Source organism: Antedon mediterranea, chromosome 7 (assembly GCF_964355755.1).
Source record: "Antedon mediterranea chromosome 7, ecAntMedi1.1, whole genome shotgun sequence".
Lineage (NCBI taxonomy): Eukaryota > Metazoa > Echinodermata > Crinoidea > Comatulida > Antedonidae > Antedon > Antedon mediterranea.
In genome coordinates, this window is record NC_092676.1 from 17,065,055 (window position 1) to 17,209,233 (window position 144,179).

At 31.7% G+C, this 144,179-nt stretch overlaps 5 protein-coding genes and 1 pseudogene across 5 annotated transcripts; 2 read left to right on the forward strand and 4 right to left on the reverse strand.

Annotated features, from left to right (window-relative positions):
• Window positions 1-3,809: 3,809 nt before the first annotated feature.
• On the reverse strand, window positions 3,810-13,085 carry LOC140055289 (dnaJ homolog subfamily C member 25-like). Its single transcript, XM_072100588.1, has 10 exons — window positions 12,928-13,085; window positions 11,934-11,962; window positions 11,477-11,536; window positions 10,168-10,270; window positions 9,852-9,958; window positions 6,265-6,402; window positions 6,089-6,153; window positions 5,572-5,767; window positions 5,135-5,200; window positions 3,810-4,720 (listed from the first exon to the last, which is right to left on the reverse strand). Exons 1-10 carry the CDS (start codon window positions 13,022-13,024, stop codon window positions 4,601-4,603), a joined length of 981 nt encoding a protein of 326 aa, XP_071956689.1. The 5' UTR covers window positions 13,025-13,085; the 3' UTR covers window positions 3,810-4,600.
• On the reverse strand, window positions 8,880-9,000 carry LOC140055797 (5S ribosomal RNA; annotated as a pseudogene).
• Window positions 13,086-13,564: 479 nt separating the features above from the next.
• On the reverse strand, window positions 13,565-21,527 carry LOC140055290 (glycerol-3-phosphate phosphatase-like). The gene is made up of 8 exons (XM_072100589.1): window positions 21,283-21,527; window positions 20,728-20,795; window positions 19,905-19,997; window positions 19,029-19,169; window positions 18,173-18,235; window positions 17,621-17,771; window positions 17,021-17,120; window positions 13,565-15,913 (listed from the first exon to the last, which is right to left on the reverse strand). Exons 1-8 carry the CDS (start codon window positions 21,368-21,370, stop codon window positions 15,682-15,684), a joined length of 936 nt encoding a protein of 311 aa, XP_071956690.1. The 5' UTR covers window positions 21,371-21,527; the 3' UTR covers window positions 13,565-15,681.
• Window positions 21,528-21,622: 95 nt separating this feature from the next.
• On the forward strand, window positions 21,623-25,924 carry LOC140054687 (transmembrane protein 183-like). The gene is made up of 4 exons (XM_072099766.1): window positions 21,623-21,763; window positions 23,828-23,917; window positions 24,437-24,770; window positions 25,028-25,924. The coding sequence occupies exons 1-4, from the start codon at window positions 21,679-21,681 to the stop codon at window positions 25,605-25,607; spliced, it is 1,089 nt and encodes a 362-aa protein (XP_071955867.1). The 5' UTR covers window positions 21,623-21,678; the 3' UTR covers window positions 25,608-25,924.
• Window positions 25,925-27,841: 1,917 nt separating this feature from the next.
• Window positions 27,842-34,807, reverse strand: LOC140054822 (uncharacterized). The gene is made up of 6 exons (XM_072099914.1): window positions 34,735-34,807; window positions 33,581-33,813; window positions 32,690-32,812; window positions 31,511-31,573; window positions 30,568-30,645; window positions 27,842-29,190 (listed from the first exon to the last, which is right to left on the reverse strand). Exons 2-6 carry the CDS (start codon window positions 33,796-33,798, stop codon window positions 29,058-29,060), a joined length of 615 nt encoding a protein of 204 aa, XP_071956015.1. The 5' UTR covers window positions 33,799-33,813; window positions 34,735-34,807; the 3' UTR covers window positions 27,842-29,057.
• Window positions 34,808-35,776: 969 nt separating this feature from the next.
• LOC140055727 (SAM and SH3 domain-containing protein 1-like) lies at window positions 35,777-120,155 on the forward strand. The gene is made up of 18 exons (XM_072101106.1): window positions 35,777-36,388; window positions 74,813-74,947; window positions 75,360-75,415; window positions 77,530-77,564; window positions 82,912-83,001; window positions 89,388-89,491; window positions 92,606-92,665; window positions 92,980-93,061; window positions 93,559-93,944; window positions 94,288-94,338; window positions 94,796-94,861; window positions 95,310-95,406; window positions 97,494-97,645; window positions 102,814-103,023; window positions 103,219-103,369; window positions 105,127-106,214; window positions 109,164-109,295; window positions 117,908-120,155. The coding sequence occupies exons 1-18, from the start codon at window positions 35,900-35,902 to the stop codon at window positions 118,166-118,168; spliced, it is 3,645 nt and encodes a 1,214-aa protein (XP_071957207.1). The 5' UTR covers window positions 35,777-35,899; the 3' UTR covers window positions 118,169-120,155.
• The last annotated feature ends 24,024 nt before the right edge of the window (window positions 120,156-144,179 follow it).

The following is a 144,179-nucleotide window of genomic DNA, read 5'->3' on the forward strand; positions in this document are numbered from 1 at the left end:
TATGTTTTGTGTTTGTTACCAACTAGTATTTCATAATTAACATCACTGAAAACTTTAGAGATAGGATAGGGACCTTGCCATTTAGATTTAACTTTCGATGTGTCATCTGGGAGGAGAATTAATACTTTCTGTCCCACCTTAAATTTTCGAGGCAATGTTTTCTTATCATAATAATGTTTCTGTTTCGCTTGGGCTTGTTTAAGGTTGGTTCTAGCAATGTCATTAACAACCCTTAATTTGTCTTGTAAGTCACTTATGTAATGAGAAATAGGTTGTTTGTTGTCTATCGTGTTTGTCATGCTGTCCTTTAAAAGTCGAAGTGGTGTTTTAACTTCGTGGGCAAATACAAGTTCAAAGGGTGTGAATCCTGTTGATTCATGTTGGGCATCGCGGTATGCGAATAGAAATAAAGGAACATATCTATCCCATTCATCAAATTGTTCTGGGGCGAGAGACTTTATCATATTTTTCATTGTCCCATTAAACTTCTCGACAAGACCATTTGTTTGCTGGTGAAAAGGGGTAGACGTCATCTGTTCAATTTGTAATAAGTCTGATAATTGTTTCATCAGTCGTGAAGTGAAGTTTGTGCCCTGATCGGATAGGATTTGTGATGGGAATCCAAAATCTTTGAACACCAATATCAATGCATCGGCCACAGTTTTGGCTTCAATATTACTAAGGGGCACAGCAAAAGGGAATCGAGTGGCATAGTCGCAAATTGTCAGTATATAGGCTTTTCTGTTTTTCGAACGTTTAAGTGGGCCTAGAATGTCAATTCCTACTTTGGAGAATGGTTGACCGACAATTTCTATGGGTTTCATGGGGGCCTTACTATACGTATTAGCATGGGCTGTTTTCTGACATATGTCGCATGTTCTACAGTACGTAGCAACATCCGAAAAAATACCTGGCCAATAAAAGGATTGTAGGATACGTTGTGTTGTTTTGTTTACACCGAGGTGGCCGGATGTTGGGTTGTCATGGGCTAAGGAAAGTATAGTCGGGCGATAAATTGTGGGCAATACGATTTGTTCTAGGCCAGGGAGATTAACACTGGTCTTAATAGATTTCCATTTTCTAAATAATATATCATCTTTCAAATAAAAGCATACACGATGAGAATTAATTTGGTCAAAAGAGACAGTTCTATCATGTATTATGGTGCTAATGGTTTTATCTTCTTTTTGTTGATGTGCAAGTTGGTGTGGTGTTGTTTTGATGTCCAAAGGTGAATGATCGGTAATGTGGGCAGTGGTAGTGTTGTCATTTTTCTTTACAATTCGGGACGATCTTGGGGAAGGTTTAAGTGGTAGGGCATCAGGGATTGGGGACGTTTTAACATTAAGGGCAGCAGCTAAATTAATAGCCTCTTGTCTTTCTTGGTCATGGGCTTGTTTTCTGGTAATAGCTAGTATAGAAGGGGGCCATGTGACGTCGTTTGGGTTACCGGTCATAACTTCGTTGCCAAGTAATAAGTCTTTAGGGGTGTCATTACTCACGGCTGCCTTTAATTTTCCTCTATAGGCCTTACAATCAATATGTACGTGTACAACTGGGAGGGTTATGCATTGACCAGTAAAGCCTTGTACGGTGACAGTTTCACTGGTATAATCCTTGGGTTTAACAAAAGTACTTTTTACAATGCTTTGGGAGCACCCAGTGTCTCTAAGTATTTCAGCCTGTATGTTGTTAATTGTACCAGACAGTAACCATGGGCTGGTCCCACAATTGTGTTTAATATACAGGCCTAGTCATTGATCTTTTGCAGGGTTGTTGTTAAGTGGGCATTGTCGACTAATGTGGCCTGGTTTATTACATTTATAGCATGTAATGTTTTGTGTTGTGTATTGGCGAGTTGTGTAGGTACCGCTAGGGGCTGAATAATTATCAAAAGGGATCGAGAGCAAAGGTTTTGGGGAATAACTCGATGTAGGTTGGGGAGGGCCTTGGGATGCGGGACTGTAACTAGAAAACGACGGGGCTGTTGATGGAGGGGCGGATATTCTCGGGGAAGGTCTGGTGTTGGGTTTAGAAATAGATTCCATCCAGGGTTTACCTTTAATTTCAATCAAGGTATCGGCAATTCGAGAAAATTCATTGGACGTTTTGGGCTCTCTTTCTTTGATTAGGGAAGCAAGTGGGAAGGGGAGTTTTTGGATTGCCTGATCTAAAACAAAAAAGTCAAGAATTTCCTTGGGGTCTTGTAGGTTAACTTTTGCACTTCGGAGCCACCTCGTCATGTCTCGATCAAGTTTTCCAACCCACTCTCTAGTGGACATTGAAAGGGGTTTGGGGGTTTGTCTAAATTGTTTCCGATATGTTTCGGCTGTGAGGTGGTACTTCAAGAGGATAGCATCTTTAAGGTCATTATATGTGAAGTTCTGTAAAGGCATATCGTTGTAGGCCTCCCTGGCTTTACCAGTTAATTTTGGGAGAAGGTGTAGGGTACAATTTTCGGGGGCAATTTGGCACTGTGCTGCAATACGCTCAAAGCATGACAAGTAGATGTCAATGTCATCCTTATCTGTGATTTTAGGGATCTTATTAATGGGGCTATGAGTATCCTGGGGCGGTTGTTGACGCATTCGAAGACGTTGGAGTTCAAGTTCTAACTCAAGCATGCGCATTTGCATAGCTGTTTCGGATTGAGATGGTGGGGGAGGGCTAGGTGGACTCTCAAAGTTAGGAGCCAACCCAGGGGTACTAATAGGGGTTGTACGGGTTTGGGACCGAGTAAGTCGCGGAGTTGCCATTTTAAGTGAGAATGTACGATAAGTTTGGAATCAATTAGGCTAATAACAGAATGTACCTTAACTACAATATAAGTAATATTGAGAATTATTATACAATTATCAACAAGAATTATTAAAGTATAAAATAAATGCCACTGTCAGTATGAAAGTATATGCTAATTAGAGTGTAGATTGGTTACTCACCCTTTACTTGTGTTGCTCTTTGTACGTCTCTGTTCCTTTGTGTTTCTTGTGTTTGTTGTTTCCAAGAGTGTAGAATGGTTACTACTCACTCTTTACTTGTGTTGCTCTCTGTGTTCCTTTGTGTTCCTTGTTGTTGTGTCCAAGAGTGTAGATTGGTTACTACTCACTCTTTACTTGTGTTGAAAACAAAATCCGTTTCGGAAATAAAAATCAGCTTCTTTTCAAATTCTACAGCTTGGTCGACTGTATAAATTTACTTTTTCTTCGTGAGTTCGTAAAAACCGCTGCCACCATGTAACGGTAGTCGTGTCGAGGGCCAAGACAATAACGATGGCACACAATTATTCAATGTACAAAATATAATATTTATTCAATCAAAAAGTAATATTATAAAACAATGTGAAACGTAGTGATTCTGACTGATGTTATAGTCTCAAGAATCAATACCCGAACTAACTAACTTAACTACAAAACATATATTTATATTAAGGGGACAGGAAGGATGACTAATTAAATGGTACCACATCCTGATTGACTTTCCTTGGAAGACCCACCTCAGGAATGTAGTGTTCCAAGTTAAGTAGGCATCGGGGAGAGTAAGGGGTGAATAGCCTGTGTGACTAATAGGGTTTGGTCCCACCATGTTACAAGGTCTAACAATGAGATCGAATCTTAAAATGTAATTAATGCAATTAATTGAGAAGATATAAATAAATATTTGTGAGAATAAGAGATAACTAATAATGAACTATTGTTCTTGTAGAACTTTCTCTATAATTCAATATTGAATATTTTTCATCAATGATGGCAAAAAAAAAAAGAGTCCTGAGTTGTTGTATTTAAAAGGGGAAAATCAAAATAATAAAATGATCAGCTACCAGTTCTATTTGAATAGAAAAAACCATCCTTGCATAAGATAAGCATTGAATACATAGTTTAGTTGATGGCAAGACTGTCCTAAGACAATAGAAAATATAGAGACATAGTAAAATTTACCGTCAATGAATCAATCATTTTCAGATCCAAAATTAAACATTACCCTTATTATTTTCCATTAAAAAGAAAGCAACGGATATTTTAATATATTGCTTGCCTACTGAATAGTTCAATGCTCATAACCGGGTATGAGCTCCGAGATCAAAGCGTTTATCTGTTGCTGTGACACTATCAGTTCCACGCCCCTTAACAGACACCGCACACCGTGGAGAATATGTACATAGTACAGTACTGTTGGTATTTGTCGCTGCCAAACATAAGATCAAAGGACTGTAACGAGTTGTTTTATTGCCTTAGTTAGAGCTATTTTACAGTAATATTTAAAAAGTTGTGCAGTGGGTGGTGCACTGAAGTAAATGTAATATTGTATGTGGCATAACACTCTATAGGTCTCAACTAGGAAAGATTAGTGGAAGTCACCTCTCAAGCTCTGTTTATACTATTAAACTAGTGTGATAAGCCGAAATATAGTAGTGATATGACACTATGTCCATATATGGGCACATCATATTTTTTTTTCACATAAAATTTGATAGTGTAGACAGAGTTTTACAACATGTTGGTTAAAAATTCATTCACAAATCTGAATATACCCCTAAAGAGATATTGTAAGCAGCCCCTAGTGCACATGTTGAGCACCTAACTAATTAATACACAAAGTTGTTTTAATCTTCAAACGTCATTCTTCCACCCCCCTTATTCTTCATATACCTTCTATACATTTTATATTTGCTATTATTTGCTAACTTTCTCTTTTCCTCTTCTACAAGTTCCTCTTTAAGTACCTAAAAATATAATAGATAGATAGAACTTTACAATGAATGACAATTTACATATATATCACACCTTTAAAGACTTGCTGGTCTGCATATAAATATATCTTATTTGGGGTGGATTTTCTCATTATCACAGATGTTCTCTTCATTGTTTATAAATGATTAATTTAAAGTGCATCACTGATAGGTTTTAAGTTTCTTTAAAATAAATTAATAGAAGGGATAGACGATGTATAGTAATGTACAGTACAAATTTCAGAATGGGTTTAAAAAAGAGAAGCTTTGCATATCAATTTGTATGCCATTATGTTTATGGGGCATATTCAATAATGGTTAAATTTAGTATTAGCCCAGTTTAAAATGTTTAGTAAAAATCATTTCCAAAAGACTAGTTGAGCATCAAAAAGGTGTACATAACTTTACCTTAAAATTGTCTAATATCCAAGCTTCCCTCTCAAAATACACTTCTTTCTGTTCATCAGGAATAGCCTAGCAATAGAAAATAATGTGATTAATGACTTTGAATTGATTATAACATAGGTTCATTGCAATACGTCCATCCTTTAAGATCTGTGATAGCTTTTCCTTATTTTATTGTCTTTAATGCTGTGTTTGCCAACCAATTAAAATGTATTCATACAATGTCTGGGCTATGATCATACTGTATGATCAGTTTTATGTGTTTTCATTGGCAAATTATGAAAATGAACAAAGCTTACGAGGACACCATTGGTACCCAACAAGGTTTCCCATTGATAGTGGTGTCCCCTGAATACGGGTTGGTCATAATGTTAAAAGATAATATATTTCACAGGAAAGTTTCCACTTTCTGACTTTAAAATAAATAAAAATAGGCTTACATCAAACTGCCCTTGTGATACTTTTAAGTGTCTCCTTATAAGGTATTTCTTCTCCTCATCCCCGTATTCCACTTTCTTGATATTAAACCTCCAAATCCATCGTATATACCATACAATGTATTGATATATATAATATGGAAATATAAATAGTTGCACCCATAGTACATCCACAACACTTGGCTTGCAGTATACCCCTCTGTAGAAATAGTAAATGATAGAAATTGAGAAGGCATAATTACAAAAAAAAGATCTTTAGTTACAAAATGAAAGGGTTCCATTGATATGAGATAGGGACCATATAAAAATGATTCTACTGCAGTTACTTCAGTAACTACTTTTTGATTGCTATTTAACATTATTTATGCAAGAATATGTTGGGAATCATTATATTATTTTACTGTAATGACGACTCATAAACTATCATATAACAAATAAATTAAAACCATATGTTATTGCAGTAAATGTAAATTTTACTGCAGTATAATAAGTATTAAAATATTTGTAATATTTATCCTACCGTATATCTGCGTTTTCTTCAACTATTTTTCTTAATATTTCATTTTCTTCTTCCTTTATTTCCTCCTGATTAAAAAATTAGAAAATCACTTGTTTATTTAAAAAGTATTATTATTATTGAATTGAAATAATATACATTGATAAATTACAGTATGAAGCAAGTTGGATCAGCCCTACCTTTGTTCTTTTATCTTTCTTTTTTTGCTTTGATAGAAGTCCTTGTGATGAAGCCATTTCCATAGCTTTTAGTCTGTACTTCGGAACCATCATAATCTGACTGATTGCTTCATTGTAACGTGCCCACCAAACATAGTACTGAAAATGAATTGATAATAAGATTTTTTAAGCGCACATATCCACACACCTTCTAAAAAATTAAAATAATAAAATGTGACAATGTTTAATTTAATTAAAATTTTAAGTGTGTTTAGCAGGAGAGCATTAATTACAATAATTTGTATTTTTGTATTCATGTATATTATAACTCACAGTAAATATTTTCCCTTTATTATGTTTAATTTGCACCCAGGTTTGCAATAAAAAAAGTATCTTAAAGAATATTAATATTTTTAAATGCTTTAACTTTTTATATGTAAAATACGAAAAAAAAAAAAAACAAAAACAAAAAAAAACCTTTAAGCTGCAGAGATAGTTTTCTAATGAAACAAAATTGATATAGATTATTGTAACAATTGTAAAGAATGAAATAAAAGTGAGTGAATCTCACAAAAGACAAAAAAAAAAAGTATCTTAAACATAACAGAAGATATTGTGTTGTATCATGTGCAATGTATCCTATCGTTTACTAAAAAAGTAGCTGAAAATTGTCATGTTATTATTATATGGCCAATTCCGCGGTAAACATACTGACATTTTTTTGTATTCATATCAGTTTAAAAAAGGGTTAAATATATATAAAAGAAGTACAAATCTAAACTCTGAGGTAAATTTATTTTTGAAACTTCCAAACACAATAAAATTGGCAAACTTCCAAAAATCAATATCTACAGTATAGTATACAATTTTACCAATATATATTACTACAATTTTATTGAATATATTTGATCAATCTTTGTGGTAACATATCCATTACGTGAAATAATGTATCAGGTTGATTAAAAAAAACTAATTGCATATAATTACAATGCAAAAAATGTTTTAAACTGTACAGATGTTACATTTGAGTCGAATATTGTGGATTCAATCATATTGTTGATTTACTTGATCAAGAAGTTACAATTTCAATGTGCCATAGGGATGGCAAGGTCAAAATAATATTGTTGTCCATGTATGGTGCGAGTAGAACCATTACTTGTTTTTTATCAACTACTACTACCATATTTGTCTGCATAAACCTTCCCAAATTGTCTTGATGGTATAGATGTGACTCTGAATTTCGTTTTTTGAATGAAAAATGTTCAGCAAAATCAACTTGCAACACGGCATACTTTTGACTGGCCTGCTGTTTCTCATTATAAATGTGTGGAGGCAGAATGGTTGGCGTTTTCTTCCATCAGGCTTTGTATCAAGTCATTGAGAGTTCCTTCAGCGCACACCTTTTCTGCGTGCCCATCTTTAGTGGTCCAATGTAAACATTTCAAATCCTTTTCTTTGACATGATCATCAAAGCTGTACAAGTCTTTGCCTTTTGATCACATTCATCTCATTCCCTTAACATCAATCCTTTACTCTGGTCACATGTTATTGTTTCAAGAAATTCTCTAAATTTGGTAGGTATATTTTCTTGCGTCTCTTTTTTTACAGCCTCGAGTACCAACTGAAAGTTCTCATGATATCTGCACATGCATTGATTGTGAGGAAAGGCTCCTGTAACACTAACATGGCTAGGACGCAACTGGCAACATTTTGAAAGCCCAATCTCGATGTTAGGATTCTCATTCATGAATGATATTGATAGCACTCTTTAAGGGACATTACCAAGAAACGTTTTTGGACTGGCATCTTGTCTGCCAACACAAAGTCCTTTCTGTTAGCACTTTGCCAAGATATGTCATCTCTTATGTAGAAATCTCAGCTTTAACTGCAACATCTAAAATGCTATTTCCATTAAATTCTGGTCGGTGTCCATCATCATCAATTATATACTTCTTTGAAAGTCTTCTCATATATCTACTTCTTTGTTTAGGAGTAGGAGGTAAAGTTTTTTCAGTCCGTTTCTCCATTTGTTCCATAACTTGTTTTGATACACCTATATTCTCGGCAGCCTTTGCTCTTTCTCTACTCTTTCTCTTATACTCTCTTTCAGTTTTTAAATACTTCTTTCGTTCTTTGATTGTCATATTCTCTCTCTTTTCTCGTTTTCGTTTCTTCTCTCGCTTTTTCACTTCATCATATTTTCCTTCCTCCTGTAAGCGTTTTCGATAACGCGCCATCTTTTCTTTAGGTGTTAACGGCATAATGAATAATTACTTAGCATAGCATAAATAAGAAATCTGTCCTGAATGAAATTCAGGTGACAAGTGGGCAAATTAAATGTTACTGACTTTTAATAATCACTTTCAAGCAGTCACATGATGTATTAGACCAATAAGAATTAGTGTTAGTTGTATTATTTTGTATTTTTTGTATTTTGTATTAATATTTGTCCTCGGTGAGGAAATTCGGATTAGGCCCTCCACGGACCCACGGCAGCCAGCAGTGCAGCGCCTACCAGATTAGGCAATGAGAGTAAAGCATCTTGCCTAAGGATGCAATTAGTATGGTACAGATAACCTCGAACCCATGCCTATCACATGCTAGTCCGATATTACCATTACACCATCACTCTCCAGTATATACAGCACCCGCCACGATTTCTAGACGGTCTCCCATCCAGAACGCAACCGGGCCCAACGTTGCTTAACTTCGGTGATCTGACGAGAACCGGTGTTTCAACGCAGTATGGCCGTATATTATTATTATTCAAATCACTGTTATTTCCCTTATTGTTATTAAAGGCGTCGTCAAAATCTACAGTAATTGTCTTTTTGTGTTTGTTGGGTATTTGCAGTACACCATTCCCAGGAAGCTTGTCTTTTGTTATATATTTTGATTATTGATTATAAAGCATATTGAAATAAACCAGGGAGATGTAAAATAATTTATTTTACATTTACCTGAATAAACTTACTGTGAAAATGCTGGCTATAACTTACTGTAATAATATTTTAAATGGAAATATGTCTGTATATTATAAATATTGTTTATTACTTAAATATCCTAAAAGTATATAACATTATTTTTAGTTTGATGTCAAACATAAGATTGCTGAAAGTTGAACATTTTAAAAATTAAAAACAAATCGTGGAATTGACCATATGTCAAATATTTTGTAGATCATTTTCAACTATGATTTGTTTAGTTTTTAGATGTTTCAATATAGAAAACAATACTGTTTTGGTTAAATATGTCAAATAATTATATTTTTAAAATTATCCGAACTACCCCAATCCCTGGTTCAAATCCTGTTGCATGTCAGGATTTGTTCTCAAGACAAGACAACTGCACTCCCAAAGACTTGTGTGTGTGTGTGTGTGTGTATGACAGAATAATGTACTGTATTGTATGTACAGTGAGCAAATTTAATATTGAAAAACCTTGTGCCTAAAGCTCTGTCTACACTATCAAACTGTATGTGATGTGCCCATATATGGACATGATGACATCATAACACTATGATATTTAGGCACATCAAACTTTTTTGTCAAACTAGTTTGATAGTGTAGACAGAACTTAAATTTAAAAATAATATTAATACTGCTTACCTGAATTAAGGAAACAACTGTAATTGTTACAGTAACAACAATCTTGGGGTCAACTTTTGGAACGACCTTTCGCCTATAGTACCGGTAATAATTTCTGTACAGCTCATCTGAAAAAAAAAACTTTAAAAAGTATTTATTATTCTTTGTTTATTTAAAAATATAGTGTACTAAAAATGGTTTTTGAAATGTGTCCTTTATAAGTTTGTAACACTTCTATTTATCACAATAGGATCATCTAATTATACTGGATTAACTAACATATTATGTTAGTAAAAATTATAAATACCATATAGTGTTTAGATAATCTTAATCCTACCTGGATTATCCAACATATAATCATAATCTTGTCTGGAATCTTCTTCCTTAAGGATTTCATATGCATTGCTTATGGAAATAAATTTCTTTTCTCCATCTTTTCCCTGAAAAATTATACAAATTTTAGTTTATATTTTATATCATAATTAGTAGATTTGCAGCTTGGTGATTAACATGTTTTCCAAGGTCCTGGGTACGATCCTGATCTAGAGTCAAGATTGTAAACTGTTTTTATTCTACTACACTCACCAAGCCTCAAAGGAGATATAGTTTATAAGCATCATTATTTATCCATCTTGCAGTGTTGGTAAGTTACTGTTAGATGTGTTAATAGAAACTGCATGCCATTTTATGTATGTCCAGTATCTTTCACTCTGTTAAAAGTTCATTTTTAAGTATTCCTTGGTTGATATTATACAGATATTGCCTGCTTAGAGGTAAAATATAAGATTTGACAAATCTTATATTTTACCGATATAAAAGGCGATATCGGTAAAATATAAGATTTGACAAATCTTATATTTTACCGATATAAAAGGCGATATCTAATATATAGCCAACAACAAGTAGAATATCTGCTGGGTCGGGTAGCTAGGCCTCCTTTTTGTATTGTATGTGTAAACAAACCTGCCTAGACACCTTACCTTGCAAAGAATAATATACAGATAATTACAAATTAATGATTTCTTGGCAATAAAATAATCACTAGCCTAGGTTGTTTAAATAATAACAGAAGAATTTCCACCAATAAGCCTACATTAATAATACGGTAATATTATTATCAGGTAGGCCGAATAAATAATAATTTGTCTTCTTCAAGCCGAATCACCGGATTTTTGCCGCGCCGCACGCGTACCGAGTTGCTACTGTGAGTATTAACCAATCACAAATGGTCTTTCAACACATCTAGGGAGGACTAATAACAAAGAGGGTGCTATGCATGCATAGTTTAAATAGTTTAGTTGATTAATTTCTTCAAGCAAGTTCAGTGCATGAAGCGTTGTCTTGCGATGGAGTGACATTTTCATCGCAAGTTCAAGTCCCAGTAGATGACTTTTATTTATCGCCAAACGTGAGTGTTGCCACACGAAAATTACACAGCCAATATCATCATACTCGAGAATTTGTTGGATTTTACAGGGACACGATAATTACGCAAAAATTACTCAGTCAATATCATCGTACTTGAGGATATATACGATTTAAAATCCTCGCAGCGGTAGTCATGATGATGCAGTTTCAACCGTTCACGTATTTACATAGGCTATGTATAATTGCTTAATTTACAACCAATATTAAATTCATTTCACCTTATATTTATCAGGATGGTAAACTCTTGCTAAACGTCTGTAACTCTTACTGATTTCTCCCTAAATATAGAAATGAAACATATAGCTATTTACAGATTGAGAGCTGTAACATGTGATATACTATTTCTACCAGTGTATAATACATAATTATACTGTATACAAATAATTGTTACTGTATTTTATCACTTCTTGAGACCAATTGTGTTTTTTTTATATATAGTCGGTATTTATTTGATTATATACCATATTACACCAAAAAATAACCGCCTCCCTCAAATAAACTATAAGCCCTCCTGAACAACCTTCCACCCAGGGCGATTTGAATAAATATGGTAAGTATTTGGGCATGCCCAGTTACTACCAGCCACCTAGGACCCCTGGCTAAGTACTGTACTGTAGGTTTCTATTGAATGAGGCAAAATAAATTTTAGTATAATACTGCAGTAGGTCTACTTACTTTTGTTGCATCCCTTGAGATATTCAGAACTGAAGAAAAAATTGTTTAAAAAAAACAGAGATTTAGTTTACTTTTTACGAGTAAGGATAATTGCAAGACAGCTTTTTTTTAAAAATATAATTAGATTTCTTAGGTTATTTTGTTTTTGACTGAAATTTTTAATTTAGTATATTTAACAAAAGGGATACATATTATTAAATCAAATTTGACTTTTAAAAATGTTAATTTTGTGGTAATGAAATGCAGAAAGATTATAAATCATTTTGATGAAAAAAATAATGTGAAAAACATTTCTTATATATTTTGCAATTTCTTTTTTAATATTTTATTTAATCTTTGAAAGTGTAACATAGTTTTTAATTGAATTTCTCTAGGTAAAGCAATTTATTTTACAATTGGTTTCAAAAGTGAATTAACAAAATGTTATCAAATGTAATCATTTTCACTCATCAATTCCTTTATTTTTTATATCAGTTTTGTTGTAATTTTTAAACTTTGTAATAATGAAACTTATGCCAACTTGCAATATGTTTGTTATACCTGAATAAACTATAAATAAATAAAAATTCATTTTGCATACAGTACATTACTATTTATATCTTCTCAATTTGCATACTGTACACCTGTACCAGTATACTTCAAATGTTAACTTGATTGATTAGCCTACAGTAAGTTGCTAAAATCATAATAATTGAGAACCTTTAAAAGTCAGTTGATTGAAGATATGATAGAATTAGAATCTACAGTAGACTAGGGTGGGTCTGTAGGCCTGGAGCTGGTGAGATTTAGGTGCAATAATGCAAAAAAATAAGGTAATTTCACCATCACACATTTATAACAAATTGGTCGTATATGGAGGCTAGCACGAGAATGGACGAACCGACTTTAATGAGACATACAGTGTCAGCGAACAGCAATAATCGCCACAATACTAGCCTAGCTAGGCCTACCAGAGACACGCACTGCATGTTCATAATAAATACATTATGCCTACCGTCATAACAGTTCTGTTTCCCACAATATAAGCCTTCAATAAGTGAATCACACCCTTGTATAAAACAGAGAAAGATAAATACGCTCCTCAGTCCCATTTTATTTTTGATATTTTGTAGTTTTTACGGACACATTTTGTTCACTCGCGACATGGACGATCGACACATCATCATCGACAAAAAAAGCAACATTTGCTGCCGGCGGTTCATACACTAACAAAGCGTTAACCTTTAATGGAATGCGTTAGTGGTTGCAGATTTGAAATCATTTTATAATACAGTACTGTATAATATTATTTAGAATAGTTTTCAAAACTTTCTTTCAGTCGCAACATGCTGCTTTTTAATTTTAACATATCCCTCCTCATCGGAATTCTAAACATTCTTTCTGGAAACAGATTTGAAATCATTTTATAATACAGTACTGTATAATATTTAGAATAGTTTTCAAAACTTTCTTTCAGTCGCAACATGCTGCTTTTTAATTTTAACATATCCCTCCTCATCGGAATTCTAAACATTCTTTCTGGAAACATGCAAGACTTTTGAACTCAATTTTTCTCAAAGGTGTTAGACAGGAAAATTCATTAATGCATATTTGGCCTCCTAGTACCGAAACAAAATATTACAATTAACAAATCAAAAACAATATGTTTTATTCTCTCACTCTGTATTTAATACATCAAACCTTTGCAGCAGTGGTCAACACTATTTCAACTGAGTATATATAATATATATACAACAGTACAATGCAATAATTAAATTATTGCACTGTAATGCATTTCATTGAGTTGTAGAAATCATTCATTATGTAAAACAATTTTCTTTGCTCATATTACAATATCAAAGTCTAGTATGTATATTTGTATAAATTAGTTTAACCGACTGCAAAATTTAAAAGCGAAAAATTGACGATATTACATAATGGCGTAACAGCTATGAGTGCACACTGGCTAAATCCAGGGCCACTAGAGTTAAAGGGACAGAGCATGAGTGGTCCAATAAACCAGCCCCTTAGGAGTGTTAAAAATGTTTTCTGTGTTATTTCACTGCGATTGGCATTGGCACATGCAACGACTGGTTAGTTGCCAGGTAATACTATAGTTTGCAACTTTTTGTAAATACATTTATGTCTGTAATATCAACCTTTTTACTAAATGATTATTTCATAACCCAAATTAAACAATACACTGTACATCTAAGGTACTACCAATCCTGTAATTAAAGTACTGTACTACAGTGTTATTACTACAGATTATCTAAATAAATCAAAAGCCTATCATAATATTGGTTTTTAATTGGAAATACAGTATTTAGATTTGGTACATCTCAAGATTAGTTCCTACTTGGACGCAACACAATGACGTACAGTAAACACAGCACAAGTAATGTGACCAATCATGACGTGATCGATCATCCAAACTTGATTGTTGGACAACTCAATTGTGTTGCACAACTTTGTTTCGTCCTTACAGTTTTACCACTCAGTTAGATTCAATTATTTAAATTGTTCAGGGATTTGACCAAAAAAAAAAAAATTTCCTTATTACTAGATCACATATAGTAATTATATACCTACTACAGTAATAGACATATTTCCCCAAACAAATGTGTCTATCACAATGCATGCACTACCATGCTTTAGAACAATAGACAAACTGAACAATATAAATCTGTTAAATAGACATTTAAAGGCCAGGTGCGGGCAAAAAATTTCTATTGATCATACATTTCAATAATTATCGATCTATAGTTTCCCCTATATTTCATAATTTTTGGGATTTTATTTGTGTTACACGAACTTGTTGAAAATAAGCACTTTCTTATCAGTGGGGGGATAGTTCAAATTACACAGTAAAATCTCTATTCTTTTGTACACAAAGGCATTTTAAAAAGCTATGAAAAATAAATGGTGTGGTAAAAAATGTTATCAGATGACTAAATATAGGTAATATAACTTGAATATTACATTTCTGATATTTTTATTCAACTTCAGATTTTTATTTTCATGCTATAGCAAAAATTATCCACCGTATATCCACCATCTTTTTTCACCATCTAGGGAGTCACCAGACATGTTATTACATTAGGTTAACTACCTAACTACTGAAAAAAAGTCTTCCTGGTTTTTATGGAAGAATTTTGGCAAATTTTGTATTTGACCAAATTAAGGGAAATTCATGTTTTTTCGTCTCGATTTCTGTTACAAATATTTGATTTATGTACAATTAACCAAATATTATATTTAAAATTCATGCCTGTACCTGAGCTTTAATAGCTGACAGTCAGATATACTATACAAGTTTCCTTTAAAAGAAAACCTCAAAACCTAATTATTACATCATGTGTATACCAATATATTGCCATTTCTGTATCATAATTTTCATCAACAATTGCATATTATAATACATAAATCATCCACATGAACACAAAGGAGCTATACTGTATATATTAAATATGAATATAAACACCTTTGTGGGTCCCAAGCTAAGTTTATAAAATGTAAATCCTGTATGCATTTTAATGTGTACATATTTTACTGTACTGTGTATTTTACTTTGTGTTTTAACATTTTACTGATTTTATTCTATTTTTATATTATGTTGCCATGAGAAAAACCAATTTCAAATTCAAATTGTTCGTTGATGAACTATTTGACAATAAGGTTATCTTGTATCTTGTTGTTTTACCAGGCAAGAGTGAATTCTTTCCTGGTTTTACTAAATCAGATCATAGTTCTAATCGTCTTTAATTCTTCACTCTTTTTTGACCAATTTGTGTAAGTCCCCAAATGCAGGAAGGTAGAAATCTGGAACTAGTTTTTGGAGGGATTGAGATGTGCTTTGCTGATTATGTTGGACATCTTCCAAACTTGATATACCAGTTAAAACCATAAGTGTCTTCAGATTACAATTCTTGCCAAGTAAAATATCTGTATCTAACCTATCACCAACCATGACAGTTCTTTCAGGATTAATCAATGGAAACCTATAAACAAACAATCATCATTAATCAATCAAATCAGATCACTTGCCAATTTACCATAATATATGAGAACATTTGTATAAAATAGATATGTTTTATGTATTAAGTTTTTAGTTAGGCCACACATGGTTTATAATGAAATGAAAATAACCAGAATACAGGGGAAAAAATTAACCAGAACACTGTGGTTAACCCCTACTTTTTTCACAATATGAACTAGGTTCTTCAAGTGCACTTTAGCCAGAAGGGCCTACAGTTTTAAGTCCTTAACCTAGACCACCAGTACTATGGTAACATAATTTTTAGTTTATTCCATACTTTAGAAACATTATTCATTTTTTTGTGAACTTTAAACAGGAAAGCAATCAAATTCATAAAGGTATTGTAATATATTATAATTTACCTCCGCCAAGTAGGTATATGTAATCGATCGCGTGTGTTTGTTTGTCTGTTTGTTTGTTAGCAGGATTACTCAAAAAGTAAATACAAGATCTTTACCAAAATGAATATACAGATAGATATGTGGTCAAGGACCATTCCATTAAATTTTGGGACCATGGTCTCAATTCTGGATCACTTTTTAGTATACTTTTCAGACCTGCTAATGTTAAAAGATAGGACAGAATTTTTTTAAGTAACAAGTAAACTGAAATTGCATTGCGCAGGCAAGAGTTATAATTGGTGATTTGTAATTTTAAAAAATAATTTGATTTAATGTGAACCTTTTTTGATACGAGTAGTTTAAAAAACCTATTTCTTTTAAAATTCACTCGTTTGATTTTCGCGTTGCTGTTCTATTGTTAGTCAACTGAAGCTATTGTTAATTGAAAGGCTTGTTACATAACCATTACACCAAACTCACATACACATGCTTGTTGTAGTGAAATTAGCCTAAATCACAAACAGCATTAAGACACACACAAATATATATATATAGTCGTCTTCAGGAGTTGATCATAAATATGTGATAGTTGGTGCGCACCAACTATCACATACAAAACTGTCTTGCAAACGTAAGTTTACATTACTGGTTTACTATCAAGGAACTACATATCAATATACTGTACTATCAAAACCAGAAGAAATGTTTTCACTAACATTTAAACTTACTTTTCTTTGACACATTGAAACATTAGTTCATTGGGTTTGCCAACCACAGTTGGTTGCCTAGCAGCAGCTTTTGTTACGAAGTCTACTAAACATCCAGTACCTAGAAACAAAAAAATAAATATATATATATACCACCAATAGACAGACCTGGTAGTGTAAGATAATATATTCTCAGCTCTTGCTTATTAAGAGCCTCCTAAAATTAGCATAATTCAGTTGGAGATTATGAAAACTGCATTTTTGTTAAAGTAATTGTATCAATTTCCAGTTGGCAGTTACTAAACAGTCCCCATTCAATGTATGGCAATGCCATTTATAAGAATTTAAGTGTGCCGAATTGTCTCAGGGCTAAATCGTCTCAGAGTCGAATTGTCCCGCTACCCATAATTTCCCACAGTGGCAAACATTAGCATGGCGCATTATGCACAGTTTAGAAAATGTTCACAAATTTGTAATGAATAAAAAAATTAGTTAAATTGCTCTACACCTCAAGTTTCTATACACGACCCCTGCATCACCACACATTGAATGCAGAGCAGTGTAGGGCCAAAATAAGTGCAAGTGTCAATAGCGCTTATTGCAAAAGGCAATGTGTTTCACCTGGAATAACTCTACCCTTGTTTGGTATAGGTAATCTGCCATCTAGGTTAGTGGCTATGTATGGAACACTAGGGTCAGTAAGGTAACTTGCAGCACGACAAACTTTACGAAATGAAATCAAAGGATCAAAACCAACAAGCACACCTCGCACCTATAGAAAAATATATACAGTATTTGGTGATTTATATTTTATCATCATAATATACAGTAGTGCACTATAAGTCACTGCAAGTTTACTATGAATCTCAGAATTGGGTTTTATATCTTTGGTTACTATACTACTATCATGACTGAGATTTTGTTCAGTCTAAAGCTACAGTGACGATGGTTCCGTTGGTAGACGGCACCATTCAATTCTTTATATGATTTTCCATTATTTAACAACACAGTGCCGTCTTCCATTTCATGGCTTTTAGAGGCAAGTTTACATGATGTGTGTTAAAAATATAATTATAAAATAGCACATTGGTAGTTCAGAAGCTTTCTTCAGCAAATACTGTATGTCTATTTCCGAATTTATTTTAACTGTTATTTCATATAATTTATACTGACCTCTGGATCTAGTTCAATATTGGTCCAGTTGTGGACGTCTTCACCCTCCTCAACATGGTCATACTGTGTTTAAAAAGAGATTAGAATTAATTTTAATTTGCTTACAGAATTAAATTCATCTTTTTTATATAATCGTGTTGTTTTCGCAGCTTAATAATCATATCTTTACAACACAAAATTAGGAGGAGGGAGGTAGTGGGGTGGTATAGTCTTAATTACATAAACATAACTTAGAGAAATTAGAGAGGGATGTGTGAGCGGGTGGGGTTGATGTGGGTGTCTTATATACATACAGTAGGGCAGAAAATGTCCATATGGCTTATTTTGCATGAAAATCACTGCCAATTTGGGGTATTGCTAAACCCCGCAAACCTCCAAAAAAATATAGCAAACCCAACAAAACCAACATAAAAGTGATTGAATTATGTAGTGTACAACCCACTGGGTATATCCATGTAAAATAAATATTAAATTTCCACTGTTAACTACTTATTTTTGGGGTGAAACATCATTTTTTGGTCAAAAATTATTGCAAATTTTTAACCAAAAAATGATGTTTTATCCCCAAAATCAGTGGTTAACAGTAGAAATTTAATATGTCATATACCCCGAGTGGGTCATACACTACATAATTCAATCACTTTTATGTTGGTTTGGTGGGGTTTGCTATGTTTTTTTGGAGGTTTGCGGGGTTTAGCAATACCCCCAATTTAAAGTAGAAAATAAAGTATACATAAACCAACAGTATATATATATATGTATGTCTTAACAAATAGTTTAGAAACAATTTAACACAAATTAAATTTTAATGCCCATGCCAAGTTCCAAAGTGTATCAAAATAAAATGGACATTTACTCCTGGACCAATAAACGGAATTCCTTGTATTGTCAATTCTTCAGCGAGCCCTGATCCACCAATCAGATAGATCTTTCCACTGAACTTTAACTTGTGTTTAAGGTACAGACCAGCTACATATGCAGTGCCAAATATCTCATCCTATACAAAAAGAACACAAACTGTGTTAGTACATTGATTCAATATAAATTAATTACTTGATTAAAGTATACCTGTACTAACCTCTGTATGTTTTCAAGATTGTCCTATTTTTTGGGGATTTTTTTTTTAAATAGTATTCACAAACAGGCATTGCCTATTGGTTTTCAGGAAAATAGTTGTGACCTCTTATAAACATTTTGAGTTATGTGTATAGATCTTTAATATAGGTTTAAATAGTATAGGTCTACATATCGCACCCTCCGCATTTTGCCAAGTATTTGCTCAATTTATTTGTATTGGTTAAAATAAAATACACTATTGCTATTAACATACCCAAGTATAATTAAATGTATACAGTCATTAAAGATGTCAATGAAAAAATCTTGTTAAAATTATTAGTAATAATAAGTAACATACAGTATCATGTAATGTGGAAATAGTATAGTATATTTTATAAATAGGCCTCTAGATATTCAGGTTTTACAGTAAAGGTAAAGGTGAGTCCCGTGTTCTCTGAACGTAGGGGAATGAGCTGTTAGGAGCTCATTGTACTAAGCCTCGGCATTATGTGGTAGGGTGGCCAGTTCCTTTCCACGCCGCCTTTTTTCTCCCTAGTATTTTCAACTAGGTACTCATTTACAGTTGAGTGGACTGGGAGTTGTCGGGAATTGAACCCGGGTCTATCTGTATGACAGTCAAGTGTCCTAACCACTCGGCTACCCAACTAATACCAACCTCTGACACTGTGAAGCCTAATCTATTGAACTTTTCTATATACTGTCGTCTTGACTTCGTACTATTATTTGTCACAAATATTGGCTGTTTACCCTGAAATAGAAATATAAACATTCAATTTTTATAATACTAATAATAGCTATAAGAATAGATATGAAGTTGCAACTGCTTCTATATTCATTAAACGGTAAAACCTCTTTTTTAGGACTCTAGGATGGGCTTCTTTTCAATATTACTTTTGCGAACAAAAGAGGGAGGGAGTGGGGGGCTTCTTTTCTAAATGAATGCTGTAAACATCTTGTGAATTGCTACTTCAATAATGTGATTTATTAGATAAACCCTGCCAATTTTACATATTTTCCAACAAAGCAGACAAGAAGAAGGTACAAAATGCAATCAAAGTACCTTGGAAAATAATAAACTATAAAATAAATAAGGCTTGATTGTTTAGGGTTATAAAGATCATTAATACATACAGTATTGATATAATAAATGATATAAACAGTTCATACACATTTCCATTTCTTTGACGTTTAATACAGCGTATCAAAAAGAAGCCCATACTACTGTATCTAAAAAAGAAGCCCAGTGGCAGTGGGCTTGACTTCGAGATGGACTTTGATGGGTGCGTCATGGTATTCATAAGGTATGAGGCACATCGGACAAATGACGCACCTCTCCCGGGGGTCGTACAGTCGGTCATAAAATTGACAGGTGCATAAGAATACTGCATTGTAAAAGTGATTGACGGTTGATACTATTTATGAACTTAAAAAAAAAAAGTGGGGGTAAGAAAAAACATTGTCAATTAGAGTTAGATTACCATCTTTCTAAGCATCTGGATAGTTTCAACTGCACCATCGATTGTGTCATTTGAATTCCACAATACACCTGCAAGCAAATGTAAATAATTATGTGTACAGTACCATGTAAATGTGGTATGCACCTTTTGGTGCACAGAAGTGGGTGAAACGAAATTAATTTTGCAATAAATCTTGAAATCTTGAAACTAATGGAATGGAAGTCTTATCATTAGATGATTAGACACTTCCGCCATAATCAATTTTAAGAAATTATTTCTAGGTACAGGTAGAATTGAATTTAATAAAAATGTGAATTCAAGAATATAACTCCGAAAATGGAACAGATTTGTAAAATAAAAATGTAATAAGTCCTAGCTAGTAGGTAGGCGTCCCTAGCTAGCTAGGCCCTATTTGTGTATGTGTGCAACATTACATAACATTACTAAAAATTCAATATACTGTAGCTAGCATAGGCTAGGCCTATATAACTGCCACTATTGTGACTCTAGTCTAGTCTTACCAGTCAATTTTTTTAGGGCGAAACGACTTTGAAAAGAATTATTGAGAGTACAAACCATCACAATCGATGAGCACAGTGTCTATCGAGTCAAGAAACTCCCAAGCATTTTTAGTGGTCAACTGCTGACAGTTTAAAGAAGACATGTTTGGTTTGAAACACAAGACTATTGATTTCCAATAACTCCTACAAACATAATTTGTCAAATCTTTAAAATCAAATAGTATATTTTGATCGAGGAAACCGCACAAAACAAACTTTTTAACGTCTAGGCTCTGCGCGCTAGGCCTATTTTCTTTTTATAGTGCGCGCGCCCTCTTGCGTTTGGTAATTACCACCACCTCTAGTAGAGAAGTCAAATTCCATCATTTTTTGTTTACATTTTTTTCTCGGTTCAATGAGCAATTATCGAAAAATGGAGAACTCTTGAACTTCATGAAAAAAATGTTTCAAAATGCATAATAAGAAAAGAAAAAATAATCGACAATGTAGACGACATCCCGCTAAATTCCATGTAATGTCTAAAATTCAAGAAGGCTGTAAGTTTTCAGCGAGGCTAGCTAGGCTAGGCCTCTAGTTAGAGGCCTGCCTGGCCCTACCTACTACTAGGGCTAGGGCCTAGGCTAGGCCTAGCTATCTAAGCCCTAAAGATAAAATAAGTATAGTAGCCTAGCTAGAGGCTCTTGTAGGCCTAGCCCTAGACAGTGGGCCTACTAGTACTAGGCCTAGTAGCCTAGCTAGGCCCTAGCCTATAATATAAAAGTAAAGTAGGGTGGTTCGGTGGTAGGACGAGAGCGTATTTAATATTAGATAGGCTTATTTTAAAAAGGAGGCAGGCACTCACAGCAAGCAAAATTAGTTAATAGCCTGGCCTGGCTACTAACTAAAATTTAGTTAGTAGCCAGGCCAGGCTATTTGCTTGCTGTGCCTCATGCTAACAATAGTGATTATAACTCCTTTTCCGGTTTGATGATATTGTTGCTCTTCACTTTTATACTTTTAATTGTACATTTTTATATTACCTTTTTTACATTTTATTGTAATTTTTCACACTTCCATATGCCCTTCTTATGATCCTTGTTCATTTTCACATCTCCGATTTCTCTTGCAATGGACATTCACTTTGGTTTTATTCAATTTTAATATTCCAATTTTGTTTTATGTATCTATTTTAAATGTATTGTTAAATGGATGCTACAGTAAATTAATAAATAAAAAAATAAAATAAATAGACAATCAATGAAGCAAGGATCCTCATTCGATGAATCCTATTAAAATTGAATTTGATCTGTAATGTTGTACATTTATTTTATCAAGTTTATACTGTGATTTTATATAAAAAATGAAGCCTATACCATACAATTGAATGTGAAGATCAAATCATGAAAAAAAGTGTGATTTTTCTATCATCAAAATAATTTAAATTATGTCAGATCAGATGAAAGTGGAACAACAACATCAATTTACAGCTATGTTTGATTTTTAGATCCACAATCATTGCTGAATAATTGTTTTTTGAATATATAATTTTAATGTCACATAATAGTAATCCTATAGTTGTTATTCATTGACAAAAAATTGATGAGAAAAAAACAATTATTTACTTTAAAAACAATTCCTCTTTTTAAAGATGTATTGTCCCTCTGAAAAAAATAATTCTTAAACAAATTTTTGTTGAATATGCCATTTTAATGTCACCTAATAATAGCTATCCACTTTGACTGAAAATTGTATTATCTAAAAAACTGTAGTAAATCTAAAGCAAAACATTGTCAAATTGACTGTCAGATATAATAGGGTTTAATGGTTGAATTTATTCATTTATTTTGTCATTTTATAAATGAAAACATTATTTTTTTTTTCTGTTTTTTATTTACTGGAGTGATTAACTTTATTAAAACTACAAAATAATCTATTCAAAGACTGATTTTATTAATTTGTATATTTTATGTTTTTGGGGGACAGTACATTTTTAACCAAGTGAAATTATTATCTTTCTTATTTTTTCTATGGAAGTGAATAACTTATTACACCTCCCAATTAGCCTATTTAAATTCTGATTTTAATCATCTTCCCTTTTCATGTTTTTTGGGGATGAAAACTGTGAACCACATTTGGTGGTGGCCATTGCATAATTTTAACTATTCAAATTTGGAAAAAAAACGGAGATGATCCTGGAAGCTTTTGCCAATTGATGGAACAGAATTACCCAATTTAGCCTTGTATACTGCAATGGAGGAAGCTATCTAATCTTACCATGTTAATATTGGCAGTGTTGATTTAAAATTAACCTGACCAGATGTCCATTCAGTGTTGTAATAGATATTTTTAGATCAAAATTGTTTCACAATCAGAAGGCAATTGCCATTCATTAAATGAAGATTTCACTAAATGCATTCATATTGTTGCTGTAATGTTGAAATTGATGTAGAGATAGTAAAACTATAAAAGGTACAGTAGGTATGCTTGCTAGGTTCTTATTAGTACTTCATACTAGTTTAAAATGGCATATTCAATTTTAAAAATAAAACAATTATATCTGTAAATCACAAATGTTATTTTATAGTGTATATTTTAATAACTTTGTTTTTTATAAATTACAGCTATAACTTTAAATGACTATGCCAACACATCAACAGCTTATTCATCAGACAGAAATGTGAAGAAGCTGAATTGCTCTATCACAAAGAAAGGTAATGTTATTTTTGCATTCTATTTATCATTTTGAGTACTGTCATACATGCCAACATCTACAGTTAAAACAATAAAAAAAAGGTGGTGTTTTTGTTAGGTCAACAGTGCCCTCTATCTATTATCAAAGGTAAGGAGTGCAGTGTGTGGCGTCACAAGCAGTATTGCGTGGTGGCTATGTGAAGGGTATCCCCTTTTCATTAAGAAAAAAATAAGAAAATTCTGACCGAAAATGGCCGTACAATGGCTTAAATATTATAAATTTGCTTGTGCGTAAGCCTCTTTGTTATATTTTAATGCAGAAACCCACACATTATACATCAACATTTAGTTATTTTTGTAATCCTGGAGATAGTGTGGGAGCACAATATTAAGCCGGAAGACGAGTCTAAAATACGGGAGTCTCCCGGCCAAAATGGGAGTGTTGGCATGTATTGATCACACACAGTCGATTGGTCTCTTTCTTTGTGTCATAGTTTCTGTCAGCATAGTCAATGTATTTTTTGTTCTTATTTTTGCAGTTAAAAGCATGGACATAGTTGATGTTACTCAAAAAAAGTTGCAAGAAAACCTGAATTGGTATGAAAAAAACTTTGATGATGAATTTGAAATTGAAAATCTTGAAGAGCTAGATGTCATTGAAGATGAGCGGTTAGATGTCAATAGCAACGTGCAGCCAAACGTTGTCCATCATGAAGAGGCGATGGTTAGTGAAGGATTAGTTTATCCTCCAGATATCTGGTTCCAGTTGTCTAAGTACATTGCACCGGAGGACGTCTGGAGGTTTGCTTGTTTATGTCATGATGCTTGTGCAGTAACAAATACTGTAGCATTCTGGAGGTCTCTCTATTTAAGGTAATAGAATAATATAATGTTACGTTTCTTTTTTTGCTGATTGCTTGTGCCAAATGAAGCCATTTATTATGTTCATAATATCAAACAAAAATACAATATCTCTATAAGGGCTATTTAGATTTCGGGTGAGACATTTTTGATGATTTTTTTATTTTAGTACTATGTAAAACTTTGCACTACTAACTACTTTTGTGAGTAATTTGTGATTACTTGGTATTAGTGTATATTAAAAGGTTTTTTTTTCCTTTCTCACTCAGACATAGAGATCCGAAAATTAAGCTTCCACAGAGTTTGTCTAAAGAGCTAATTGAGGGAACTTATGGAGTCCGATACATCACAATATGTGCCTTATATCTAATGTATGAACCATTGCGTAGAAAAACTGTCATCAACAGCCCTATTGGAGAAGGAACTGTAAGTCCATATTCATTAAAAAACCAGATATGTAAGTACATATGGTCACAAGGAAACCCAGGTGCGGAATTTACATATTACCTGATGTTTGAAGAACATGTTTCTAAAAAGAATAAACCATTGCAATTTGACAAGGACATTTATGCCAGTAACTATAGCTATCAGACAATTTTAAAAGTGTTTTGCCGTAGCTATCAAAATCTACCACAAGCCGAAATCATGGGATTGCAACTAGCTGATGTTTTTTTCAACGTTAGCGGTGACATGCGAAATCATAAATTGAGGCTCGTTTTTCAGAGCGAAAGAACACGTCGGCGTGGTAATCCAAGCCTCACAACAACAGTGCTAGATCCGGTTGTATGGGTTCGAATCATACATTGGTGGCATCCACAGTTTCGCAATTGTATAGAATGTATAAAGTGATATCAGTACTATCTTATTAGTGATTTTGCTAAATTGTTTTATTTCAAACCTTTTATTGCAAGAAACAGGAATTACATTGAAAGCTTTGTTTCCTTCCAACTGGAGGGTTTGCAATTAATTGGTTCAGTGCAGTAGCTAGGAGAATAAAAGTTGAAAAGTTCTGGCTGGGGAGAGAGGGTCAGTGGAGACTGGGGAGAGTGTAAGTTCTGGCTGGTGAGGTTAAGTGGAGGCTGAGGAGAGGGTAAGTAGAGGCTGGGGAGAGGGTAAGTAGAGGCTGGGGAGAGGGTAAGTAGAGGCTGGGGAGAGGGTAAGTAGAGGCTGGGGAGAGGGTAAGTAGAGGCTGGGGAGAGGGTAAGTAGAGGCTGGGGAGAGGGTAAGTGAAGGCTGGGGAGAGTGTAAGTGGAGGCTGGGGAGAGTGTAAGTGAAGGCTGGGGAGAGGGTCAGTGGAGAGTGTAACTGTAAGTGAAGGCTGGGGAGATCGGGTCAGTGGAGGCTGGGGAGAGTGTAAGTGGAGGCTGGGGAGAGTGTAAGTGGAGGCTGGGGAGAGTGTAAGTGGAGGCTGGGGAGAGTGTAAGTGGAGGCTGGGGAGAGTGTAAGTGGAGGCTGGGGAGAGTGTAAGTAGAGGCTGGGGAGAGTGTAAGTGGAAGCTGGGGAGAGTGGAAGTTGGGTCGAGTGTAAGTGGAAGTTGGGTCATGATGCTGGTCTTGAGCTGTACTGTATTTGGTATTATTATTCTTTTGCATTTTAATTATTAATAATCTTGTTGCGAAATCTCATAAATAAACATTTCAATCAGTGGTCAGCCACATAGGCGCTGCAGCCTTGTTGTTTTCGGGTCGTGTACCAATACTTTAACCTTTATTTTAAAACAGTGTACAATAGCAGCTATGCCTCTTTTATATATATATATATAATTGTATAGCTTATTTAAATGCTAATAACTCCTTAATATAATGATATTATAGTTGGATTTATGAATATATATCTAGATTAGAATGCACTCAACAAAGCAGAGAAAAAAAAACATGGTACTGTACTGTGTAAATAAACTGTCTAGGTTGAGTAAATGCCAAAATAAATTATGCATTATATATCCGGTATCTCGTAATCTTTATATAATACAGTATTGTAAATCTTTGTTACACTATACAAAGCCATTAGATAATAGTTTTATTTTTTACCTCTCCATTACTTTAATTTAACAAACATAACAACACTATTGTGCTGACTTTGACTCAAAAAATGTTGCATGGTAGATATAAATCAACAACATTAAGGTTATGGATTGCGGCAGTATGGTTATATGCAGAGGTTTTAAGTGCCATAAGAATATGACACAGACAGTTCATAATGTCATCTTGCGTACCAGTCCCCTATACATCTCGCTTGTTATAGGCATATCTGACTGCTATGTTTTGAGCTACAGTATCTTGTACTTCCGACTCTTTGAGTTGACCTTAAGCGACACATCTGTGAATTTAATCCTACAGCTAAAACTTGGAAGTAATGCAATTAAGGTCTCCTTCCAATTAAACACCTCACCTATCAAAGACTCCCCCCAATTAAAGATCACTTTACAGCAGTCAGGATGATCGTCTATATTTTATTAGCTCTCTCCAATTAGAGAACAGTTTGGGTGGACCCAACTGGAAATTGTCCTTATTATTTTTTTTCTGATAGAAGACCACTTAAAAAAAAACTTTAAAAAATGAAAACAATCAGAAACTGAGTGAAGTACTTGGTAGAAATATATCAGGGAAAACTATACTTGGAGAGAGAGGGTGTGCTATTTAATATCTCATATGTAAGATACAGGTAAGTCAGATGTTAAAATAAGATTTTGTGACATGACCAATAATATCAATTTTCCTTAAAATCAATTGGCATGGTCACCCATTAACACCCACACATTCAGGATGATAACTTACAAATTGTGGACACTATCAGGCTAACAAAGCAAGTACTATATTTAGCAAAATTCTATTTTGCCAAGTAATGATGTATTTTTAGGGTAGAGCAAGTTTGAAAAAAATCAGACAAATACTGCAGTTACCTAAAATACAGACAAATGGACAGGATACAAACCAACCCAATTACTATACAATACACTCACTTTTCGGAGGACAAGATAACCATTCTGACATTTAATTAATAAAATGTTATAATAATCAATAGGGTAATTCATAATCCACTTGTCTTTTAAATGTAAAATGAAAAAGCCAATAAAACAAACTAATGAAAGCAACCTATATTTTATTTTCACCAGAAAAGTTTAATTCATACAGTACAGTATAAAGACTTAATACAGAAAAACAACTACAAGATATTTTTTATCATTTATCTCATTTACATCACATGATAATGTTTTAAAGTACATTGTTCAAATGAATTACTGTACTATTCATCTTATAGAAAAACCCAAAAGCACATACTAAGCATTGTAATATAACTTATCAACGTCAACACACTTAAAAAAATGATGACTATTCACAATCAACATTATACATAACATTTAAAATAAAAGTACATAATAATTTGAAGTCATTTGGTTATAGATTCTTCGGTAAAAGGTAAAGGTCCCGTAGTCAATTCTAAACATAGGGTAATGAGCTGTTAGGAGCTCATTTGGCAAGCCTCGGCATTATGTGGTAGGGTGGCCAGTTCCTATCCATGCCGCCTTTATCCTCCCTAGTATTTTCAACCAGGTACTCATTTACAGCTGAGTAGACTGAGTTTTCGGGATTCTTCAGTAGGTTTAGAAATAACAGCATTAATAAAATCATGTCAAAAAAAGAGCAAACTTATCATCCAATTGATTATTTTTCACCACAAGAAGTGTTTAAACTAATTTAAAATAATGCTGAATAACTTTTACACACCACTCAAAGATTCTTAATTCAATTAACAAACATTACAAAATTCAACTTCATGTTTCAAATTGATTATGTTTTGCAATTAAAAAATTCTATTCCTTTAATATCTATACATTTTTACACCCCTTTCACAATAACTAGCAAAACTCCAGATTTTGCACACGATAGGGTGTTAACACTGGTGTTTTATAGTGTGAACAGAGCTTAACATCTAAATGGACATTGCTATTCAAACCTAAGGAAATGCAGACTCTAAATACACTGGTGTTGTTTAGGGCCAGATCACCCTCAGAGACACTTGGTGTTTTTCCAGAGTATATTCACAGTGTTTAATGTGAAAGGGGTATTAGACTGCATCAATAAGAATTTATAAATGCGATAAAATAAATGTTCATGATCCATAAACTACACTGTTTGCATTACAGTGTTTTAAGGTTTAAAAATAAGAAATTCATACATACAATTGATTTGTCACCACAAAAGTTAAATTTGATTAAAATAATGCAGAATAACTTTATATCCTTTTTCAATAAGCAAAAACATTATAATTGTGATAAAAAAGGCATTTTTATTACGACTATTCATCGTCGTCTTGTTCCTGTTTCAGGCTTGGCGATTTGCTCAATTCCTTTATGCTGTTAGTGCCATTGTGGTTTGGGCTTCGCGAGCGTGATCTTGAACGTGATCTAGAGCGGGAACGAGAACGGCTTCTGCGGAAGAATATAAAATATAAAACATAGTTATATTGCTACTTGTTATTGCACGCACCATAATCATTCTCGAATCATCTTTTATTTGTTACATTACTGTAGGCCTGCGCCTTCATTTCAAAATTTAAAAAAATAATAAAAATCATTTTTAATGCAATCAATATATATATAAACAATATAAGATTGGATATTTACAATTCATTAATAAAAACCAACTAATATATAAAAATAAAAAAAAAGTATAAAAAGTCCAAAACACAAAAACAGGTACCCAACCATTTAAAGATACCGGTGTTGATAATAAAGTTCTTTGATCTATTGGTTCACAAGCCAGTCATTTTTGATAATTTATTATTTTTATTATCAGTTAAGAGTTATCAAAACAATATAGACGATATTTATGATAACTTAATCACATAAAACTCCTAGAGAGTAGGAAGCCTTTTGCCATTTCCCCCCCCCCCCCCCCCGACTGTTATCACGATACACAATAGATTATAATAATATCCTGGATTTATAAAGCACCTAATGTTGTAAAAGGTTTGTGCAGAAAAGAGAAATCTGAACCCAAACTGATGCATGGGAATACAGTATTCCCTCGTCTCAGAATTTGTTGTTCTTTAACTAGTAGCACTGGTGTGATAAAATGTGAAGTTAATTCCAAATACAACATCTTCATCAGGAAACAAACACTTAATAGATTATCACCATCTTGAATACCAGATGATTAACCCCAATTAAGAATATTTAAACAAGTTAAATTTCTCATTAATCCTTTACATGTTTTAAAGCCTATTAACTAAGTTGGCTTTTGTTGGTAAAGTTCAGTTTATTAAACAGATTAGAATGGTTGTGAACATTTGTATAACAATACAACTAATGACACCAACAATTGAACTGTATTCAGATCTAATCCTATTCACCCTTCATTGCTTTTATTACAATTTTATTGTAATCCAACCTTTTAAAACGTTGTTCCCGCAAAATCTTTTAAGCTGTTGAACGAATTGAACCGACAGTTGATCAACATATTCTGTTTTTTTAGTTTCTTTTTATTTCTCTTGTGCATGCAGAAACCGTATTTCTTTCATGATGATAATACAGGGCTATTTTTCTTTATTGATATGTTAATTAATAGTTAAGTAAACTTCGCTATATACACAATGAATTCCTGTATTTAATGTTTATGTCTAGAATTTGCAATACTGAAACTGAATTCTATATTAAAACAAAGCCAAAATTATGAAAGCTTTCCAAAATGTATCTACTTTGATTTTAGGAATTGTCATGGTGTACTGTATATCTAACATTACTAGTATAGTGTTACTTCGTAACTTTTCTTATTCATTGGTATGCCATCAATACATTGCTACTTACTTCTTTGAATCTCTTATAGGTGACCTTGATCCTGATTTATGTGATCCAGATCTTGACCTGGATCTCTTGCCACGAGATCTGAAACGATTAAATATTACCCATCATACTACAATAATTCATTCAAAACATATATATCATTTGTCGGATTCGATTGGGAACTTTCGTTGTCAACGTAAAGATTTGTTGAGTACTTTTTGTATTCGAATTGTAAATTTGTGCTCAACAGAAAGTCATTCGAATAGAAAACGTTGACAACGAAAGCTTTTTCGTTAAGAACAATCTCAACGCTCAAAATACTCCATTAAAGAAGTACTCAACGGAAAAAAACTACTCAACGGTCCACTCGAATACAACAATTTTATACAATCATAATGGATGAAATTTAACTGTATAACATCATACAGATGAGTTTTTGATCCACAAAGTTCAAAATTGCAAGCTTTTAAAGTATACTGCATGTTTTATATAAATATAAAAATAACACAAGCACACAAAACACATTTTTTTTAAACTTTACAATGAAACAAGGGACATTCACAGCAGACAACAATGCATAGGAACCCCCCCCCCCCCCCCCCGCAAAAAAAAACAAATATGAAATTATTTGTTTTCTTTAATTTACACTGTTCTTCCAGTGGATGACCGCGATCACCACTCTGAATGTGATCTTTTTGAATAAAAATGTACAATGCTAGTAACCTCTAACATGTTGATCTGATACCCCTTATATAATACTATAGTAAAAATAGCCAGCTCTCCTAATACCAGGCACATTTGGGCTGGCCTATTATTTGTGGTTTTCTAAAAAGTCTGGTATTCAGAATTTTAATGGTAAAAATGGATTTTGGATTTTTCGGAACTTGAGAAAAGTCTGGTTTTGGGAGAGTTTGCAGTTTTGTAGTGGAGGAAGTTTACAAGAAAATAACGTAGAGTAATACTGTACCTGCTTCGGCTACGGCTTCGAAATCGTCCACGACTTTGGTATCCTCGACGAGGTGATCTGGATCTGAAACAAGTTTTGCAGTGTTAGCACAAGAAAAAAGTATAACTGTAGTATGGTCTTTAAATAGAACTTCCATAACAAGACTAGACCACTTGGTTTTTCTTCCAAAATAATTCTCTTCTTCGTCATTATTTCAACAATTACCAGCAACTGAAAAGTAGAGTACATTCTTGTAGCAGAATGTTCAGAGTTTGGAAAGGGCAGGTTTGTTTTTAATTAATAATAATTTGAATATTTTTGTCTCTAAATTTTTTTTTAATGTAATTTGTATATCTATATTTAGTAGGAATTATTTGAACCCTTTTTAACGAGATAGTGTACTTTACCTAACAGGAGTTTTGATTTTCTCTTATTGATAGTTATTTGTCAATCACACAGCACATGCGCCTACCGATAACCTTTTACTATGAAGTCTTCGCGGCGGCGCTGATGTTGTTTAGGGCGTTGTTTAAGAATTTGTTTGACAAAAACGAAGTCCACTTCTATGAGGATTTTCGTTGTGGGATGAGAGAGACGAATAGAGTTGACGGGGACGTTGGAACATTAGCAGACGCAACTCAATGAGGAGGAGTTGCTGGTGCAAAGCATGCTGGTGATAGGGTGAGCTGAATGTTGATTGGCTGAATCAGAAGATGGTTGCTGCTGATTGGATAGAAGTGATCACATGATGTTTGTTGTGCTGTATTCATTGAAGAGTTAAGCCTGGAAAGTTGGCAGTAAATATATAAGGTAACCGACAAAAAAAAGAAAATACACAAGTAAACTTTAACCGTCATTTTTGCTATAGACTACTATCAGTATCATCTAAATATTACATATTTTAAGCCTATATGTGTATTAAATAACCCAAAAAGCCCAGAAATTGTGTATAATATGTTATACAAAATCAGTTGATAAAAAAGACACTATTTTTTTTAATGAATAATTTCTAATTTGCTGCTGGTATAGTTAATTTTCCAAAAAAATTGTTAAAAATGTTAAAATAAAATTACTACATGCATACAGTACCATTATCATATTACTATTGGTTTTGTTTCTTCTACAGCTGATAAATAAATGTAACGCTATTATTTGGAGAAAACAGATGTTAAAAACATAAAGTATTCTTAACAAAACTACCTGCTTCTGTATCGACCACTTCTACGAGGAGGACCACGCCCACCACCACCACCACCTCCACCACGCCCTCTCCGTGATCTTCCTGATGACATCTCAACTCGGATTCTCCGGTTACAAACAATTCTAGAATATGAAAATAATAATTTGAGCTTATATAGTGCACTTATACAGTACTTAATTTTGCCACCTTAAAGCTATGTCAACACTATCAAACTAGTTTGAAAAAAAAAGTATGTGCCCAAATATGGTAGTGATACAGTATGCTTAAATACGGTGGTAGTGATTATGACACCATATGGGCACATCACATCTTGTTGTCACATAAAGTTTAAAACAGAGCTTAACTAACAGTTGGTTAATTTAACACACCTCTTCCATTTTTAGAGTGTAGGAATATTAGCCATAAAAACACAAAATCTGAGATAGTAAGGAATAATCACAGTTTAAAATAAAACTTTGACCTTTTGGCCGGTTACTTAGTTTCAGAAAATGAAATTTAAAAAATAATTATACATCAAAATAATCAAAAAACATTAGAAATTACACTATAGCCTATCAGATACAGTATTTACAAGAAAAAAAAATGCTGACAATTTTAAAATTAAGAAAACATATATACAAAATTGTTATTTAAATACAGTATATTAAAAATATTAAAAATTAAAAATAAATCACAAAATAAAAGTCATTATTAAGGTAGGATATAGTTATAATGATAAGATACTTTATATAATATAAATTTAAATGTTACACAGAAAATTTCAATTCAATATATAAAATGTAAAATTATAAGAAAGGTTCAATTTTATTCCTCTTGTAATATTTAATTAACTGAAATCTAAAAGTTTGAAAGGAAATGTTAACTACTGTACTATCTGCATCTTAACTTACCGTCCATCGAGATTACGGCAAGCATCTCTTGCATCATGAGGGTTATCAAATTCGACAAAGGCAAAGCCTGGTGGGTTTCTGGCTACCCAAACATTCCTTAAAGGTCCATATACACCAAATGAACGTTCTAATTCATGTTTAGCTGCCCCAGATCCCAATTCACCAACATAAACTTTACAATCAATGGTACCAAGATCTCTATGGTGTGAGTATGACATTATTGTTGTAAGAAACTGAAAAGAAAAATACAACTTAATAATTAATTAATTCATCAATAATTAATTATATTTTAGGCATATCAAATATGCAAATCGGACATGCATGGTGGTTGTGAATAAATTCAAAACATGTGTTATGCGCGATTTGAACGATTTGCGCAATTTGAAATTGCGCAAAAAAATCCTTGCGCAATTTGAAATTGCGCAAAGAATTCTTGCGCAATTTAAAATTGCGCAAGGATTTTTTTGCGCAATTTCAGATTGCGCAATCAACTTGCGCAATTTCAAATTGCGCAAGAAAATCTTTGCGCAATTTTAAATTGCGCTGCACAATTTGTAAATTGCGCAAGATAGTTCTTGCGCAATATGACACCTTTGCGCAATTTGAAAACGAACTGTAAATTTTCAAATTGCGCAACAAAATTCTACCAGACAACCGGTATTATAATAATTTATTGGAAACTAAATAACTCAAAATAAAACATAATAAATGCGAAGGTAACATTTATTATTACAATTAAATAATATTATCACTGTAACTTGAAATAAATCAAAATAAATGTAAAAATTAAGTTTTTAATATTAGTTTAAGCTAGGCCATGTAACCTAGTCAGTATCAGTAGTCCAGACCCTAGCTAGGCTAGAGTAGTGAAGCCGGCCGCCCGCGCCGCGCCCGGCTGGTGGAACACCACCGCTTCGTTTTTAGGCCTATAAACAATTATTCATTTTTGGCAGTCATTGGCATCATCCAGCTGCTGGATAAGGCTATTTGGCCTATGGTCATGATGGCTAGCTTAGCACAGACAGGTTAACAAAGGATAAATTACAACATTAATTGAAACAAATATATCTCAAATCCTAAATACACAAAACCTTATTAAACGATGCAATGAATATAGATTGAATATATAAATAGAAAATAATATTTGTACATACCAGGATTAACCAGAATTTAGTGTTTTAAATTCACGAGATACCACGAAGATTTCCTCCAAAAATAAAATAATTGATCACACTGAGTTGCCAGGTCAACAGTTTGTCAATTTGTTTTTCTCTTTTGTTTCTACTTATTTCTTTATAATTATAAACTATTATAATATGCTACTATCAAGAGTAATTTTTATGCATATACTACTTATAAGTTATAGTATATTTTATATTTGAAGTAATTTAATGTAATGTAAAATGTATTTAATAATTTTTAACCGGCTTATTTTAACTCTGGCAAATTCCCCTGGCTAGGACTTAGCTAGAGGGCAGTATTACTAATTTTGAAATCACACGACGACATAGAGTAGAAGATTAAATAATTTACACGTATCCATTGTCTTCGCATTGAGAAACTTATAAGTTAGGGCCTACACTAATAATATATTGTAGTTTTTATTAATTATTTATTGTGTTGTTGCGGTACTATCTGTGTCGTACTTCATATTATAGTGTATCAAACATATAAAAAAAAGGAGAAAACAAATGAACAAAACAACTATTAATGATGTATTGTCCCCCCAAAACATGAAAAATAAAGATTAATTAAATCAGACCTTTGAATATATTATTTTGATATTAATAAAGTTAATCCCTTCCGTAAAAAAAAGAAAAAAAAAAAATGTTTTCTCATATAAAATGACAAAATAAATGGTCAAATTCAACCATGGAGTAAAGAATCTTTACTCCATGATTCAACCAAAAACCCATGGCCAATTTGAATATTTTTTTACTTTTTCAATCATACAGATTTTTCAGGTATATTATATATTTTTTCGATTGAATTTTTGTTCAAAGATAATCACTATTATGTGACATTAAAAAAAAAAATTAAATTCATTCAAATTCAATCAAAAACTTCCAAGATAATATGATTTTACGGTACATAAGCATATCATGAATATTTATTAGATAAATGATATGCTTGAATGCACTTCTTTGGGTAAAAAAATAACAAGACTTTTTTCAGCCACAACTACTGCATGCTTAGAGTACGTCGCGAGAGACCCGGGTTATTGTTAATAGCCCCAGTTGCAGCCAGGTAATTTGGAGGGCTAGATGGATTGGTATTAGGCCTAGCATTTATTTGTGAAGCAAATATTTAATATGCGAAATGGAAGATAGTAACATTGTCGAGGAATGGCTGCGATCCTTAGATCTTTCTCAGTACTTAGAAGCGTTTATAGATAATGGTTACGATGATTTAGAAACGTGTAAGCAAATCGGGGAGCCAGATTTAGACGCGATAGGAGTAGATGTTTCTGTGCATCGAATTGATATTCTCGAGGCCGTGAATCGTTTAAAAACAGAAGGAGGAGCCCCTGTATATTTTACTTTAGAGCCGAACCAACCGTCAAAAAATGGTTCCAATGGAAATAATGATTTTGGAAACATATTTGGAGAGGCCGGGCCGGTTGATCAAAACTGCTACAACAGTGTTGAAGAAGAGGAAGATGTATTTGCTCAAAATGATAAAGGAGGAGGAGGGGTGGTTAGTGATACCGGCTTCATTGTCTACCCCAAAAATCAGTTGAAATTGATGATAAGTAAAACTCTTCATGAACGTAACATAAATCTGAGTCATCAACCTTTTTCCAATCCGGTAAGTAAAATAGCAAGTTGATAATTATTTTACCATTTTAATTTTAATTCATTATTTAACTCACTTACTTAAAAAAAACATATTGATATATTATTAATATTGACTAAGTTTATGTTGCTCTGCTCGCGTCCACCACCATTAAATTATGTTTAATTATTTAAATGTTACTTGCTTTTATATGCAATAATATGCAATTTGAAAAATTGGGCATGGATTTTTTTCAAATTGCTCGAAAAATTAGATGTGAATTTCGCTTGTGTAATTTGATGACTTTGCACCATTTTAAAATGCATTACATACCCATGATGGGGGAATCCCCCATCGTAAATCAGAATCCTCACAATTTTTTAAAAAATGAAAAAGATTGCTGTTTACATGGTCTTGTTTTTTTTCCTTGTTTGAAAAAATCTTACTTTTGTTCACGTTCTGCACGATTTCATCTGACTCTTGACCCCCAGATGACCCGAACAATTATGGCTTCATAATTTGAAAATAATAATGACACCCACCAAAGTGAACAAGTTTTACTTCTTAATTGTAGATAGGGTCGAGAACCATCATCTATTTCCCATCCATGATGGCCTACTTACCGGTAATAAAAAATTCATACTACCATACCAACTGTTTAACACTAAATATAATGATAATTTAATGGTTGTATTGTGTTTTCTATACTGACTAAATTATCACAATTAAATCATTAAATGCAGTGAGAATTAGTAATTAAAAATTAAAGTGATTAACCATATTTAAACAGTAAAACAATTATATTAACACTTGTCCATTTAAGTATACAAGGCCACCCCTTTTATAATGACTCACTTTTCAGACAATAAGCCAACAATAATGACTTGTTTTCATATTCCAAAAGAAAAACAGAAACCTAAAAGTATAGTTGAAAAGGAACCAATATGTAGGCATATTGAATAAACTAACAATGGTGGTTTATTATCAATTATTTTATTTTTTTAAAGGAATGAATCTCATTGTAGAAAATGTATTTAAATAGCGATACATGCATTTACTTTACGCAGAGGTCACAGAAAACATACAATGTATTGTACTATTGTTTTCTATTGTTGTGCGGTTGGCATTTTTCACATTTTCACTGCCAAGTGTAAATGATATTAGTGGATTTCAATTTACTATGTATTTTATGTTTGTTTTGGTTTATTGATAATAGGGAGGTTTCGCAACCTTACAAATACGATAACTAAAACGGATACGTCTCACATTTGTGAAACTTTGAGCTGATCCCCATTTCATTTTCGTAAAGCATATTCGTGTTGACGAATATCACCAGTCATATTCGTAACTACAACTTTTTGATCTATTTTGCACATTTTGCATTTGATTTGAACCAGGAATGATTATAATTAATATAATTATAGATTTTATTGAAAGTAATTAACTAAACTAATTTACTAAATTGCTAGGTCAATTTTGATAAATAGCAATAGTTTTTAAAGTCCTCACTCGCTTTGAGGCAGCCAAGCAACACGTACCTGTGGTTCGCTCAAATTTACCGCAGTCATATTTTGGACGGCGCCCTTGATATTTTGTTGCCATGCAAAACAGATTTTTACTGGGTTACGAAAACGAATACGTGTGCGTGATGTATCCGTTTTCGTTATCGTATTTTTCGTAAGATTGCGAAACCTTTCTATTATTAGGGGAGGAAAACCAAATCCACCAAATAAATTGTGTAAAGTGATAGGCAACACTTATAAAGCAATTAAATCTGTGAATTGTTCTATTCAGTTTCAATTATTGACTACACTAGATTGTTATTAGTTTGTTTTTAATTGTATATTATTAAAACTGCTTACTGTCAATCAAATTGTTGATTTTAAGCTTGACTATTTTCAGCTACTGAATACAGCAACATGATAGAATTTAGTGCCTTTTATAAGTTTCTATTTAAAATGAGGACCATTAGATACCACATTGAAAGTTGAGAATTGACATATTGGTCATCTCCACGCATTCAATTTAAAGTTGACACTAAAATTGTAGTCCCATCATAAGGAGCAGTTTGATGTGTATGCATCATGCTTCATGCGACAATGTTCAGTGTGCACTATTTGAAAATATAATTGTCATTAGCAAGTTAAACCATATAATAAAAATCATCTCACAAAGCAACTCCCCCCCCCCCCCCCTCCAAACCACCCACTTCTAAATCCCTTGACCCCTTATCTTATCTTAACTACTGTAGATTATTCCAGATAACTTTACATTGATCTGATATTTGTTTAGATTTTTTCATCGTTTTTGAATGTCGGGTCTAGCCCTGCAATTAGTATAGTGAAGCGTGCACCTTTTGTACAATAGAATATTGATAGAATAAAAAGTTCCTGTTTTGTGCTGAAACTATGGGAAGTTAATAAAGGGTTTTTGTGCCTTTCACTTTGAACTCTTTCAATCAGAGTGCAATTCATATTTTTAATTCCAAATTCAAGGGAACTTTTTAATACAGTATAGATTTTTTGTCTACTGTATGAATGTATGAAATATGTTTTATCTATCTTGCTAAGGAATGTGCGCATTCACGAATAAAGTTCATCATCAAATGTCTACGCGGTCACTTCCATAAAACTCAACACAGTACGACGATGTTAAAGTTCTCTCGGCGCGATGCTGTCTGAGTTGGCCATAATGTTGTGGTATCTTTACACTGTTATTTAAATTGATGTTACTTTTTTGTCTGTGTACAATATAGAGATTGTCTCAAATGCATTCGGTTGGCTTGCCATGGCCCTCACTCGCAAGTTGAGGGAATGGTACAAATTCTGTTTTGCGCTTTTCATTATTCTTGTAAGAAAATCCTCAAATATTCATAAAATGATGGAATATTGTTTTCCACAAACAAATTCCTCGCACTAACAAATCTGGGTTGTCCCAACAACCTCCGGAAAGCATAATTATTACAAACTAAAGTCGGTTGATATATTTTTAAAAATGATTAGACCATAAAGGAGAACAGTACATGTTAATACAATATGATCTGAACAAAAAACATTTGATTGATTTGGAGCAATTCAAATGTGATAGGTGTACTGTACCAATGATATTTAGAAATATGCTAGTAGTGGATGCACCCTCTCACTGATGCCTAACAGTTTGGCAAGCAAAATAAACATTAAATGTATCATCTAGTAAACATGCTTGTGATACAGTACATCTGTATTACACTTTAGCTACTTCCATATGTGAGATGCTAACCATTTAACAACCAGACTCGAGCAGCAGGTAAAAAAAGTGAATTACAATTTACAGTTTTTTTTATTGCTGGCTAGTAAACCATCAATACATTTTGTATGCTAGTGCAAGATTTATCCAAAAATTAAAAAAAAAAAAATATATGACTTCATATTCTAGATGTCATATGCTGGTAGGTTCTGCTTCTGTATCTTATTTTAGCTGTAAAAGGGAGAAATGGCGACCAAGAACTTGCTGAATCTGCTCCTGATGCAATACCCTTATAAATACTCTTAAGTTCAAAGGGTAGTCTCAATATAAATAGGGTGTGTTAAATCTCTATTCAATATTAAATTTAACAAGTGAATAAGAAATGACCATTATGGTTATAAATTGTCATCATAAGTGACCATTTTAATCTACTTTGCTGTTTGTGATTGGTCATTTGTGGTTTTGTCATCATAAGTGACCATTTAATTCTACCTTGCTGTTTGTGATTGGTCATTTGTGGTTTTTCCATCATTAGTACACAATTGATAAAAACCACAAGATTGATCCTGTTCTCATTTTAAGATTTGATGGTGTGTTTACTTTTCAATTACTGTTGTAAAATTGTACTAGACTTATGGAAACTATTAAGTATCTTTTAAGTGTAAATTACGCAAAACAAAAGTGAAGTGTTGTCTACAGTATAAGTTCTTTCCTTTATTTCTAACATACACAGTGGGATCTGTGAGTCATGCAAACTGTAGTTGCAGTAGGCCTATGTTCAGAAATCTGTTAAGACATACAGAGTAATGCATTTGGCGTACAACTACTAAAATAAAACAGGAAAAGATTAGTGGAATTCAGCAATTTCGCCACTGATTGTCAGCTGAAGGTGTAATATGACTTAACAACGTTTTCGATAGTCATGCATCAACAAATTTCACCTCCAACCAATCAAATTTACTCTAGCATACCAGATGTTCGCCAAAATGTGTGACACTTCAGTTTCTAATGAAAACTTTAGAAGCCAGTCTGAACACTTGCTCTTACAACGCTAATTATAATATGGCCTGCTCGTGATAACTCCATGGATCTGAACATACCCTTACTTGCAGCAGAATTTACCCCTGTCACCCAATCACAAAGGTGTGCTTTCATATGTAAACATGGTCCATTGTGGTATAAAGCCCATTTTCCACTAGGTGAATCTCGCACCAGTTGAATTATGTAGCTCTGGTTGCATTGTATAGACCAAAACTTCCGATTCATGCAAATAAATATACTATACCTACACTATACCTACTGCATGTTGCATATAAAGTTTCTATCCATGCAGAGTTCTCAACTTGCTAAAATTAATTTTCAGTATAGTCATTGATAAAAAATCAATCAATCAATCAATCAAATAAACATTTATTTCTTTCATATTCATATTTGAGTAAAACATTATAATTTCTGATATTTTATATATATTAGTAGACAGAAAATGTCAGTAGTTTTTTACGCATCGCATGCACATGTTTCTGAACATGCTCGGAATGTTTTTTCGACTTTACACTACAGTGCTTTGTAGTTTCTTGGTGAAGTCATGACAATGAAAGGCCACCAAGCTATATTTAAACGCTTTGCTTTTTCAACGCATGGGTCGATCATTGATTCGTTCATAATTGTTGCGTTTTGGATGTAGTTTTCCCAATTATATGCTTTTTATTTTTTTGTATTTCCATAGTATTTATCTTGATTTCCGTATGTCCTTAATTGGGCTGAATTGTCATAGAATTACTGATGTTTCTGTAGTTCCTCTGTGAATGTCATTGAATAGTAATATAGTGCTGGGGTATTTTTCTACAATGCATAGTCATGCACGTACCATGGGGAGTTCTTTGAATAGGGTCTGTCATGCATACTCAGTCATGTAAATGTTGTACTGTATGCCATAAAGCCTCAATTTCATGATTGATTTGTCACTTCTTTATTTTTATTTTATTTTATTCAGTTGACAACCAACAGCGATAAAACTGCCACTAACAGGTCTTCATCAAATCAGGTTGATTGTTGAATGTGTCCGATACTGTATAATAAATCCTCATGAATTTTAGAATTGAAACTACTATAAGTAAAATGGGAAAGTATAAACACAGTAACTAGAAAACAACTTGTATAATACAAATTAAATTTCAATATATTTTCTATCTATCTATTGCATAATTTGAAAGCCCTTTGGGCACAACATTCTTAGAACAGTGCTTTATTAAAATTTGAGTCATTGAAATATGATAAGATACCATTAAGAAGTTAACAATGTCAGGAAATAGTAAAAACAAGATGTTTTACAGATATGTTTTAATAGGAAATAATTAGGTGTGTTTAGGTACAGTACATTACAACGAAATATAAAGTTACGGAAGATAAAAGAAAATGTGTGATTGGCTACATTAATCAATTAAAAACAATGTCAGGAAAGTGGAAATATTTTCTTATATCAGCTCACTTTCGGAAACTATTTTGGGATAGTGCCGTTGTTGTCTTTGTGTGCTATGTCTTTATTTGAAATAATTATACAGTAGTAACAAGACAAAGAAACCATGTTTTCACGAAAAAGTTTTAGAAAGATGTTCAAAAATACTCTAAGGGTAAGTACAACACTTTTAATTTAAACAGTAACTATTATTTCTTGGAGTTCTCAGCTATCACTTTTAAGAATCATTTTAACACATGGTTTCATTTATTCTCTACTATATTTGTCTGTTGTATAACAAGTTTATTACAGTTCCCACCATCAATTTGTAAACTAACCAGGTTTGAGATCCCAAGAGGACAACAAAATAGAAAGTGCTTGGCATTAGTTCAAAGAATACTGCTCTGAAGTACTGCCCAAATAGTGTTTAGTGTGTGCAAAAAATCCACTGAAGGATATAGGTATATATATATACTGTATATAATTTGAAATTATGAAGATGAGGAAATCTGTGAGAAAGAGACTCGAACTCGGAGTGCTTGATATGCAGATGTCCTAACCATTAGACCACTGGGGCTTTCATGGTATTGTTCAAACCTGAATAGATAGCGAACACATTCTAAAACACCCGGTGATGATATATTGAACATTTATAATTAATTTGAAACGCATTTGTGCGAATGAGAAAAAGTCACCCCAACCGAGGTACGAACCTGGAACCTTCTGCTTGATATGCAGATGTCCTAACCATTAGAACACTGGGGCTTTCATGCTATTGTTCAAACTCGATTGAACAATACCACTCTCGTCATGGTATGGCGGAACAATTTGAAACGAACCTTATGTCCTATTAAAGAAAATGATAGATGTTCTTGTCCTGAGTATCAATCTTATTTTTGTATTTCTTCAGTTTTGCTTTCCAAATTGTCAATTACTGTATACTGTATGACCAAAAAAAAGATTAAAAAAATCTGTGGGTAATTTTTCGACTAAAACATCATCAAAATGGGATGCTCTGAGGTAGTTAAATGTGCAAATTTCCAAAACAGTTGATGGACATACCTGTTATTTCTTATTTTCTGGCATCAAAAACTGGTCATTGTATGCTACTGTAATGGTCGAAAAGTCATCAAGAAATGAGCCAATGTCTTTTAAATAAAGGGTAAAAAACCCTTATGTTACAAGACGTATGTTGAACTAGCCTGTAAATTCTAAACATTCAATCAATTATTTTGTGTGTAATTTTACATTATGTGAAAACTGCTATACTGTAGGCTACATACAGTGTATAATGTTATTGAATATTTAGATTAGAAGAACTCAACAGTCAGTATAAACTGACAACCGGAAATTATTGAAAACAGTTTTTTTTCTGATGTATACATACTGTACATATTAACTGATCTGCTACTAAACATAATTTGTATTAAGACACATAGATAGACATTAATAATTACTTGCATTTAAACATATACCTTTACAATACATATTTACTGTATACTGTATATACATTTTTTAGGAATGCATACATTTCTTTCTTTCTTTCATTTATTTGGCATCTCAATAAATAACATTAAAAATACATCAATAATATATAAAATCACCTTAAATATTAATATACATGTACATCAAAAAAGCAAATAAAAATGGCGGGATTAATGAAGTCTGACGATGCACGGGAAAACACATAAAGTCGTTTAAAGTAAAACAACTTAATTCCAATGTGGTCCCTAAAAAGATAGTAATTATAATTTTAACAAAATAAACATTATAAGACGGGGTTCATAAATATATAAGCATATAAGCAAAACATCTGATATAATGGCACAATAATAATTTATCTATGTTTAATTTTGTAATATTGTTTCAATTCAGTTTTAAATTTAGATGTGTTGGAAATTTGTTTAATATAGTCAGGAAGGTTATTCCATTCTCTGATTGCATTAAAATAGAACGTATTACATTCTATGCCTTGGACTTTAGGTACAACAAAATTGAGTTTACTACCACGAGTGAAGTGACCATGTAAGTTATTAACTCTACGAAAGTTTTCGTTTAGGTATGAAGCACTTCTGCCCATAAATATTTTATGAACTTGGCTAATTTGCAAGAACTTTACTCGATATTTTACATTTAACAATCCATAATCGTCTAATTGATCAGCACCTATATGTCTTCTGGGTTCAACTCCTTTTATGAGTCTAACCATTTTGTTTTGAGCAATTTGTAGTTTTCTTTGGATAGCTTTACTGGTTCCACAGAACCAAGAAGATGCAGCATAATCAAAAACACATTGGATGAGAGCAGAGCATAATAGTTTACGATTCTTACAACTTAGTATCTTACGTTGGCGGTACATAAACTTAAGCCTATTATTAATTTTCTTAATGGTTTTACATGCATATTCAGAACACGTTAAATTTTGATCTATTTCAATACCCAGATACTTGACACAATTACTAGTGTTGATATTGTTACCATTTGTTGAGACATTAAAATTGTTAACATTTTTAGTTTTTCTCTTAGAACCAAATAGTATACACTCAGTTTTATCCAGGTTAATTGTTAACTTATTGTCTACAAGCCAATCACACAAGGAGTCTAGTGTTGACCCTAGCTTCTTAGAAATAATATCTGGATTTCTGTGTGAATAAACAATTGCACTGTCATCAGCGTATAGAAGGAGTTTACAATCAGGATCAATACAAGTTACCATGTCATTAACAAAACATAAGAACAAAAGGGGTCCAAGGATACTTCCTTGAGGAACCCCGCATGTAACAGTACAAGATTGAGAGCAATGATCATCAACAGTTACTATTTGCTTTCTTATTGATAAGTAAGATTTGAACCATTCAATAGATCCAATACCCATTAATTTAAGCTTATTACATAAAATGTCATGATCTACAGTGTCAAATGCCTTCTTTAAATCGACCAACACCATACCCGAGAAATTTCCCTTAGAAGTTTGGGTTTTAAGGGAATCAACTAAGTCTATCAAACATGTGTCAGTAGAGAAGGCAGCTCGAAATCCAGATTGATATTTATACAATACGTTGTTTTCAGTAAGGTATTTTTCGATTTGAATAAAAACAGCCTTCTCTAAAATTTTAGACATTGTACTGAGTATACTTATAGGGCGATAGTTTCCAATATCGGTTCTACTACCTTTTTTATAAAGAGGTATGACCTTGGCCTTTTTCATGTCTTCTGGGACTGTACTGGTACTAATTGATAAATTAATTATGTAGGTAATGGGAACTTTTAGAATTTCAGCCCCATCTTTTATGAAGCGGGGAGGTATCTTATCGACACCCGTGCTTTTTGTCGCATTAAGTTTGTTTAATTCACTATATATAAAGTCTTCGTCCACTGAGTTGAGCATAAAGTTATTGCCACTAACGGTTCTATAGAAATCCTTAAGTTTGGACGACGTACAGTCATACACATTCTTAGGGGATGGAAGTTTACTGACCAAATTGGCTGCAATAGTAGTAAAATATTCGTTGAAGCAAGAAGCAATTTTGGCTGGGTCGAAACATTTAGTACCATTGGGCAGGTCAATAACCGTTTTAGCACTATCCTTAGATGTATTACTATAGCCTAGACCTTTAAACATTTTCCATAATTTTTTAGGGTTATTTTTATTTTCTTCAGCCTTGTTTAACAAATGATTTGATTTAGCTTTATTTATATCACGCTGTATTTTATTTCTTAGTTTGCGAAATTGTATTAATAAGTCGGTATTATTCTTGTTTTTATTATACATATTTAATAATTTATCTCTGGTTTCAATGTCTTGTAATATTTCTCTAGTTAACCATGGTTCCGTTCTTTGTTTCATCCTAATGTTTTTAAGGGGGGCAATGGAATCAATAGCAGCCAAAAGTAATGCATTAAATTTATACAGAGCTTCATTTACATCTCCGATAGAGGTAACTACTGACCAATCGATATCTATTAGTATGTTTCTAAATTGATCAACGGTATAGTTTTTTAGTGATCTGATATATACATTTTTATGTCCATTGAACTTAAGTTTAATAGTTTTCCGTGTACAAAATGTCATTAAGTGATCGCTTAGACCTGTTGCGATTGTACCCGATTGGCTTATCTTATTCTCATTATTACATAATATATGATCGAGGCATGAAGCAACTGTAGGGCATATCCTAGTTGGTTCAGTTACTTTGTTACTTAAACTAAACATACTTAGAATTTGATTATAGCTATTCAATAAAGATGACTTTGTTAAAGTACATATATTAAAATCGCCAACAACAATTAATTCACTGTCCATTCCAATTTTAGATAACATATTTTCAAACAGAGTTAGAAAGTTCGTTTGCTTTGGTGGTCTGTAACATGTTCCAATTATAATGGGTTTGGTTTTAGGCAGGATCAGTTCAATCCAAAGTACTTCAGCTTCGTCGGATTCAATATCTGAACGCCGGTTAAACGCGATGTCATCCCTTATATACGTACATACGCCACCGCCTTTGCGGTCGCGATCTCTTCGTAGAACTGAGTAACCTTCAATTTTAATTTCGTTGTCAGATACCGAATCATCAATCCATGTTTCGCTAATGGAGATAATGCCAGCTTTACTTTTATATGCAATATCGCGCAGTTCCAGTAGTTTGGGGATCATTGATCTTGTATTTAAGTGTAGAATGTGTATTCCTTTCTGTTTAAACCGCATGAAGTCTTCAGGAGCGACGTTATAATTAAATAATGGGGGTGGCGTTCTTAATCCTATGTCATCGTTATGATTTCCACAGGAATCAAATGGGAGATGTTTCCAGCTGCATTCCACGCATACATAATCAAATTCAGTATTGTTGTTTACAATGTACTTGTATCTTTTGGGCGTCATGAAACCATCAGTACACTTTATATGAGTCCACTTATTACACTCATCACACGATATGGCTCTGCTTCTGGTAGTGACGCGCCGTTGACATTTACCACAACAATTGTTTGATACAGGTACATTCGCTGGTCCAGGATTGGATTCGATGTCACCACACCATAGTAAGCAGATAATTAAAGTTCTACATGCAAGCTGTCTGGGGTTCCGATGAAGATTATAATCATAATGCGAGAATTTTTTGGTTGATGTAAATAGGTACGTATAACACTCACCGACTACATTCTGGAAATCTTTCGATGTATGGTTATCCAGATAAATTGAAGAAGGGCATAACTTATGAATGACTTGTTCATGTTCAAGATGATGGTGTGATCTTTTCAACACCATAACATATAGCGACAGCGCCAGAAAAATACCATTCATACTTCCCGCCATATGATGTATCCTTATACACAAATAGAAAGGAAAAGTACACTCACCAATTGTGCTTGCCGAAAACAAAGGCCAGCACGTCCTTGCTCTGCAGCGGAATGTATCGAGTTATGCGGTAACAAAATGACAATGTGTCCAGGTGGTCATGGAATGCAAGTGAATTCGCTTCGTCACTTGGTTGTTAAAAGTCAATAGCTAGATTCTTAGTTAGTACCCTTATCCAATGTTCAGCAGGGTTACCAAAACGAAAAACATCACAGATAGGCCTACACAATCAATCGAAATACAGTTACAGAGTCCAAACTTTCACTGTAAAACTACCGGTATAATACAAACAATCAAAACTAAAAAAATAGCAGGTTAAGATTCGGTAAAACAGCAGGTTAAAATTCATAAAAACAGCAGGTTAAAATGCAATAAAAGTTGTTCAGGTATAGCATAAAATAGCGTTAAAATTGTGATAGCGAATTAATTCCAGTCATAACTCAGGCCGGTTGCAATAGGTCATCGGCATCTACTGTAGTCCCCTTTTACAATCAATGGTGTAGGCGAGAATATTTGAGTTGAAAGCAACTATCGGGGCCTAGCGGAGCTCGCTCTTAACACGACCGTTCTGGACGAAGTAGGAATTACATTTTGTGTTTCATACTCATCTCATGAGTTTAGCATTACTAGATAAATAATCATTACAAATTATATTTTCAAAATCTATTTTGTGCTTAGCTTACCTGGATAAACCGACAATAGCCTTTCTCCTCGAAGAGCGAGATATACCTTGAAAAGTACTCATAAACTACCAACATCACTGTTAGTTTGTGTAATTTAAAGTGAAATTTAAAGTGAAATTGTCATTGTGGTATGTTGAGGCATGGTGGTTAGGTTATTTTTGTAGAGGGTGCTCAAGGAAAACTTGTTGTAACATAGCATACCATCAGGGAGCACAGGCTATTGTTGGTTTATCCAGGTATTAGGTGGCACACCACTCATAGACTACCAAAACCACTGTTGGTTAATGTAATTTTTAAACGTCTTTAAAAATAGATAATCATTCTGAAATAATAAGATGATGGTGATATGTAGACATTTATTACAAATGTTTAAAGCATTTACATGTACATCTGTTTCATACCGAGTAGACCTATTCATTACATGATGTCTGTTTCAATAAACATTAACATTTTTAAAAGAGCAAAGTATTTAAAATGTCATATCAATGGCATGTGCAATGAATAGAAAAACAAATTGTGATATCTAGACAATTTATTGGGTAGAATTTAACACAAATTATACAAGTTTTTTAATAGTATATGTTTAATTATAAAATGATGTACAGTAATTCAATTCAACATTTTAAATTTTCAGTATCAATAGTACTATGATAAAACAATAGAAAACAATACCATTATTAGAGGATCTTGCAAGAATAAATTACTTGTCATGCAAGAGCCATATACGGCCATACTGCGTTGAAACACCGGTTCTCGTCAGATTACCGAAGTTAAGCAATGTTGGGCCCGGTTGCGTTCTGGATGGGAGACTGTCTAGAAATAGCGGCGGGTGCTGTATACTGGAGAGTGATGGTGTAATGGTAATATCGGACTAGCATGGGTTAGGCATGGGTTCGAGGTTATCTGTACCATACTAATTGCATCCTTAGGCAAGATGCTTTACTCTCATTGCCTATGCTTTGGATGGGATGTAAAGCCGTTGGTCCCATGTATTTACCAGTGCACGTTAAAGAACTAATAGTACACTATTCGAAAAGAGTAGGGGATCGTCTCCCGGTGTGCTGATCTGGTAGGCGCTGCACTGCTGGCTGCCATGGGTCCGTGGAGGGCCTAATCCAAATTTCCTCACTTTCCAGTTAAGCTTGATGACAAATATAAATACCTTTTTGAAAAAAATGTATAATATAAATTTAAAGGTCTAATTCGAATACAATGGTAATAGGCGAATTTTAAGGAACAGTAGTAGACTAGAATGGACAAGTGCCAGATAGAATTTAACAGAAAACTATAAAAATTGTCAATAATTATGTTACGTATAGAAAAATATGTTTGTGATAACTGGACATTTCAGTGTATAAATCATAAAAGAGCAAAGTATTGGAACAGATTTAATTTTAAAAACTATAAAAGACATCGGAAAACAGTGAAACAATAATATAAAAAAAAATAATAATAATTAAATGGTACTATCACTGTTATATATTATAGCATTTATATTTTGTTTCATAGAAAAAACATAGCAGACATTTTAATGGATAAATCATAAAAGAGCAAAATATTTGAATAGACTGCATTTAATTTTAAAAACAATCTAAAAGACACTGGACAACAGTAAAACATTAATTTATAAAAACAAAATAATTAAATTGTACTTAGTATATCACTGTTATATAAATATTTAACATTATATTGTGGTTCATAGAAAACCCATAGACAGCATATTGTGATATTTGGACATTTTAATGGATAAATCATAAAAGAGCAAAGTATTTGAACAGACGGCATTACATTTTAAAAATGATGTAAAAGACACTGGACAACAGTAAAACAATAATATAAAAAATTAAATAATTAAATTTTACTGTCACTGTTCTATATTATAGCGTTTATATTTGTTTCATAGAAAAACCATAGACAGCAGATTGTGATATCTGGACATTTTTAGTGGATAGAATTTAACATTAATACTGTGTTTAAATGATGTAAAGAACATAATATAGAACAGGTTCATCTGGTGAACAGTGAATAGAATTTAACAATAATATAAAGAGAGATGTGAATGTGACATCAGGACATTTAAGTGGATAGACATTAGAGTATAAAGAGGAAAATATTTAAATTGTATCTGCAGTTTACATACCACAAATGTGCTGGACATGTATTGAGGGTAAAATAAACGTTCCAAGGCATTTATTCAAAAGATAAATATGAATTACCATATTTATTTTTTGGCTATAATAATGGTAACATGATGTATAATCAAATACTTTCTAGTAAAAGAATATAGCACAAATAGTAAGTGATATAATTTACTGTAAAAAAATGTTTAAAATTACTTGGTAAATTGTAGGTCTTGGAATTCAATTATTTCTATTACAAAGTGAAATATATGATTGTGTATTCAAGTGGAAAATAAATGTTCCAAGGCATTTATTCAACAGGAAAGATGTTCTATGGAGGAAGGGATCATTTTTTTAAAGCATGATGTTTATTGGAACAAATATGGTATTAAAGAAAATATTTAAATTGTGTTTTTTAAAAATTATTGTACTCTTAACAATAAACAGTTGTTTATGACATTAGTGGTTAAAAGTTACAAGTATTCACATGTGTGAATGTCATACTGAGAGTGTCCATTATAACTACATGATGCCTAGTGTACATAATGATTAACATCTTGCACAACTGTAAATGCCCGTGAGGTCAAGTGCATAGTCAGTGTTGTACACCTTATCTGAACAAATGGTAACTGTAATATCATTAATGAAACATGCTTTGAGAACAACGGTTTTTTCCAATTTAAAAATGAATTCCTTTTAAATAAATGACAGGTGTCGATTCAAAATATATTTCTGTAGTATTGTATTAGAACCAAGTACATTAATCAAGTATGCTTTTGAACAAATTATTGTTGTTGCCATATCATTGTCATCATCACAGTCATCATCATCATCATTACCATCATCACTATTGTCACTATCACCAATATCATGATTTATCATCACTGTCATCATCATCATCACTGTCATCATCATCACCATCACCACCATCATCATCCCTTTCATCATCATCAATTGCTATCATCATCATCAATTGCCATCATCATCAATTATCATCATCATCATCATCAATTGCCATCATCATTATCATGATCTTCACCATCATGATGATCATCATCACCATCATCAACATTATTGTCATTGTCTTTTAAACATCATAGCATTTCCTCCATAACATTATCATTTTGCAAGTGTTATCAGTTTCTTCTACACATTTCTAATTAACTTGCTACATGCTCTAACAATTCTGTATTAATTCTGTTTTGCACATTTTTCTTTGTCAATGGAAGATGGTAACAGATTATGAGTCATCTAACACATTATGATGAGTATTTGAACCATTCAAGTTGTGCTAGATTTAGAGTTGAAGAGGCAATTTATTTGAAAATCGATGGCTGTGACATGGGTTGTTGTAATATCCACCACCCCCCCCCCCCCCCAAGCAACTACCAACTACACAAATTGGATTATGTAATAGGCCTATATAGTTATCACAGTAAACTAAAATATTTATTGTATTATATTTTAAAATAAATGTTTACTTTTTTGTTAAACCAGTTTCAAGTACTGGTTTTTTAACAAAAAAGTTAACATTTATTTTTGAATATCCATTTGAAACCAAATGAAATTTGTTGAGGATTATAATATATTATATTATTTACATATCATCAGTATACTCTATCAAAAGCGCGTATCTCCACAAAACATAATTTTACAGGACATTTTTTTGTTTATATTTTGTGCTTGTAAAATGCATCAGATTCCAGTATAATTTGTAAATAAAAAATAATAATGAATTAATTTGTGGATTTAAATTCTTCACACTCAAAAATATAGGATTTCTGGGAACAAAACACAACTATGTTCTGTTTTCTGTGACTGTTACTCTAAAAATGTTGCGTTTTCACTGTAAACTTGACAACGTATTAGTACAACAAGTCATTTTCAGAAAAAAAAAATGGAAAAGTAAAGGTTTGATAGTTATTAGTAAAAATATTGTGTCATTGTAAGAGGTGCGGTCTGTCATTTTTTTGAAAACCAAGAAGATTTTAATTTTCTATATACAGTAATAGGCTACTGTAGGAAGTATAGTAGTTGGTAAATGTGGTAATAGTCTAGCCATCTCAAGGGTAAACCCATGGGGGGCTGTTGAGGATGGCTGAGGTGTTAACAACCTGGTTAACAGCTGATCCTACAGGATTTTCATTACAAGGGCACAATAGATACAACAAAACTGAAAGTGGATTTAATTGAAAAGAGCTGTAAAAGTCATTAACTCTTTAACATTCAAGAGGTTAACAGTTAAGTCAATGCAATGTCGCAATGACATGTTCAATGCATAAAGCATTGCATGCATTTACTTTACTTGAAATATATTGCAATTATGCAACGTTTACATTAATAGTTATTTTACTTCTACTCTACTACTGGTTTGAAAATGAAAATATTTTTTAAAAGAATATGTAATTGGTTATCTGCACTAGTTGGATTGTGGTTGTTCTAAAACTAATTTTTGTTTAGTTTTTCTTTTTTTACCTTATTTTAAAATAGTGTATACATGGACATAGTTGTATTAATAAGAAGATGATTTTTTTTATAAAATGAATACAAAAAATGTATGATCCAAGAAAATAGTACTTGTAGTCGCATAAGGAAATGTATTTCACTGTTTTTATTCTTTTATTTGCTTTTTTTTTGTCTTGTCTTTTAGAAATCTGTTGTGCTGTATAAATCCATGTAATTACTGTATAAAGTGATATCCAATATACATTTTACAGATGGTCTTAACAAAAATTGCATAACTTTGCTAATGCAAAAGTACTTTATGAAGGCTGTTTGTATTTGGTTTCCATTTGCTAGGCCCCTTTGATATTAACTATCATTATTAGCAGACAATCACTACCTGTATCATCATCAAAACTTGTTTTTAAAGTAAAAAAGGCAATTGGACTACAATATCTATCAACAATTTAGTAATAATAGTATATAGTTACTCACTTTTGCAATAATATTAGGAAAGTACAGCAAAAGCTATTCTTATAATTTGTTTTTAACTCATTATCTATTTGTAATATTTTAGCACTTAATGGTAATGTCAAAGTTTTTCTCTTTGATCATTCTGACATGTTTTAATAGGTACATTAAAGTTGTCAGGTATAACTAGTGTTAATATGTTACTCTGAGTTATATCTATAGCTTAACAGCATTTAACCTGGGTGGCCAAGAGAGGATAATAAATTAATGTCATTTTATTAGGCTCAGGGATTTAAAACAATGTCAAAATTACTTTCAAATCCCATTTATAATAGCATTTGAACATAAAGCACGGTGCAGTACTTTGAGATATTAATTGCAAAATATAGATTTTGATTATTGATTGAAACACAGTGTACTACAGTAGCCATTTGTAAATTAGTGTCTAGAGAACATTGTGCACTATCTTGGTCTTTTAGCGAGTTTAAGAACAAATTTAGGCTGAATTAATTTTGAAATGATTATTCTAAACTATGAATTCATTAATATTTTGAGCAGGAAAAAAAAGTACATTTTAACTTGTTTCTTTGTGTACTTGGTATGCGCAAGAACCGAAATGCTTTTTCTGAAGGTGGTGGAAATAATTTGCATAGGGCAGAAGACATGGATTCCAATTCAGTTCGAACTTAAAGACAATATGCAATAAGCAAAGGAAAAAAAAAAGCTAATATAAAAAAATTTATATAAAATGTTATAAAGTATGATAATTTGCCTTTTATTGTTAATTTCCATTTTAGAAAACATGAAAGTATATACTAGCCATGATGGCTATTTTTGCTATTATCTTTTTATATGAGTGATGAATATCCAAAATTGATATTAAATATAATTAATAAATAATTGTTGAACATTAACTCATAACATCACAGGATTCTTCTGATGAAGACACATAAAACGTGTTGAAAATTCAAGGTATGTTGAATTTGTGCTATAAATAAGCTCATTTAAAAACACTTTATATTTTGATACCAGTATGTATGAACTTTTATCAAATGATTAATTGTAGTTATAGGAAATAATTTAAACAGTTTAACTGGTTGTATAATCGATGAGGAATTAATTGATTTCCTCAATGATATGATTGATAAGTTCTTATGGAGACATAAGTCCCTCAATAAGTTGATAGTGTATAACAATAACATAAAAAACAGAGGATAATCGTAATTTATTGCGAAGAAAACATTCATTCCTAGTGCGAACTAAGCCTTAAATAATGTGCCAACAAATTGGGTTGTGGGTATTAAATTTATTATAACATTTTCTTAATTTATTTGCTCATAGCAGAAAAAGGCCCAATCAGTATGCCTTGTTAAAGTTTATTTTCTACAATAATTACAACTCATGTACAAAAAATCATACCAAAAAAGTATTTGAAATGTTTATGTCTGTGATATCTACATCTCAACAAGAGCACACACAGCGAAAATAGGACTCTAGTTGACAGATGTTTGCATAGATTAAAAAGCCTGAAGCTAAGCCTAGCCTAAACCCTGGGATAATATTACTGCTTGTGTGAATAGGTTATAAGGGAATCATATTGATATGTACACCTTGCTAAATTACAATCTGTTGTTACTTCATTCTTCGTTCGCTAGTGTTACTAGCAACTTACCGTAGAACAATATTATACAAATTTTGAATGTTTATGAGTGCAATGGTACAAATAATTTCATGAGGTAAAATATAAAAAATTTTCATCTTTCAGCGAATGGAATTATTTGTTCCATTGCACGAATATAAAAACATTCATTATTTGTTTTATAACACACCTATTTTTAACGAGAGGCATTTCTTCAATTTTGGGCGCAGAGTATAAACAGTTATATTTAATAAAAGCCACGCACTACAGGTTGATCGAATATGATCAGTTTTGTGTAGCACTTGTGGTTGCTCACTCTCTATCAAATATGAGCATATTTACATCATTATTAGTTGAATAGAATATTTATTGAATATCATATGTGACCCACAATTCTTTGATCAAATGACAAGAATCTATTTAGGTGTACTGTATTATAAAAGCTATATTATTTGCCAATGTTTCAAAGGACATAATTCTTTTAACATGGGAATAACATTCAACAGTCAATAATTGTGCCAAGTGAACACTAATAATTTGTGATAAAAGATGATAAACAAAATATTTACAATATTGGTTTTGTTGTTGTTGTCATAGAATTCAAGATAAAGTAATGTGAATTATGTGTGGGTTTTGACGACCTTTGGTCAGATTTTAAAGGATCCAAATGACTTCACTATTTTGTATGGGTGTTTTGGTCTAGAATAATCACCAAGTACTTTCTTTGCTTCTTGTGATATCTTGCATTTTAATTAAACATTTCCAAGTACTGCTTATATTTCCAGTTTGAATAAATCCTATCTATACCTACGTCATATCTTTTCCAATTTTAGAATATCTACTGTTCTATTTTTAAATGGCAAACAGCTTCCTACTTTATAGGAGTTATCAGATATTCTATATTGTTTGGAAAACTTCTAACTCTGTCCATCCAACACTGAACGAATTGAGACTGCTCATGTACTGAGGCACCTTAGCTCTGGTGCCCCTGGGTTTTGCCATTGAGCGATCATAGCCTGTTATGCCACTGGTTCTGTGCCACTGATATATGGGAATGAAGATTATTATTATTATATAAAATGTTGTTCAGCTTATGATAAACTTTTGGTTAAATGTATCATTGTAATTACAATAAAAACATTAAAAACGGATTAAGATGCTGACATTTAATCAACATCTTAAGTTTTATGTTTTAAAAACATCATTATTTTTACGCAACCATGGTCAGAGTATTAATGAGTTTGAAATATGATATAATTATGATATATGGTAGTAATCACATTATAATTACAATGAGTTTTTAATGATTTTTATTAGAAATTAAATGAACTATGTGACCTTAACATATAATCAGTAATGATGTACCTCATTAATTTATGATGCCTTTCTTATTTTCGAGTTGTAGCTCTCTTCTCGGTGAGAATAGGCTAATTGTCGGTATATCCAGGTAAGCTAGCACTTTAAACTGCAACACCACTTTTTGTTTGTGTAATTTTTTTCTATCATTTAATAAACATTTTCCTCAATATCAATTTTTGACGGTTTTTGATAATATTATGTTATTCTCCATAAAATTACTCTTCTAGTGATACAAATTAGGGTTAACACAAAGTTCTCTAATTATGCCTAAAACCATTGATCATTTATCAAATATTTGTGTAAAATGTAGGCTTATCTCACAAATAAATATTTACATTGGCTAGCATTTCTTTGATATTATAGGATTATGGTTCTATACCTCTGTTTTTCTATAATCAACTAAGTCTAAGCTGTGACAAATCCTGTAAATAATCCAAGGACCAGGCTGCAGTTCTTTGTGTAATATTAATCTCCAAATCCATTGAACCCAAAAGACCATACACTGAACCCATACTATGTCGGATACCAAATTTAACTTATTTTGATCTGTACTGAAAACTGTGATGCCCCAGATTGACTTACTTGGATCGATACATTTTTACCTGATTTTGCCAATAGAAAGTTGATCCTTCAACAGAGATGGATCCAAAGGGCATGCTTATTTTGAGGAAAACTATTTTCATAGCATATAGTTATCTTAAGGGTCTGTTTCTCCTGCATCGCGCCGAATAGGCCTAAACCGCTAAAAAAAAAATATAATTTTTAGGCCGGTTGCAATAACATTATCATGACACCCCAGAGGCTACTATATCTAATCTAGGTAATAAACATTTGTATTTTAAAAATCAATGACGGGCACCATTTAATATTGAATTCATGACAATTTTCTGCAAACTTAAAATACATTTTTGGCAAACAATACTTAAAAATTAAAAGTTTTCCCATCTCAAACTAATTGTTGTCATTGTGGTTTAGGATGAGATAGAGTACAGTAGCACATATTTCTGAAGTTATTTCTTTTTAAATTTAAAATCAAGGTACACTAAGGATTTAAATAATGAATATATAATAAAAACTCTATGGCTCTTTTGGACACCTGTGCAGTATTGTACATAATATCATTGTCAAGCCTACAGTACAGATTTAAGTCAATATTTACTGAGGTGTACTCTGGGTGTACTGATTGTAGGATGTTCCTATCTATGTTTGCTATAGATCATCAAGTGCTTTAACTAAGAATAATCAATAATGTTTTTTAGAGATTTTAGAAGAAGGTTTTTAGGAAAACAGGCTTACTTTACATTGGACTTCCATATGCTCTTGGAAGTTGTAAGCTGGTATTCTAAAAATAGTCCATTGTAATACATCACATATTATAATTGTTATCTGTGTCTTGGCTGCTTGCTCTGCCATTGTTTATACAGTATACACTATTTTGAAAAGAAGATTCATTACAGGTATGGTAGGTGTGGCTCAGGTGTATATAAGCTTATCTTCTGGTAGATATATTAATTTACAAAATGAATGAATTGGACTGTCTTAAACAGTTTATTTCACATTATTTAAAGGATGGTTTAATGTCACATGGGATTATACTTGCATCTGTATTGTACAGAAATAAATAGTTTGGGCCTGCTTTAGCTCTGAAAAAAATAACCAAATGACCCGTAATTTGTTTGTATCAGAAACTGAGACAGATTTTCAATAACCAGATGGCAGCATGGAATTATCCACATGATTGGGAGATAACATCATTTAACCAGTTATCGCTGCAGTTTTAGCTACAACGCAAAATAACAATTATTTGACTACTGGATTTTTACAGATTTATTGATCAACGATCAAACTCCTATTAAAAATTATGTTTATGAAAACTGACTGAAATGCTGTAAGCTTCTTATAAACCTGTTGACCTTCATTATAGAAACTTATTTCATATTACGCTGTGTAATTATAATATTTAAAAAAAACAACAAGCCATGCAGTTATTTAGCTATAAGATGGAAATATGTATTCTTGTTTTCATGCAATGAATGTTTATGAATTGAATGAGCAGAATATTTTGACAGGTTCTTCTTATAAACCTGTTTATACAAACTTATTTCATATTCCACTGTATAATTATAATATTTATTTTAACAAGAATCCATGCAGTTATTTATCTGTAAGATGGAAATATGTAATTCTTATTATTATGCCAAATGAATGTTTCTGAGTTGAAATTGAATGAGAAGAATATTTTCACAAGTTGAATAGAACACACAATCTTTCAACAAATGCATAGCATTCAATATTTGTTTCATAACACTATACTGTTTCATATTAAGTAAATTATTTAACTTATCAACATAAAACCCACTTTTATTCAATCAATCTGTATGAAATACTTAACTTTGGCTCCTCTCTTTGGTGAAAGTATCTCAGTTGTATTGAATAATTTCTTTGTATTTTTACACAATAGTAATCAAAATAGTAGATCAAGGTATGTCCTTTTCATGAAATGATGAAGTAAAGTGTTTATGGATGATAGCACATCTTGTATGGGTTTTTTTTTTATTTTTCGAGTAATTTTCTTTGGCAGGAAAAGGCCTGTCAGTCTTCTGGTTTGTGTAATTTTTTTTTAGATGCAGAGCAAAGATGACAAAATCTGCTTTCTATTTCATGCCTATAGCTTACCTGGATAAACAGACAAGACACTAGCCCTCGACTCTTTCGAAAAGAGGATAGAATTACGAAAATACAAAACTCTACATTTCCAGTTTTGGTATTATGTAATTCATCAACTTATCCCGTCTACACCTTAACATTTTTTCAGGACCTGGTTTTTTTAACAAAGGAATACAATAATCTATTTTTATGATATTTTTTAATTTCAAAAATATTTCTATTTGCTTTTCCGTAGAATCAAAACCATGACAAATTTCTAACAATGTCTACAGATGTTTACCAATAAGATTCCTCTATATTTCTATTTATATTCCCGAATATCTACAGAACTGAATTCATTATTTCTATAAAAGTGATACTAAATTTAGTATTTTGTATTAAGCACTTTTGTTCTGATATAAAATAAATGTTTGTGTTAACAACTTGTTTGTTCAACTTTATTCTTCAACATTTTCACTAACAATAAAAACCTAACAATGACAATAATAGACATTCAATTTGTGGTAGAAACAAATTTGTAAATGTATAAACTTGCTTTATTATTCCCCTAAAATTATATTCTATTAACAATAGTGATTGCCTTTTGCATTGCTATCTTTTTCTGTTTTGTTTTCAATAGAATTAGAGTGAATTTTCTAGTTACTCAATCAGAATGATTTTTATCATTTTCAGTAAACATGTCTTTACTGATTGTTCACAGATGTTTTCAAAAAATATTCATTGTTATATTCTGGAAGTACACACAATGGAAATGGTGCTATACAATATATTATATTGTGGAATATGAAAACAGTCCTTTGTCTAAGTAAAATATTTCTATAGTAGACACATGATAATTTAAATGTCCTAGAAATTCACAACTCACACTTTGAACAAAAAAACACCGTCTGCTAGTGTATACAAGAATGTACAGGATTTCTAATCACTGAATGGTTTAGGTATAAACATTGGGAATATATATTAGAGGGAGCTGTAGCAGACTGTAAAATTGATAGTTAGAGAATTTGCACTTCCTTTCGTATTTCTCCCCCACTTTGTTTGTCCAAGAAGCGACACTCATACATACTACCAACACCATTTATGTGTGTAATTATATGGATGTTTTAAAATTGAATTGTGACATATATGAATAGGTTCATCTGAGAGTAATGAGATGAGATGTCTTACATAATAACTACCAATAAAAATTCCTGTAACTATACACCTGACTGAACAATTTTTTAATTTTTTTTTCGAAATATTTATAACTTTCAACAATTGAATAAAAGTGTGACTCAATATACACAGGGATTTGAAAACAAAGGCTAGAGGTATTTAAATACTACAATAGAATTCCTCATACTAAACAGGTAAAGCTTGTATTATGACTCAAAGGTATGCAAAATGCATTGTTATTATTTAAAGCAAGTGAGCTTTTTGACTAATCAAACTAACACTGTCAAATGAAAGCAGAACGATCAAGCATTTGGCCTTCTTTGCTGGGTAAGTTTTATATTTTTTTTAAACATCTCACTATCCATAGTTTCATAAAGACAACATGATTGAACTTATAAAGATTGCTGAAAATTAATTCTGTGATATTGACTTGTCTATAAAAGAGTTTGAAACTTAAAAGCAACTAGCAATAACTGTCAGGGAAAAGGTAGCCATTCCTGCCAGGGCTAATGCATAATGATTATAACATGTCGGTTCTGTTTTAGAATATCATAAATATTTAAATAATTCACAATGTGTGTTTACATTGAGAATCAAAAGTCAGCTTAATAATGTGTTAAATTTAAAAAAATACAAAACTTTAATTTTTTCGCTTTTAAATCATTTAAATGAGCTTGACTTTTGGAAAGTTTTTTCGCATGGAAAGAAGCAATAATTGTTCATAAATTCCTGCTATTTTAATATGAAATGGTTGCATTAAGTAAATACTTCATTTACTCAGTTGTGGTATCAACTAAACTCGGAACACTTTTTCATTTACTGTAACAATGGTAAAAGTTAAACTCTGGAGTTCAACTGCAAAATTTAGAAAAGATAATTGTTTCTGTTATAAAAGTATGTCCTTGCTTTTTAAAATGTTAATACATAATTGCTGTAAGATAAACTAGAGTAAATACATTGTTTATTCAGTTATGGAATCACCTGATCCTGTGAAAGATTTTTCCTTACACTATTGCTTAAGTAAGTTAAGATAGGTCCAAGTGACAGTCTTCAGTATTTCCATAACTGTTCATTTTAGCAACGCTTCCTTTCTTCTATAGAGAAATGAAAGTGTCAATCTATGAGTTCCTTGCTAGTTTAGTATGGAATGGTAACCACTCAGTTATATGGCATCACTAAACCTAAAAATTTTTCTGTTTCAAATTACTGAAAAAGTCTTGATGGTTCCATTTTAGAAACTGTCAGTTTAGCAAAGCTTTGTTTCTATAGGAAAATAAAAGATACAACTCCGAGTTCCTTTGCCTTTAGTATGAAATTTTGAAACAGATTGCTCATTATTGATTTTTTCCAGAACACATACACAAGTTTCACTTGAATTTCCATATTAAAACAGTGATAATGAGAAGTCTGCTGTTACTGTAGCATCTAAGCTGCATGAAGTCATGAAAGCTTTTTCAATATAGTACTGCTGTTGTCTCAATTCCGTAATTCTCGTATGATATAATTTAAATAATAAATACAATTACAACCAATAAAATATCAATCAATCAATCAATCGTTCGTTTTATATAGCGCCATTCCAACATTCATTGCTCATGGCGCTGTAAAAAAATCAGAAAAGGTGAGTTTTGAGTAGTGACTTAAAGTGACTCAATAATGATGTGTGTTTAATGTTCAAGGGTAGGTGGTTCCAGAGCCTAGGTCCAGCAACACTGAAAGTCCGATCTCCCCAACTATGTTTGCTCCTTGGAATGTCCAGTAGCACCTGATGACTAGATCTTAGTTCTCGCTTTCCCTTCTTGACTGTCAACAATTCTGAGAGATGTTTTGGAGCGCAACTAAATATGTTTAGTACTAGAGTTTTAAGCTCCAAGTGGTCAAAAATCGATTAATTCTCCAATCAAAGTGTACAAATTGGCAGCAAGCGACAAAAACTGACTACCTACAGTAACTTAACTGTAGAACAATTCCCTTAACTATTGTACTGTGATACAGTTTAAGTGGTAACATAAATATTAATTGATGACAACCAAGCTCTCCAGAATGGTTTAAAGTGGTTCTCTGATCAAAGTTTGCCAGACTAAGAAGAAGTATAGATAAAATAAACACTTATCCAGTACTGATACAGTAGGTTAGGCCTATAAGCCATTAAAACATAGACCAAGAGAATTCAAAGACAAATTACAATATTATTTGATGTTTTTTGTATTACAGTAGTAGATATGTTACATCTTATACTGTAGTATAATAACCAATATTTTGGTAGTTCACTTAATTGTCCGAAATTTATTTCTATATTGAGAGGATGATACTACTAATAATAGTTCAACACTGTACACTTGTAGTGGAGATATAACGTAGCATGTGAACAAAGTTATAAATTAGAGTATTTAAGTCAATGTGTATAGGTTATTTGGTTATTTAGGCTTGAATATGCATTCATCGGACTGTCAGAAGAAATTAATAATGCTGAAGACTATTTATTTTACAGTATTTTAAAAATTAAATAAATTGTATTCTAACATTTCTTCTTCAATCAATTCAAGTGTCCATTAGGAAAAATATTCTGAAGACTTCAGTTTAAAAAAATGCAAAGAAGAAGCTGGAGAAAAACATAACTATGAACAAAAATGTCACGATCTGTCATGTCTCAGAATGGTGATTCATCGTTTTATGAGAATGGTTCCATTCAATCTACGATTAATAAGGTGATATGGCAGTTATTGTATGCACTAATAATGACAGTTTGTTATTAAAAAACTCCATACAATTTAAAGATGAATATATTAATTTCTTATTTCCATATTGTCCTCTCTGTGAACTGTATGTACAGTATGTTTATATTATTAAATGAATTGTTATATTGGGATTCAAGCTAACAGTTAAAGGTTTATGTAAACTGTTTATTATTGAACAGTAAACTGGTGTTTTTAGATACATTAATTTGTTTGTGTTCAATTGCATTCTATTTTCATTCATTTTATCTTAATTTTCATCAAGTGTACAGTACTATATGTTTGAAATATGAAAATCTTTATATTTTCCCAAATATACAGTAATTTTATAAAATGGACCACCATCATATAAAATATTTGTTTTAAATAAATAAATATCTATACATTTATTTTAAAGATTCATATTTTTTTAGACTATGATGGGTTCTTTCCTAAGATTTTGGCAAAAAAGATTTTTTGGTGATATTCTGTGGTCTTTTTTTAATGTGTTTAACAATACTTTTTTTTCTTGTGTTTAAATAATTTTTATATTCTGAAATGTCATCATGATTGTGTTGTTAGTTTTCTACTAGTGGTTTCATCTTTGATGTTCTTATTTAAACAAAAAATATTTCTTACAAACAACGCTACTTTTTGACGTAACAATTTAAATTATTGTTCTTTTTTTCAGCAATAATGATTTATTAATATCAATTATTACCAGTAGTAAACATTTTGTGTACTGTAAATATAGTCTGGCCTATTGTATAAAATAATAACAAAATGGCAATACAGTATAACCATAGAATTGAATTCCTTGGAAAAAGTGATTTACCAATTGTAAATCACCATCAATTAGCCTGTTATTGCATAGTATTGCATGGCCGTTGATTAATATTTAATCTTAAATGGTTTTACCACTGATTCACCTTTAATCATTTCCTGTTTTAAATATTCATTTGTGAAAAGTAATTTAATTTAGGTCAAGATTTACCTTATTTAGCAGGAACATCGATTATCCTCATTTTAGAGAAAAACCATGATAATTTATTTTTTGCAATATTTCAAACAATTTGACCTTGATGTAGTTATTTGTAAGGCATAAAAAACATTTAAATGTATAAAAATATATATGAATGCTCAGATATTGCATCACTTTCATTTGTTATAAGACGGCGTTCAGCAAATTGTGGCAACACAAACTGTATTTTAGGTAGTGAAATAACAAGGTTGTTTTTAAACTGGTATAGGGGGTCTACAGTACAGTATATACGATTCAATAGACTTTTATGGACGATAAACATGTGTCCAATTCTATTATTTAATCTTTATTGCCAGTCTATCATAATAGATAAAACTGGCATACACAAAGAACACTGTAAATAATAACAATAAACATACTGATAATGCACTGTACAAGAAAATTAAAGCCTTTAAAAACCATTGACAATGTGATAATTTTTAGTGCACCCTAAATTTTAGATTCCAATTTGCTGTACTGTAGAGTTGTTGTGAAAGCCTTTTGAAACCCATCCTTTATTGTATGGTACAATGGCTGTTCCAATTAAGATAAAGACAAGTTACACAAGGTTGTTAAAAGTGCCTAAAAAATCATACCCATAACTTTCTATTGGTACTTTGTACGCTGAACATTTACTCAAACAGGCAACATTGATCTTAAGTGATCCATACCATCCTGGCAAGCATCACAGTCACAAATTTATTTAGGAAGGGTTTAGATTTTTACCACCCCGAAACCAGTTTTAGAAATAGCAGGATGGTGGGGTGGGGGGTATTTTCACAATGTAGTTAAGTTCTATTTGTTGTTAGCCGAAACCGTTCAAATTCATTTCAATGTAAATGTTTTTGATATGTTTAAAAATGACAATAGATTTACTTAACTTGACTTGAGATTAAACATTTAGCATATTTTCTTCTTTTTTTCTATAGAGCAATAGAAATTAAAAATATCGGGAGGACATTTTTTTTTTTTATCGGGACATTGGATATTCTTTAGTTGATTCAAAATATCTGTAGACTTCCATCATTATCAGGAGAGTTGGTAGGTCTGTATATAGTGAAAACAGCACAAATCATGGATAGTTTAAATTGTACATTGTAGTTGTTTCTTTCTTGAGTTAGAAGATCAGGAAAAACAAATGTTGACAACATGTAAAATATATTGATAGACAACACAAGAATGCGTCAACCATAAAAGAGCATTAAATATGCAATCTACAGATAGTGTTGCATGATTCCATCCTTCTTTACAGCACTTTGCAATCAGATGGAATTACCGCATGTACGCTAATATTAGGAAATAATTATTCTAGTGCAGTTTCAGTATTACCATAGAAACTTCATCTTGTCACAGAAAACATTAGTGCCATTTTTAATTTGCCTAAAGAATGTTATGTCACATTTAATTTCCAACTCAATAATGTTCAGAAATGTATTTTTCATCACACTGTACTGAAAAATGTTAACATTTAAAACATTAATTAATTTATACTTTTAGTAAAGAGCAGAAAATGTATAATGCTACTGTACAGTATGTACAAATTAAAGTTTTTTGGCCATTTTTTTTTTTAGCTATTTCAAAAAAGAAATTTTATTTTTAAAAACAAATGCATATTTCTTATTTTGAGGAAAACCCCACATGCAGTATATACATCTTGACTACACCCCTGAGAAGTAAGGTTCTTTTTACTCGGGGTACCCGAGTCTAGGACTCTCTCATCTTCTCCTCCATCCGACACTATTGAGTAAAATGTGCGAAGTACTACTCCTCCCTTATTCATTGTAGTATTGAGCTGGGATTTGTCATGAATATACTACAGGAACATGTCCTCAAAGCTATAGAGCCGGATTTTAAAATTTCAAACCGGATGCAGCCATATCACGTCTCGAAGATGGTACCATATAGCCGTATTTGGTAGCGAGGTTATTGATGTGTATGTGACGTTACATCCGGTCTTATGACGTCATTACAGCTTATTTTGCTGCTGTACCCCGAGTATCGCACATTCGTGCTTGTTACTACCTGTTCACATCCGAGCTTATTAATTTGAGTCTTTTTTTGTTCCTTTATACCATTATAAATGGTATTGTACCATGTTACTATCCTGGCATGTCTGTTTACTAATATTTCTTATTTTGAAGAAAGTTTCTGTTGATTTGTTAGTTATTTATGCTTACACCCCTGTGAACAGAAAAGAAACCCTCCTGTATGTTTCAAAGATAATTCTTATTTTGAGAAAATCCCAGTTTCCTTGAATTTGGATAGAATTACTACCCTCTGACAAGTCAGTCTATTTATAATTCTTAGGTAAATCCAAGTTGATTTCAATGTTAACTTTACACACTTCATATTGATAGGAAGGGTGCATTTCTACCCCCAAATTTTGAGGAAAATCCTAGGTTATTCGATGCTTGACTTTACATTCTTGATATTGATAGGAAGGAAAGGAAGGGTCTGTCAATTTCAAATTTTGAGGTAAATCTAAGTTTATTGTTACGAAGGGTGAATTTCTACCCTCATATTTTGAGGAAAATCCAAGTTTATTCAAGCTTGAATTTACACCCTTGAAAATGATAGAAAGGGTGCATACAGTACAGTATACCCTCTGGCAATACTTAATGTGTAATCGTCCTCATTATGAGGTTTGGTTGTATTTCTGTATATACAGTATACAGTTTGAGCCTGTTTCAGGTACTACACCTGATATTGGTACAGTAGGAAGGGTGAATTTTCTCTACAGTAGTACCCTTTGACAAGGTTGTTTATTTCATGTTTTGAGGAAAATCAAATTTTACCTCACAGGTTGATAAAGAGTACATGTGTCACATCTGTTTCTTATTCAGGGGAAAATCCCTATTTATTTGAGCTTTGACTTGGCACTCCTGAGCTTAATGGAAATGATATGTTTTCTACCTCCAGTTGCATTTCTTTAGTAAGGTTCAATGGATGAAGACTAGCTTTCTCAACTGTCTACAGCATGTTTGATGAATCAGACTGATAGAGAATATAGGAATTACAGAATAAATTAAGTTGACAGAGCATATTGACAGTATACTGATAGGAATTACAGGTAGGCTACTGTATGTGATACAATGGTGAATTAGTACTTAGACTATTAACTGTATAGCTTGTTAACAAGCAATACAGTGTACAGATAGGGAATCATCTGCCAATTCTCCTTGAAACATATTTCCTGAAATAGATAACAAAAGTTTGATTGAAATCCCTTTCGATTATGAATTACTTTCTTTATATTTGGATTTTCCCATGAACATTAAATTGGAGGCTAAAAACAAACTAGGTATTAATAGACTAATGTTTATTGTTTATGTGTGGGAGTGTGGGGAAAATAAGAATGCATGTTTACCCAAACATTTATGTGGTAAAGTACATTTATATTCTTTAATTCAAAGCTATTACTTCACATCTTAAATTTTAAAAAACAAAGCCAGAAATGTTTGTATTTCGACAATTAAAATAACTTAAAAAGTTATTAATGTTAAATTTCCTTTATCATTTGTTTGAATTATTGCTTTTTTATTTATTTATTTCTTATGTCAGTATAGTGTTGCTTACCATGCCAGTATTCCATATATGAAACCTTACCATCATGCATATGCTTGTCCTCATTTATTAGACTGTTGAGTCCTACATTTTATTTCTAAGATTGTATATTATCAACATAGTTTTGTCTGTAGTGTTATAAAAATAGGTTACTTTACTATAGGTTTCATCAAACCAATGTTCACAAGATTATATACCTACTGCTAATGCCTACTATATGTTATCTATACACTCTTGTTCCCTATTATCAGTCTTTAATGTATGAACATATTCTTGTTAAATAGAGGAAATATGTTTGGAATTGTAAGAATGTTAAATCACATACAAATAATAGCAGATAGTAGATAAATTCTAATTAAACTAAGGGCCTGTTCAGACCTACGGAGTTATGCTTTCGTATTGTACGCGGCGTACAAGTCCATAGGTCTGGACCAGGAAAAGATTAGTGGAAACCACCTCGTACGACACTGATATTTCGTACGTTACGAAAGCTCAAGGTATGAGTTTAGTGGACGTCGCTTACAATACGAAAGTCACGCATCGATGAATATGACCTAGGTTAGATATCTAGCCAATCAAATTACAATATTCGCCACATCACATCGTGACATGTGCTCCTCATCGTATAGCCAAGCTGATCCATTTGTTGTGATCGGTGAACGTGCGAAAAAAAGCATACCTTTTGTTGTTACACTATACAGTATTATTATTAATATTATTATATTAATTAATTTAAAATGTCATCGAAGCGTGCACATTGGCGAGAAACCAAAGTAAAATACCTTATTTCATTGTGGGGAAGCCCTGAGTTCAGAGATCGGTTGGAAGTGAAAAACTGGCGTAAAAGCACCGGCAACAAGATGTCTGTGTTCAACGACATGGCGGACACGTTAGCAGATGGGCCATCCTCATAAAGGATTTAGTCGTATAAAGCGGCGAAAGACCGAGTAAATAAATCTGGAGCCGGTGCAAGTACGGGATTTGAAAATTTTTCTGCCATAAATGATATTTTAGGTCATAGACCAAATATAAACCCAAACCCCAAAACGATCGGCTCCAAACCCCACAACCAATCGATAATGCTGAGCCCAAGTGTTCGGTCTAGGCCTAACTCCTAAACCAACCACTACTACTTTTAATAACAATGAAGGTATGCGTGCGTTAGAGTTTGGTTAATCGCCAGCGAGTGACATCATTTCCGTTTGTAACGCAACTTCGTTGCAATGAAACTGAACACTTTGCTCTTACGACAGTCATTAAAATATGACCTAGGCTGTGATACGAAAGCATAACTCCGTAGGTCTGAACATACCCTAAAATAACCATAGATACTTGTTTGCTAATAGTCTGGGTTGATTGTTAGAATCTGACATACTGTATTTCATGTGAAAGATCACATAACTTTCAGCGAACCAATACTTTTATAAGGTTTTTGTGTCAAAGTTTGTTTTAGCAACATTTTACTGACCTGGAGTTTGATGAAAAAACTCAAGGTACCACTGCCAGATTATCTTTATGACACTGGCAATACAAGTCACACATCAGCGATTTTAACCATTAGTAAACTATTAACCAATCAGATTGATTCCTGAACTACCCATAGAAGGACCCTGGTTTCATTTGTGAAAAAAACAAGCTTGAAGGAACTGCAAGCCTAACATCGTTTTTTTATCTGTGACAAGCTTGAAGGAACTTTTGTAAGATATTCAGAATTAATGCCCATACTGTATGGTTCTAGGACAACATTCAACATACCAACAATATTAAGATATTTTTCTAATGTATTTATGTACAGTACCACCAGCATGTATGAACTTTCATTCTAACTGATTTCTAAAAGCCAGGTAGTTCTGTATTCTATCACCATATGGTTCAAAAGTGTTTATTTATTCTGGTAGGGTATTCTGTAGAGGATATAAACATTGTTTGTATTTGATAGTTCAGGTAAGGTTCATGGGAATATAATTATTTAAAGTTTTGTTATTGTTTATTGCCATAAAAATACAGTAGCCTGTACACCACTTATATTCACAAACAAAACGCTATAGTGACTAATGACTTTGCCCCAACAAGGGGCCCTAATGACCCTCAGTCTTCAGTGTTGTAGGGTCCCTTAGATTGCCAAAACCAGGCTCAACCATTAGTTGTAGAGGCACTGTACACTAGAACAAGAACTTCAAACACAGCTGACTTGTATGCACTTTAAGAACCCAATGTATCTTTTGGGATAGGGGATCACCCCGGTTAATGGGTTCTTCTCAGTCTCTTCCACACATGGGCGTATAACCACCAGTGGGAAAGTTGTTGTATGTGACAAAATCTTGTCCACTGCGCTTTCTTAGTATAAGTATACATTATATCTGTTGATACAGTATAAGCAACATATAAATATTAATCTTAAATATAAACTAGTATTTTTATTAGGTCATTAAATTAAAGAAGATAAAAATGACGGTTAAATGTATAACACACTGAAGAATTGACCTAGTTTTGTTGCAATCAAAATTATATTTACACAAATGTTTATTGATCATTCATGATATCAATTCATCTTAATTGATTAATGTATTCAAGCTCGTTTAACAAGACACGTCCGATTTTAACGACTGAATGCAGAAGGGAAAAAAATGTATTGAAAGATACAATCTATTTAATTATCTATACCAAGAAATACTGGCAACCAGGTCTGTATTGTCATTGACGAATGCTAACACAAAAGCAAGCAAATTGTAAATCTATTTAAGTCCACCTTACACCATTACGAAGCTTGGCATGTCAGCGAGATGTACAGTAGCAGATTTGAGTCCTGTTGCATTTTATCACGCGATTGATTTATGGAACTATACAGTATCTGTTTGTGATGCTACTTGAAACAATTGTAACTATGTTATACAGTGCCCCAGATAAAAGTGTATTATATTATATTATACAACAATTTGATTTCAAATATTCAGTAATTTTGAGATATTATGAACTTAGCTATCAGTCTTTTCACCTCCTGTAAGCAAAACGACCACACATTGCAAGCAACCATCTCTGTTAAGGGACTGCTCCTCATAATCGACCACCTCTTGTAAGAGATCACCTCCTCTCATAAGGGGCCGATTCTCATAATTGACCACCTCTTGTAAGCGACCTCATCTCTTAAGTTGTGGTCGTTAAAGAGAGGTGGTCGCATACGATAGGTGATTAATGATGAGAAGCAGTACCTTAACAGATGGTGGTCGTTCAATAGAGTGGTCACTTTCGAGAGGTCGTTGTGATGGGAGATGGTTGATAATGAGAAGAAGTCCTGGAATAGAGGTGGTGGTCCTTTAAAAGAGGTCGTCACTTACGAGAGGTGTGGTCGTTAAGAGAGGAGCTCACTTATGTGGTGGTCGATTCTGAAAAACGATTCTTTATGAGAGGAGGTGATCCCTTACGAGAGGTGGTCGATTATGAGAAGCACCTTTTAAACAGAGATGGTTGTTTACGATGTGTGGTCGTTTTAGAAAGTTGGTTGCTTACGAGAGGTGGAAAGACTGATAGCTAAGTACAGATCGATGCATTTGCACTTTATTTTCTACATTAGCTGGCGATAGGAACAACATAAGTTGGGAGGCAATTTTCGTTACTACATAAGCTGTTGACCGTTTCTACATTAGCTGGTGTTAGATTTTTATTTACTACATAAGCTGTTGGTGTTTCTACATTAGCTGGAGGTTTTACTACATTAGCGGTGGATTGTTCTACATTAACGGTTGTTTCGACATTAGCTGGCGTTTACTACATTAGCGGTTGTAACACTGCTCATATACGTTATCTTATTCATTTTTTCTTGTCAATCAACTTCTAACAAATGAAATTTTCTGTACACATTCTACAGTACAGAGTGAGTACACAAAGCTTAATAGAATTAATAAGTAGGCTAATAATCTCCACGCGTTTTAAACAAAAGTGTCGATTGTTAACAAAACGTAATGCAATTTGCCAACCCTATTGCGCTATTTATCTGTGAAATGTTGATTTCTTCTAATCTAATAAGCAAGGCCTGTGTGTTAATTCAAACAGAGATTGGTGTACTTAATAAAATTCAATTATCTACATGATGTGCCGTATCATAGTGACCGTGTATTGTTAACCAACTTTTATCAACCATTTCTATTATTTTAAGAATAATTTATTGATTATTATATTGTGCAAATTCTATTAAAATATGTTCAAAATATATGCAACAAGATAATAACATTTTACAAAATAAAAGAATTAAGTTTTAAGATCAGCTTCTTTAGTAAACTTCACTGACTTCAGCATCAATATCGGCATTGTCATTATAATAATTTTTTTGTCGTTCTCGTTAAAATTTATTTATCAAACAAAGGGATACCATGTACGTACTGTAAAGAATTAACATTTTGAACTTATCATTTTTAATATGGTACTGTGTTTAACACCATTTGTCAGGCCTTTGCTGCTTTCTGTTTAGTATAATTTTTTGGAACAATGAAATATAAGTTTTTATTTCTGTTACATATTTTTAAAATATAGATGAATTAAATAATTGATTATTTCGCCTATTTCTTTTTTATATTATCAAATATTACTATTATGTCATTTAAAGTATATTAACATAAATTGATACTGTACTGAAATGTGTCAGTTCATCTATAAAAATGAGGAGAATGAGATTTGAACCAAGTACCTTCTGCTTGATATGCAAAGGTCAAACCATTATATTATTGAAGGTTTTGTGATATTGTTCAAAATTGGATAGGGAATCTTTTTAACAAATTTATTTATCAACATATTTTGTTGATGTTGCATTATTGTTTCATAGATTTTACATCTCCCTGTTTCAGGCTGGACATGTAATCACTAATGCGTGAAGCCTGCAGCAGCCCCTTTAATCTCACAAACCTGCTGCAGTGAAATTCACATTGTGATGAGTGATATAGATATACAATTCTAATGAAACACCTTACATTAGCCTGATATTGCAAGTCCGATAGAAACGATCAATATTAGCACAAAAGAAGCAACGAGGAAGGAAATCATGATGCCACTTTTAGTGCTTAATGCTAAATTACAACTGCCGCGTTAGAATATTAAGATACATGTTTATATATTATGTATTGTTATAGGGGACTGAAATCTTCATATTCAGAATAACAGGATATAATTTCAATTATATATAACCAAAATCATTTTTATATTATACTGTATATCAATCATTATTTTTATTTAGCCTCACAACAATATGTATAGCACATACACTGTACATTCTGTAAATTTAAATAAACAATAATTCAATGTATTTAGATTAGAAATTTCAATTTACTGTAGCCTAATGTCAATTTTTATTTTTGTATATAAATAGTAACTTTATTTTAAAATTCTTTAACATTATTTAGGTGTACCAAAGTTTTAAGTCTATTTCGAGCCTAGCTTACATGGATAAACCAACAATAGCCTTATTCTCCTCTAGGAGCAAGATATCATAAAAGTGTAAAAAAATCCTTGAAAACCCCTCTCAATAAATGGCGCAGTCCACAAACCACACACTCAATTAGGAGCATCATTCCCCATTTCTTTTCTAGACATGGAAGAAAAAACATGACAAAGAGCTTGCAATTTACACAGTGGTTTGCTGTTTGCAAAGAAATGTTACAGGGTGTGCTACTACACATGCATGAAGTGTCAATGAAAATGAAGTTCATTTTATCTGATACTGTATTTCCAAAATCATGATGAACATGTTCTAGAAAAGTACAATTAACATACCAGATAAATATAAATATATATCAAATATGTGGTATTTAAATGCAGGTATTACTTACCCAAGTGGAAAATACCTTATATCACTCATCCAGAAAATAATTTAAAATGCAGATGTGAAAATAATTAAATTTACTTGTCCATAGGGCAAACATGACAGAAATGTACAACTAGCATAAAGCAGCAAGATGTATCAATATATTATTTGAACCCAACTAAAATAACTATAATTTACTGTCTCAACAACTACACAGTAATTTCCATCAGAATTTGTGTATAGATTTCACAAGTGTATTATAATAGTCTCCTAGAAACGTGTACGTCTATGTCGGTACATTATGTTATGTGACAGATACATTGTGAATGAAAATGTACTCTAGTCATATATCACTAAATAAACAGGTGAACATGCAGCATGTACAGCATAGACAAATCCTAAACAAAACTATAATGTCCAATTTTCTTCTAATACTCCTTTCTCAATAATGAGAGAAATATCACACATTATATTTTTATTTGCAAGGTCATGTATTATTAAAGACACTTTGCCGACGTTCTATCCAATTTAAGGTCACATTGCATTTTATGTATTAAAAATTAAATTGTTCATATTTAAATGTAAAAAATAAGGCGATTCTACTAATTTAAGGGTTATTTGGTGATTTGAGATTTTTTACTATTAACTAAACCAAACTAAAAATATAAAACTCTCATGGCTACCGTACTATCAACAAATAAAAATAATGATCACCTATTAGGTGATCATTATTTTCATTAAATGAACAATAGCGATCATGCATTTGATAAATGCCTTTTTCTTTCTTTGAAAAAAAAGAAGAAAAATTGTACAAAATTTAATGAGGGAGGTGACATGAAACTAATTTTGCCTCATTTTGTTGTTAGCGTAACATTAAAAATGTCTACATACAAAAAAAAACCAGTTGATTGTTAATGAAATGAAACGTACAGCTAAAACATGTAATTGATTGTGTTTAATAATTTAAACATACTAATATATACAGTAATACCTACCTGGTTTTTTTAGAGCATAATGCTTTACTGTTATTAAAAACTAATAAAATTGCAGGCCTGCTTTTTCTATGGGTATTAAATGTTTATTGTGGTTTTTTGATCCAGACATTTTCTCATGATTAAACAGTGGGATACTCAACAAGGCTCTTAATGATACGTTTTGTCTGCTGCATTTGGTTATGGCATTTAGTTGTAAATGTACAATCAAAGAAGCATCAAATTGATATCATTATTCAGTCAAAATGAATTCAAACATTCTTTAAGGAATTACAAGATCAAAGTTGGAACATACTTGCCCTAAAGGAGAATTTTAATCACAAAACATAAATGTCATAATGGCACACAGTACTTGTGTGTATATCTCAGAAACAGTATTTAAACATTTGATACTGTGATTGAAGGCAAATAATGTATCTTACCACCAAGTTATGTGCCTAACCCGTTGCCAATAACTTAGATTTTTTTAAACTTTCTATAACTTTCATTATATATGTCAGATTTTAACAAGTGATCTCTTATTAAAGCTTAAAGATTTATTGAATATGAACAAACTGAAAATTAAATGTTGGTTTTTACATGATGTACCTCATCAAGAATTAAACATTTTGTGTTGAAGGAAATGGCTTTCTTTCTATCCCACTCTCAGTTTCTTGTGTTGAATTCCTAGCTCTGCCATATTGCCAAATATTTTTTCATGGCCAAAAACAATATCATTACCCATGTAAATACTGGTTTATTTTTACACCATCATGTATTTATTAATGTTGTTGAACTAGCATTATTATTTTCTTATTGTACCGTAGGATGGATCTTCTGGAACTTTAGAAGAATTGGCACAGACATTAGCCTCTCAATTTTCCACAAACTACAATGATGTCTTAGAGAAAATGGAAGAACTAAGGAAGCGAAAATTCTCTCAAGATTCTCAAAGTAGTCAGGTACTATGTGTGTTATTTTGATAAATTTCAAGGTACAGTATTGAATTATTTTCCTTCTGGAAGTTTGGAAATTGCTCAACTAAAACAGACAGAAATCTGTGAAAAGGTGTTCTTTGTACAATATTGTAAGCATATGCTTTCCTCGATTAGTTCTGGTAGTACATGTAGAAAAAGCCTTCTTGAAGGTTCTATGAACCCATAGTTTATATGGTTAGTAGACTACAGGGTATTTTGGAAAGACGACAGATGACAGATGTTGTATTTGAAATCTACAGTACATTAGTCCACTGCGCTGTGAGACAATGATGGTATAAAGCCCATTATAAATACAAATCTATTTTCTATTATTATATATCTATAATCATTACATGAATGGAATCTATTTAAAACTTCTTTTTTTTTTTATTTGCAGAGGAAGTCGGAAGACGACATGAATCCTGATATACAAAGTGTTGGTAGTTCACATAGGTAAGGTGGTTCTACAAAATAAATACCAATGTTTGTTGGCAGCAAAAATCTAAAATAAACATAAAGTTATTAATTATATGGTATGGTTTCAATTTTAATGAAATAGAGAGAAAAAACAAAGCTATAAGCTAGGCTAGTTAAGGATATTTTTCATCACATTTGCTGCTGGTCTCAGAAGAAAGGGGTTTGTTTGAAACTTAATACTCCACTTGGCTATGAGCTTGAAAACAAATTCTATAAGCAATTTCTCCATAAATTGTTTACTATGTCATGATTTAGGGTACATGTACATGTTTCAATACGATAATTAAGCAACCTAAATCATTTTTACCAAACTATATAGCCAATTTTATGGGCATATCATTGCAGACACTGATTCATGTAGGCATAAAATTGACATAACCAACAAGAAATAATCGTTAATGACTGCAGTTTATTACTCCCATATATACATATTAAACATAAATGAAAATGGTTTATGCTATATAAACAATAATACAAACCATCTAAGTACAATTTGAATGTACATTTGCAATTCATGTACTACCCCTAGTTAGATTCAGTATGTGTCTATAAAAAAAAGGGTTTTTTCACACTCCATGGATCACACATACAGAAGGCTAGTAAGTGTATTGAATTCTTTTTCATGTCAACTTGGCAGTGGCACTGTGACACCACTTCTACGCCACATTGTTGTGGTGTATGACCCAACACACACTCCAGTGATGCTCCCATAAATTTAACCTTATTTAGTGAGATTGAAAAATTATTTAATGTTTTTGCAACGTATTGTAATTTTTATTGGCAATTAAATAATAAGATTAATCCTAAAGCATGTGAATTCAGCTCAGGAATTGGGGACACCATGTTCAAACTAAAAAATGATGTAAAAGATGAATACTGTTTAACGCCAGTCATAACGAACATCATTCGTGCGAACGCCTTGGGATTTTAATTAAATGGATTTACCTTACGACTTGTGTAGGCCATGCCGGCCTTATGCCTTGTCAATGTATCCTAAAATGACACCTTTTTTCATGAAGAGTGTTAAATAAATCCAGTATTTGTTAAGAAGGACAAATAGTACATACTCTTATAATCTTTGTTACCTTTTTTCTCTGTTCATTTAGACAATAACTTGTAGGCTTTTGCATAACGTTATGTTGTGTTATTTACAAATTCTTGTGATCTTACTAAGAAAAAAATATATGCAATTAATACACCAGTATTTGTCTATTGAATTTATTAGATGTATATCAAAATCTAAATAATGCTTCTTGTTTAATACTGTATTGATAGTTGAAATATTTTCCACAATCAATTCTTGACTGTAAATTAGGCAAAATCAAAGTGCGTTCCATTTCCCTTCACATTAAATGAACATATTGATGCTGTCATTGATTAATACTCATAATATATCAGAAATGCGTTTTTAATGTTTATGGATTCAATATCAGATGAAGCAAGTGGCGAAATGTTTTATATTTTTAGCATGATATATACCCCTAAAGTGGTGAAATTATCAGTGAATATTTGACTGAAAAAATATGTGACATTTAATTGATTTTGTTGAAAATTAAAGATGCATGGTCAACATTGGTTGATTTACTTCTTGTAGAGCTTTCGATTTTTTACTGTTTATTTGCTTTACACGTTTTTGGAAAAAGAGAATGTTTTTTTGGCGCAGTGGGCTATGAAATCTTTAATTTTATTATTTATTATTTACCTATTTTAGCAAACTTTTTGGATTACAGGGTATTCATTAAGTCCAATTTACACAGAGAAGCTGTAACGGTAAGCAGAAAACCACGTAGCTTGTCCCACATAGAATCTGTATCTATCCTGAGCGGAAACAGCCTGTCTGCTCCGCGTTGTTTGTAAATAGTCATAATAAATAACATGATTCTATATTTTTATTACCGTTACTGTGTAAATTGGATTTTATGGATATAGGCTCTTGAACATTCCGTAACATTATGTCCATAGTTGATACATGTTTTTGTTGTGTACGTTAGAAAATGAAATACATATATTTGTTTCATGTATGCATTGAAGGATACAATTATTTGTTATTATATTAATTCTAATAAATTAATATTTAATTTTATTTTTAGTACAAACTCTTCGAGAAAGGACTCTGACCCACCAGGTAGGTCATGTATTTCAATATAAATGTTTAAATTTATTTTAAAAAGCTATAGATAATATGTTGTATTTACACTGTATCTTATTTATGATTATTATCCCTCATAACATCTTCTCTTTATACCACTAACTCATCTGAGTCACTGACTGCATACATGGTGGTATCAACTATCACAATTTTCTCCTCCCGATAAATTATTATAACAATTTTTAATTATATATAATTATAATATTGCATAGCCTATGTAAATACGAAAATGTGAAATGGCATTACTTCTAGATCTCTGTGGTCAAACATTGTGTAGGGACCCCTCGGGCCAGGGAAAATGTTATAGAGACATTTAACATGAGCTTTGTGAATGCAGTCAGGTGATCTTCAAAAATGGTTACAGTACTTCAATTACAATAATAATAGTAAATTTCTCAATGAAGAAGAATTAAGACAGAATTATTGTCGAAAACGACTCTCAATATACAAAATTTGTTTGTGAATTAATCCATTGATGTACTCCAGTGAACATCATCAATTTCAATGCTGAGTAAGGCCAAACTACATAGAATATTGGTTATGTAATAATTATATTCCCCCAGAGCTGCATGCTTTGGGAAAATAATCCCTCAAGGAAACTATAATTTCCTTGGAGAATTTTATATATATGCTATGTCACTCTAGCAGGCAACTGTTTGATCTATACTTTTAATTTAATTTTTGTTATTATTTATTATACATACAGCAGAACATGATTCAAATAGTCTTACATCATTGCTATAATTTATTCACGATTTTAAAATTTTATTTATATATTATAATTTATAGCTAAATTTTGATACAAGAAAATCAATGTTACACACAGCCATACATGCCTACAGTACTTCATCTTGGAAAAATGCCAACAAATTAAATATTTAATGCATAAAAAATAAATAAATTCATTGAACATATTTATGAAAATCAACAAACAAAAGAAATAAATCATATTTATCTTTTCAGTTGTGTAAAATGTAATAATAATTATGATTTACTAGTAGTTGCAGTGTCCTTTGTTCTAGTTGTCTGATTGCAAAGCAGAAAATTTCTCCCTGTGGGCTTTTACGATTTGCATGTGACTTAGTGTGGATAACCGATATTAAATATTCATAAATAATTAATGAATTCACAAACAGTTATGTAATACAACTATATATTGTATTTATTTTGTTATTGTTTTGAATTTGCTTGATGAGGTGAAAAGGTTATGACATCAAACATAGTAAATGTAATGACCTGGCGATTTACTGACGCTAGATATTGTGATTATTATCATAATAAAATCACTGCTACAAAGCAGTTAAGATAAAGAGTTCAAAGGTGTTGAGATGAGGAGAACACATTATTTTAATTAGATGGCTATGTATTTTTAAGAGATTAGTTTCTTTTCTTCTTTAAATTGTGTTTATATTTGTATTTATATTTATTTCTATTTTTACCATAATAATTATCATCAGTAGTTACGTCTCTTGTCTTTCCAATATTTTATTTCCTCTGTTATATGCAGAATATTTTCATGTTTGTCTGTTACATTTTGGGAAACTGCCTCCTGATATTAAGATTTTAATGTGTGATATTGTATATATTAACTCATTTATTATGCTAGGAAAGCCTATCTGTTATATTTTTTGTATTTCAAAATTAGGATATATTGTAGTAAAATAAGTATTCCTCTTTCTCAATTGCGTACAATTTTTAAAGAATACTCATTCTTTCCCTCTCCATCTCAAAAGATCTTAAGTATGGACACACAGAAATTAATACTACAAAATACACACAAAATTATAATTTGGCCGTCAATTATTGGAAACCCCTGGCAAAATGCAAGAATTAGGGACAAAATCAATGACCTACACCATTAAAAGTCTAGAACTAGAATATTCTGCCAAATTAAAAAATCATTTTGTGCATGCTTAAAAACATGTGCATATGCACAGAACGACAATTTGATGTGATACTGACATTTTATATTACGGCACCCCTTTTTTTTTTAGATTACTGAAATTTGCTGCACATTCAACCATTTTGTGTTCAACCGATTTTATATTGGCTTGATTATAGGCGTTAACAGAAAAAATGGATTAAAATTTGTTTGAGGCATTTTATATCTTAGAATCTTTGTGTAGGACTGTGAAAGAAAGATTACATCAAGAAGAAAATTATCTTATATGTTACTTCAAGAAAATGAAAGATGATGAGTTTTGACATATGTCAGAATCATGAGAAATTGTTGGTGATACGTATTGGAACTTGTCACATAAGTGTAATCAAATGCAGATACAAAATCATGAGCTGTTTGTAGTGTCCTGTAGTGTGATAGAATCTAACAATCTTAAAAATGACAACTTTGAGTACACTTTTTGTTTCACTGTGGCTAGAAATACTACCGTATCAAATCTTCTAGCTGCTAAATGTTTGGTAAATAGCTTTAGATAGCTTTGGTAAAAAAAAAAATGGCCTCAATACAATTGAGATTTTTCGAAAAATTTGATCTAAGCACAGTTGGATAATGGAGGTGTCATGTCAATCACTACACCTTCAGCAGCCAGCTTTCTACAGTGCTAATAGCTACCCATATCATAGATCTAACAGGGATCTAACCTCATGGAAGCTTATGCAAAGTTTGAGGAAATTCCCAGTTTCTTTTATAACAGAGAGACTCTAACACACATAGAGCAATATTCTTGCTTCTCAAGTCAAAATCTTCCTATCAAAAACCAATTATCTTAAAATATTTTACCTTAACCCAACTTTGGCATTTACAGCAGACAAATAGATAATACTATAACACTTTAAATATAAAATCAATTCCAGTTTTATTTATCTCTCCTTACTTTGGCAATTAATCATTTCTTAGCATATTACAAATTTCAAAACACATCATTGTTCCTATTACATTATTTTTCTGGAGATTAAGATAAATCATACTAACCAATCAATATTTCACACTTTAAAAAAAAAAATTTAACTAGTTGAATACAATAATCACACATTATCATGTATTTTTTTCCTTTTAATTAACTAACATACCAGTTTGATGAGTTGAATATATAGTTAATAATATTTGGAAAGTTTGTTCAACAGCATAAAAAACATAAAAACGCAGAATAAACAAAAATATAGGCCTGATTGTTATATTCATTAAAATGAGAAGGGAAAATGTATATATTTATGGAGTATTTGGTCCTGATTTGATGGTGCATCTTCTTGCTTCTTTTGGCAGCACATCTTCTTGCTTCTTTTGGCAGCGCATCTTCTTGCTTCTTTTGGCAGCGCATATTCTTGCCTCTTTTGGCAGCGCATATTCTTGCCTCTTTTGGCAGAACATCTTCTTGCTTTTTTTGGCAGCACATTTCTTGCTTCTTTTGCCAGTGCATCTTCTTGCTTTTTTTTGGCAGTGCATCTTCTTGCTTCTTTTGGCAGCGCATCTTCTTGCTTCTTATGGCAGCGCATCTTCTTGCTTCTTTTGGCAGTGCATCTTCTGCTTCTTTTGGCAGCACATCTTCTTGCTTCTTTTGGCAGTGCATCTTCTTGCTTCTTTTGGCAGCACATCTTCTTGCTTTTTTTGGCAGCGCATCTTCGTGCTTCTTTTGGCAGCACATCTTCTTGTTGCTTTTGGCAGCACTTCTTCGTGCTTCTTTTGGTAGTGCATCTTCTTTCTTCTTTTGGCAGCACATCTTGTTGCTTCTTTTGGCAGGACATCTTGTTGCTTCTTTTGGCAGTGCATCTTCTTGCTTCTTTTGCCAGCACATCTTCTTGCTTCTTTGGCAGTGCATCTTCTTACTTCTTTTGGCAGCACATCTTCTTGCTTTTTTTGGCAGCGCATCTTCTTGCTTCTTTTGGCAGCACATCTTCTTACTTCTTTTGGCAGCGCATCTTCTTGCTTCTTTTGGCAGTACATCTTCTTGCTTTTTTTGGCAGCGCATCTTTGTGCTTCTTTTGGCAGCACATCTTCTTGTTGCTTTTGGCAGCACTTCTTCGTGCTTCTTTTGGCAGCACATCTTCTTGCTTCTTTTGGCAGCACATCTTGTTGCTTCTTTTGGCAGCACATCTTCTTGCTTCTTTTGGCAGTGCATCCTCTTGTTTCTTTTGGCAGTGCATCTTCTTTCTTCTTTTGGCAGCACATCTTCTTGCTTCTTTTGGCAGTGCATCTTCTTTCTTCTTTTGGCAGTGCATCTTCTTGCTTCTTTTGGCAGCACATCTTCTTTTGGCAGCACATCTTGCTTCTTTTGGCAGCACATCTTGTTGCTTCTTTTGGCAGCACATCTTCTTGCTTCTTTTGGCAGTGCATCTTCTTGCTTCTTTTGGCAGTGCATCTTCTTGCTTCTTTTGGCAGTGCATCTTCTTGCTTCTTTTGGCAGTGCATCTTCTTTCTTCTTTTGGCAGTGCATCTTCTTGCTTCTTTTGGCAGCACATCTTCTTTCTTCTTTTGGCAGCACATCTTTTTGCTTCTTTTGGCAGCACATCTTCTTGCTTCTTTTGGCAGTGCATCTTCTTGCTTCTTTTGGCAGTGCATCTTCTTGCTTCTTTTGGCAGCGCATCTTCTTGCTTCTTTTGGCAGCGCATCTTCTTGCTTCTTTTGGCAGCGCATCTTCTTGCTTCTTTTGGCAGCGCATCTTCTTGCTTCTTTTGGCAGTGCATCTTCTTGCTTCTTTTGGCAGTGCATCTTCTTTCTTCTTTTGGCAGCGCATCTTCTTTCTTCTTTTGGCAGCGCATCTTCTTGCTTCTTTTGGCAGTGCATCTTCTTGCCTCTTTTGGCAGTGCATCTTCTTTCTTCTTTTGGCAGTGCATCTTCTTGCTTCTTTTGGCAGTGCATCTTCTTGCTTCTTTTAGCATCTTACAGTATGTCTTAACCTTCCGTTAGGTCACATTTGATCCATTTCCATGTTTTTAATTTACTGATATGTTAATAACGTTTGTTCCTAAAATATGATTTTCAATTGGGCAAATACTAAAGGCTGATTAGTGAGCGCCATATGTACAATATTTCTCGGCCAATTAACTATTCAACCAAAAATACCATTGTTTAATTTATTATGTGATTGATCAATGGTATATGAATGTATATATAGGTCAGGGATATAGATACTTTTGTGTTTAATCTGAAAATTGTATGTGCATAAATCATATTAGCTAATATATGCTGAAAATGTATCAGGTGCAGTTTATGTATGATTAATATATTAGTTTTTTAAATGTTAAACTTTTTTTCACATTCTATTGCTAATAAATATATTTAAATTCAACAATTGTAGTATTTTTTGTTTGTTTTATAATGTTTTGTCCAACTACTGTAATTATTCAAATATTATTTTATTTTCAGAAACTCCACCATCTGCTCAGAGGAAATCCTCGTTTTTCTCCTTGTTTGGCCGAAGAGCAAGAAGCCAAACACAGGCACAATGCCAAAAAGGTGAACAAATTAATTTTTACTCTAAAGTTTTAATCTATTTTTTCTGGTTTTGTATTTGTTGCACTTTTGTTCAGTCCAACACGCAGATTATTATAGTACATAAAAACATGGACTTGATGTTTCTTAATAACATGCCCCTACCCATGTCATTTTAAACAACCAATTATCTACCTTTATAATAGTGTGACTGTTTGAACTATAACTGGGGTAACCCCATTACTCATCACAAAAGACAAGTATGAAGACAAGTACACAAGAAACAACTATGCTAAATTAATAAAATAGATTTAAATAAAGAACACACTGTCATACCAGAATGAAATCGTTTGGTTTAGATCATTTTTTTTATTATCATTAAATGATGTTGTCGTCACTGTAGCGTCAATGTTCGATTAATGTTGTACATTAAACATACTTGTTTTCAAGTTTCAAGCTTATTACGTCATCAGCATATTGGTAGATTATCCTTCATAAATTGTTGTCTACTTTCATACTATGAAGTAATGTTTGGTCAATTATTAACAAGAATACTAAGCTACCATATGCATGTAGTTCAACATAGGAATAACAAAATAAACAATTACAGCTGTCAAATTATAATGTAATCTCTCATTCTGCCTTGTTTTCATGAAATAATGTTTGAAATATCTTTTTGTCAGCTTTTAATGTTTAACCGCAAAACTTCTGTGCACAAAACATGGAAAGTACATCCTATGAGAAATAACATAACTTCTTTCATGGCTTTAGTCAAATCACATAATTATATAAACATCATCTTGAGAAGTCAATAAGATGTATTAGTGTAATGTAAAACTGTCTAGGTCTTACTAGAGACCCAACACAAGGATGTTAAAAAACGTAAGTGATGACCAATCATAAGCGATGGATTATTCAAACGTCATTGGTCAACTTGCTTGTGTTGATTAAATCTACATCTTTGTTTTGCATCTCTAGTGGGAACCAAGATTAAAAATGAGTAAAGATTCATCTGCTGTAGATGAACACCTGAGTAGAATCTTGATTGGACAATATTAGGTCACATGGCATTTGTTAATATTCCACAAATGACAAAATTTTTTTGGTAATATCACATTTTGATTGACATTCAGTACTGTTTCTGAGCATGTGCAGATATCTGATTCGGTGATAAAAATGCTATAAGAAATATTTATTAGTAAATTGTTTATTCGTTTAGTGTCTACTATAATAATTTTTTTTAAATTCCATGCACTGCAGAAAACACTTTTTTCTATTTACAATCTGACACCAAAGTACATACACGGTTCACCATTAAGCAGAAGTAGATTTTTGTATTTAAATTCATCCATGGTAGAAAGCATCCACTGTGATAAATTTCTACGAGAATAGTAAACAATAGTAAATTTGACTAATTAAATTAAACAAATTAGTGGAAGTGTATTGTATATGTAAACATGTCACCATTAAGTAGAGCAATGATTCTCCTAGGCATGTTGTTTATGCTCTCTTTCATCTAATTTACCTTGTTAATTATATCTGATCAATTTTATTGAAGGTAACGCATGGTCGATGAGCACTTTGGTCTATGATACAAAATGTCAACAATTGTTTGTGTTTCTATCTTCAGATGGGCTCTCTAGGGTGCTTGTTTGAGTGGGCTTTATGAAATTATTAGCTCGGAAACACGACATCAGAGAAATTTGAAAAACTTGTTTTTAAATTAAACAATTTGTAACAAGAATCAAACCCTAGAATTGTGCATAATCGATTACAGTACAAATTATATTTTGTGTATAAATTTGATATATAGAAAAATATTGACATCTTTGAGGATTTGAGACTATTGAAATCCAAAATGGTATGTTCAGACGCACATCATATTTGTTTCTTATCTTGTATACTTACAAGGTGTACAGAAATCGTTTTGCATTTAATTAAGTCAACGTGCAGAAACATTGATCAAAATGTCTTATGGTTAGTAGTAGTTTACTGAGCTGACACAGTCCGGTGCAAAAGTTACATCATAGGCCTATTTACTGTTTTTTTTTTTATAAATATTACCTTCAAATTTACTGTTTTTTTTTGTACAAAAAATATGTACGTCATATACATAATGCTACCTTAATGCTGTGAACCTGATATGCTATGCATTTTCTATACACCGATATTATACCATCATACTGTGGTGAAATAAGTATATGCTGTCTTGTTTTCTTCTATTTCTCCATGATTTTACAGTAATTTATTAAGTATTAAATTTCAAATACAATCTAATGCTGATTTTCATAATAGATGTTCATTCTGTAGAACTTCTTTATTTTTGCTGTTATTTGGTCACTTTGATGATTATGTATGGTGTTGTGTTTCATTGTCAGTAGTATGATAGTTATATCAAAATAAATGGGTTATAAGCTAGGCCATATAGATTGTAATTAAACTTGATACTCAGTAAATTAATATTAGTGAAAGAGGCCCTTCATTTTGAAATTAAGTTTTTTTTTTTAAATCTAATTAGCTTATTGAAGCATGGATCTAAAAATATTATTTTTATAGATATTTATGTTATCTTGTAGATTCAATCTTATGCAACCTTGTAGATTCAAACAATCTTTGGGATTCAATCTTGGTGATTCAATCTTGTGGAATTTAATCTTATAAATTGAATCTTGTAGATTCAATCTTGTAGATTCAATCTTGTAGATTCAATCTTGTATATTCAATCTTGTAGATTCAATCTTGTAGATTCAATCTTGTAGATTCAATCTTGTAGATTCAATCTTGTAGATTTAATCTTGTAGATTAAAACTTTTGGATTCAATCTTGTAGATTAAAACTTTTAGATTCAATTTTGTAGATTAAACTTTTGTTTTAGATTGGATTCAGAAGATTGAATCCAATCTTTTGGAATTTAATCCTGTGGATTCAATCTTTTAAATTTAATCTTGTAGATTAAAACTTTTGGATTCGATCCTATAAATTTAATCTTGAAAATGTAATCTTGTAGATTCAATCTAGTAGATTCAAACTTGCAAATCATGTATATTCAAGTTTGTAGATTCAATGATCTTATAAATTCAATCCAAGGTAATCTTTAAAATGCAATCCTTTTATTTTCTAGTCTATTTGTTGTAGATAATTACTTTACTAAAAAAATTCAGCAGAACGTTCAGCTGTTCAACGCCTGTGTTTTGAACTCTGGAGTAGTGTTTGATTTTATCTTTCATACCAAAACACCGGGATCTCAACTCCGGAGTTTTGTTTTGGTGTGAAAGGGGTACCTCTAAATTAAGGGTGCGTCTTATACACCGAACATAAATGCCTCCCCACACAGATTGTACATAATCGTCACCTTGTTGGCGCAGCTAGACATAGCCTAGGCCTGAGTAGGTTAGGCCTAGGCTAAGCTACAGTGTACTAACGTAACGGCAACCTGCTTCTGCCTAGTTTTCAAGGCAGGATTTTTAGCGTGATGTTATACTAAATATGATGAAAAGATTTGTTCATTATAGAGCTGTTTTTGCCGCTCCGATAAAATTTCATTTGTAAACGTTTACGATTGGAATGTATTTAATTATAGTTATATGCACGATCGCCGACTGCCGTACCCCTAGCCTAGCGCAAGCCCTTCTTGGCGGCAACATGGTGTACGGTATTCGACTAGTATATTCTCCAGTTGATTATAGCATGGACCTAGCGTATACACTTCTCGGATACATAGATACTAATCGAATACGATTGTCCGTGAAAACGTGCGCCCTCTCGAAATGATCGAGCGAGGCTAGCCCACACACGTGCGTGTTACACACACGGTCATTCACTCGATGTTGCGGGTGCGAAACTCATGAATAACAAGTTAGAAAGAACTTGTTGAGGCTGGGCGCGACCGAGCCTAGGTAAGAAAAAACCTAAATAAAGACTCCGTTGTAGATACAACAAAATATACTATTACAATAATATTGATTACAATTTAAAAAAACATTGTTTTGATGAAATATAAAGTGCGTCTTATACATCGACGATATAAAAAATACCGATATTTTACTCTCAGTTAGGGGGTGCGTCTTATACACAGGTGCGACTTATACACCGAAATATACGGTATATGACTCAAGGAATATTTCAAAATATAATACATATACGGTACATTTAATTGAAGTACAGTATTCTACACTGAAGAAATATTGTAAAAAAGTACTGTATTCAATTTTAAAGGGAGATGTATCATGTGATAAAGCAAATTATTTTGATCCAATCAAATCCTCTGTAGATGAGTAAGTACAGTATTTTATTGTGCGAGCTAAAACATTGAACACAGTATGTGAATCGCCATTTGCATGGTATCAAGGGATTGAAAAATTCTTGAATGCCATTCATAGCTGCTATATACAAATTCACATTAGCATTCTGCGCACTCGACATACTGATAATTATTATTCAGAAAGCCTTTTCCATTATTGATTAAACAGGATTTGATCGGTTCAACCCATGGTTTTTTCCGTCTGTTTATCGAAAGCAGTTCATAGCAGATCACGTTACCGTGGAAATGAAATAATATGGAAATCTAACACTATGTAAACTAACGTTTCATGGGATCGAATGTTTCGTTATTTGCACTTTATGTTTAAAATTACGATGAAGAACAACGCAACATGAGTAATTCCTAGCATAGTATTGGCCAAAATATATTGTCGGAATTTCTCATTCATGTAAAAATTCTCACAAAAAACACTTTGAATTCATGAAAAACAACATATTTCTTATGTGGACTAAATTTGAACCAGTTCAGTTGTAAACTGTTTTCCAAAAATTATCCATAATTTTTAAAGATAATCAATATCTTCTATATTAATATTGAGCAATGGTCTTGTATATAATTAATAGCTTACAGTATCTATCCTAAAATACCTTATTTATTATTTTAATATTTTATACACAATTTGAATATACACACGTAACTATGACATACATTTCACGAGGTACTCTCAACTCAATGACCTAAAAGGAAGAAAACAAAGAGTCTTGAAAATTGATCATTAATTTGGATGCATCTTAACAGCTCTTAATAACTCATTGAATACCTCATCGAGTCTGGCTTAGACACATTTCCTGGGTCTTAACATAGAAATAATTAAGCTGTTACCACGCACGCACGCATTAAAACACATCAAATCCATGCGGACTAGACACGATGAACAAACAGAAGGATTAACGACCTCAAAGTATCAGTTTCTATCATCGTCACCTAATTATTTTCATTACACATCACTGACCAGTCACCTGGTCATCTTTAAAGTAGTGATCAATATCGGTCATTTCTGGACATTTACCTGGAAATATTGATCCCTTGTCCGAATTACTATATCTTCCTTCTTCTCTAGCCTGGCTTAAAAGTATTCGGCAAGATTATTTTTAGTTTAAAATATGTAATAATAAAAAGTTTTCTGTAGAATTCATAAATTTGGTTTCATTGTATTGTTAATTAACTAATAATTAACACTTTTAAGAGAATCTTTTGACACCAATTGGGCATAAATACATAAAATCGAGCTCATTACATTGAATGAAAACAGGCTATTAAAACATCCTGAGTAGATTCTTTTTCTGGAACGAACTGGCTGCCTCTACGCCTAGTCGTAAATCTAATCCTAGATTCTATATTTACACTGATATCGTGCCCCCCTATAGTTTTTAATAAAATACTAATATGTTATGATATCGGTTGTAAGCCAGCTGGATGGCTGAATGGGTAGTACCTGCAGGGTCTTACAATTTAATGCTGTGCGTTAGGGTAGGTTTCGAAACTCGTTTTTGGGATTTTTTACATTTTTGTTTTACTCACCATCTTCTTTATTGACCATCGTCTTTTCTCATAATTTTCCTAGAGGAATATTTTTTGTTAGGTTACAAGGGCCGCAGGCCCGAGAAAGCGGTCCTTGGCCCGACCGGGTCAATAGCCGTAGATATAGAATCTAGCTTGGATCTACAACTAGGCGTAGATGCAGCCACTGCGTTTTTTTTATGCGATTTGAGGATTGTGGGTCACATAATATTCAAACTGCTCCAATGTACTGTTAGGCCTACATCATTGAGTGCAATTTTGTTATATGCAAGTGCAATTCTGTTCAAATATAACTTAAATATTACTTATATTTATGATTATTGAATACTCTTGTAACTTTTTTTTTTCTTTTAATAGGCCTATAAACCAATTAATGTTATGCATAACCCCTCCTATAGTCATAAAAAACGGTCATGCACAGACTTTTGGTAGATGTGACAAATGTGTAATCATGTGTGTTTTTGTGCAAAGTTTGTGGATGACCATATCAAATGTATGGACCATCAAATTGTTTTTTAATGAACTTCATTCCAAAGTGGTCTTTATTTTATATATTTATATTTTTCAGATACATTCCGTGCAAATGAGAGTACAATGACTGAAGCAGATATATTGAAACTTCTAAATGATGTCAAGGAAGGTCGACTGTCGCAAGAGGATGCTTGGGAAAAGGTATAAAGTTCAAATAATCTTTGCACATTCTTATTACTGTATCAAGCGTAGGCCTCCTGTACCCACATGATTCAATTAGGAGCTTACCTTTGACCTTGATGACCTAACTCATTCATTCTTATACTAAGTTGCACCCACCTACCAAGTTTGAAGACTGGAATAAAGACGGACAGACACGTAAAGATTTGGTAAAATATAGTAAAATGATGTGCTACAGTTCAGACAAATCCTACCAATTTAAGATAACTATAGTGGTTATCATAATTAACCTAAGTTACGTTTTGTCCAATGTGCTTGATCTGTCTCCCTCTCTTTTGCTGGATTTATCGTGATGTGGTTTCCCGATTAATCGTACGATCAAAACGGTACTGGGTATGATCAACTAGCGTTCGTGTTATTTATTCATGGAATCATTGTTGCCAGTAGGTTTTGAACCAACCACCCCCCCCCCCTCTTTTCATTTTAAGTGCCCTTTTTAAAACTAAAGACCAGCAGTGGAATAATGTTACAACAATGCCTGAACTAAAATAGCCTAGATCAGAATTGTTTCCCATTTTATCAAGCTTAATGTGTTATATTATTATGATATATCCAATTGGGATGCATAGTTTGGAACCTTTTGTACCAATACTCATGCTGTTTGCGTTAGGACACCTTCTAATTCCTTTGTTTAGGCTAGCGATTTTCTATGAAACATACACCCTATACATTTTAATGTAAACATGCACTCAGTAATTCTGGGCAATAGTTAGTTGCTTCTCGCACGTTCATGCAACAGAGAGGGCAAAAACACCCGTTACATCCTTAGTAAGTAATATTAGTAATTGTATATATTATGATAAATATGTGGTTGAATAAACTTGACCAGAAATGAATAATACTTTGAATACAGCCTTTCAGGATAGGTTTATTTATATTCACGTCATGCTCCAGATTGTGAACTATTAAAAGCGTAAACATTTCAAGATATATTAACGATTTTTGAACTTCAATTTGAGAGCGACGTCCATTATGCTTATCATTATTAATAAACCGTTCGCTCATTCATCTGTATTTCGTCCATTGTACCTCAGGGAAACTCTTATATCAACTTTTTTTATGTCCAGTGAAGATTCATTTCGTTTAATTAGTTGAGATGTCCAAGGGTTATTTACACATTCCATCTATTTACTCGTAATCCGTCTTTGTCACAATTGCCTGATTTTGCCAATATGTTGTTCAATTAACCAAACCGAACTGATGTTACATTGATAAATGATTCCATGATTTTTATTCATCAACAATCCTCTGTCGGTCTGTTTATGATGTTACATCTGAAACAAAGAGGGCACTATTTACATTGGTACGGTAATTGGTAACAGAGCTGTATATATTTAACAGTTATAACATTTGAATGATAAGATGCTGTTTGACACAAAATGAAGATGTCTGTGCACTGCCAACATTTGCCAAATTCTTATGACTAGATGGCACGCTCGCTTCGCTCGCGTACCATCTAGGTCGTGCCCACAGATGGTTCTCGAATACACAGTATTTTCCAGCGAGAAAAAAATGGAGATTTCAAATGTACGTACTGCAGGACTATAATACATTGTCGTTTACAGAAACGAATAAATATACACGATGATTTATGTAGTCAGCTAAAATTAGCACCCTGGGAATTACTTCCGAGAGAGAAACAAAATGAGTCAAATTTTTTTATTATTTTTTATTTAAACAAACCCAATTTGTGTTTTGTATGTAACATTAAGGGTTGAGGGATGGGGGAAGAAGATAGGTACAAAGAGGAAACATTTTAAAATATATTCTTATCCACTCAGTAACGAAATATTGTTTTTAATGTTTTATAGGCCTACAGTATAAATAATATACCACTAAATACAGTAAAACATTTACGATTTAATACTTTGTTAAAACTCTCACTGTCATAGTCGATTGAAATAGTAAAGTACATGTAACGATACACCACTACGTACGTTTATATATATTTTAATTATTAATTAATACAAACGTTGAGAAGCAACTGTCAGTAATAACGTTTATTTATTTGTATATTATATGTTTATAATCTAACAGTAGGGCCTACCCACACTCACAGTAATAAAGTTTATTTGTATATTTGTTTATATTATATCTAACAGTACCAACACTCACAGTAAGACATTTGCGATTCAAATTGACAGCATTGCAATACTATTTATGTTTATTCTCCAAGGGGGCCCATAAATCTAAATCTATACCTCTATGGTTAAACCAATTAATTTGGAATGTTCCATTCATCACAAATCAATACATTTGTAAAAACGTATATTACATGTATCAAAATAGCATTTTTTAAAGAAAATCGGCCTGTCTTCAACATTATGATGCTGTACTCGAACTGTTCAACCGGTTTTCAGCTATTAAAAACAATTATCGTAGGAGGAGATAGGAAAATGCGAAGTGTCCTCGTATTTTTGTGTGCGGGTATTTTTCAAATTGACATCCATTAGACAGTGTATACCACGATCGGAAAACACCCCTATTTGGGGCAAATCGTTGAACCTAAATTTGTTTTAATCGTCAATAACTAATTATCACTACATTACATCAGGTGGTTAAAATTAGTACCGAAAGTACGAACCAACTTTATATACCATCGAGTAAACATTCTAGAAATAACGCACGATTTACCGATTTTTGCCCTTACGTAAATTTATATATAGATGTGATATTTGTTCATTTGTCCGTTTCAATTTTGCCTTTATTTACAGTACTATTTTCATACACTTTTCAATCTACTTAAACAACTATTCTCAGCATTTGATGTCATGATGTGATTTATTTTTCAAATAATAACGATTGACATAACTAATAAGTCACGTTCCCAGAGCTGGATGTCGCATCAACAAGTTATTAATCATCATTTTCAAATGTATAAGTAAGTTTGAGAAAATATATGAAAAAGTAAAGCTGTATGTTGCTTTTTGATGGAAATGAAACCACATGCCTGGTATGGATGTTGATATTCACAGAACTGAATGTAGTCTTTTTATATACGTCTGTGAATGTTGAGTGCAAAAATAATACTAATCACATGTGCTAATGCATGTTTTAATCAATTTCTTTTTTTAGATGAAGTCCCACGAAGATCGACAAAAACCAGTAGAAGAATTACTCTACAGTGTAGATGAAGTAAGCATTCAAACATATAAACATTTATATTAGATAATTTGTATTTAAATTATGCCATCTTAATATTTGGGAGTGCCCAAAATAATGCCCTCTATATCTGACCAATGTTTAATTTGTCCCAATTGGTACCTCAGTTCAGTCAGCTTTTTGGTCCATAAATTGTGTTTCTCAACATACAATTATTTAAAGAATATAAGAGAATTTTGAAACTGTGTAATAGTTGGAGATGATTAAGATAAATAATTTGGATAACAATGGGATACATCATTCCTCATTAATCTGTAGGCCTATTTTCCTTTATTCTACTTTTTCAGATGGATTGCCAGAGTTCATATAAACCAGGGAAGCAGAAGAAAAAGAAAGCCGATGAGCCTGGATTTATTATGTTAAATCAAGGTTTGTAGTGTTCATGTACAGTATTACTAATTTAACAATCTTGAATATGTGTTGTCCCCCAAAAATAGGCCAGTATGTAATTAATTGATAAAGTTAATCACTTCCATAAAAACATGTTTTCAATTATAAAAGGACATGATAAAAGGTTATACATTTTTTCAGGCAATAATTTTTTTTTAAATCCAAATTTTGGGTCAAAGTGAAATAAATATGTGACAAAATGGCATATTCATAGTTCCATGTACTGTAAGGTAGGATTAATTGAAAATGATCTATTTGCAATTGAAAAGTGTGTTTCAATTATTCACAGATCATTTCCATATCATATAGTACCAAAACATTACTATGATGATCCAGAAAATTGATAATGAGTTTATGTAGAGGGCGCTATTACTATTTTTTATTTTGTGTGATCTGATACCATAGTTATACATACTGTAGTAAAGTAGAATTCTAGAATTTAGAGCATTAAACACGTTTATTTCAATTATTCACAGATCATTTCCGTGGAACACCGAAACATGAGTATGATGAGCCAGCAAATAATGATTATATGACAAGGATCTATACTCAAGTTCAACCAAATGGTACCAGTGGGAATGGATATTACACTGTGAGAGCAAGAAACTCGCCCAGTAACACGGATGAAAGCCTTTCATCCACTTTTGAAAACCTTGACTTAAACTCAGAACTTATAATGACAAACAATTACAGCACGTGGACAAGTGCAATGAGATCAGAACGTTCACGAATGCGTTCCGAGTCGCCCTCTGCAAAGGAGTCGTTGAATCATAGAAGAGCGATGTCTACAGGAGGCGGGATGTCAGATAATTCTCCAGTGTATCAGAAGGAAGGAAAACACTCTCGTTCTGTTCGAACACAGGTAAAAACAAATGTAATGATTTTTTTATCAATCCTGTTTCATGACGTAACAACTCCACTCCTATAGACTTGTTTAACAATTTTTTTTATGCATATGGAAACATACTCACATAATGTAGATAGTAATTAGCGCAAAGTTGTGTCTTGATGTCCTTACCAGGTACCCATTTTTATACTTGGGTATAGAGGCAAACGTAAGTGTCTTGCCTAAGGACACAAGAAATGCGACGAGCATTATTCAAATCAACAATCTAATTATCCATTCTCTCATTTATCAATCATAACATTGTAAGTCTTCATTTCATGTCATATCATCAACATTGTATCATTTATTTAATTTGTAGAAGAGTCTAGAAGAAGGGTCATCTAATACCCGAAGGTCATCTGGAATTGAGGTTTGTAGGAATAATGGAATATTTTCTCTGGGTTTTTTTAAGTTCACACAAGGATCTTTTATATTCTCTAAGGCTCTTTCTACACTATCAAACTTTATGTGACAAAAACATGTGATCTGCCCATATATAGGCATGATGTTATATCACTATATATTTAGGCACATTACACTTTTTGGCAAACTATTTTGATAGTGTAGACAGAGTTTAAGGGTCTCTAATGGCAAATAGCTACCACCAAACAGTGCTCACAACAACAACAAGGGCTGTAGTAATCTCCTACTGTACTCTTCTGAATGATACACTTGGTGTTTTAATTGCACACACATGACAATAGCAGAGGTTTGAGTGTACCGTAACCACTCAGCCACTTGACTCAACATTGCACTACTTAGGCTCAACCAAAGGATTTATCACTTTTTATTGATTGCTTGATATATCTATTGTTTTGATTTCTTAGAAATCTGGAGGCGTTTTAAAAAAATTGAAAAGGAAGATTTCAAGCAGTGGTGTGAAACATACTGAGGTGAGAAAATTAACTTTATATTTATATATTTTTGCAAATACTCTTTTGAAAAATAACACAATAATTATTTAAAAGCTTCAGATGTTTTTAAATGTTTTGATTTTATTGGTTTCTGTCAAGATGTTATTTTTAAGAATGTTTCTTTAAAAAAAAACAGCAACAATGCACCCTCTTGGGCTGGCGTTGTTTGTTCGTTGTCGATTCCATTTTGTATTGAGTTATTATTAAGAGTCCTTAAAATACATTATTCGCATTAAAGGTCTATGTGTGATCTGTAGAGTTGTGGCATATAAACAAACCAATTTAAAGTGGGTTTCATGGAAAGGATTTATTGCACATTAGAAAATGGAGATAAACTTTTATTATAAAATGAGTTATATAATATTAGATTATATATTATTATTATAATAATAAATTGTTTAACTTTTTTATTCTTGTTTTTTTTTAGCACAATAATAAAAATGGTCTAAATGACAAGCAAGGATCGCATGAAAGTTTGTTGAGCTCTACTAGTGGCAGTAGTAATAGCAGTGTGACAATGTCAGGTATGAGTACCCAAGTTAAAAGCAACATTCAAAATCAAATTTAATTATTATCAATAACCAAAAAAGCAACATTGTATTATTGATTTAAAAACTGATTGCTAACAGCAAAGACATCAACAGAAAGAACATAACAATGGCCAAGTAAACATCAACAAAGTTATTCCTTTTCCAAATCACTCAAGCTAAATACATATACAAACTGCAATCTTCATCCTTCATCACCTTACTGTGTGATATCGTATCAAACACTCATATTTCACCAATATAAAAGTTCTATCTGCAAATCCTCCAATTGCTATTTTCAAAATATTATTATTGTAGAATTAGACAGAGGTCCTCTTGACAACAATTCAGCTAAGGCTCGTGTTCATGATTTTTTCAACAAATCTTGATTACTGTAATTCTCTTCTTTATCAACTGAGGTCTTCTCCGGCTCCAAAAAGTACAAATTTGACTGCCTGTGTGGGTACACTTTTTGCACCACGCTTATCACTCTGGTTATCACTCCGGTTATCAGTGACCTTTATTGGTTATTATTTATTTATCTTCTTGTTTCAACATTTATAACCCTTTTTTTTCCGTCATCCAACTTTCCTCAATTAGTTCCATATTGTTGCCTTCGCTCATCTGACAAATCATTACTATCTGTGCCTTCTTTCTGCACTAAGAGGGTAAATTCAACTTTTTTTTTTAGGAATTGGTACAATTAGATATAAATTATTACCAAGTAAATAAAAATTAACAACATCCTGGGCTCGCACTGGCCGATTGCCAAGTCGCCATGGGCGAAAACGTTTCCAGATTGGCGAAAAATAAAACGGCTACTTTATCCATTTTGGCGATGACATATGATAAAACAGATAATCAAATAATCATTTTGGCAAAAGCATGAAGTCCAACTAAAAGGTCCATTTGTCGATCTCTAAGCATTTATTTTGTTTGTTATAATGTTGTTACTTCAAGCTCCATTTTCGTCAACTTGTTTCGTTGTACCAGGCGTCTCTTTGTTATTTCAATATGATGGAGGTATACTGCACAGAGAGACAGACATTACACGGCACATGGATGATGAAGTCTACCCAAACTATCACGTGTTGCGCTACAAAAACGATCGACGACAGCCGGCGGTCGGCTATTTACCGGGATTGTCTATTTTTCGATAGGGGTGTACTTTTCAGATTCAAAAGAAACATAGTATCTTCAATGAATGATCTTATCGAAATCAATATTTATGCGTTATGCATTTTAGGCTCCAATAATGTAGTTTCATATTTTACCCTTAATAAAGTTTCCTCGTGCGTGCAGTACGTCAGTAAAGTAAACAAACAACATTCGGGAAATGGTAGAGTCTAACAGGGATTTAGCTAAACACACACGTGCATTTATTGCGGACTATATAAACAGCAAGGCCGGCCGCCGGCTTCTGTGTTGTTGGGTAATAAGTAATTGGGCCGTGATGGTATAAATTTCTCCCCCGACAGAAACGCCTTTTCCCTGTGCTTTGGCCTATATTTAATCTGCACGTTCAACAACAATACGATACGTTTGCTAGAAATATCTTTAGCATATACGACGTTCAGGGGATTTCAGAAAATTGTAAAATGTTTCTTATTAAATTGATAACTGTATGAATGCTGTATGATTAAAAACAATTTAAACAATTGTTTTGATCATATAAAATACAACACCAATTATTTTTTTAATCATATATACAGTGATTTAGGCATGGCTCTCTCTCCCCAAATGCCTTACAAAAACATTCAGGGAACAGTGTATAGACCTATTGACATAGATAAATTAACTAAAATGTTTTTACCATATTTAAACAATTTTTTATTTTGGCTAATGACCGACTGGCTATAGATAAACTGATTTGACTAAAAAAAATATTTTGACTTTCGCCAAATGGCTAAACAAAATGAAGTGCTACCCCAGCCATCCAAATATACATCTACAGGAATAATCTCAGAAAAATCTCAACAATAAACACATTAACATCAACTATATTCTAGCCTTGTTGTTCATTTTTTTTTTATTCAATATTAATTTTTTTGTTGTAAATATTCCTTCCTTACTTTCATTTTCAGCTCAAGAAAGTAAACTATTGCCAATTGAGTCATCACCAGAGGAAGATGAAGAGGAAGGCATGTCTGAGTATACTGGACCATTCTGTGGCAAGGCTCGAGTCATTCAAGATTTCTGCCCAAGCCCTTATGCCAAGAATTCTCTAAAACTTCAAGTAAGTACAGAAACTGTTAGTTTTGGTAACTGAGAGGAACTATTGGCACTTTTTTTTTTACTTTCAACCAACTGAATGGATATGTGCCAAGTGCTTATAACGTAAATCAAACTGATCGTTGCTGGTCATGGTCACTCACATGTGATTTGAAGTTGACAGTTTTTTGTCTAGTTCCTTTCATTTTGGAAAAGAAGAACAGGTCAGTTGCGTTTAGTTGCTTGGAGCACTTATAGTTGAGCTAAGTTGCGTTGAGTTTTGTGTCGACTTAATCCTACCTTAAGCTTTTTCACTTATTTCTCTGAACTTGGTGGAAAATTCATCTTTTTACTTCTTCTTGCAAACCTTTGATAAGCAATGTTCAAGCCAGAAGTTACTGCAATCAATTAGAGTTATTTCATTTGTTTACTTTTGTCCAAATAATTTTAAAGAAAGGAACAAGTTTAATACTGAACAGACGTTTAGGAATATCCTTTAGTATTTTTTAAGTTTAGAATGGTAATGCTATTTTGATATTTTATTGCACATTAAAAATGCTCATTAATGAATACTATGCTCCTAGTTCTAACAAATAATAAGTCCTTATTAGAAGAACTAGATAAATTGGTGTACAGTATTACCCCTTTCACACCAAAAGCAAAACTCCGGAGACACTCCGGAGACACCCCGGAGTTGACGCCCCGCTGTTTGGTGTGAAAGGTAAAATCAAGCAACTCCGGAGTTTAAAACTGCGGGGTTGAACAGCTGAACATTCTCCGGAGAGCGAACTGCGGGGACACCCCGGTGTTTTGGTGTGAAAGGTACCAACATCAAACTCCGGAGTGTTTTGGGTCAAAAGGTTATCCTCGCAATCAATTATTTATTTAGTTTTATTTTAAAACACTATAATATTTGTAAAAAATATATAGCGGGTCTAGAAAATAATAAGTAGTATAAATAAAACATTATATTACTTCTGAGACTTTTGAAAGTAATTATTAAATTTAAAATATTATTAATTAAAATGATTCTAATGATCGTCGCTATGTAAACAAAAAAAAATAGAGGGCGACATTTACAATTTATTTTATAAACCCCGGTGTTGCTAGGTTGGTGTGAAAGGGGTATCTCCGGAGTTTCTCGACGTTTTGAATGGTCATAAACCCCGGGGTGTCTCCGGAGACACTCCGGAGTTTTGGTGTGAAAGGGGTATATGTTTGTACTAACTTTGATAAGATCAACAGAATAGTAATGTCGCCCTCTACTAGTATTTCAACTATTTTTCCTCTTCATTGTGACACTGATGCATAGTCACACTATTTTTATCATAAAGTACAGTACAGTTAAAGTTGAATTGTGTTCTTGTTTCATTGTCTTTACTTTATTGCACCTGTTCATAATCTTCATTGTAAACCCTTTTTTCATGTCAAATTTGATTGTTTGTAAAATTGATGTTTTCTGTAGACTATAATATTCAATCAATATGCTGATTGTGGAACTTACGACAATGAATATTTTGGACTGAGATAGTAGATTAGAAAATCCTTAACATTTTATGAAGGATTTGTGTCATCAGGTCTCTTTGTTCTGTTAGGTGCAGGACAGTTATATTGTTCTGGTGTTTTCGGATTTATCTCTAAAATAAAATGTCAAAAATCATTATTGTAGTGGATCACTGGACAAGGGGTAATTGCCCGAATCCTTCCCTGGTTGTAGGCCCGATCAGGTTATGGCCTCCTGAAATGTTTCAATTGACCTACAGTACTAGAGAAATGTGTCTTTCTGGACCTCTTTGAAACTTAACATAACCTATACAGAAGCCTCAGTAAATGAAAATTTAGTTAATGTTTGATAATAGACAAATAAATGGGTAGAAGTAAACACATTTCTTAATTTTTGTAAATTCATTACAAACCCTGTCCTTAAAAACAGAAAAATAACTTAAATTTTAGCTTTAAAGTTTCCGTATAGTTGATTACTAAGAAATTTGCTTCAATAGTTAGAGGAATATGAGGTTTTACAGTAACATATTGCATTTTACGATATTTTTAAACAATGTTATAATGCTGTTAATGACACGTCAGGTTATCTGTACTTTATATAATTCATTAGAATCCTCTTTACTTTGATATCCATCATAACCACACTGTATAAATAATTTAAGTCTAATGAATGGAAATTGTGATTATAGTAAATTAATAAAATAATGATTATTTAATCTAGATGATAATTATTACTGAGGTGTCTTGATCACAATTGTATTGAATTACCCTTTATATTAGATACCTTTTATTGATATCAAAGTAAGGGAAATCCTGATACATTTCAAAAATGATATACATAATTTAGAAACTTGAAACAGAAGAAAGATGGATTTTTACAGCTAAGAAAGAACAGAACCAGCAACAGTCATTGAAAATAAAACTTACAAAGTGTTCCTTAATATGCATTATGCACATTTTGGCCTTGAAATTTTATACATTTTTACACAATTCTCTGCAATAGAACTATAGAATTGCTACCATGCAATAGAACTGGACAGCATGTGAGATTGAAAACAACCAATCAAATGTAAGGATACTCGGGGTTATAAACATTGTATGCTATGAAATAGAACAATTGAAAAACAAATTAAAAGGGAAAAATGACATTAACACAATAACAAACCATCCTGCCATATATAGAAAAATGAAAACAAATCTTTGAAAGCATAATGTCTGAAACATTTAAGAAAAGGAGAGAAAAATTAAAAATCAATTTTTCTTTAAATTTCAATAACCACTTTATGTAATATTTACATTTATATATCACATTTTTATAATAAAATTATAATCCGCGCCGCTTTATGTCAATTAACAAATGAAAATGTCAACTGTCTCTTAAACTTACTGCCTAATTGTCAACATAATATCATTTCCAAATTTGTAATGTCATTACAGTGTTAATGTTTCAGTATCTGAACTTGTTCACTCAGTAGGCCCATATGTGTCATGTGTGAGAAATTAATGATTCATGCGGCACTACATAACATCACGATGCAATTGAGAAAGTCAGGTGCTCAGGAGGTTAAATGCCCTAATGAATTAGATGATGGAATGTACTAAACATTAATGTTATTACAAGATTTTCACAAACTAATATAACAGCACATCAGTGTGTTGTTGTTAGTAAAGATGTACAGAAGACTACAACTTTACATCACATCTGAAGGAGGAGGTAATGACAAGTAAAGCACGTTGTTTTTATCCAAAACAGAAAAAAAAACAACATTTATTTCTCAATTTACTTAAATACAGACAATACATAAATATCAATCAGCACCTAAATAATGGCATCGTGGCTAACATAAGCATCATTCATTTTTGTTCTACTCTTTAAAACATGTTTTTTTGTCCTTTTCATTTTTGACCACAGAACTTTATCAGCAGCAAATAATAAAAGATTCTATTGAATATATTTGGCTTAATTCTACATATATTCTTCTTTCACTTTTTTGTTCTTTTTGTATTTTTCTTCCCTCTCTTTCTTTTTTTTATTCGCTTTTGTTTTCTAGCAACTTAAATAAGGGTAGCTGACATGTCTAAAACTTTTGCCTTTAAGCACGAGAACAATTGCACAGTTGCATTCACTTTTATTTAATTTTTTACTTGTACAAATATACATACAGTATTTTATTTCCCTGCCCATGTGGGTGTAAGTAACAAGTTCAACTTGTGTCATGAAATTGATATATACAGAATTTTATTCCAAAAGTATTAGTTAATAAGATTCATAGTGAAGATAGCCAAACAGCACAGTCAATAAAACAATTAAAAATCATTACTAAAATGATTATAAAATTCCATTATGATTATGGCTATTGGCCAACAAAACGTAGGCAAATTATAAAATGCAATTAAATTAATACACAGCATGATTGCATTCCTTGTTATCAATCACCCCATTTATTGCGTTTACCCTCCCCCAAAACACCACTTTAACTGCTTTCAGTCCAGTAAACTCAAAATGAGTCATCAGTAAATGTGTATATTATTCCCTGTAGCTACAGTGGAAATCCACTAACATAGCAATTTATATCTCTTTCAAGTCTAAATATCACTCTTGTGTGAAGGGAGGTTATCTACTGTACAAAAGTACATTGGCACGTACACAATCAAATCAATTACCTTTTTTAGAATTCATGATTTTTTTTATTCTTTAATATTCCTAAAGTTATAATCCATTGATTAAGTTTATTCAAAAATATCATAATCGCAGCAGAAATCTGAATTTCAACAATATTTACAAATATAAAAATATAACTATAAATAATATAAAATTAAGTTATAAGACTATTTGAAACGTTACACATTTCGTATAATTTAATAATTTCACTATGTGTGAAATAGGACTCTGACTATGCCGTTTGGTATGAACAATGAACAGATATAGCCTAACAAGTTAGCATTTCTGAGGAACAAACAGACATTTTCAAATCTAACAACAAGCAGTGGCATAACAACTATTAGTGCTGACTTGGCTCCAGAGCTTAAAGCGTGGTTCCCACTGGCGACGCAACGCAAGGACGTAACGCAACGCAAGTGAATTGACCAATCACAAGCGATGGCTTATTCGCTTGTGATTGCTAACTGTCTATAACTTCGCTTTTCATTGGTTAAAACGCTTGCGTTGCGTTTACGTCCTTGCGTTACGTTCTAGTGGGAACCAAGCTTAAGGGGCCCAAAGCCTACCCAGTGTTGGAGGGCCCCTGAGTGCTAAACCAGAGGCCTCTTTCCTCTGCATTATACCACTGGCAACATGCTACAGAATTCATTTAATTTCAGTACTGACTTGGCAAAATTGTAACATGTTTGTTTTATGGTTTAACAGCATTAGGTCTAGGCCTACTTTAACTAAATTGGTTTCATTAGGTCTAATACATTTTGGATATTTTAAATTTGTATATTACAAAAATATATTACTCCATTTTTTTAATGAGATATTAATTACAATTATCTGTGCTTGTGAATATCAAGATATATAGTAAATTCAATGATACAATCTCGTAACCATTGGTCAATGTTTATTCAAAGGACACCCTACTATTAGAGGAGTTGTTGCATACCGAAAGTGTCTCCAGTTATATATTATATAATAATTAAACAAAAAATTATGTAACAAATTGCATTATTCTATTTTTTTTCCCTTCACAGAGGGATGATATTATACAAATTATCAACAAACCTCCAAATGGCATTTGGCTTGGAATGCTAAATAATAAAGTTGGCACATTCAAGTTCATTTATGCTGAGATTATTGAAGAGAAACCGGTACTAGAGAAACACAAGGAAAGACGGAGAAGAAATGAGCAATTTGCGCAACCAATAAGTGTAGAATCAGTTCTAAAAAAGATTAATTGTGAGGTACATGTTTATGTTTCCTTTTTCTTATTTCATATTTATTTTGATGTTTTGATTTTCCCGTGGAAGAAATAGTAAACAGCTTTAAATCCTGATTCTCGACAGTACCTTGTTGGGATTTTCATGTTGCAGTAACATTTAACATGCAATTCCTAATAAAATTGTTAATTCATAATATATTTTTATTTTCCTTTTTAGCAATACTTAACAACATTCCAGCTGAATGGCTATGAAAGCATCGATTTATTCAAGAACCTTGACAAAGAGGATCTAAACCAGTTAAATATTTTAGACTCTCTTGACCAGGTCAAGATATTAACAGCTGTTAACTTATTGCAAGACTCAGATGGTAAGTAAAATAAAGAGAATCTAAAACAGTTACACTCTCTTGACCATGGTCAAGATATTAACAGCTGTTAACTTATTGCAAGACTCAGATGGTAAGTAAAATAAAGAGAATTTAAAACAGTTACACTCTCTTGACCAGGTCAAGATATTAACAGCTGTTAACTTATTGCAAGACTCAGATGGTAAGTAAAGTAAAGAGAATTTAAAACAGTTACACTCTCTTGACTAGGTCAAGTTATCAATATCTATTAATTTATTACAAGTTCCTGATGGCATGTAATATAAAAATAATATAAAGGGAGTTAACCAGTTAAATATTTTGAACTCTAACTAGGTCTTAAACTAAGGCCTTAGTTAAATTATTTTAGACTTTTAACTTGAAAAGTGTTGACATCGATGCTAAATCGACATTGACATTAATGCTACTGAGAATCTATCATAGTGTGTCTATAGTATGTTTGGTGCCCTCATGTTTGTTGGTGTTTTTTTTGTATTGGATTTATACTGATTTTATTATTCAATTTGTGTAACAATATGCTTATTACATGACTGCATAACTGCAAAATACAATTTTGGGGAATATTTTGTGAAAACATGTAATAAATCAGATATCAAACCGTGTTAAAACTTGTTACAAGTTGAAACAATTTATGCAGATGTGAAACGGGTATTTGTGTTTCCTTATTTGATTTTTTATGACAAATAACCAAATGTATTGAAAATAACAAATGCCCCATTGAATACTTTAAATTACTATTTCATCAGCATTACTGAAGCTAGAAACAGTATTTTCCTTCAAATGAATGTTTGAACAAAAATAAAAATTAGATTTAAATGAATATATCATAAACAAGCATATTTTATACAGTACCACACAATAAATAGCTTAAGCTCGGCAGGTCTTCATAATCAGTAACAAAATGACATACAGTATGACAAGCATATCAATACAAAAGAGTTACAACTAAAATGTATTTTTAAACTAAACTTTTTACTTTAGAATTTCTCTATTTTGAATCTAATTGTGTTCAGAATTGAATATTGAATATTTGGTGATTAGATATTTACCATTATATAATATAACAGTATTAAAGAATAACGGATCAGGTGGATAGATATCCCTTGAGACGTGTAGGATAGCGATAGATAGTCCTGCATATTACCAAGTTATATTGTTAATTACAAATCAACATTACTTCATATCTTTTCGTCGAGATATTTTCAAGTCCCAATGGATTATGCCTTGATCTTCAGATCTCCACTATTTCTCATATTCATTGTAAAATTGTAATGCTATAGTAAAGGTAGTATCTGAGTAGGTTATTTTTTTTCTCAATATCTTGCAAGAGAAAAACTGTAATATGTTATAGGCATCAGTATTTTTGTATTCATTTGAATTATTTGTTGTGTACTTGAAAGATACACTATATATTAATAGTTATTTTAAAAATTTTGAAATTTGAATAAGTTTGGACATGATACAATAAATACATATTCCATTTGTTGAATTGTGTATCTGTTTATCATCAACTTTTCAACTCTTTAGTGAAAAGTTCACTTTTGACAATCCTTGGCATTTTGTATCCTTTATTGTTCTTGTCTTTGTATATTTCGTTTTTATGACGAAATCAAATCAAAAACATTCTCATATAAATATTTTTTTTATTATAATAGGGCAAACAAATAATTTTCCATTGCTTTATTATTGAAAGTTGATGATTATTATAAAATGTTTCTGCTTCTTTTGTTCATTTGCAGATGAAGATAATTTAACAATGACAGCAACTGATGCTAGACTCAAACATCCAGCTGCTAGTGGATTCATCATTCATCAGCCACCATCGCTACCAAACTTGTCCGGTTTCCCAGCACGAGATTCTGGCTGCTATGCTAGTACAGAAAACTTAATCAACAACAATCGAGATCACTCGGGCATCAGAGAAAACAATATATCTATCAACAACAACTCTGGGGGCACTTGGCCTAGACCAGCCAAAAAAGAAATGCCTGTCTCGTCTGAAGATCATTCAGATTCAACGACTTCTCCAAAGACTTCAGAGACTTCTAATGATTATGATTATGATTGTTCTAATTTAATTGAAAATAGCACAGACTCAGCTCAATCTGATAAGAGTCTACGTGAAAGTGCTAATAAGGACGATACAAATAGTAACTGTAAAACGATTGCAAGAAATCTTAACAGGGAACTTCCTGAAAAGGATGTGCATATGTTTAAAGATATCTCGACTGGGAGATCAGAAAATGGCGTTTATTTTAATAATGATGATGACAGTTCTAACCAAACTAAACCTCCATCAGTATCAGAGCTTCTTCAACTTTATGACTCTGCTGCGAGAACAACGAGAAGTCCAACACCAAGTCCGGCAATCACCCCAGGAACTATACGGAAAAATAATTTGCTCGTACATGGGTTAGGAACAGATAAAGGATCTAATGAATCTACGGCTAGTGCCCATGAATGTGCACTGTCTTATAAAACATCAATACCCCATTCTGTGAAAAAGGAACATGTTATTAGAAGTACGGCAGTACCTCTTGAACCGGACTTTATTGAACCACTTACAGATTCTAATGATTTTGGGAGATCTGGTCCAAATGTTGGGAAGAAAAAATCTTATAAAGTGAAACTATCTCATTTAAAGTTAGAATCTAAATCACCTTCTAGAATTATGTTATCAGATGACGAAGAACTGAGCCCTTCACCGGCAATACCTATACATCCTGCGAGAAAGCCACGCCCTCAAGGCTCTCCATTAGATGTTCTTTTACGACAGAGACTTGAAGACGATATGGTAGACTTAGCACAAGAACCATACACAGATAGGGTATGTTTAATTGCTTCTATTCCAAATATTATTATTTTTTTTTTTTATTACACACCTGATTATATTCTTACAATTAAATTGGGATTATGCATCACATGTCATTCGGCATTAGGCATAACTAATAATAATAATAAATTGCGCCTAACCCCATTTTCTACCAGTCTACGTCAAACAATTGTATGTTCCACACTTAAGAACAAATCAATTCTGTCAATACGTCTGTTCGACTATAAGTCATGTTAGTAATTATTTTGTGAATTATACAAATTTGTTTTGCCCTATCTTATCAGGTAATATCAAATATGTTTTACCCGTCTTGCATATTTTGTTTTAATTATATCCAGACAATATCTGTCTATATATTGACTTGACTATAATAGCTTGGCATGTATGCAAATACTAATATGCTCATTATAAAAGGTTGAACCTCTATACTTAGTGTCTGAAAATATGTATGTATAAAGCTATAGCCATGAGAGGATCCAGAATTTTGAAAGGGGCTTAGACACTAAATATTCAAAGTGAATTTAGGTAAACTAGATTGTACGCTCGCTTCGCTCGCGTACCATCTAGGTCGTGCCCACAGATGGTTTTCGAATACATAATAATTGCAGCGTTAAAAAACTGGCGATTTCAAATGTACGTAGGCCTACAATAATACATGTCGTTTACAGGAACGAATAAATAGACAATGATTTATGTACTCAACTAAAATTAGCACCCTGAGAATTACTTCCGAAAGAGAAACTTGTCACAAAATGAGACCAATTGTTTAAGTCAAATTTAAACAAACTTAATTTGTGTTTTGTATGTAACATTAGGGGTGAGGGATGGGGAAAAGGATGGGTGCAAAGAGGAACAATTTTTAAATATATTAAATATATTCTTTATCCATTTAGTAACGAAATATTAATTGTTTTCATGTTTTACAAATAATATACCACTAAACACAGTAAAACATTGCTATGTAATACTTTGTTGAAACTATCACCGTCCTAGTCGATTGAAATAGTAGGCTACAGTACATTTAACGATACATCACTACGACGTGTATGTTTATATAATGTAAAACAATTTGTGAAAACCACCTCTATTCGAGGAAAATCATAAATTCGATTTAATCGTCAATAAATATTAAATTATCTAACTCAACTTAATTAGTATGCCTAATGGTTTTCAATTGTTTCTTAGAGCCAATTCATACTTAAGTTGGTTCTTACCCTACCCACCAAAGTTGTTCTGCGTTTAGGGGATGTGATGCACCGTAGGCCTATCCTGTACTGGCTTTACAACGCTACTCATGCCAGTGAGGGAGGGGTGATGATGTGGGTGGTTTAAATGCAATAAAAAAGATGTTTACATAATATATTGCGACTGAAAACGCTAGCTCATTATCCGTTTAAAAAAAATTATATCCAACCTCTGCAGCACAGATTAAAAAAAAAATGAATCAAATTTCTGTTATGAGTATACAGTACTTGCCTTTACGACGCCTGAGGGAATAGACACTTGTGGAACAGAGATTGGAATGTTCCATTCATCGCAAATCAATACATTTGTATAAACGTATATTAAATCTATCAAAATAGTATTTTTTAAAGAAAAGCGGCCTGTCTTCAACATTATGATGCTGTACTCGAGCTGTTCAACCGGTTTTCAGCCATTAAAAATAATTATCGTAGGAGGAGATAGGAAAATGCGAAGCATCCTCGTATTATTGTCTGTGGGTATTTTTCAAGACGGACATCCATTAGACAGTGTATACCACGATCGAAAAACACCCCTATTTGAGGCAAATCGTTGAACCTAAATTCGTTTTAATTGTCAATAACTAATTATCTAACTCAATTTAATTAGTAAACAGGGTTACATCAGGTGGTTAAAATCAGTACCGAGATTCTAACCAACTTTATATACCATCGAGTAAACATTCTAGAAATAACGCGTGATTTACCGAATTTTGCCCTTACGTAAATTTATATATAGATAACACCCCTATATAGTCAGAAATGGTACTGTTGCAAATAAATATGATAAAATATGGCACTATTTTATAGTTTGAGGTAGCCTGTTTAGCCCCCGCTTTTATCCACACTTGACAATTCTGCAATTTGCTGTGAAACAAAAGGCTTGGACAACCATTTAACATAACATTTATTTGATACTTAAATGAAGCACTGAAATTTCAACATAGCAGTGATCCTTGTGAGACATACCAATTAACGATTTTTTTAATCCAAAAAATGAAAATTAAAATATCTATTTGCTCCAACATGTTCGGTCAGTTTAGTTCAGAAGGGTTTCAAAACTTTTACCAGAAAGAAACTATTTTTCTGTCCAGTAGTAAATAAATGTAAAAAATGACATACCAAACACAAGTTTGCTTCTTCTAAATTAGAAGAATTTCCAAAACTGGAATTAAGGACTTTACAGAAGTAATACAAGATTTTTAATACATACACACTGTATATACATTTGCTCCAATGTTTGCAGTATGTCTATCTATCACCTGTTAAATAGAAATTTTGTTATTTTTTATTATTTCAAATTGTATTACCAACTCCAACGAGCGAGTCAAATGGCTAAGCGGTTTAAATCCAGTCAAATGGCTCAGCGGTTAAGGCAGGGGCGCCGTTTACCTTACCTGAAGAGCCAACAACATCGGCAAGGGTGTGAGGCCGACTCGCTCCTAGTTCTGGTGGAGGAACAAGTCTTCTCGGATAAGGACTATAAGTTTTAGGTCCAGTACACAGTTATAACCTGTGTGAACCCAGTTCATTATTTGAAAAGAATAGGGGGATACCCCGATGAACTGGTTCACAAAATAGCCCCTGTATCAGGCTGATTACCACCTATCTACTAGGACAGTGATAAATTTACTATTGGTAATCCTTGGCCACATTGCCTAAATAAAATAAAACATTTTCAAAAAATTGTCTTATTTATTAGCTTGGTGTCTGTGGTATTCCGTCAGCTTTGGTTCAGCGTTACACAGAGGAACTAAAACATCCGTTAATTGAGGTAGCGGAAGGGCTTGAAAGAATTAGAATCACACATTTGAAAGATGTAGGTAGAATGGGGGTAAGTACACAGTTTGATTTTCTTGCTTTCTTAAACTGTCTTTAGATGCAAGAAGTTCTTCAAAATTTCATTAGGCCTATCCAGCTATCCATCTATCCAAATTCAAAGAGTAACATAATTTACCAACTTTAAACCACTTTTTTTAATTTAAGCATCCTTTTAAATATTTAGCCTAAATTGTCTTTTATTTTATGTTTGATTAATTAAACAAAAACAATTAGATACTAGTGAACACAAAAGTTTATCATTAATCAATCTCAGACACACGGATTTGAAATGTATTATACTCAATAGGTAAATGCAAATGTCGCTAGAAGCTATATAATATATTTTCTAAAGTCGGCCAATCAAACTATTCATATTTTGTTAGGCTTAGGGACCTATTTATTAGTACATGTTAGGGTTGATTTACATCACATTGTCTGTTACATCAGATGCAATACATACAATGTGTATTACATAATCACATTGTTGAGGTAGTTGAGAACATAGTGAGTAAAAGGTAAACATAACTCAATCCCTTTAATCATCTTTACATGTAATACCAGAAGGTCCTCTGAATAATTTTATATAAAATATTAGACAAAGGTATACCCCCAAATAAATTGATGTTCAAATCTATTTGATCATTTTAAAGAATCAGCTTATTGACTCACATGTGGCTTATATGTGTAAGAGCATTCACCACTGGTGACACTCTGTAGAAACTTCCAGATTTTTGCTAGATGATGTGAAAGAAGTAATAATTATACATTAGTAAAAAGGTTTATCTGGATCTTTGTATAGTATTCAAGTAATTTTTCTTTTGGATCATCCAAAGTCAAATAAAAATCGTAAAACTTATGCTTTTTACTCTAGCTTTACGATTTTTATACAAATCCAAAAGAAAATTACTTGAATAATAATTAGACAGTATACAATGCATCAACAAGATAAATAATACAAAGTGTTCATACTGTACATATAATAATTTCAATGAAAATTATTTTTCTTTTCTGTTTCTCCCTTTAAAACCTTTTTTAGTGAAACATTTCTGTTGACAAAGTACAAAATGTTGTTGTATACAATTGGTGAGAATTCATGGTCTTTATTTTATTTAATTCAAATAAGTACATAGATTGCTTCCAGATTATTATAAATTAATATTGATGCTGTTCATGTAAGATTCATGTTCAATAATCCTTACAACTATCCATATGATGTAGTTTATTATATTATTCAATTGCTATTTCATATCAATTGATATTCATTGATAAATCTAGTTTCGAATTTGAGTTCAGAAATATAATTTTAGTCTCTTATTTCATATTAAGGCAGATTTGTTTCCATTTTTTGTAAACGATATTATTATCTTCAACCCTATGTGGAGAGGTTTTAAAAGTAATTGTCACCAAAACCCAAAAATAAATATGAATAAAAACAAACTTGGCCATGTTGTGAGTTGCCAAAAAAGTTAATTTTAATTTAATAAAAAATCCATTGACTTCCAGAAAATGAGCTTCCACCTAATTTTGTTTTTCTTTTTAATCACAGTTTTATAAGCTACATGTTTTTTTTTGCAAAATGAATATTAAATTATTATGTAACATAAAGTGGCCTACTCATATTTTTTTTGGCCTCAAAAATTCAAATATTTAGAGAGACAATAAATTCATTCAAACCTAATTTGAGGCATCATCCAAAAAATATATAAACATAACTGAGCTTAAAAATGTTTTAATAAAAAATAGATAACTGAAACATAATTAAATTAAGTAAGTATATAAACAAGCCCTAATAATCTAATTTATTTGATTTCTGTCTGCCTTGATCAATAATACTGTAGCCAGTACGTGTCATTCACCTAGCAATATAAATAAAGTCCTTGCCATGGGACTTTTACATAAATTTGTACTGATTCTAATATAGACCTGCAGATATTCTGACAGTTATAATTTAATAATTATTGTCAAAAAATAATAAATAAAAACTGTCTATCATCAAACTATCTGATACAATCTGTAACTTAGAATGTGGGTGTATTGTTGCCTTTATAGGGTGAATTTTGTTTTTACTTTTAATATGAGTGCTAGCTAGATAATAATCAAAAAGTTTGACAGACTTGCTGAAAGTGACTGTAACTTTCTATAAAATTGGAATTATTACATTGAAACTATAAACTAATTTTTTCCACAATTTATGCCTTAATATACACAGTCTATAAATAAGTCATATAAATATTTTAAAATATGAAAAAACTTGCAAGATAAATTAGCTTCCGGGTTTAAAATGTGTATTTTTAAAATATTTTCAAATATAATCCTACCAACAAGAGCTTCTTTATTTAAAGTTGTACTCTACAGATCTTTTTTGTAATGAAATTCACAAAAATTGACTGTCATTCATATATATTTTGATACATTTTTCTTTTAAAAAAAAGTATATAAATAATTTAGAATAGTCAATATTACACAGAAAAATATAATTTTTTATTTAAAATAGTTACATGGTTAGCGTTGGTTAATCATTGAAAATCGGTTTAATTCTTAATCTAATAACATTATGACAAAATTCTGTAACACCAATTTTTTTTTAATTGGGGTTATTTCACCATGCTTGTTCTGTTTCACTGCTTACGAAAAACATTATCAATGCCGTTGCCAAGGGGTATACAAATAAAATTGTAGCGTTCTAATAATTTAAATTTTAAAATAACTAATAAATTAGGAATTCATATGTGTGAATAAACGATTTTGGTCATATTAGGTTTCAAACAAAGCAATACAACAAAATGGTATGTTCCATCACATTCTTGTCTGGAGCCAAATGCACATCATAAAATATTGAAAAGATTAAATCCTCACATTAAACATTCACATTTCACACATTTCAAAATTCAATTAAATATTTTAAGCTTTCTTGTCAAACCCAGTTGACCAGTTCATTAATGTATCTTCCAGATGTTCTGTTATATGGTTTGGCTTTTTTTTTCAAAGTTAAAATTGAATCTTGCTATACATTGCTATTACTCTCAAGAATTGACTCTTTCAAAATCCTTTTGTTCTTTAATTTAATGTTTTCTTCTCTTTCTTTTTCTTCTTTTCTGTTTCTGTATTTACATAATAACATACATTGTTAAAACGATTTTGTTCTGCCCGGTAAACCAATTAAAATTAACGAAATTGCTCTAAAAGCCAGAACTTCCAAGACCAGTGTCCTTTGTGGCACCCTGGCCCAGCCCTAATAAATATGTATAATTTTCCCTTGAAAAACCTCAAAGCATTCTTTCTAGATTCTTCTTTCCTTGTAAATATTTCAAATGTATCCAATTATCCTCCTTCATCTTCCATCATTATCATCTCAGATTGGCTTCAAAACTGTTATGCTTGTTCTTACTGTAATTTTGTATACAATATTATTGATTTTGATGTTTCTCAATTTTTTTTTCTCCATTCTCTCTTCTCCAACCTTCTATCACAAATATGACTTCTTTTCAGGCAACCCTCTGCTCTGTTTTCAATCCTCACTCTTTCCTAGATTCTGCAAACTTTTGAATGTTCTTCTCTCAGATTCAGACCTTGCTCTTCTTGGCAAGTTTTGTGAATTTGAAAGTCATCGTCTTGTCTTCACTTCTCATACCTAAATTCTCCTTCCTCCCCCCCCCCCCCTCTATTTACATTATTTATTTCTTTTTGTTTTTATTTTTTTATATTACTGTTTTGTTGTCTTACTACAAAATTTTGATTTTTGCCACTGTTCACTCGATCTTATCAATTCTCTTAAAAACAAACTTTTTTTCTATTCACTGGAAATGGTAGAGTTGAGGAAACAGTTGTTTAGGACAAATAATTTATTGAAAAAGATATTTCATATCAAGCAGTTGCTGGCACTTATGCTGATTGTGATTCTTCTGTTAAGCTTCTGAATATATTTAGATCATCTTCTGCATGACATCCAGAAAATGATGATAACTTTTGACCAGTTTTACCCAATTTCACACAATTTAATTCATATCTATATTAGAAAATTTAGAGCATGTAATAATTTTGATTAACCCCATTCCTATGGGAATCAGTTTGTAATACATGATATATATTCCAGGAATTAATAGCAAACTCAAGGCAATCTATTTGATAACTTCTGCTTCAAGATTCACCTACCTGCTTAATTATAGCTTGTTATGTAAATATTGACTTTCACCCACTGCAAGCCTATCAATTACAAAAAGATCACTGGAAATAGGTTGCTTTATTTGCCTGATGATTAATAACAGGTTTTGATACTAGCATATTAATTGTGAAGCTAAAATAATTCCAATTTCCTAATTTAGGCTTGATTTCAGTGTAGCTGCGATTTCAGTTTTACCACAAGTTCAACTTTAGGACTTATACTATGTCAAGGGACTGCTTTACATTAAATGACAGTGCTTATACTACATTGATACATTATTTATTAAAACTTTATTTTGACACATATTTTTAATTGTTTCACATACTAAAGTGTTGCTATTACCAAATTTTAAAAAACAGATAAGCAATGGTTGAAATGTAAATGTATTTATTCTGGTCCTCAAGCTATAAACTGGAAACTGAGGAAATTTGGATTAAAACTTTTACGGACCCATGGCAGACAGCAGTGCAGCAAATACCAGATCAGCACATCGGGAGACAATCCCCATCTCTTTCAAAATAGTGTACCAAGTTCTTTAATGTTCACTATGTACAGAGGACCAACGGCTTTACATCCCATCCGAAGGACGAGACAATGAGATTAAGGCATCTTGCCAGGCAGACAAGGTGCTCGCCTCGTCTGAAGTTTTCAATTTTTCACTACCCACCCCAAATTCCCAACACAGATTTTATATTAAAATTTATATTTAAAGCATCTTTGCCTCGTCTGTTGTTAACCTCTCGCTCAGCATTTGATACAGATACTGTGGGCTCGAATACATGCCTATCACATGTTAGTCCGATATTATTATATATTACACCATCACTCTCTGGTATATACAGCACCGACGCAATTCACAGAGATAGACTAGAAATCATATGATAGAATACTATTATTGTTGAAACTAGGCTGTATTTCTGACAACCAGTTCAACAATCATGTATTGTTGTGTATAGTGGTGACATTATCACTGGGTTGAGATAAATCCTGTCTAGCTGTATATTTGACAACCAGTTCAACATAATCATGTATTGTTGTGCATAGTGGTGACATTATCACTGGGTTGAGATAAATCGTGTCATACTGTAAAATGCAATACATATATAAATATATTGGTTTCCATAAGTTTCAAATGATATGTAACCGATATATGCGAAGCTACTTTTTTGTATCGTGTTTTAATTTGAGTTTTGTTTTGAAGATCATTATATGGAATGTTGTTCACTTTAATTTAAAGTTGAATCTTCTTTCTGCGACACATCAAACCACATCAAATTAAAGATCCCAATTTCGGAGCGCCAGACAAAGTGCAGACAGAAACAATACCACATACTTCTACTCACGATAAATGAACAGATCTGGATGTGCACTTTCAGAAACAATGAACAGGGATACTCAATCAAACTAATTTGAAAGAATTAGTTACAACTGAGTCAGTTTATTTGTTATCCCAATATTAGATATATCATTATTATTTATGAGCATTATTTAATTTGATGATATCAGTACTTAATACACAACTGTCTATTTCTGATTTGACAAACATGTATTTATTTATTAATACCAATCATCTATGGAAATTTCATTCAAGATTGTATGTAGAAGTACATTTATAGAGACATAAAATGTATAGCTGTTTAATGTTCTTCTTTTTCTCAATTAAATTTTTTTTTGTCTATTACTCTATTCTCAATGCAGAACATATGATAGACGTGGTAATATTTTTTATTAAATAATTTACCCTACTCGTTTAAAGATGTATTGTCCCCCAAAAACAAGAAAAATGAAGATTAATTAAATCAGACTTTGAATATGTTATTTTGTAGTTTTAATAAAGTTAATCACTTCCATCACAGTTTTTTCAGGTAATCCAATTTTTGGTCAAAGTGGATAACTATTATGTTACATTAAAATGGCATATTAAAAAAAATATTTGGGAATTATTTTTTCAGGGGGACAATACATCTTTAAATGTTTGTTCTTCTTTATCTTAATTTAATTTAACAATTTTTTTTTTTTTGTTCATAACTTTATTCTCAATAGAGAGCAAATAATAGATAGACTTTTTATTGAGTAATTTAACCTACTCTTTTATATCTTAATCAAAATTGGACTGTAAAACCTCAATTAAAAGCTTACAGTCTTCTTCTGCATTGTTCCAAAAAATAATGATGTATTAATCAAACTTTGAATTGGTCGTTTTATAGGTTTAGTAAAGCCATACACTTTTTCTAAAAGTATTAAGAAAAAATAGTAATTTCACTTAATACAAAAAAGACAAGATTCAGAGATAAATTTAACTTTAAAAAAATCATGCTTGAGTTTTATCAAGTATATATATTGGTTTTTTTCAATTTAAATTCACCAAAAAAAAATGTCATGGAGACAATGTCTTTAATAGATTTGATTTAAATTAAAGCTCAATGCAAGATGTTTTTCTTTCCTTCTTTAGTGTTAAGGTGTTTTAAAGTTTATATTATGATCAAACCATCCTACAATTTTACCACAAATTTCTGATTTAGTTAAACTGGAAACAAAATTCTAAATGCTTTTTTGTTCAATTAAGCCCATGGGTTTCTAATTGAGATTTTATGGTTCATACTTACGAATACTGCTAATTAATTGCTGTATCAATTTTATTTATAAATATATTTTATAACCACTGTTCTTCTGTGAACGTACAACGTGTATATTCACCCGACAATACATAGTGCATTAAGATATTATGAAACTGAGTTTGAGGTAAAGCTATATGTTAACGCACTATGGTAATGCCGGACAAATTACCACGTTTAAAATATGCATATTATATGTTGAGTAGTCACTTGTATTTAATGAATAAAATATTTATTTATCGAATGTCTCATCCATTATTCTGAATTTAATCTCAGTGAATATATTAATTAAGTGATAACATTGTTGCATGAACTAAGATTTTCAACATTTGTATAAAGTTTGTTGTAGGTAATATAGTACTGGTAGTTTGGTATTGTGGCACTGTAGTTTGATGGTTAACATTGCTTACCAATTCCAGGGTCATGTGTTCAAATCAAGATGTTAAAATATTATTTTTTACATGGTTTTAGCACTAACGTCATTTACATAATATAATTTGTTTGTTTCATTCTCATATTTTATTTTTACAACAATAACCATATACATATTATATATTTGAAAATCTTTCGTAAACAAATCAATAATATTTAGACTGAAGTAAAGTGTGATTTTTTTGTGTTTCAAAGTACAATGAGGCACTCAATGCAATAAACAGTTTGTATGATGGTTACCAAAAAAAAAAGGGGGGGGGGTAAAAATGTAGAATGATTTTGAAATAGTCCCTAAGATTGTGAAAGTAACTTTTTTTTTGCTGTTCTTTTTACAAAGAATTTATTTGATACTATCAACCCTAAAATGTATCATGTATATACAGAATATACTACAAAAATGACAAATGTTATAACTCTGCTTTACTTTATAATACCTGATTTATAGATATATTTGAATTGATTGCCCTTTTAATGCGGACCCTTTGAAGTTATAAATACAAATTGTTCATAGTTTTTTAAATATGTTACAGTAAGTGTCATATTGATGTAAAACTAAAAGGTCAATGACATACCAGTTATTATAGTGTTTCTGACAAAATATTAAATCTTAATGATGGCATGCTTTTTCATATAATATTCAATATTTTTTGTAATATGTTTTTTATGCATTCCTTTTTAACATATTTTGCAATTAAAACTAAAGGATTAAAATACTAAATAATATTTCCACTTGAAAAACTTTATAGGCTACTATTGATAGTTTATTTTAGAACATTGTGAATTGGATCCATATTAAAAATGTATTCTTTTTAATTGTTACCATAAATATATAGCAATGGTATGCTATTATAAAACCATTTAATTAGAGGATAGTTTTTTACAATCAAGGTTATAGTAATTTTGTTCATTATTTTCACCCTCCAGAATAAAGTTACACAGGTTACAGGTCAACAAATTTGCATAATAATATACATTTATTGAAAATTCGGAATCATCATCATACATACAGTAACCATTGCTTTTAAAGCTCTATGTACACTATCAATCTAGTTAGACCAAAAAAAGTGTGATGTGCCCAAATTTTGTAGTGATATGATGTCATTGTGTCCATATTATTATAGGTATATCACATGTTTGTGTCACATAAAGTTTGATAGTGTAGACAGAGGTAACTCTTTAAAATCCCTTCATCAAATTCATTTCATCTTTACCTGTACTTCTAAAGAAAAAAAAATTGAACAAAAGAGTAACATTTTCTAATAGTTCAACCATCTTCTTTTTCAGTGACAAATAAATAATGATTTACAGTTCATTAATCTATTCAAAACAAACTCCACTGGCTCCACCCTAAATTAATCTATATTATAAGAAGAACAAACAATAATCACTAAATGGTTTTGTTTTTTATTCTTTTAGATATTTTGTGAAAACTTGGCGATTGATGCAAAGGTAGTAATTAAATCAGGAAGTGGTTTGACTGTACCTGAATGGTTGATCTCATTAGGTCTACCCATGTATACGAGACCATTCATGGACCATGGCTGGGATGAACTTCATATTGTAATCAACATGGACGTGGATGACTTGAAGACATGCGGCGTCAACGACCCTAGACATATACGAAGACTGAAATCTGCGTTAGAGCAGATGAGAGTTCAAGAATCAAGAAACTATTAGGATTTTATTTTTAAACAGGTGCTTATTGTGTGGGGTTGACATAATATTTAGTAAAACAAATTCTGGATAAACACAATAAGTGATAATAGTAACTAATTATCATTTGAATGTTTTTTAAGAAAACCATATTTTATTTTAATCCGAGTTTTATAATTTTTATTTGTAACTTATTTGTTTATATGCTTTACATGATAGCTGTATAATTCTTATTTGTACATATTGGAATTTTCAAACAAAATGGAAACATCTCCATTATTTTAATCTAATACGGTTTTAACAGTCTATATGTGTTGTATATTTTATATAGAAAAATGTGTTAAGTGACTTTCAGTCAATCTATGTGCCAACATTACAATGACCAATGTGTTTACCCTAATGTTCTATATGATGAAGTTCACATCATATTTTATTCATATCATATTTTATTCCAACAATTTGTGAAGAATTTTTCCTTTATCTTCATCATTTTTTTTTTAGTTTTTAAACTTGATTTACCAACAAGTTTTAAAGTTATAAGACATGTGCGTAAATTTAAATTTATTTCTGAACTGAATGTGTCAATATTAATATTCAATATAAAGATTTTGATGAAAGTAACATATAATAACTGATTTTAAATATTTTTTTTAAACACTGAATTAGTTATTTTGATATTTTACATACAAATTATAATTGTCACTTGATTTGAGTCATCTTTAATAATATTAAAAATAATCACATTCCCTTTAGTGGGTTATTTTAAATAGTAAAAACAGTTTGAAATCGTGAGTATCGATAGACAATACGATTTAAACAAAACAGTAAGATCCTATAGTGCTCTGTTTTTTTTTATGGTAACTATAAATTACCTTGTTTAATGCCTTTGCTTATTTCGGGAACCCAGATTTTAAAATCTTGCTGAAACTTGGTGCGAAACATCAATAGGCAAGAAGCCTCTGTTTTTTGTTGTTTTTTTTTCTATTTAAAGTATACCTTCATTTAATGCCTCTTTTCATATCTCTATCTGAACCTAAATCTTTCTGAAACTCGGTGCCAAACATTTTTGTTAAAATTGTGTTTGTTCCAAATAATATATTTTATATACAAAAAAACATTGTATTGTTGAAGTTTTTAACTAACTAAGATCCCTTTTCAATTCAACTTATTTAAATTTAAGTGATTGATAATGTACCAAAAACGAAAAAAATATTTTATTTAATCATAACTTTAACTTAAAGATGTATTGTCCCTTGAAACACAAAAAATGAAAAAAAAAAAATATTCTAAATTTAAATTGGCCATATCAAAGTAATATTAAAGTTATTCACTTTAAGTCGAAAATTCAAGCCAAAAACAACAAGTTTACATAATTAACAGGTAAATTAATTAGATTACATTTCGTCTGGGAAATCGTCACAAGCAAAAGTAAACAAAGATTTCAAACCATGAGTATGCATTATGCATGATGCTAATTAGGATTGTTTACAACTCGTCACGGTTGAGAAAGTGTTTTCACACAGATCGCGAGGAAGTTTTATGATTATGCATACAGAGTAGCCAAACAAGCGCGTTGCATTATGAGATATGTTGTGATTGAAAACTTTGACTGGAAGTCAAAGTTATTTTTTGAACAAAAAAACATCTGTATTTCGGTTAAATTATTTTTTTTTTTCGACTAATTTTTGGTGAAAGTTAATAACTCTTATGATACTTCAAAATGACCCACTTTTTTTTTTAATTAAAAAAAAAAATGTTTTTTGGAATTAGTCAAAGGGACAATACATCTTTAAGTATATTAAAGAATATTCATAATCGTATCATATCATACATCAGCAAAACGACTTTATATTGCGAAAGGTTTATTTTGCTTTGAAGTTATAGGTTGTTTCCATTCCATTTAATTATTAAATATTTAATTTAATTTCAACATTCACAAACTGAACTTTTAGAAGTCATTCCATCAATTATTGAAACTGTTTTTCAATTGTTAATTGACAAGAGTGTTAAACCAACGGATGTGATATATTTGTTTACGTTTTTACTTTTAAAAATAATTCATTTTGAATTTTTTAAATAAGCCTTTCATATCTAATAGACACGAGTGCTAAAATATATATGCATTTTTACTTTATGTTTTCAAATGAAATTTCCTTTGAATTATTGAAATCCTTTTTTTGTTTAATCCTTTTCATGTTAATATATCATGTCTTTTTAAAAAGTTAACGTCATAATATATTCGTTAGACCAAACGAAATCATGTCATCTTTTATTTATTCATTTAAATCTATTCAAATTAGCAATATTGAAAACTTATACTGAAAAGTCATGTTTTTAAACATTGCCAACAGACACGGTTTAGACTTTTACGTTATGTTTTATGTTACAAAATTAATTAAAAAGTTATTTTGTGTTTTTGCTTTACCAACTGCGACTATTTGTGATATTTCACAGTTCACTATTAAAATAACCTTTCATAAAATAATGAATAATGAATACTATTTAATTCAGCCAAGTGTTGGCTTACTGTAAGAAAGGTCATTGGTTCGGTTACTACTAGATGTCTTTTTTTTCCTATTATTTAAGCTGTAGTGTGTGTTTTTTTTTTTTTATTATTATTTTTCATTAAGCCTGTTTTCAACAACGGAAAAAATATTCGCGCTAATCTATAATGTTTTAACGGCGAAAAAAAAAATGCGATTTTTCATTTCGATCGCGTGTCTGCTGCTATTTGATTCGCATGAGTACTCCCGAACGCATGAAAATCAATTCATGAGCTCTGGTTAGTTGCGCAATTTTGTCGGGCTTAAGCCTGATTTTCACTAGGCGAATTTATTGTCACGAATCCAATGAAAAATAATCGCGCTATCCTTTCACCCAAGAGCGATTCTCATTTCCATTGTATGTCTGCTGAGTTTTTCGATTCACATAAGTGTTCATGAACGACGTCACGACTTTTTTACTGAGCTCTGATTAGTTGCGAAATGTTTCGCTTTGCAAAAAGTAGAAACAAACGAACAAACTACCGATTTCGCTGAAATTAAAAACTCAAACAACTAGAATTGGTCACAGAAAGGGATTTGGAAATGGAAGAATATGTTAATTATGTCGGTCAATTATTCTTTTCGCGACAAGTACTGTAAAAAACACACCGGTTTAGGCATTAGACCTACCTAGTTCATTAGTGTTTACTCACGCATAACGGATTGTAACTAGCGCCATCACAGAAATACGCATAATATTATGCTGACGCTTTTGATTAGCGCGAATAAATTCACCTAGTGGAAAGAAAGGCTTCAGGGAAGCACTAGTTGTGTCACAATACATTTGCCATAGTTAGATATTGTAAAGCCTTATTCTTTCAAGTAGTAATGTGAATATGTTTCGTACTTCAGTGAATACATCAGATTTAATTTACAATTCGAGAAAAAGAATTAAAAACATAACTTAAGCTACAAATTAATGTATTCAATAACAATGGTATTCTTGAGGTTTTTCCACTCTCAGACTAGATAGTTGTCAGTTTGGTTATGCTGTGTTTGTAGACTCATATGTCCTCCCGTTCAAAGTTAAGCACGTGTTTTGTTTTTGAAATTTGAATTGAATTTTTAGAAAATAATATCACATTTTTTTTAAAATAAAACTATCTTCATAATATTATTACATACAATATATTCAATCTTGATAAAATAGTTTTAAGCCATATCCCATTAAACTGCCGTAGTCACATCACTGTTAAGCTCTGTCTACACTATCACACTTTATGTGACAACAAAATGTGATGTGGCCATAATGGACACGATGATGTCATATCACTACCATATTTAGACATATCACACTTTTTTTGTCAAACTAGTTTGATAGTGTAAACAGAGCTTTAGGTCTACTGTTGTTTTATCTACTGAAATGAAAGAAAAGAACAATTGTGTAGTGACGTCTATGCCGTTGGTTAATGCAGTAGGATATCGGTTGCAATGATCGTGACAACAATAAATACGCAACTATAATATATGCTTACAGTTCCTTTAAGTTGGTGGGATACTGTAAGGTAATCAAAATTACATGCACATGCTACCTATGGTGTTATTTTACATTTTAGCAAATCAAATTAACTTAATATCTGGTAACAGAATCGCATTTAAAAGGTTTTTAGAACAAATTGATGGTTTAAATTTCATAGCCGCGAACTCAATCAATCATATAACGCACTGTGTACTTTTATAGAAATATTAAAATGAATTGAGAAGTGAAAACTAATAGATATTTTTCCGTATCAAACACTATTATGACGAATTGAATTAATTCATTTATAAGAGGTAGGCCTATTGTATTTCTATTCAAATTAAAGTTTTAAATTATTTTTTTCATTAGAAATAAAACGGAAATAGTTACATCGGATATTGAATCGCTAATATATAGGTTGACACAAGTGTTTATCATTTTCAAAAACGAATTTAAATTAAAAACCTGGTAGGTATAACATCAAATCTGACCTTTAAATCATAAAGAAATGTATTTCTATTCAAGCTAAAGTTTTAAAACATAAAACATAAAGTTTTCTTGAAACGCTAATATTTTTTCACAAAAGAAATTTAAATCATAATTATATTCAGAACTTGCCCTTAAAGCATAATGCAATATTAAATCGAAATATATGAGACGCTGTAAATTCACTTTAACCTATCGTTAAATAATGTATCGACCTTGTATAACTATTACGGATGCGTTTTGAATTGATAGACTCGTTTAAAATGAATATCCATCGGTAAATCGAATTTTATTATTCTTTTTTACAAAGCCGTTGTAATATTAGTTAATGTAAGGAAAGTGTAAACTGAGAATAATGTGAACCGACGTCACACCCGCCGAACCATGTTAATGAATGCATTCGGTAAAAAATCAGACGAGTGATCCATCAATAGGAATAATATTCAGTTGCGTTTATTCAAAATTGAAAATTGGTTACAAAATTATGGGCTGCATAATCCAAGAAATAATGCGAGTAAACGTTATACTCTTCAGTATCATCCTTGATCCATGCTATAAGATGCTTTTTTTTTTGCTAATATGACATAATCATATCTTTTCCCAATTGTTCTTTGTTACCATATTCCATAAATAAATAAACGAAGTTGAAAACAATACACCAACACAAAAGGAAAAAAGCACCACATGGCAACAGCCACATTTTAAAATTGTAGTGCGTTAACATATTCTGTAGTTTGCAAGTACAGTACAAGTAAAATATTTGGATAACATGTAATTTGTAAAATTCACCAAAGCTAATAACGTAGTTGTTACTGTTACTTCAAGCACAATATATAGATTTCTACAAAATGTTTTAACCATCCATTAAAATGAATGTGCCCAAAATGTATCCTATGCGTGGTAGTTAAAACTGTTTCCAATTTCCGATTTTCGGCTATGTTCAACATTTGTTAACAGAATATGATTATAAAGTGGCTTCACTGTCTATAGGACTAGTTACAATCTATATGGTTGCAAGCGTCTGTTAGGCTCATAGCTACACATTCTTTCTATGATTACAAATTACAGTACAAATACGAATATTGCCAAATATCTTTCAGTTATATGTATTGCAGTTAGTTACAAATATTACCTACATCCGTGGTTATAATAATGTTTCCCATACAATAGGCCTACTTACAAATGTTGCGAAGATCTATGGTAACACATTTCGTTTAGATCCACAGTTACATGATTACAGAATGTTGACCACTTACTTATGTAGACCATGTTTTCCACTTTTGTACAGTAGTTAAAATGTTACCAACAAATTTGTTTCAATATCAGTAGTACAAATGTTGCCAAGACATGTGGTTACAAATATCGATGTGAATCATCTTCTGATTATAAATTACATTATTGTTGCCAAGATAAATGGTGCCAAACCTTTTAAAATGTTTCCAAATAGGTTAAAGGTCACAGACACATAATGTTGTCAAGATCTGTTGCTACAATTATTTGATTACAATACAATATTATTGCCAACAATCTACCATGTTTACATTTTGCATAGATGTAATGGCTACAATTGTTGTTTAATCTGTATTTCCAAAATGTCTCCAAGATCTTTAGTAACATAAATGTGTCTTAAGTGCTATGGCTAAAAATACTGTGAATATCTTTGACTTTAAATTTGTTCAAGATCTTTGACTGTAAATGTTGTCATGTTCATGGCCACAAATGATCTATGACTAAATTATTTCAAGGCTACAAATGTTGCCAAGTATTATCAAGTTATATGGCTATAATAAGTGTTAGATCTATGAATACAAATTGTCAAGATCTGGTTGGTTATCCTGTATCCAATATATATTGTTGTATGATTTCAAGATATAACTACCAATGTTTTCTGATCTACAGTTGAACATTTTTCTACGGGTTTGTTATGTAATGGTAATTGATTTTACGTAGGTTCTCTTGGTCATCTCATTGAACACGTCTCCTTTATTCTGTGAGTTACTAAAATGCAGACCTTTATTCAAATTTAATATATCTAAAAATAACCCACATTTAAAATCTTGGTCACGTAGTCTGTTTATTATTACAATACAATGTGAGATTAACAGATAACTCGTATGTACATAGAGAAAGAAAGATTGTGATTGCTAATAACATTTCAATTTTATAGTTTACGAAATAGGCCTATTTGCATATATTTGTAATGTCGAAATCGAATAGAAAAATCATCTCGACAACCTGTAGTATAACGACTTACTATAATAAAGTAAAACCTTAAAAAAATATTCGTCGGAACTTAAGCTTGGTTTCCACAAGAACGCAACGCAACGCAATGACGTAAGCGAAACGTAAGTAATTTGGCCAATCACAAGCGATGGATTATCCAAACTCTGTCGTTTATCATTGGTCAATTTGCTTGCGTTGCGCATACGTTCTTAAGCTTTAAACATGCTGTATTTTAACAATAGAATAATTCAACAGGTGTCTTATCAGCTGCTACAGCGTAACGTACCGTACTTGTATACAGAAGTTTCAAATAGTTGTATTTGTTCTTTTATTTGTTTTTAACTCAAAATAATTATGATTTAGAAGTTTTATTTTACTTTTTTTGGATGATTAGTGGGTGATATTAAATAAATAATAATTACATAATTATTTTTGTTTTTGGTTATTTTTTTTCCTGAACTGGATTGTAAATAGGTTTAATGAAACAAACTATAAATGTTGAAGTTTTTATTTATCAAATTATTTAAAAATATTATACTTTTTTAAATTACAATATATTTCCTTTTTTTAAATTAAAAGTATTCCTCAAAGTGTTACGTTAGGTTTGCATCTTTTAAGATCATTTAATTTTTTTAGTTTAAGGTAAAATCTGATTCTTAAAAAAATTAATGCAAATCAGATAAATATGTGACTGATATACATATGGGAAAAGCATGCCTACGAAGAAATGTAGGTCTAGGTAGTGGTATTATATGTGTTTCTTCGAAAGCAGTAATTGTGTGTTGTAAGGTAAAATTGTAAAATATACCCTTGAAAACTATATTATATGTGTTTTACTCCTGTATGAAAATAACATTGTCTATTAAAATATGAGTAAAAATACTCCGACAAAGAGAAATATGGACCCACATCTGACTGATGGATCGTTATTTTGTTTTATGACATTTTCAATGATTTCTGTGTGAATGCATTGATGACGTATGTAGGTTCAAGTGTTTGCTATAATTATAATTATTCCAATGGGAAAAATGTTCATCTTTGCAGTTTCTTTCAAATATGTGTTCTAATTATATCTATTCCTGAATCAGCAGTGTACCTAGAAATCAGAAGCCTAGCAAGGCTTACTTTAGTCAAAAGTAAAAACAATTTATTGTATCCAATTCCAATCCGTAACATCTTTCGCTAAAAATACGTTTAAAGGGGAGCTCCGGGTTTAACTGTTTAAAGACGTATTTTACACATTTTGTTTTCTTCAAAATTTTGGTTGAATACCGGTATGCCATATTAATGTCACAATAGTCCATCCATTTTGACCAAAAATGTATCGAAAAGAAATTTATTTAGGCTTATCTGAAAAAAGCTGTAACTTAAAGCAAAAATTGGCTGCCAGCCAATGGGTTTTTGTGGTTGAATTTAACCATTTATTTGGTCATTTTATAAGTGAAAACATTGGGTTTTATACTGGAAGTGATTAACTTTATTAAAACTACAAAATAAGCTATTCAAAGTATTATATAATTAATCTTTATTTTTCATGTTTTTTGGGAGACAATACATCTTTAAGTATTTTAAAAATAAAATAGAAACCTTTTCAACAACATTAAATACCACAAATACCACTTATTTTTCGACAGAGATGAATTATAATAACTAGCGGCGTGAAATAACCCTCTTTGAAAAAAGTTGAACAGTACTACAGACATTTATCGTAATCTTATAAGATAGGAAATTCACCAAAATATAAATTATGTAAATCTTATCTTAATCTTTGAAGCAGGGGCTACTCTTTAACCTGGTTGAACCAAACCTATAAATCGTAGGTCCGTGGTTTTCGCGAATAGGTTTCCTCATTTATGTTTCATTTACTAAGTTCCCTAACTATTCCCACTTCAATTCTGTGTACAGTATTTATTTGTATACATTTTATAAAGGATTCAAAACACGTGGTTACGCTACTGACTGAATCAGATTGCAATTAGTGGTGAAATGGTAAATGAATGGTGGTTTTATCTAAATACGTTTTAATTCAACTATTTGGCGACTATAGTATTGACATTTAAATAATTAAACATGACATGTAACATAGCGTCGTTTTCTAATTAAATTTTTCTACCCACGACATTGTTTAAAGTGGGTGTTTTAATCGTAAAATGAAATTCTACAGTCCATTGGTATTTGCTCGCTTCCTCTGAAGCAACACATGTGTTTACGCTGTGTAGCTAAACTTTGAACCATAATTATTACAACCAAAACAACAAACAGATAACTGCACTAATAACAATCAGGTTTTGTGCAGACATTTGGCAACAAAAACTTTCCATTCTAATTGGATATTATCATTTCCATGATGTAGCAACACTACTACACTACTACTGTTTTTGAAACGTTTGCCCACAGTAATGGTAGTTAAGATTTCTCGTTGGTACTTGCATGTTGAGTGTTGAGTCAAGCAAGCGAGCAATGAAACTGAGGCACCACAGTCAGTTCAAGGACATACCTCCGACCAGTGGTAGAATAAGTCGTTAAAACCCCAGCACATCTCGAAAAGAGAAAAGGACCATTTCAGCCTTTGTCGTTAATCATTGCATCGGGCTAAAGCAATCAGAAGTTGCCATAGTCAAATTAGACAAAAGAGGAATACCTTTATGACAACTTCAAATTTATTTAAATATTACAATTTACTTGCAATCAATTGGTTATGCCCAGGAGGAGGAAAACATAGGTTTTGAATGTTAATAAAGATACATTGACATTGAGATTTTGCTGACTGATTTACGTCAGCTACGCTAGCCAATTACGCCAACCAATTACGCTAGCCATACAAGGTCAGGTTCGTCAAAAAAAGATACCTATCATTTCCTACTTCTCTATTTATTATTTAGAGCACAACATGTTTTTAGAATTATGTAGTCCTATATCATTAAGTTAGTGCTACCGGTGGTCAATGTATACAAGGCTGCATCAAACACAGACCTAGGAAATTTTGCTATTGGTTGTAACTTGTTTTAAAAATTTACTTACACCTGTAGTTGTACTTGAAAATAATTTACAGCTCATTTGCATAACTGTAGCTCAGACCATGCTAAAGCAATGTACATCTCGAAAATTTAACATAGGAAAAGTGAATTAAAAACAGGAAAGTTTTGATTTCGACAAGGCAAGAACGATTGTTAATGCTATAGCAAAACTAGAGGAAGGTTAAGAATATCAATTGAAAGTTTCTATGGATTTAATAATTATTCAATGTAGTGCAACACTTATTGAACACCGGTGTCTACGAGTCTGCAAAATTAAGGTAAGGAACGATAGTTATGGAGTAACCCTAGTGTTAGAACGCTTCCGAAACATAGAGATTATGCCCTAGGTGTAGTTTATGCTCCCAAACAATAACTTGTCACTCTTCCGTGGTATTTTGTAGAATGTAAACTTTAGTTTCAATTAAAAACTTTAGGAACACATTAGGAAAATGTATAATGAATCAAAATCAATACAAAATGTTCACCTGTACAAAACGTTTTATTATACTACGCCCCTTATAGACGGCGGACGGTAACATTACAATTACCATTCATTTCTAATTGAAAATAATTCCATCTTTCATATTTTTTCTCTTTTATTACAATTAATAAGCTTTTATGCATCAAACATTTACCACATACAACGACACACTAACGTAATAAAACAACCTTTTTTTGGAACTACACACCTTTTCAAATTGTGTGCAAAGTATGTTTGCTAATCTAATAAAGAAATATAGACCTATTCCGTATATTGTGGTATATAAAAAATCACTTACATGTTAAATTTGGGTAGAAATATTGAATTCTCCATTGGGATATCTCTAAACTTATCAAACTGCAAACAACAGTAATGTATTTTCTTCTGTTTTTATCGGTTTATTAGAGATTTTGTCATGACATTTCGACAAACTTTCCAATATATTATTGGATGATTGATTATTGGTATTTGCGCAAAATATCCGTGATTCCCGATCGTCTGCATAAAGCTCGTTTCCGTCCCCAAATACGCATTGACTTCCATTACGCACTAAGTTCAAATGTCATGTTACCGATACAAAATGTATTTCTTTCTGATGTAATGTCAAGCTTACTCCAATTAAAGTTTAGTCACTTTATATGACTGGCTACGGTGGCCTGCAAATGTCATGTAAAAAAACCACGTGATATTTTTTTAAAGTTGTTGTGACACTTACAGACCATCGTAACTGCCACATAGTGACTTATAGAAGATTTTCAAATATGTACAAAATGGTGACGTCGTTACACAGTAATGCTTATGTGTTTCTTGAGTTTTTCTAAACATTTGGCTTTTAACTTTAAGCAGAACAAAATAAACTATTTATATTAAAATGTTATTTTAGATTGTTAGGAGTATAGTACTAGTTTCAGAAATATGAACTAGAGTGTTTTTCAAATTCACAAAAATAATATATTACATACTTTTATATTCACAAAATTTTGTTATTCATTTATACAGAAAATCGATCTCCTGGTGTAGTGAAAGAAAATAAAACAAGGGGACCAAACTATTCATTTTTTTTAAATGACACTGCTAAACATTTACTTAACCTCTGTGTAACTAAATTAGATCACTTTCCATTGTAGTTAGCACAAACACATGATTTTCCCTTTTTGCATGGCATGCCACGGGCACCGGTACATCTTGTCTGAAAACAGCAATTATGTGCTCCAAAATAGTTTACTGTGCATGTTTTGCCATACGTTAAACACTGAAAATAAAAATAAAACAATTAGGTCATTAACACAACTCACCTTTATCAAATCGATAATAATCACATGATACATGATCGTTTATTTGTTTGTTATAACTTTACTTTATTTATTCGAATAAACGCCTGTGCGTATATTGTTCAGGAGGGTTTTTAAGTGGGAGTTTATTCAAGGAAGGCTAAATGCTTAGTAATTATCCAAAAGATCCAAAACAACCGTTTATTCTAACAAAATAAAAAAGAAAATCCTCCAAATTTCTCCATATTCTGCATTCACGCTTCAATTTGCTTGTCAGGTCCGAAGGGTCATTGTTGTCTACAAAACATTGGCCCAAGATGACCTAGGCTAAGTTTACGGCTTTCGCTCTCTGCGGGCGAAATCAAAATTACAGGCGACGAGTGTACACTGCATAGTGCGTGGGATGTATTTAAACAGTTATCCAATGAGAAGCGTTCTAATTACATACACTTGGTTTGAGGACCCTGCGTCATCAAAACTTTGTTATAGATCTGCTCGCAGCATTCACTTGCACTTTGCCATTTCTAGTTTGTCATTCCATCATTTTTATATAATGACATATTCAGTCATTATTTATAGTTTATTTCGTTTGCATTGCAATCGACGTTTGACAACCCTAAGTGTAAATTTGAATTGTAAAATTCAACACGTATCAGGCCTTTAATATTAAATTGTCCTTCGAAACAGGTGTATGTGCAGAATAATTCCAATAAAATGGAAAATTGAATTCTACTCATTTATATTCATACACTTCTACTTATAATTCTTTTTTTTTTCCTTTATGAGCATTTTACTTATGCATTTTGATATTAAAAATAACAGGAATAGGCCTAATAGTAAATTGGGTTTCAGTAATTTATATTCATAGATCTTCACAAATGTATGGAATTCATTTTTAACCAAAGTTTTACATTAGCCTCATTGACGACTTGTTGAAATGAATAATCATCTTTTATTATTGGACTGTGATCATTATATAATATCCTAAAGTTTTTGATCAAAGTAATAGACAGCAACACATTACTACAGACATTATGTCTAAGGTTATGTGTTAATCCAGTTTAAGACAACGTATTTCTCTGTCTTGTTCCTTGGCAGATTCTACAAATTCAGCCCGTCTTTTAAAGATATATACAAATCGAGAGAATGTTGTGAGCCGCGTTAATAACGTTAATAAAACGTGAATATTATTCACTTTGTTTCATATGCTATAGTTTATTTTAAAGATTTAAAGAAACAAATATAAAGGCCTAAAGTTGTAGGGTTTACTTTATTATTTTCTGTTTTGGATTATATTAGGAACCTTTCGATTTGCGATGACCGACTACGGATATTTTTATTTCGAATTTTATTCATTAAAAAATATTTAAATTATTAAAATTACCCTTACCCTAGAAGGTCGCGTCCTTGATGGTCTTCGTTTTTCTAAAGCTTGGTTCACAAAGTCAAGATATCCGTCGTCTGCTGGATCATCTTCCTCTGATTGTGCGTTGACACTCAAAGCTGCTATGACAACCATTGCCAAGAGTATGAAATGGGCAATCTTCATCTCTGCAAAAAAAAAAGCATAGCTTTAGTTTCAGATTAATCGGGAAGATTTGGTCTTCCTTACAGAGAAAAGTCAAGATCAGTGAAAGCACTTCTTCCCATTGGCCCATTTAATTTCATAGTCAACTTTTAAATTTAAGTATCCCAACTGATGGTCGTTGATATTTGGAAATTCAAGATAACAATAATACGATTAATCCACACCCTACAATAAGCAATATAAAAAATATTGTAGTAGGCCTAAAGTACATCATCTTAACTTAATAACAATATTCAACAATAGTCCTTCCTCACTTTTATTTACTTAAGACGACACAAAAAAACCAAATAAAAATACAAGATTTTGGCTGAAACTTGTTTTAATTGCAATTCAATTATGTATTAATGATATAACTAACATTTTCAGTATTATATATATGCATCTTTTTTGTAATTGTTTAAAATGAGTTTTTATTGTAGCGTACTGTTTCAAATTACATCTTACCTAGAATTTTATATATTTAGCTAAATTAAAAATGTTTGAAATGTTTATGATTAAAATTATATTGTTGAAGAGATACAATATTCACCTATAACAAGTTATTCACTTTGATCAAAAATTAAATCTAGTAAAATTGTTTAGTCGCTTATTCCGTATGTTTATAAGTGAAATCAATAATGTTTCGTTTTTTATGCACAAAATTCCGTATTCTAAGTTTGATTTTATTAACCTTTATTTTAAATGTTTTAGGAACTTCTATCAGCACAAATAATTATAATACACAATTCAGAACTGTGTTTTATTTATAATTTCAGAAAGATTTGAATCACCCGGTATTAGGCCTCTACTAATGTTACTAATACGTGTGTGTAGTTGCCGAGATAACACTGTCTCTTGAGGTGAAAGTGACCTTTAAAACATAGAATCAAAAACTTTAACATTAAACTATAAAGTGTGAAACATTAGCATAACCCTTTTAGCAGTAACATTAACATGTTCTAGACGGAGTTTTGACTTAATATTAATTTTTAAAAAGATATTTATTTTGGCACATATGTCGTTTCATACGTTCTATATTCACTGATTGTTATATTTTTTTCTATATTTCTTGTGTTTTTTTGTTTAAGTTGTTTCATTGCAGGACCATATTGAAAAACAGAAATGTTGTGATCTTTTCTTTTCTGAATTATGTTATCCTGCCTAAATATGTTTTAATAAATAAATAAATAAATACGTATACCTCGTATTTACAAACAAAAATCGAAAAGCCAACTGGCAACTAACATAAAAAAATCTATATCTTTGAGCAAGTCTAGGTATATTCAACAATGTCTTAGTAGTTGTAGTTCTTCGTATGGTTTTTCCTACTGAGTTATAATTGCAATTGCAATGTTACACCACAGTTTCTTCTATAGGTTTCCCCTATCCACTGAAAATAGAAATGCCTACAGATGCATATTATTCCAAACGCAGCCATAACGTTGACAGTTGTTTTTAGGTTTCAAAGAAAATATTTTATTTAAAAAATGAGTTTCATATAATTGTTATTTTTGTCAAAATCATGTAGATTTATAGAAACTGCTCGGAAAGTATGTTGCAAATACTTATAAACAGTATGAAAGCCTAATGCATTTTAACTTGACAGTTCCTATATAGTAGTCGTATAAGGAATATTTTTACACCCAGACTAAAATACCAAATTAATAATCTACTCTTTTTATGAACATAATCAATATTTTTGCTGACTTGTATCTGTAATAAAACGGATTTATGGATGGTTTGATTAAATGAAATTGAAATTCAAGATTATGTACATACTGTATTGATGCAAGGCTTTTATTAGATTTTATAAATTATGTAAACTTCAGCTACATTCTAATAATAGAGTTTGTTATGCCTAGTTGATTAGTTGTATAACCACTGTTGTAGTGACGTTAAGACAAATATGAAAGGTTTTAAGAAACAGTACGGTACTAGGTCCAAATCGTATGACTACTCTATTCAAGTTTATTATTATTATTAAATTCATTTATTTCTTTCAAAACAAAATTAAAAAAAAGATAATTTCTTACAAATATTTTATGAAATTAAAACAGAGTCTTTAGGCTAAAATAATGGTAATATATTTCTTTGAGTTTTGAAAGTGGCAATGTCCCAAAAAGTAAAATCAAAAGGAAAAACCAAGAGAAACTTGTGTCGGGCAAGCCATAGATATTAATAATAATACTCTTTCATTCTATAATAAAATACGATTGTTTATTGGAGTGTAAATACAGTATGTAAAAATCAGATGTAAATGTGTTTGAATAATGATATACATATAATATTGAGAGAGTGTGTGGTGGAATATCCGAGGGAAACAGTCATGGGAACAGATCCGGAGGATAATGTCACGGAGAAAATGTTAAGGGGGAGTAATTGTCTGGGAAACAAGTCTGATATTTAACATAAGATTACTTAACATGTTATTAGTAAATTATAATAGAACAGCATAACATTCATTGTTTTAAATAAAACTGAATGTTAACCGAGAAGGTTATTTCTTTTAAAATGTTAAATATAATAATAGGCCTATTTATATCAATATTTTTTATAGATGATAACATAAATTTGCATGCTATTAACATTATATTTATATAGATATATAAACTCTTTAATTTTAATATCAAAAATAATATAAGTTTAAAACATATATATGATTTGATATACGTTGACTTGTTCTGCTATTGTACAGGCGCGTTAAAGTGTCACTGCTCACGCTTCTCTGAATCTAAAGTATTCTAGTCATGTCCCTAAATTGGGTATTTTTCTTCTATGAGTAAAATTGATAACAATTTAAGTGACTTTTCTGGGTTGATTTCTAAATACTACATGTTATATATGGGTTTAATTACTTCAACTAAAAGTCTTTCTCAAAGGCAAAACTTACAGTTTGGGTTCAGTAACTGAATTTAAATAAATACATTTAAGTGATATTTCCTAGAGGCAAATGGTAAAATGACAACAAATGCATTGTACACGCGCATCAAGCTATTGTAACATTTCGTGGCCGTTACTCTGATGATATCACTACAACATGAAATGTCTATTAAATAATCTTGGAAATAATACCACATGGGAAATAAGTATGAATCTACCCTGATGGTGATAAACGAATGTTCTTATAATATGTCGCCAGAAAAAAAGAAGTGTAGGTACACCATTATAGATTGTTCATAAATCGTCACCATTAGGCAGTACAATACATGATTTTAATTTCAAATACTCAGTACGGGTTATGCAGAACTAGGTTGGTTTTGTGCAAATTTCTAGTAGCGTTGTCGTAGTGTTCTGGTCTATGTTCCCTAGATGCTCATTTCACACTGTAGTTCGATGAAGATAGCTTTTGAATTGCCCAACAATTTAATAGACAACTCTTATTATTATTATTTATTAACGTAGTTTGTCAGAGTGCACTCCCTGATCATTTATCTTTATTGCAATAAACCAAATGTAAATTAATCGAATTAATGTATACTTGCAAGTAGGAGTATGTCTGCATGGTTTAGGTTACGTTATAATTTATATATTTATTTTGTTTTGATCATAATAATATTTACGGAATCTTAGCTTTGCAATGTATCGCCTGTGATAGATAATATCAATCATCATGTTGTTTAATTTAAATGTAAATTATCAAACACACAGGTAGGCCTAAACATAATATTACTTGACGCTCGCGTAAAGAAGGCATTTTTGAGTGAACTTCCACATGGGTCGTAGTCACCGACTGGTACATAGAACTTTTGATTCATGTTAATATGCCACATGACGGAATGACCCTTGTAATCGTGGTACTATTCTACTGGGCCGGTAGGCGAGTAAATGGGTTTAGGCTAGGCTATAGGCCTATAATATATAAGCTTAGGCCATGGATAGTTATTAATACATGAACATGCTTAGGCCTACAGTAGCATATATCCTGTATTGAATGAAGGTTGGTTTCCTAGTAAATAGGAACTAGGCCCTAACCTGTAAATCGATAATTCACAGTTTGTAAATATAATTTTAATTAATTGAAATGCATTTTTACTACATTCTCAGAAAATCCTCGCGAGATCATTCTCCGCCATGATTTTGGTCAACTTTTGCATTTTCATGACGTCACGTCCACTGTAGGCCTACTTAGGTAAAAAAACATAGCGCCCTCAATTGTACGCATTTTACCAACATCTCAACGTATTTGCCACCAAACCCACTCTAAGCAAAGTTCAAAGTACTCGCGAAAGTTTGTAATGATCAACCAATCAAAAGACATTACATAGGTCTACAAATTAGGCCTATTTACCAAAGCAAAAAAATGTTCTTACGACCGACCAACCGACAGACCGACCGATTGCACGCGACTACTGTAAATACAATAACAACAAACTAATTGGCGATGACCATGATTTAGTTCTGTATTCTAGAACATTGAGAATGACGGCAGTATTCAGTTGTTATACACGGTGATATTGCAACTCTGTGTTTATGATGCGACGGGGCACAGATTGAACTTACCGCCTTTCAAATAAGGAGTGTGGTTCCGTGTTTAATATCACATTATAGTATTAAACACGTTAGTATACTTTTTAGAAAAAGCAGCAGATAATTGTCCATTCGGACATTTGTGACGTATCCTTGGTGAGCAATATCACGAATGAAATATAAAATAATCTAAGTTAATGACATCGTGACGCAGGCGGTGTCTTTTATCGAATGGTTAGTAAGTTTATACATTTCTACACTTTATCATTGCGATTTTATTGCATTTTTTATTATTTTATTACCATGGTTTGTTGTTATCGTCTTTATTATACTTTTGTTTCTGTTTATTTAGAATTATTTGAAACACAAAATGACTTACTTTATTATAGTAAGTATTGGCAAACGTGTCTTTTGAAATTATTTGTAAGCGGTAAGCACAGACGCCATCTGTAAACCATGTTGAAAATATATATTATACAAGTATTAAAACATCAAAAAATAATAATTTTATCGTCAATTTGAGAGGTATGTATATAAAAAAAAACCAATTGTGATTTCACTAGGAAATAGTTCATTGCTTTTAATGGAAATGTGAACTTTTGCATCGATGCTTCCAAATGTAAACGTAAATTTGATGTAATTGTTTCATAAAAAACCATCGTTGTTGTATGAACATGAAAATAAAAATATTAAATACATTTGTTTAAGTTTGATTTGATACATTGACATTTGTTATCTTCTATCTATGAATCTTAATTACAGTAGTTTTAAATAGTAACTGCACAATTCCGTGATATTCACGCAATGCAAGTGAATTGACCAATCACAAGCGACAGTTTGAATAGTCCATCGCATTTAATTTGTCAATTCGCTTGCGTTGTGGCTTACGTCCTTGCGTTGCGTCCTAGCGGGAACCTCCAAGATGAGATGTTTGTTGTATCTAGTCCAATGCGCATTTGTATGTATATCCCTAATAATTATTAAAAATTGCTAGTTTTCGCATATAAAATATCTTCCTATCACTTCCTAACCTCGTTCATTTTACCGTACTTTTGAACTATTCCATAGATCTACTTTTCTGTTCACATTTATACCTATCCATCGTGTGGTTTGGTTTATGAATAATCGTCAGGAAATATTATATTGCTTTCATACCTACGAAATCAATATCTTGTTCAGTATCGTTTTATGGTTTATTTATTGTATTGCAGAACATTATTAAGTATATTTTTTCACGATTCATTTCAGATCTCTTTCAAATTAAATACCAAATATCAGTGTTGTTATGATCTATTTTGACGGAGGCCTCTTTAATTAATTAAAGATGTATTGTGCCCTAAAAACATGAAGTTTAATAAAATCGAACTTTGTAGGTAATCACTTCAATAGACAAAAATGAAAAATAAAATGTTTTCAAATATAAAATAACAAAATAAATGTTTAAATTCAACCTTTACATTTGCAGTTTTTTCAGGTAAATATTTTTCTTTCATTAAAGTGGAAAATTCAGCCGAAATTTTGGTTAAGAATTATTTTTTTCACAACACATCTTTAACGGTTGTATAGTCTGTATTAAAACAACAAAGTTCTTATTTGAAGGTATTTAATTAGAGGAAGACCCTTGAGTAAGGCTACGTATAGATGTTTATGTACATAACAAAAACAAAATTCATGAAGCGAAGATGAATGAGATTATAAGAAAATAAGCAACTAATCAACCGACCGAGTTATTGATGCATACTGTATAAAACTTTATTAGTTGTTTTCTTTTTTCACCTACACAAGATCAACATATTCATGTTGTCCCAAAATTATACTAAAATGTTAACCATTTTAACTTACTTTCTTTAATCGCTTTGGTAAAGGTATCCTATATGTGAGTTCCTGCAAAATATAAAAAGAAATACATACGTAATACGTAAATTAAGATACAGTTCTCGTGATACAAATAAAATACACAAATCTCACTCCCAGACTCCCAAGACTTGTAATAAGACTTATATGTAGAGTATGTATCTTTTGTGTGTTTTGTGGGACAATGACTGAAATACTTACAAAATAGACCTAATTGCCTAAAAAAACTAAACAAGAACAAACAGTAGAGAAATGGGATATATTATCTTAGTAAGAGGAAAAATGGCAAAATCAGCACTGTGGTCAAGTGTTGTCAAAACAATATAAATTATCTGATAAAACTCCTAGAAAATATGAAAACTTTTGCCATTTCACCCTGACTGATCTCCATTTTGTTCAATGAGAGGGCTTTCATTGTTACTGATGATATAAAAAAAGGGCATTAGTTTTAAAAAGACAGAAACAATAATAATCTTGTTGTCTACAGCAACCTTAATGTATAACTACGTAACTATCATAGGCCTACTTATGTTTCCAAAAAACATATACAAACAATTTAAAAACATATACCTTTTTTCTATAATGTGAGGTCTAAAAATAATTTGTCTCTTGGTTCACATTAATAGAAAATCTAACGGAAACAGAAACGACATATGAACACATTTATCATGATAAATGTTCCGAATTCTTAAAAAAAAATATTTACAATACTTAGGAAAACAAAACTCAGCAGATTATTTTTTTTAAACTTAAAGTTTAGGCCTATCGGGTTTTCACAATTTCACAAAAAGGTACATGAATTAAAAAAATCACAAATTTAATTTTATTAATAGGGATACGATAATGTATTTGATTATTAATAGAAGCCTACATACCTAACTCACAAAAGTGACATTCTTCTAATTTTTTTATGTGAATATCAAAATCAACTTTTAAAATTTACAAAACATTAGGCTAATAAAAACATGAATAATAAAAACGTATAAAAAAAATATTTTTATAACATACTTATCTATAGCAGAATTGAATTTTCTACTTTTCAACATATCTTTTTATTGGGTAACAGAGAATTTTTTTATATTTTTTGGGAATCAAGTTGTAACTACCATTTTCCTGTAACCGTAGTTTAAAATTAGATCATCAACATCTCTATTTGCATTTCACTTTCAATTTCGTAATCTATTCTATTTGGCCTACAATCTTTCATTTAGTTAGAAGGATTTGGTCTATGAATTATTGATTGATTATCACAAAAACGGGTTTACCGTTTAGGAACTGCATGTACCGAACTTCTATATAAATTAATAGAAACATTTACTTCAATATAGGCTAATCAAAATCAATAAATTGTGAAATTCTTTATTCCAGATAGCTTGCCAATTTCTTTCTTATTAGATAATACAATCATTTAAAAGATACAAAACACTTGATTCACAAAGGTTTTAGGAACTTCAAACAATGTTCTTAAGCCGCTACATCATTATGTAATTAATTTAGCATTTTCATAAGAAAGGAAATAGTGAACGGTATACATTGGCATTCAAATGTAATTTACTTAATTTCAACTTGCAAAATTCGGAGTGACGCTGCATGCAGTATGCCGAGATTCATTTTAGTAATAACGAAATATTTTTAGAGTAACTATTGGAACATGTTTAGATCATACTGAGTTTAGTTTTTTAGCGTCACGTTGTTTTACATATTGTGTATATTTCAGTTAGGAAAGGGCATGTTTTAACTCTTGGACAAGAATTCTATTCGTTAAATATATAATAGAAAAAAGCATGGCGATTTAACGTGTTTCCAAAAGGAAATAAAGTAAGTAGAACTCCAAAAAATGGTTGTAGAATAACAACCAAAATATAAAGCAATTCTCGACTTTACTTATCTCATTTTGTAAAAAATGGTTGTAGGCCTACTTTTTATACATATATACAGATATATTCGCCTAGCAAATGCCTCACTGAGTGGTCTCGGTAGCAACACATTCTAATCGATTGATGAGAGTAATTAGTAGCCTCTCCAATATGATTAATATTGATTGTTCAGTAAAGATAATAAGATAAAACCTAACAAGATCAACATGAACAGCGTTATGTTGGCTATTTATATTAATATTCGCATGGCTTCCATAGTAGGCTAAACTTACAATACATGTTATATTCCCTTTGGGCTGCAATGATATAATAACATTGATATTCAATAGATGTATAACCTAGCGTGACCAGGCGTACATTAACCAGGTAGTGCAGTGTGGGAAATTCGGAAATGATGAAAATCGATAGTATGATAATTCAGTACATATTAATATTGCAGCACATCAATTAAAGTTGTCAGTGAATATTATGTACGTTTAAAATGATACGTTTTGTTATCGTATCAATCATTTTAAAAACAAATAATTGTTTAGCTGGAATACCAAAAATAATAGAAATTGAAAACATAGTACGTACATTATTCTTAAATTGAAACTCTTACTTCTATTTATTTTCAAAATTGTGTTTATGGTTAAAATATGAAATTCGTGCTGGAAGATGTTTGAAAGTATAGAAGTAACTGCGGTATCGGTCAATAGATCAACAAAATGTATGTACGTTATAAAAAAACGATACAATAAACTTCCAATAAAAATTGAAATACTGTAGGTGTTATATAAAACACATAATCGGGCCTTTGGCAAAACAACAGATGAATATGCCTTAAGATATTGAAAATAAATTGGATTGTATAGAGCGAAGATTTTAATTATTACTAACCTAATGAAAATTAGCTAATTATTCCAGAATTTGATCAGGCATTATTATTAAGATGGATAATGGAATTAAAATAAATCCCTTCAAGAACTTGTTTGTGCAATATTGCAATATTGACCAAAGCAACATTTGTATTCAAATTGGTCCGTTTGAATAGATTGCGGAGATAGAGTAAAACGTTTTAAATAGTATGATAGTCTAGGTATTTGGAATCAATATTGGCAAACAGATAAATATTTTGGCATTGCATATACATTGCAATTTGAAACGCCGACGAGTGGACTAACATAAAAAGACAATAAACACAGATTTGGGGCAAGTCTGATACAATGAGTACAATGTGCTGTATACAGAGTATATGCCTACAATTAAATACGTAATACAATGAAATTACAAGAACCGATGCAGGATAGGTTGTTATACATTAGAAGTATGAAGTCTTGTCTCTTTACGATTTCAGTCCACTACGGGGCGAAGACCTCTTCAAGCTGAAACCTCTTTCTGTTCTGCTTTCATTCAGTATACCAGCACAACCTCATCTCTCCTTGTGGTTATTTCTTGCTCTGTCACGTGTGCCATTCCGTTGCAATGTTTCATGCACATCTCACTTTCTTTTTTTTTAGTTGTTGCATGGAGTCGATAATCCACTTCATTTTTCTGTCCACCTTGCTTATCTCTCAGCATGCATTTCCATACTCCTTTGTGTTGTTTTATTTTTTGTTTTATTTTTGTTTTAAATAGCCATGATGACAACAAAACCTAGATCCTACTTCTTTTCAGTAAGTCATCGAAAAACAAACATTACATATAGATGGTTACTGTTGAAGTGGCTATTTCGTTGATCATGATAATGTTACCATTTTTAGAATCCAACGTTTTTTAAATCGACACATGAAATATGTGCCTATTTCCCATACATGGACGAATCGGAGGTAATATTGAAGGAACCAGGGAAGTGTTTGCGCAGTAAAATCGCCATGAAGAAAGAGAATTTGTTTCAACAAATAAAATTGGTGTTTTTTTTAAATAAGAAAGAAACGTTTTATTTGATTAATAATTTCTGTCACGGTTGAACTAATGTATCACTGATTCATTATGTGTACAGATTTGAAATTAATGGAGTACAACGAAATGTTGATAGCTAACTGTCAAGAATGAATAATATTTAGGTAGCAAAATGGAGTGACTTCATTAAGATGTCTGCGTCCATTTGGTGTGTAACCCAATCTGTAATTGTTGTCAAGAAACAAAATGTAATGATTTCCTAGCATTGGCCTATATAATGGTGACTTTTCTAGAACATTTCCTAAAGTTCACAGGTGAATGTAAAGTTTCCGTTTTAGAAGGATTTCCTCCGTAATGTAGTAGAACTGAAATTTAACTGACCCTTTTTTTGTATGACTTTATTTTTTTTATTAACTTTCCAGATGAAAGCAAATTAAATCTAGAAGATTTTTCAAAGTCTATGTTCAGAGTCATTTCTAGAGAATTTTCCAAAGTTCATGTGTTTTCACTTTTTTAGACGCTCTGATTTAAATCATCTTCATTTGATTTTTTATTGTCACCTAATATCAATTCAATGTCTAATTAAAATTTAAATTGTAGGCCTAATATTTCATTTAATAACAGTCATGTCATTACTTGTTTTCCACGCCATTTCGATATAATTGTATTTTATACTCAATTATTTAAAAAAAATGTTCAATTATAATTTCATTTAAATAACTAAAAACATAAACTATACATACAATCCCGATTGGTATTTGCAGTTACAAAAACAATCTTAAATAGCTAAAGAAGATTTAAAATCCGATATACGTATAGAGAATTTCGTACACAGGTCAAAAACGACTACTGAATACACTGAATAGCTAAATAGATGTGATTCAAACTGATTTCTAATTTTAAATGAGCATAATTATTTCAGCTTACAACATATATTCGATACAAACTGTTAAACATTTTTCCGTCATTTTATATTATAATAAATACATTAGCAGGTTACGATCAAGGATGGGGTAACGTTCATCTCGATGTTTACTCCACTGGGTCTCGTAGAGGCGGGCAGTGGCGCTGTTTTTTGGCCATGAAAAAAATGAATGATATTGTTATATCTGTAGTAAATGATTCTGATGAAATGAAATAAATGAAAAACCTTCCTAATATAGTGTTCTAAAACTAATTTGCAAATAATGTAGTAATAAACCTAATTAACTTATCTTAACCAGAGATTTAAGACTCACTATAAAGTGTGATCTGATCTCCATTTAATTGGTAATAATTATATCAAATTGTTTATATACATAAAACGTTTAACTTTTTAATAGTAAATTAATTGACACTATAGGAAATATATTCCTTTATGGAACTTTAAAGTGGTATAATTCAAATTAGCCCAATGGGAAAATAAGTGTTACTTTGCCCATGTCCATCGAGTACGCAACGCATAGTGTGTCGAGTTAAATTGCCGCTATTGAATCAATCTTTCAATAATATTAGCGTTGTGTTGGACACCATGGGAAATTAGTTTTAACAATTCAACATCTATTCTATACATATTAATTGGCTTGACGCCGCAAGGGAGAGTACTCATACGTAGTTTGTATTTGATTAAAACAATAACATTAGGATATACAATATAGTGACAAACGGTGAATGTCTGGTAAAATAACCAACATGTTCATTATCAAATATTCTATTTTATATTAACACCTAAATAGATTCTTGTCATTTGATTGGACGATTGTGGGTCACATGACGTGCAATATTACGTACTATTCAACGATCATGTAATAGTTTTTATCTCACGTACGAAAAAAATCTGGTTGGAATTGCATCGTTTGTGCAAACGGAAACAGCTACGCAACCGACAAGATCTCTCCTTCGCAACAAGATTAGAACAATGCAATGCCAAGCTACTTAGATGTTATATAAAACAAAATAATTAATGTTTTATATTCGTGCGATGCTACAAATAGTTCTATTCGGTAAATATGAAATTCAATTTTTACTCGGGCTTTGCCTCGTGCAAATATAATTTCATTATTATAGCACTCTTCAATATTTGAATTATTTGTATAATTTTGCACAGCATTCACCAACACATAATTGATATGCCTTGAATCTACACGAACAATGTTAAGTCCTTTTCACATAAATTTAAATTATGCCTCCATACATTAGGAGGTATATCACAGCATTTCTGCAAGAGAACTGTTTTTCTGTTATATTCCAAATCTGAATTCAATTGTTGACGTGTAATAAAATAGTGAAACATTATTTAGAGGGTTTTGGGTAGGTTAAGTTAATGTTGAGGTACGTATTAGGTATTGGACGTGTGTGGATTGGCCTATTACCGTTTCTTAACATTAAACAGTTAAGCAGTTTTTTTTTAACCGATGGCAATTAAATACATGCATGTCATAATTTTGCATTCTGCACGTACCTAAAACGATGAATTAAATAACATTCGTAAAACAATAATAATTCTTATTAAGTAATATGTTAATACCACCCTAATCCCAGTCCGGATTTCATTGCATTACTAACTTATTTAATCAGGATCTATATTCAAGTAAGTTATCTTATTGTATATATGGTCAATGTGAGATTTAATCTACTATCTAACCGAGGTGACATTGTCACGGAAGATTGTGCTTTTATGCAAATCAAATAGGATAAAATTTGAATAAGTTTATAAATGATGTTTGTTTAACATGGATTACGAAAAGTAATATTATATTACATATATAACAATTCTACAACTCTCATCATACCATTTTCCTCTTTTTAAACCTCAATTTCAGTAATATGTATTTATTATTATTAGGCCTACTGAATAACTATATTAAATACATTGAGATTAATAGGCCTAATACTAATTATTAAGTAATAACTACTTAATAATGCGACAT

Excerpts from the sequence above, each read along its gene's own strand:
- LOC140055727 (XM_072101106.1), top strand. The coding sequence starts at position 35,900 with ATGGAAGATAGTAACATTGTCGAGGAATGGCTGCGATCCTTAGATCTT. Across the intron at positions 89,492-92,605 it reads AAGAGGATGCTTGGGAAAAG|ATGAAGTCCCACGAAGATCG; the intron begins GTATAAAGTTCA and ends TTCTTTTTTTAG. Across the intron at positions 109,296-117,907 it reads AAGATGTAGGTAGAATGGGG|ATATTTTGTGAAAACTTGGC; the intron begins GTAAGTACACAG and ends TTATTCTTTTAG.
- LOC140054687 (XM_072099766.1), top strand. The coding sequence starts at position 21,679 with ATGCATAATAAGAAAAGAAAAAATAATCGACAATGTAGACGACATCCC. Across the intron at positions 21,764-23,827 it reads GTCTAAAATTCAAGAAGGCT|CTATAACTTTAAATGACTAT; the intron begins GTAAGTTTTCAG and ends TATAAATTACAG. Across the intron at positions 23,918-24,436 it reads TTGCTCTATCACAAAGAAAG|TTAAAAGCATGGACATAGTT; the intron begins GTAATGTTATTT and ends TTATTTTTGCAG.
- LOC140055290 (XM_072100589.1), bottom strand. The coding sequence starts at position 21,370 with ATGTCTTCTTTAAACTGTCAGCAGTTGACCACTAAAAATGCTTGGGAG. Across the intron at positions 19,998-20,727 it reads TCCAGATGCTTAGAAAGATG|GGTAAACAGCCAATATTTGT; the intron begins GTAATCTAACTC and ends TTTCTATTTCAG. Across the intron at positions 17,121-17,620 it reads CAAGGGTAGAGTTATTCCAG|GTACTGGATGTTTAGTAGAC; the intron begins GTGAAACACATT and ends TTTTGTTTCTAG.
- LOC140054822 (XM_072099914.1), bottom strand. The coding sequence starts at position 33,798 with ATGTCATACTCACACCATAGAGATCTTGGTACCATTGATTGTAAAGTT. Across the intron at positions 31,574-32,689 it reads AGTGGTCGATACAGAAGCAG|ATCCAGATCACCTCGTCGAG; the intron begins GTAGTTTTGTTA and ends AACTTGTTTCAG. Across the intron at positions 29,191-30,567 it reads CCTATAAGAGATTCAAAGAA|AAGCCGTTCTCGTTCCCGCT; the intron begins GTAAGTAGCAAT and ends ATTCTTCCGCAG.
- LOC140055289 (XM_072100588.1), bottom strand. The coding sequence starts at position 13,024 with ATGGGACTGAGGAGCGTATTTATCTTTCTCTGTTTTATACAAGGGTGT. Across the intron at positions 6,403-9,851 it reads CAGTTGTTTCCTTAATTCAG|TACTATGTTTGGTGGGCACG; the intron begins GTAAGCAGTATT and ends ATTCATTTTCAG. Across the intron at positions 5,768-6,088 it reads GAAGAAAACGCAGATATACG|AGGGGTATACTGCAAGCCAA; the intron begins GTAGGATAAATA and ends CTATTTCTACAG.